Consider the following 142,601-nt stretch of genomic DNA (forward strand, 5'->3'; position numbering starts at 1 on the left):
ACCATCAAAGGTTTTGAGCTTGTCGAGCTGCAGAACCGATGCTTTCATATCATGCAATTTTTTATTAGAAGAGAATGTAATATTTCCATATTCCTTTAAGAATTCATCGACGGCATGTGCGACTGTCCACACGGTGTCATATGCATAAAAACCGTATCTGTTCAATTCAGAACTTACTGATCCTTCTTGACGAAAATTTCTCCACCGAGAAACAAAAGCCGTGTTCCTGCCAGAATTTGGCATATGTTGGCGAAGCCCAACTACCCCTTGCAGGTTATGGAGTGATGTATGGTTGAGAGGTGGTGATGAATCTAGAGTAGCAGAAAGCCAATCCGTGGCAAGCCACACGTAATCACTCGTCATCATTTGAAGGTGTTGGGCTATGCAGAATATTGCAAGACCGGAGTCGGGACTAACATGAACGACATAAACACGAGACCCAATTATTTTAGATTTATTCAACAAGTCTGCAATGTGGCTAAGATCAGCCTTGACAGGCAAAGGTATTTTATAAGAAATCTTTGCCATTTTCTTTGCAAGTTCATCATCCAAGGAGGCTATTCCATTCCTTCCATAATTATCATCAACAAATACTACAATGACCTCGTGCCACCCATAATAGTTGATCAAATCAGCCATGGCAGTCATCTGGTATGAATCGCTTAGTGTTGTCCGGAAAAAGTAAGGAAACTGAAGGGCAGAGAGAGTCGGGTCTGTGGCGGCAAATGAGATAAGTGGCACTTGAAGTCCATTAGCAATGAAAGAGATCATATGAGCAATCGAAGAAGATTGTGGACCGATTATTGCCACTACATCTTTCTCAAGTACCTCAAAGGCTGCAGATAGAATTCAAATGAAATCAAGATCATGCATTTATTTGAAGAGTCTAAGGTCTGAAATTTTATACCATAAGTACAGAAATTCAAAGAGAACCAGAGTATACACATACAAAGTATTGAAAATGAGGGACGTACATTGGATACAACATTAATATGACAGATAATTAAAGAATGGATAATAAGGAACGTCTATTTTAGATCATGCTCACATGAACAGTAATTAATTTAAAATGTTAAAGATCAGTTTGGAATAAGCCATTAACTAGAGGAATTGGAAAGCTAACTTGTCAAAAGTACGTAGAAAGGATGCTTGCCTTGAGAAGAAATGACATATTCCCCCCAATATATACAAATTCCAAACCAAAAAAAAAAACTGCTGCTGAAATATATTACGCTATTAAGAAATGAAGACAAAATTGCAAGTACCCTCACAAACAAATACAAACTTGTACACCTGCAAAGGGATATCTTTGCAGCTGTACAAGTTCTGTCATATAAATCACGAAGGGATAGATTTTGAACTATAGCACTTACAACAAGCTGCTTTGGGCAAGAAAAAGGGGAGGGAGGAATGATACTTTTATCAGATTTTACCAAAATTAAATGGAAAAAAATTCTCAAAAGGCTTATTGCACACAAGAAAAGTGTTTTAGACAATTTAAATAGGAGTTCTTTCACTACAGTAAAGTGGTGAATGGGCGGACACATTCCAAATTCAAAATGAATAACGTTTAAGCCACAAGATCATATCAATTGGTTGAAAGACCTGAAAGAAAAACATTGCTCTGCAGGGGATGATAACTGTTTGATGTTGAAAACGCAGCCTAGTGTAATGTGGTTTAGTTATGGGGAAAAATGTCAGCATATTTTAATCAGTTGACACACCATGCTCATGTCTAATGTGGTTTACTTATATTCTCCGTGCGTTCTAAATTTTATAAATAATTTGATAATCAATATTTTTCTTGTGGCTCAACATAAGCTTCAACACCAATATTCTTTCCGTGAAGAGCAACACCAATGAAGAAACCAGGACATTTTAGTTGCACGTGCTATACTAAAGGATGCACATTGGTGCTTAATCGATTACAACTCAGGCATTAAATCGAAATACTAAATTTGCCGGAAAAAGCTTGTTAAGATAGTTGGTAAACAACTGGGAGCCCATAGTGGAAGTCAGATGAGCCGACATGTGAAAGGTTCATCCGGGGGGTGGGTTGACAATAGCAAGAAACCTTCTATAAAAAAGAAATAAAGGATATTTTTCTCCCAAGGTTCAATCTGGGTTTCTCTTTATTCACCCTTGTTGTGCAGAAGCGTAACAAGAGTAAAGATAAACAACAAAACGAACACACAAGATTTCCATGGAGAAGAGGGAGAAAAATCCTGCATTTCAAAGATAAAGATTACAGACTCTCTGTCCACAGGCCACAGGGAACCTCATAGAGCAAAAAAACATAAAGAAACCCTGCTCAAAAATACAATACATACCCAAAAAAAAGTCTCCACGGGGCGCTGCCCCCAAATCCAGGCGTGGGCCCTCTCCACAGCGGGAAAGGTCCGTTTTGATACTGCCTTACCTCTTGAAGTCCAAGCCCACTAAGAATACTAGACATCTCAGAACAACCCTCAAAACATACATAATCTAGTTGCTTTGCTCATCTCCTTAAGCAACCAAAAGCATCTACTTCTCATTGGAAAAAAAAAAAAAAGGTAAATTCAAACATGGAGTGGCCTGTTTCCATTCATGCCATGACATAAATTCAGGATTCTTTGACTCACGCCTTTTACTATGGAGGATATATGTTTATAAATTCTTCCTCTCACTAAAGGAATATAAAGCTTGAATAAAATTTTCAGTTTTAAATTTTGGAGTTTATGTTAAAACCCCCCATCTAATTGATAGTTAATAATGATTTTCCAACCAACCTTAGTCCTTAAATCACTAAAATACATAAATAACTATGTTTTCTCTATAACAGAAGAAAGAAACTGGCAAACCAGAAGAAGGAGATGAAGTACCTCCAATGGAGCCCATGAAAACACTGCAATTGGAGTCCTTGATGGTGAAGTTCAATTTGATTCCACTAAGAATATTTGGATTAGCATTAATGTCATCACCTGCAACCTCAATAGCCTTCTTTGCTACTCTACCAATGACCGAATTAAGGGTGAAGACTGCACCAATGTTCACAACCTTAGGCCTTTGGCAATCTACAAAACCATGATGAAGTTGGACTTGGACCAAAATCAAAATGAAGAGTGGTGCCATCAGACCATAACCCATGGTTCAAACTTCCAAAATTAAAAATAAAAATTATTTCAACCCAATAACCATTAACCAACTCCTTGACTGGATTACATATCAAGATGGGCTAAGAGAATCATAGAACTTGATCACCAAATGGTTTCTTGAAATTGAAGGATTGATTAGTTGGAAAGAACTAAAAACACTGAACTTGAAGAAGATTTCATGGATACCCAGATGGAAAAAGATGAAGATGAGAACTATAAAAATGGATTGCCGACTAGTTTCTTAAAAAATGAAATATGCTTTTCAAAGTTGGTTATCTTTACTCTTAGCAAAGAGACCTGTTGTTTTTTGTGTAGAAATTACGATGCTGAAGCACATATTTTCCAAAAAATGGAAAAAAGACTTAAATTTGTTTGAATTTTTTGCAGCTCATTTCCTAGTAAGAAGTAGAATCTCATTGAATCTTTCCAGAGAGAGATAAAGACTCTTGAAGCTGTGCCCATCAATCTTCACTCAATTACTGCAAAGTGAAAAAGAGTCGAATTTCTGTTTCTTGTCAAATTTTCTATTTAATATTTATCTATCTTAGTTAAGAGAAAATTTATGATACATCATTGTATATATCACAACTGATGCATTGTACCCTAAATTTGTTGACCCTTTAAATCTATAACAACCATTGAATCAGTGGAATTTTTTTTTTTTGATTTGACAGATTTTAAGGGATACATGGCTAAGCAGTAAATTATTTATTTATTTATGAAGGAGAACACTTTTCTTACATGGATTACGAAATTGACAATCAAACACCAAAACCCTCTAGATTTCATGGAAGAATTCAGATTTAAAAAAGATTAAAATTAAAATTAATGATGATAAATAATCTTTTACAATTAGATGAATTATCAATTTGATCCAAGGTATTAAAAATGATAACTTTTGATCTCTCAAATTTAAAATTAAAATTTAATGATGATAAATAATATTATTACATTTTTATTTCAACATCAAATCATATTTTTAGATGTCACAAGGTCGGCTCGATGACTCTTTAGTAAGATTTGAAATCTTACTAAGTTAATAAGACTAGTCTTACCCTTTTATTAATTGATTTGATATTTGAAATGAAATGCAGGAAATGGATCACAAATGACAATTCTCATCAATAATGGGTCCATACAAGGAAGTAGTGTACATTGTGTAGAAAGGCGCAACTTCCAGGAAAGTGAGGTCAATTTATATTGTATTAATAAAGGAGACTTTTTGATGCATCTCAAAACTAACTGTGCCCCCGTATTATTCACCCTGAATATTGACACGTTGAGCATTCTTTCTGTCCACTCATTTTAGAACTCTTTACTAATCAACTTTAAAGGTGGGCTGTAAGGTTAGCATTTAAAAACGTTTTTGGCATCGAGAAGTATTTTTAAAATGGAGAATGCTGAAGTGACTTCATTCTGCATTAAGCTAATGCGGCAGTGCACGTAGAATCATAGATTTCTTTTTCCTATATATCAATGAAAGGAATCTATGATTTTATGTACATTGCCATATCCGTCTTGTTAGCAATTCAGAATACGATAAAATTTTAATTTATGAAAATTTTAAATTGTATTCAATTTTAAATTGTAAAAATCTGGTAAATAAAAAATATGTGGTATATATTTCATACGTGAATCATCCGTCCCATTTTAAAAATTTCAAAATAAAAAATTTAATAATATGATAATGATGTTAATAGTGATGGTGATGGTAACAATGAGGATGATGGGGCATTGAGGTTATTTTGCTCATTAACTTATAAAAGCAAACCAAAATTAAAAGATAAATCATTAATTTGAAAAATTAATATATAATCTCAAATAAATGTAAAGGATCATGTCATTATTTTTTAAAAGATAAAAGAGACATTTATCATTTAAACGTGTAGATTTCTCCAAATTTTGAAAGCATGATCGTTTCAAAGTTGTTTGTGTTACACATCACAACTTACAAGTTTATACTTTGCAACATACAACAAGTTATAATAGCATTTTTTTCTACTAAATTTTATAAAAATTTATAAAATTCATAAATAAATAAATAAAAACTTGTTTTATTATTTCTTAACTTAAAATGCGTAAATTATTCAGAATGGTTCAATAATTCGAAGAATACTACTTTCATTGAAAAAGAAAAAAATTTGTAAATTTTTCAAGAATTAATCAAGAGATTGCTAACAAGGTGTCAGTGCAATGTTAAATAAAGTTAGTGAAATACGACTCTTTTCGAATTCAAATTATTTGAGAAATACTTCTATTTTGTGGGGAATTAGAAAAATATCTGATAATATCTTTATATTATGATGATGAGAGAAGGATGATTAGGTGTTTGTTTACACCAAAATTTAAAAGATAAAAAATGCTCTTATTTTTACATTTAACAGTACCAATGAATTGAAATTTCGGTCCTAACTATTTGAATCATTGATGTTTGGAAATGAAAGGATGTGAGGGCATTAAGAAATAAAAAGTTTATTATACTAAGTACCAAATAATTGTCAAAAAGTTAGAGGTCCCACCATCTGGATTCGTTAAGTAATTTTTCTAACAATTTATGGGTTAGTGGGTACAACCTGAAAAAGAATGTCCTCGTGTTTACATTTGCCGCACGTGATGCGCAAAACCCACGCCAATCTTAAGTCAAGCTGTCTAGGTACAACAACTCAACTTGCTTTCTTTAAAGGGTAATTTTGTCATTTAAATTAGAGGACGAAATTTGCTGAAATGACAGTCGTAGCCTTCCTACTGTAATAGTCGAATTATCTAAGATTATTTTAGAATAATTGCTTTGCAGGCATTTCAAATTTTTTTTTTTTTTGGGACAATTACACCCAAAGATTTATTTTTTGAAAATATGTATCAAAAAATTTATTTTAAAATTTTTTAGATTTTTTAATATTTATTTTATCAAATATTAGTTTAAAAAGAATTTTTAAAGTAAAAATATTGTAATTATCCTTTCAACAAATTTTGAAATTAAAAAAAATATATTTATTTTTAATCCTATGTTTTAAAATTAATGACATGGCCATTGATTATGGTCATCTCTTATATAATTATAAATAAATAAAAAGTATATTTTTATTTTAAAAAAAATAGTGATTTTTAACTCACATGAATAATAATGATGATGGAGATGAGTATGATTATCATCATCAACGTTAAACTAATTTGATTTATGTATAATAGATTTATTTAAAAAATATAAATAAATATACATTATTTTAAAACTCAACTTGAATGTTCATCGAATTGATTCAATTAAAAAACATGATCATGTTCTTTTGAAATGAGGTCATGGAACGTAATGGGTACTAATCAACAAGTAAGCCTATAAAAATAATATTCACACATAAAAAAAAAAAAAAAAAAAAACCCCAAAACTTCATGATCTCAAGATGTTGTGATCCATGATAAAACTACTCAAAACACCCAATTTGACCCTCTTTTGTGAATCCCTCTCTCCGTGTCTCTTTGTCATATTGAACTCATTACCAAACCCATTTTGAAGTCTTCTTGATTCTCTCTCTCTCTCTCTCTCTCTTTTTTTCTTTTCTCATCTTTTTATTTTATAGATAGTGAGAGAACAAGCCAATTCCAACCTACTGCTGTCCCACAAGTTGACCTAAACGTTAGCCCTTTAGAAAATTTGTGGTTGGGCTTGGGCGTACAAATTGTCCTTACTTACTATTTGAAATTAAAAAAAAAAATCATTTATAATATATTAAATGATAAAATATGATAAAAATTTAAGTTATCCATTTAAAAATATAAATTAGTTTTTTTTTAAATAATAATAAAATATTTAAATCATGGATAAATCTTAATTTTTGAAATACACGTTTTGCACATGCCACCCACTAGTAATAATTAATATGCTAGAGAATTTTTCTTTTCTTTTTTTTCTTTTTTTCAAAAAGCATATATCACCAAGTGATAAATTTACAATCACACTGCCACTATGTTTGTTTGAGTCGTGATAATCTAACACCCCCTACTCTCTCATCACAGAGCCGTAAATCATGTACCTCGAGATACATAAGAAAAGATTTATGATTTGATACATCTCAAGGCAAATGATCTAGGGTTCTACGATGGGGATGTATGTCAGATGGGGGGTGTCAAAAAATCATTATTCTAGTTGGAAATTGTTTCCACCGCTTGTACTTTTGCTACTTTTAAAAGTGAAAGTTTACGACAAAGCCAAACAATGCATTAACCCTTTGAATTTGGTACTTCTCATAATACATACTAGTGGTAGAAAATGTTAGTGGCTGAAATTCATCAATCATATTGTTATTGTAATTTTTTATATTTTTTTTGTGAAGAAGATCTTTTTAGTGGTTGGGCAATAAATTTATAAAAAATTACTTAATAGACAATACAGTACAGACATCTTTTTAAATGCATCCTGAATTTTGGGGTGGTATATTTTGACCCAATTAGTAAAATCCTTATTTCTTAATTAATAACCTCATCTCTATATAACATTGAATTGAGATAGCGAGATTGACGATTCATTGAGATCAATTGTTCATATCACCAATCACGACAATTTGAATAGTTGATCTTAATGATTCATGTTCAAACATCAATCTTAACAATTGTATAAAGGTCAATCTTGACTATTGGATTGAAGGTTAATCTCCATGATTTGATTTGTTGATCTTCACAAGTTAAGAATTCCTTCCATCAGGGTTCACTAAGTAATTTTTCCTCCCAAAAAGTCATGGGTTAGTGAGTCCCAAAAGTATACGCTACTTGTTAGTATTTGGCGTGGCCAAATAAGGGAGAAAGGTATTTTCGAGCAATACTTTAGTTAGTTTTATCAGATTGATTCGTGAACTTTGAAAAAGATTGCAGCAGAATTTACATTTGCTGCACGTGACACATAACAAAGCCCACGTCCATCTTAGTCAAGCTGTCTACGTACGACAATTCAACTTGCTTTCTTTAAAAGGGTAGTTTCGTCGTATAAAATTGTATCAGAAATTCAGAATTAAGGGACGAAATTTCCTGGAGTGGCAGTCGTAACCTTCTTACTGTAGTAGTCGAATTTTCTAGACTGTGCTTAGGTGGCATTCCAATTTTTCCTACTAAGTTTGTTACTTGAGAGCATCACTCTTGAGTTAGCAATTTGGACATAGAAGTTCCGATTGACAATAAAATATTCCATTAAAAATTTAGCTAATAAATGCAACTCGATAAACATTCAAAAACTAATTTGAATTCGTTCATAAAATTAATTAAAAATTTTGGGAACCGTGTTTTTATATATATATATATATAATTTATAATTTGGTATCCTTGTAGACAAAAACTAGGACTGTATCAGGGCTTTGCCAAGTCCATAGACCATGGTTTTGTCTAAGAATTAGTCTCGTGGCACGTGCAACGCCCACACATCACAAGCACCAGGTAAGTGAGGGTGATCCCTTGCAGATGGCTCCTGAGGAGTTAATATTCATGTTGGGTATCGAACTCACAAACTACGGGCATTAACCAATTATTAGTTCGAAATTGTCATTGAACCAATACCTCGAGTTATTTGGGATGCTTTTTCATACGTACTAATACCTTAGGGGGAGCAACATCAAGTGTTTTATATTTGGTAGACACAACAAATTAATTAAAGACTAATGATAATTTGACACCCTTTTCTTCATAAGCCTCCTTACACTCCTTAACATGGTAGTTATAGAATCATAAATCTTTTTCTTTTGTATTTCAAAGCAAAGGATCTACGGTTCTGTGGTGAGGGCATACGAGGCGTCTAGAAAGAAAGAGCGTCAAATTATCTCAACTCTTAATTAAATGAGTCACGTAGCAATTGTTTAAATCTTATTCCTTTCCAATCAAGATGGCCCACAAAATAAATGGTGGTTCATTTCAATCAATTACAGTATCGCTTTTTGTTCCTTTGATCACGTTCCATTCCAATCAAGATGTCCCACATATTAATAGTAATTGATTTCAATCTCTTTAGTGGGAAAAAAAGAAGAAGGGACATTTGGGGGAGGTTTGGAGAAAGGGAACAAAGAGCAACGTCAACAATTGTATTAAAGGATAAACAATGAATTCTCTCTAAACTAAAACCAGAACGGGAGAGGAGATAGTTTGGCCTAACAGGCCCTAGAAAATAGGTTTTGAGCACATAGAGATAGTGTCTGGATAAGAAATGTTCAGCCCATTAATGTGGGTGGACTAAGGTAACAATGCCCACTTTCAGCTTCTTACACACTTAGATGGATGATTTCATAATAAAAAATGACTGAATAATAATAATAATAATTATTATTATAGGGTTGGGATCCCTCGTGGGAAAAACACATGATGCATAAACAAAAAATCTAAAGGCCAGGATTTATACGTATCCTCATAACACAAATCAATGAGATATTTACATCAATGATAAATTTCAACTGTGGGATTTTGTATTTAAATAGTTGAGATCATGTGTTTTTCCATGAGTTACCTGATCCTTAGTCATAATAATAATAATGAAAATTTTCACTTTGCTCCCTTACAGTTTGGCATAATTATTTTAACATCTAATAATTTCACTTACCTCCCTTTCATTTATGGTTTTTTTTAAATTAAAAAGGGGTTAGGCAGCTCTTACTAGAATGCCCAACAACATCCTTACTAATAATATCCTTAAGATCATTGAGAAATACATTTGGTTCCATTACGACACAACCATAAGAAGGAAGCAAGGAAGCCAAGTAGTCAGCAACTTTATCGGTCTCTATATAACAAAAAGCCATGTCTACCCTTAGAAAATCGGACATGAGGAGTTTTATCTTCTTTGTAAGAGTTCTTAGTCTTCATGGAATCTGACACCTCCCATTTAATCCATCTGCAGCAATTTTTGAATCGACTCTGACCTTCAAGATAGAGATGCCATGCTAAATAGCAAGGACCAGCCTACCGAATGGCTTCTAACTCGTGAACAAGAAAAGATTGCCCTAGCGAGCAGATTGCCATGCCAATAACAGGCCTACCTTGGCTGTTCCTACAGAGTTAAAATTTTAAATTTTTGATGCCTCTTATTTTATGTCATTAAAATGCACCTGCCTATGCATTAATTGGACTCATTTTGTCATAGGCATATTTTTGTTTATAAAAGAAAAAAATAACATTTTAAAAAGGGCAAAATGATCTTTATATAAGAAATTTAATTGTTAAGTTGACGGCAATTTGATTGAAGGGGGACAAGTGAACCGCTTAGATAATTCTAAGGGAAGTGTAATTATCATAATGTTAGGGGGTCAAAATGGAATTATACCAAATTATAGGAGGTCAAAGTGTAATTTACTCTAATAATAATAAGTTTTCTCTCATCAAAGAGAATTTTTCAAGTAGGATAGAGATTGAATCTGCCCATATTTTGAAGAAAAGCAACCTCAAACATCTCCAAATAATTTCAAAAGATATGAATTTAATATTTTATAAAATCGACTACCATCCCGAACTTGGGCTTAATTAACTTAGGCCAAAGGGGAGTTTGCAATCAATCTAAGGTAAGGCTAGGAGCTCATCCTAACTAGATTAAGGCATAAATGAGAGAGAGATCATCTAAAAAAACACTCTAACAAATCATTTATATATTTGATCGACAACCAGCATCAAATGGGGTGAATTAAATACACAAGTCACCCCAATCAATCCGTTGGGCTTTCACAATCGACGAAACGATTGGACTCCGAAACCTTTTCAATGAAGTGGTGAAAAATATCTAGACATAATTGCTGAGATAGCATGCCCTAAAGTAGTTACACATTTGTCGCCTAATCATCACAACAATAGAATACCAATACTCCAGTGAAGAGAAATAGAGAGGCACTCCAGAATCAGCTCTCATCTAATTCGGGAAAGTTTGTAATCCCACCTTTATTTCATGTGGAAAGCCTTTTTTTTTTGTCTAACCAATGAGAAGAAAAAGCATGCATGTAATACTGATACATTAAGCATCTTCGAGCACCATCCATCCACAATGATTCCGAATGCATAATTGGTGGAGCATCTCTTAAATATGACCAACACTAATTGCCTAACAATCCAATCGAATGTAAACACTTTGACCACCAACCAATCATAAAAAAGTGATATCTACCATCCAATAAGGACTCTTAAATTGACGAATCAACAACATGATGCCATAGGTCTTGAGTTCAAGCTTTCTTGATGGTCACCCACAAAGATTTATCCCGACTTATACCCAGGGGATATAGGTGAGATATGGTATTCTAAGAGGCCAGTTGTCTCGATGTGGGACTAAACCAATTGGTAATAAGTGAAGAGGCCCATCAACTTATAAGGAGAGAGACAAGGTAATGAGTATCCGATGTGGGGGCTAAAGTCAACACTTAATTATATTGTTCTTATGTTGTTTTCTATCTACCTAATCAATCTTTTTTTTTTTTTCCAACACGTGACAACATGCTGTTATTTCATCTCCTTAGCGCAATTTCTTGTTAACAACAAATCTCCATTCTCCATTAATTGATTAATGGACTAGGTGCTTCATATGTAATACTTGCAAAAACTAACTCCAAGCAAAGAAGTGAAACATAACCGTCCCTTGAAACAAATATACAAAACAAGAAGAAAGGATGATTAATATAAAATCAGATTTAAGTGTTTTAAATCTAAAACCACTTGATCCGAAAGCAACTGCACATTTGATTTTTATACTGGGCTGGAGTTAGCCATTCAAGGGACCAAAATCCGTCTTTCTCTCATCTCTCTCTTTCCTCCCTATTTTTCCTTTTTTCTTTTCTTGTATTTCCCATCTTTCTATTGTTCAAAGAATGAAAGGACAACCCAACCTAGCCAGGCCCACAAATTGACGTGAACCTTAGTGGTTTAGGAAAGATGCGGGCTGAGCTTGGACTTACTACTAAGTTTTTAAGGATCTTAATTTGTTCTCGATCTATTAAATTGGGTCGATTGAAGCCCAGTCCATTAACATATCCCTAGTTATATTGTCGACAATAAATTTAACGGATCTACCTCGAGATTCGTGAAATAAAGATCGCAAATGATTTTATTGATTTTTGATGAAATGTGGATACAGATCTCAGTGTTTCCTCTGATTAACAGTCAAATACAAAAATAGTGATGACATATGTAGCTTTTCTTCTCTCCGTGCTTCGCGCTTTATCGGCTGAGAAGGTTTCTTGAACGGTGGCTTTGCTTTGTGCTTGATCTTCTGTAGAGGCTTCTGTAGATCTTCTTCTCTCCGGGCTTCGCGCTTTATCGGCTGAGAAGGTTGCTTGGATTCCGGAGAAGGGCTTTATGCTTGATCTTCTCTTTAGTCGGAGTCCGGATCTCTGAAGAACCTTGCTTTTGTCTCTGGAGGAGGGCTTGAGAGCTTCTTCTTCTCTAGAGGGAGAGCTTCTGTCTTCTGAGAGAAAGTGATCCAGATCCCCTCTCAATGAGAGAGGCTCTTGTATTTATAGACTTAAAGGTAATTTAGCTTTCCAATTATACCCTCAACTTAAGAAGGTTTAACTGATTTATTTAAAAGTCTACATTTGTCCAGATCCAATTTTATGGATTTTATGGATTATTATTGGGCCGAACTCATTTGTTTGGGTGTAAGGCCCAATGCTTAATGTGTGGATCACTTGAATTTGCTTAGGTCACGGACTTTATCTGCGAAAGCCCAAAACCCATGCTTGTAAGAGGCACGTTCCCATTTAATGGACTCAATTTGGATTTGAGGCCCATTATAAAATTAGGGATTTTTATTCATAAAATTTGTAAAGGCCTCCTCAAAATTTTGGTGCCTACATATATATTTTGGGTTTCTTCTTACATGGAGTTCATTTATTGTGTTTTCAGGGATTCCTTAGAAAAAAGAATTCCTAGAAAATCTATACAAATCCCTAGGTTTGTTAACTTATATCAAGATGGTTGCAGGCATTAAAATCAAGTTAATCAAAGTCATCGAATGTATTGTAGACAATAAAGTTGTACCCACCGTACATCACGAAAGAGCTCTAGAATTCATAAATGAGCTCTACATATCCAATTGGGTCTGCTGAATGAATATAGGTCTTTCATACTTGGATACGGCTAATACCATTTTAAATTTTGGGGGCCCAAGTCAAAACCAATTGGCAATGAGTGGAGAGGTCCAAGAACTTATAAGGAGAGAGACAAGGCAATGACTGTCCAATATAGGACTAACTATCGCCAATTTCTAGGAATAATAAATGGGATTCTGGATTTTGAACATCAATTTGGTAATCTGATTCGGACAATCCAAAATCAGAATTAAACTAACCACCTGAACCAACTGCTCCCATGGCTTAACGTTAATGTTTCGTTCAACCTATTGTAAGATGAGTTGATGCCATAATTTCGAATCCTCTCTTGATTGTGGTCTTCTATGTAAGACTACCAGAAAATGATCAAAATACCTACATCTTCTGGGTACTTTTGCGGAAAATCCTTGATTTTTTCAAGGAAAAAAAAATCTGCCATATTTAATCTATAAGGGTAGAACTTTGATTTATTTGACAACACTTGATTTGTTTTTTCTTAAAAAATAAAAATAAAATAAAATTCAATAGTTCACATTATCTCAAATATTATAAGGAGTGATTGAAATAGTAGTACAGAGTACCAGAAAGGAGTCCATAAGTTGAACTCTGGATAGTGAACTTTCCAAAATTCGCCATGGGAATACGAAATGAATCTAATCTATTAAGGTATAATTATGATGGATCATATTAAGTTGTACGTTGATACTTTAGGGTTTAGACCAATATTAATATCAGATTGTTGAATAGTTATATTCGATTTTATTACTTAACTGGAACTGAAATCGAAATCGAAAATCCCATTTCCGGTTCTCTTTTTATTAGAATAGATTAGAGACGGGTCTAAACTGGAATCGAACCAATAGGAATCGGATCCGCTAGGTTGATGGGTACTCACGCTTGGAACCGATTTATTTTATCATTTTTTAATATTATGAATGATTTAAGATTTTCTTTCATTTTAAAATTTATATATGTTATAAAACTCTTCAATTTTTCATATAAATTATGCAATGGAGTCTAATATGGACCATTTCTTCAAAAAAATTATTACTTGTGGAGAGGATAACTTTTAATTTTTGAAAAAGAAATTAATTTATGTCTTTAGTGGAACATATTATAATTAAGTTGATAATTCAAAAGATAATACGTTAATTTTTTAAAGAAAAAAAAATGTTTTATAGTGATTTGAAATAATTTTTCTCATTCTATTCTTTGGAACCAAAATCTATGGGTACCCGTGTTTTTTGGCAGTTCCAATTTCATCTATCTTAGAATCGGAACTGAAAAAAATAAAGCAATTATGATTTTTAGTATCTTAGGAACCGAACCGTTACCTACCCATTGACACCCCTACTTCATTTCTTTATCCAATAAAATTAGACAGACAACAAAATTATCCCAATTGCCCCAAAACATTCGAAACTTTTATCTAAGTCGAACTCAACATCAAGATAGGTTAAGATCTAAAAAGAGACGACAAAAATTCTCTCAAATCCTAGGTTGAAGTAGCATTTTATTAATATAGGGTCAATGAGCTACTACATCATAACCCATTTGTTAGTAATTCAATTATGTATAACACATGGAAGGATGAAATGTCCATTTTTATAACCTAAAAATGAGTCATTTATGCCAAATATAATTGATTGATAAAGAAATCAATGATGCAGCAGCAAACAAAAGAGGATAGGATGTTGAATTTATAGTCTTTTTTTTTTTTTTTTTTGACTTTGTTGCATTCATCCTCCAGTCCTCTTAATTGTTTAGTTGACTTTGTAGCATCCTCTGTACGATGGTATGTAATCAAGGTTATCTTAAAGTCCAAATATTCTCAGCTGGATTCACACAATCCAAGTGAACTCTAGATAGATATGAAGGAGATAGTAAACTATCTATGGTGAGCCTACACAGAAATAATCAGCCTGGTTGGTGATTTCTAACCGTCTTATTCGATCTATTTTTTTATTATTATGATCATGACTTCGTAAGTAAAGAAACAATTAGACTTATTTGTGGTGCAAAGGAGACCTTGAGTTGGGTATCCACCTAATTCCTTAAGAGTACATGATCCCCACTGTTATTTGATATCCCTCTTCTGCCCCTACCAAAGAAATCAGTCTTATATCACATGATCCCTAGTGCCCACTCTTAATTTGAGCATTATCTGTCATGGCATGAAACCACGCGAATAAAGGATGGTTGTGTCACGTTCCTAACATGAATTCTGATTAGATATTCCATTCCATTCATGCTAAGACATTCCTCGAAAGCGAAGTAACACCAAAATTTGATTGGAGTGGATCTGAAATCACTTTCAATAAAAAAAGACTTGGTTCTGGACGGAGTGGAATGGAAAAAACATAATTCGTTGAATCGAGGTTAAATCTTTGGGAAAATACTTCTTTTTTTTATTGTTGTTGTATTTATAATGGGCTTGAAGCCCATTTTCTACTCAAAGGCTAGACTCATGATGAGATATTCTCAAATCAAAATAGCTAATATTCATAATTCAGGATTTAAAAAAAAAAAAAAAAAAAATTTATAAAATTCACTTGTAGTCGGTGAACCATGTGGAATTTTGTGAGGTGGGATCAGTGAAGTCATGCCAGAATTATAAAACCAAAAGAATTTCATGATTTCTTTCACTACTTTCACGGGCTTGCATCAATTCTAACCACAAAGATGTGTATAAAGGTGATGTCAATTATGGTTCTTATGGACCCACTTTTAAACAGTATTATAAAATATAAGAACACTAAATAAAAACTAAACATATAGAAATTGCAAAAGCAAAACACCATCCATGACCCTCCATACCTAAAAAGCAATCAACTTCACCAAACAAAACACCACCCACCACCCTTTACATGCCCACTGAACAGGTTAAAAAGATAAAAATGAAAATGAGGAGTAAAGTTTAATGGGTATAAGCCTTTAGTCAGTGTCCGATCTTTGATTGGACGATGATGAGCTATGAGATCTAATAGTACTTATTTGACCATCTGATCTTGATCCAACCGTAATCATAAATGTTGACCTTACAACCAAAGCAATTTTAAAAAGAAGGGTAAATGTAAGTAGGTTTACATGCTTTGATTGCAAACACAAGAAACTGATGACCATATCACAATCTAATCTTCACTATGCAACATCCCATGTTGTCCACTTGGGATAAAGCACATGAGGTGGTGTATTTATGGGTAAATTATGTGCAAGGCCAAGCCAAATTCCCCAAACTCAAAGCAATCTCCCCAATTAGAATAGACCCAAATCCATCACTACTCTTCACCTACAAGCCTCTGCAACATTCTTAACGAAACCCAACTTTGATGTATAAAACCCGCACCACAGCAACCAATTTCCATGAAAAAAATGTCTGCAACCACTCCAGTTGAGATAGGCACCCGAGGCACGGTGGGGTCCCTCGTCCTTCAAGAAATCCGATACTTCAGCAGACTTGAATTGGACAGCCACAACACTTCACAAAAATCTCGGAAACAGATTGAAGATATCACTTCCACCAGTGATGGTTCCAAACAGAAGCTTGGATATGTGACGATGCCCCCGAAGAGGAAGAAGAAGAAGAAAGGCGTTAGCGGATTCCTACCAAGCATATGTTCTTTAGTCGAAGTTGCAGATAACAATAGGCCAATTGGGATTCCTCGGTTCGGTTACAGGAATCTGAAAAATGACGTAAAGCAATCACAGGGCTAGCCAACGATTTCCGAAAGCTTCGAGAAACTGAGCTTCTTTAGCCAATTGGCTATAGGGCTGGCTCATTTATCGGTGTTCCCACATATTAATTCCACAACTTCAACAATGTTAGATCCTTCAACCTGATGGAATTTCCATTACCTTTGATAACCTCAAGTTTGTGAGCCATGATCATCTCAACTAAGCTCTGACAAGATCTATCAAAAAGATAAGAAGTTCTGCCTCCAGAAGCTTAATTAACTGCACATATATCACAAAGCATTTTAGCTAGGCAGGATCATTACTCAATGTATATATGGATATTAACTGTAAGGTTCAGTTCTAGTGTAAATTTTATTTATTTTTATTTTAGAGTGAAAAACTGAATAAATTCACAAACAGATTGATAAGAACCCACTTCTTCCCCCCCCCCCCCCCCCACCCAAAAAAAAAAAAAATTATGGAAGTAGGAAACAAGGAATATCTTGTTCTAACTCCAATAGTAGCAATTGATCCGGATTGCTAGTGTCAAATCTCTTTAAATTGATCCGGATTCGTTGAGATATAAATCTAGATAACTAAACTCGAATGGCAAAAAAAAAAGGGTTCACGTCTTTAAGATTAAATCAGCTAGAATGCATGTCCCCGTATAAAATTAGAGAGGCACCCATTAATAGTACAAAGTTTGCTCTAGTCGTATGAGTTACCACACCCCTTGATCATTTATACTCCCCTATACTTCGGACTGAATTTTCCAACCTAAATGGACTATTACTAACGAAATTGCATCCTACATCCAGATTAGACCTAAGAAGACATGATCCCAGGCAGATACTTGACACGTGGGGGACGTGTCTTCTAGGTCCATCACAAGGGAAACGTAAACCAAGATTTGATTTGTCTGGTATATTTTGGATAGTGGGTAGATTATAATAAGGTAACAATTTCACCATGAGATGCCAAATTGTGCGACCAAATTAACCTAGAAATGGTGCCTTGGCTTAACTAAAAACATCTCAAGTTGCCTTTCTCAGGCCAAAAATGTGAATTTCCAGCACAAAAAGAAGCAAGAAATTTCAAATGATAGAGAACCTAATTAGTTAGATACTAATTAATCTTACAAGATAAAATCACTAACATCTTTTGAAATGGGAACTGATTTTTCAACTCGTCAATCTGGTCCGGGCAATAACTTAAAATGCGAGTCATGACCTAACCCAGCCTGTTACCATATCGTCGTGTGTGTGTGTGTGTGTATAAATTGAGGGTTCAAATTGGTGAGGAGATCATCCTGACAAAACAAAAACAAAAAAATAAAAAATCAGCCCAATTCGAAACCCCCCCCCCCCCCCTATATATATATGTGGTGAGGAGATCATCCTCACTAAAAATCAGCCGAATCTAAAAATTTTAAGCCCATCAAAAGTGGTTTACAAATTTTTGGTACACAATCGATGGTTCACAATTCTAAAATAACTTTTGATGGACTAAGAAGTTTCAGATTCAGCTGATTTTTAGTAAGGATGATCTCCTCACCATAGAAATCATTCTCACAAAAAATCAGTCCAATCCAAAATTTTTAAGCCGCATAAGACAAAACTTTTGTAAGCGTTTTGTCAATCTAATGGGGACATTAGTATTTTCTAACATTTTTTGTTCTCAATAATACTCATATTCATTTTGTCTTTTAGTGAAAACAAATAAGGGTATGATGGTCTTTTACACAATAAATATTTATTTGTTTTAATTTCCAAATCGTTTATTGCAACAAGATATTTACTTCTAAAGATTAAATGCTCTTAGTATTTATTATGTAAAAAAATTAATATATCATTATCTTTTTCACTAAATGATAAAATAGGGAAAGGAATTATTGAAAAAAAAAGTATTGGAGAATGCTTACGTTTCCATGAGATCTTTGATGTGTGTGTGTGTGTGTGCCCGCGCGTGCGCAATATATACAATTAGAACACGTAATAAAATAAGAGTCGTGATAATATGACTCCCCCACGTGGCATACTCAATCGACTCCCTGACGTGGGATGTGCCAAAACCAGACTTTATACCTTAGAATACACAATCACACATCCCCATACACACAGGCATAAACATGATTTCAAAACTTGTCTGAGACCAAGATGTATCATCCGAGTTGTCTCGATATTAGGCATGAATGAGACAGATGCACAAGTCAATTTTTAAAACGAGATTTAATCTTTCACGTTCATTTTTAAAAATTTTGAACGTGATGTCTCTAACGTATCGAAAAACTTGTCTAAGACGACTTGATATCTAGCATGGACGAGACAAGGTACAAAATCGAGTTTTAAAACCGTGGGCATAAAGTCTTTGATTCTCATACACCCCCACATCATGGGTTAATTGATTGAGCATGACACGTGGGGGAGTCATGTTATCACCGCTCATAAAATAACTAATTACTATCATCTTTGACACCTTTCTTTAATTAATTGGGATGTAGATTGGATTCCAATTTTCACAAAAAGTGACAGCAAAGGCGAAAGGGTTTTGAAAGGGGAGCAATATTTTGTTCTTTTTTAAACTCGAAAATCAAGCCTGATAGAACCAGACTTGGGCTTAACCGAAGTAGGCCCGATGGAAAGCTGGTACCAGTTCTATTTCAGTTTCGTGTGTCAGACTCATATCCGCGAGTCAACCAAAACATAACTGCCATCTGACCACAATCATAAATACTCTGACTTTTCCCAAACTTTCATAAAATTCTCTAGAACAAGACTGATTAAATCCTCGAATTGATAAATTAATTAATAATTTATCATGGATTATGGAATGTAGTAATATTATTAATGCTTGACCCTCAAATTTTATTTTCTTCAAATACAAAGAATAAGATACGATTTTTAGAGAGGATGAAGATGTTAAAGAAATAGATATGAATCAATGTCATGAGGTGTATTCTGATACAACCAATCTTGTTTTAGGAATAGATCAAATATGTAATGAATAAGATTATATCTAGTAGTGAATATTGGATTTCTTATCTTTTTTTCAATATATAAACTCTCTTAAAATTATTGTAATCAATCAAGTTATCAAGAGAATCAATCTATTTTCAGTTTGTTTTTAGAAGATGATAGGTTTTGTTTAGAAATCGTAAAACATCTTTTATATATTTCTTGAAATTTTTCTAATTTTTTAACGCTCCCAAATGTATTCTATTTAATTGAGTTGAAGTCACACCATACATTTGATCCAATAGCTTTTAAGTAACAAACAAAAAAGATAGAATTGGAAATGGTTTTGTCAGCCTAAGCTTTTAATGAACTTTACCGAGTCAATATTGTTTGGTTGGTTGTCCTGATAAAAGGTTGAGTGTCAATGGCAAGACTAGAATTAGTTGGCTTGGGGTGGACTTAAAGATGATGATGACGGTGATAACAACAATGCCTTATCTCAAAGATTTGAAATGCATCTTGATCCTATACTTCATTCTTTCTATAGCCAATTGAGGAGTCAGGCTTCATTCATTATTTGCCAAAGAAGTGGAGTTATCGATAACATATGTCCAAGACCAAGCCTAATCCATTAGAGTACTGATAATATAACGCCTTTTTTGGCACATGCCCCCTGACGTGTTTCCTCACAGTTCAATAGACATTTGACATGTGACATGTTCTCTACCTAGAGATTTATTTTTTAAGATTTCATATCTTAAAAAGGGTCATTTGGCCCACATTGACAATCCAACAACACAGTTTTCTAGATTTCATAAAAATATTCACATTTAAAATTAAAAAAATTAAACTTATTTTTCGAGATTGATCCAAGGTGTTGAAAATGGACGGTTACTGAGCACCCAAATTTAAAAATAAAATTCAACAATGAAAAATAATTATTTTAAAAAATATATTTAAGTTCATATAATTTTGTCCTCTACAACCCCATTTCATCATATCATGTTTTTGAATTATCACAAGGTGATCAGATAAAAAAGTTTATTTTTATATATTTTCACTATGGGCAGGAGAGAGAAAGAGGTGTCAAGGACGTGCGTAAAAAGGGGTATTATTTTATCAAAATTCAATCCATTATGTACTAGGTCACCCACAAACATCATTCCTTGATAAGTCCTAATAATATGACTCGCCAGGTGGCATACTCAATTGACTCCATGTCGTGACAAGTTTGAGAATCATAGATCTTTACACCTCCGGATACATGACTACACTTCCTCATAAAAAATGTATCCCGAGGAAACCATGTATCACAAGGCGTAAAGATCTACACTCCCAAACTTGTCATGTCATGGTGTCGTTGTGGTATGCCACTTGGCGAGCCATATTATCATGATTCTTCCATGAGTTTGTGATAAACTTTATCTTCATAAGTACCTTCAGACATGATTGTATCGTGTGGGTTCAAAAGTCATTTTGGCTCATTCTTGTCCCAATCATTTATATTCAATAGGAGGTTATTTGTAAAATGTCTTAGTATTTGTAAGTCTAAATTAATAAGTGGGATCCATTATAACGATTTATTACATATCAATTTTCAGTAATAAAGATGTAGTTGTTGATTTTTAAAACAATATAAAAATATGGTTCCCATCAAAAAAAGGCAAATTAACTAAATATGATGATGTGAGTATAAAAAAAAAGCATCAAGTAAAATACTGACATAAACACAAAAAAGGTACATTCGAGCTTCCTTAGAATTTTGGCACAAAAAGGTACATTCAAGGTTCCTTAGAATTTTGGATTGATCTAAATACATGCAACCTTTTGGGTTTGGTCAATCCCCAAGTACATGAAATACCAGATTAATTTTTTGGGCGAAAAAAAAATTATAGGTCTTTCGAAAAATTATTAACCATTATTATTTTTATTGTTTATTTCGAGAAATTATATATTTTTAAGTAATTTCAAAAAAAATTAAAGCGTTGGAAGGTCTCCAATCCTTTTAGCTTCCAACCCATTTTCTTATAGGCAGAGTGTCTGCGATGACACATTTTAGTTAGAGACTTCATGCAAAGTGCCGACATCCAATGGTAAACAGACACTTTACCTTATCTGATTTATTCAAAAGTGATTTTTTTTTTCACCGCGCTGTGACCCAACAATGGGTTGACATATGGTACAATTAAGTAAGCATTAAGATAGAAAATTTCTCTCTCCTGTCCACAATGAAAAATGGAAATTTTCAAATCGGATATCATGTAGAATTCCAACGGGGTTGTAGAAGTTGAAATTATATGAATATGAAAAAACATTCACAGTTGAAATTTAATTTTGAATTTGAAAAACACACATAATTTTGTTAATAAGAACCTCAAGGGGTTTGCCTAGTGGCAAGCCGAGCCTTGATAAGTTTCTCAGGAAGAGTAGGTCAAGTGTTCAAAATCCCACAAAACTATGAATTTCTTAGAATCACCTTTTAGTGTCTTGTTGACCTTGACTCAACCTATTGCATATAGGGCTTTTTGAGGGGGCGGTGCATGTAACCATAGGATTAGTCCCACCCGAAGAATGGAATACCCACGATATCCAAAAAGAATATATATATATATATTAATAAGAAACCTTTTCTTTATATGCCAAATTTTGGACAAGACTAATAATATATATATATATATATATATATATATATATATATATATATATATATATATATATATATATATATATATATATAAATAAGAAACCTTTTTCTTTATATGCCAAATTTTGGACAAGACTAATAATTCTTCTCTGTCATATTATCTTAATGGTGGCCAAATGATTTTAATGGGCTGAGTGCCATTAAGAAATAATTTTTTTAAGTTTGTTAAGATACAAGCGGCAAATCATGGTGCATTTAGAAGGAAGTAGGTCTATAAAGTAATTAGGATTTCATTCCAAGTCTACAAGAAATTTTCATTAACCAGTGAATATATCCAACTTTAATCGAATAATCGGCGAATTTGTTACTATGGTTAAGATAACACCTCTATAAATTACCTTTTATTGATTATAGAATTATCAACCGTTTCACATAAAGAAAATATTTATCAGATATATTCATTCAAATAATAAGTTTTTTTTATGGTTAAGTTGGATTAGAACTCACGACTTCAAAGTTGTTTTCCAATAAGTAAAGCCAAATGGGTCTAAGGGTATGTTTGGTAATACTTCTGAAGTCTGAAGTCTGAAGTCTGAAATTGAAATCTGGAATCTTATTCTGGAAAAGTTGTTTGTTTATAACTTTTAAGAGCTTCTGGTTACAAATAGAATTTTAAAACATGATGGTCATTTTGACAACATTACCCTTTTATAATTCTAATAAATTGTTAACCAAAAATCATAATATGTTACGCATAATGAAACCATTAACATATTTCAAATTAAATAATCCAAAAGTATTGTTTTTAAATTGAATTCATACTTGAGAAATTACATTCTAACAAAGTAATACTCAAACAATAAACAATCATTCATTTTCTAGTTGAATTGCAATTTGATCACGTAAAGTGATCATATCAGCTTGTGCTTGCGATGAGAATATGTCATTATAACATGGTGGATCATGTGATGGTTCGGATTCTACTAAAGAATTACTCTCTTCGTCGACATCAACTTCATATTGTCGAAACAACTCATCATGGAGAGAAACACGACGTAAGAAATTGTGTATTGCCATGCATGCAATAACAATGTCCCGTTGAGTGTGATAATCATATGAAGGCATTATGTTCAAAATTGAGAATCTTTTTTTCCATACACCAAAGGTCCTCTCAATGACATTCCTTAATTGAGCGTGTACATGATTAAATTTCTCCTTTCTACCCATTGCACGCGTTCCTCGATATGTTCTTAGCCAGTAGCGTGTGTTACGATATGGAGTCATAAAACCTCTAGTGTGTGTGTATGCAGCGTCGCATAAATAATACATATCTGCAACAAATATAAAACATATGTAAAATTTATATTATTGATTATAAGATTAATTTCAAAAAAATAATTTGAAAATACATACCTGGAGGAGGCATTGGAAAATTGTTAATTGGGTTACGCAGTGTCTCATTTAATACCCTAGAGTCATGTGCAATTCTTTCCCATCCAACCATCACATATATGAACTTCATATCAAAATCACACACCGTCATTACATTTTGAAAACATTTTCCCTGTCCCCTTCCTCTAAATAGGACTTGTTGATCAAGTGGAATGTGCGCATCAATTAGTGTGCCATCTAATGCACCGACAGCACCCTTAAATGGCCCTTCTCTCAAATATACATGAGATCGAATTTCTCCCATTGGCTTGTCAAATGCTGGGGGGACTATTATCTCTCGTGCAAACTGTATCATTGCATCCAACACTTCATAAAAATATCTACTTACGGTTTCCCCAGAATGTTGGAATCGATATTTTACTAATCGATTCTGACAATTATGACATATTGTCATAAAAAACATTGTCATTTTCTCTTCTACGTCTATATATCTACTATCATTTAACCAATTTTTATCTCGAAAATATTGACATAATTGTACAAAAGCATTCTTTTCCATCCTAAATATCTCGTACATTTGTGCTGAAGATCCTTCCAAAAGTTCTCGCACATATGCCTTGCTAGAAAGTGATGATGTGCACAACCTTTGTCGAACATTCATACGATTTTTAAGTTTAAGCATAAAAAGTAATGTTACCAATCTCATCAACAACAATTGTTTTGGCGTCATTATCACTAAACACAATGAAAAATTAAAAAAAGTTAGTATTAATTAAAGCTGTAAAAAAAGATTTTTCAAACATGCAATCTATCTAGTAAGTTAAAACATGCATATTCGATTAGATAACAAGATAATAATTCCAATTAAATAATCAAAAATTTCATAATATCATCAATGATAATAACTCCAAAAAAATCATCCATATTAACTATAAAAAAATATCAAAATTTAAAAATAACCATCCATAGTAACTATCCAAAAATATCAAAATATCAAAATAACCAATACATCATTGGTTTTTATTAAAAAAATGTTTGACTTCAACTAATTATTTACAATAAACTCTAAAAATTGAACCCTCTCTGCTTCATTATCCAAGTTCATAAATGCGCATTCTAATTTCGGTAGTTGTGCAAATTTCAATATAGCAACATGATAAGTATGAATACTTATCACTCCTAAGTTCTTCAAATCCTTCATAACTTCATTCACATCTTTAAAACAAGGTCCCTTGTTAGCCTCTTCTTTATTAATCTGTTCTTCGATGACATTAATAAGCCTTTCCAAGTTTTTTTCAATAGTGTCACCACTATTCGAATTCCTACGTTTCTTCGGACCTTGTGATGTATTCTCTTCAAGTGGGGTATTAGGGGTGCCTTCCACACTTACACCTTGGAAGTATGTATCTCCTTCCCCTAAAAATGAGTCACCATAAGTGTCTTCAGCGTCCAAATTTGTGTACTCCATAGGTTCAGGACCATTCACATCGCTATCAACAGTAGAGCGCGGGATTGATGAAAAGGAGTTCCATGCTTTATCGCCATTTGAAAGAGTACTTTCAAATACACCCATCATCAATTCAGCATCTACGAGAGGTTTGTTCCTAAACTTCTTAGCTTCGGGAATTCTCTATTTCAAACAATAATATAAAAATAATTAGACTAAGTCTAGTTAATCAAGTTAAAAATATGTACGTAAGATTAGAGAATTGCCTCTAAGACATCATCTCACTTCTACGGAGGCCAATTTATAGTATTGATATCCGTACAAAGCCCATGCCCGGACAATCCAATAAGTTTTCGCCATATGTTGTAATCAGCCCTCAAGTAATCATATTGATTCTTGAACACCTTATGACTAAAATTCACTCCCCATGCCTTATTGAATTTAGATTCTAATATTTTTCATGAAGCACTGGTAAGAGATACTCCTCTGTACCCTTCCTTGTTCACCTCACTTAAGCACAACTCAAGAAAGTGTTTCCTTTTCGATTAATCTGTAGAAAAGTCTGCTCTATCAACACTCTTTTCTTTATCTTTATTTTTGTGAGCCATATCTATGAATAACAATGAAATGGAAGTATTAATCAAATGGAGCCAATACCACAACAATATATCTAATGACCAAGCTTTATGCAAGAAGAAAAATAAAAATGAATGAATGAAAGATGTTGAAAAGGGTTTGATTTCTCCATAATAGGTTTGGTTGGTTGTTTGAAATTTTGGGACTTTGTTGAAATTTTGATTTATGTTATTGTTTCATTATTTCACAATTACAAATCTTAGAAGATTTTTATTTTAATGGATCTTTGTTTTAATTTTTCATCGTAAATTTATATATGTGGGGAGTTCAAACTTTAACATGATGATCTCAACAAATAATAGATATTGGAATATAGGAAGAATCCCAATAATATTCAAATTTCAGGATTAATTTATATATGTGAGGAGTTTAAACTTTAACATGGTGGTCTCAACAAATAATGATATTGGAATATAGGAAGAATCCCATAATAGACATGCACATTATCATAGATGATTTTCACCCATATATTAAGAAAACACATATGTTTTCTATGTATGGCACGCAGCCCATACATATGTCAAGCCGTTTTATATGTATGGCACGCAGTCCAATATGTTTGTTTTCCAATTAACACTGGTTATGGTTAAAAAAATCTGAAACTATGGTTATGGTTAAAATATTTGAAATTATGGTTAAAAAATCTGAACCAATTCTTTTTGGATTGTTTTCCAATAAACACTGGTTAAAAAATTTGAAACTATATGGTTAAAAAATCTGAAACTATGGTTATGGTTAAAAAATCTGAAGTTATGGTTAAAAAATCTAAATCAATTCTTTTTGGATTGTTTTCCAATAAACACTGGTTAAAAAATCTAAAACTATGGTTACAAAATCTGAAACTATGGTTATGGTTAAAAAATCTGAAACTATGATTAAAAAATCTGAAACTATGATTAAAAAATCTGAAACTATGGTTATGGTTAAAAAATCTGAAACTATGGTTAAAAAATCTGAACCAATTCTTTTTGGATTGTTTTCCAATAAATACTGGTTAAAAAATCTAAAACTATGGTTAAAAAATCTGAAACTATGATTAAAAAATCTAAAACTATGGTTATGATTAAAAATTCTGAAACTATGGTTATGGTTAAAAAAATCTAAAACTATGGTTATGGTTAAAAAATCTGAAACTATGGTTAAAAAATCTGAACCAATTCTTTTTGGATTGTTTTCCAATAAATACTGGTTAAAAAATCTAAAACTATAGTTAAAAAATCTGAAACTATGATTAAAAAATCTAAAACTATGGTTATGATTAAAAAATCTGGTTATGGTTAAAAAAAATCTAAAACTATGGTTATGGTTAAAAAAATCTGAAACTATGGTTAAAAATTTTGAAACAATACTTTTTAGATTGTTTTCCAATAAACAATGGTTAAAAAATTTGAAATTATATGATTGAAAAATCTGAAACTATGGTTATGGTTAAAAAATCTGAAATTATGGTTAAAAAATTTGAATCACTTCTTTTTGGATTGTTTTCCAATAAACACTGCTTAAAAAATCTGGAAATATGGTTAAAAAAATCTAAAACTATATGGTAAAAAACCTGAACCAATTCTTTTTTGATTTGGTTTTCTCAATATTAGATTCACATGGTGTGATTAATCAAGAAAGAACAATAGAGTGGTGGTAGATGCACATACCTGCGTAGGTCTTGACGGCCGAGTTGGAGAGGAAGGAGATGAAGAAGAGAGAGGAGGTAAGGGTTTAACGTTTTTTTATAAGAAAGGGATAATAAATAGAAATATATTTTTTTACAAGGGTATTTTAGGTAAAAATAATTTTTTAAGAATTCAGAAGTATCCTCCAGTGACTTTCTATCGCTGAATTTCCGCTGAAATCAACCTCTTATTTTGAAATCTGAAATTTAACAAGCATCTTTAACAAAGCTGAAGTCTGAATTTGAATGGTGGACCACCTCCATTCAGACTTCAGAACTGTTACCAAACACACACTAAGCCTAACAAGCTAAATTTCAAATTAAGTAAAAAAATTATTAAAAAAAAATTCTCTATATTTCATAAAGTAGACGAAGTTAAATAAATACCCCTCTATTAATTCAAAATTTTGCTTGTTTAATACGTGAATTCATGTGTCTTGTGCGTGTTTACGAGTGCATGCGTAATTCATGAAATATCCATTACTTTCGTTGTCATGTGAGTCGGTACTTAGAACATGAGTAGGTACTTATCATTAGGGTCTTGTCTTAGTGAACCGGATCTGATCCGATAGTGTTCAATCAATGCTTAACCCGGAGGGGTGGGCTCAATGAAAATTTCAGACCCATGAACCACTAATGATCGTAAGTTTGATATTTAATATGAGCATTAATTCCTCGGGAGACACCTGCGAGGGTGCACCCTCACTTACCTGTTGCGTGTGATGTGCCAGTGTTACATAAAGACAATAAAACCAAATAGGAGATTGAGAGTGATGGGAGACCTCCACAATCATTTGCTGAAGATGGGTCCCAAACACATTGTGAGAGACTCCACGTTCTCTTGTAGCTATGTGTTCGTGGTAGAGTGGGACACATTCTGCTATGTGTGATTGGGACTCCACTTCTTTGGTTACAATGCCCTCGGACTTGTCCTTGAACAAGACCATCATCTATGGATTGGGCAAAGCCCAAATACGAACCCGGTTATCAAAAAAATAAAAATTACTTATTGGGTTTAGCTTGCTTCATAATAAATACGGACCAAGATCATCATCTTGGAAACCTTATCTCAAAAAATTGAAATCGACTAAACTAATTGCATTTTTTTCATTCACGTTTATCCGATTCATGTCGTTTGATATTGGAGGTGTGCTCATGTCCATTTCAATTATCTCAATCCACCTTCTTGCTCTACATTATGTCCACTAATACTCATTTAAAGTATGATTTTAACTTTGAGTCCACAATAGATTTTTTTGTTTTAATCTAGAGAATCCCAATGATGTGTGTGGTAATAATATTTTTACCCTTGTAGTAAATAATTAGAAGACTTTAATCGTCCCAAGCTTTTTATTTTTAATTTTTCATACTTCAAACGTGCCCACTAGTCCCAATGAAACCCAACCCAGATCTCATCGTCAACAAAGCAAGTGACTCCATTCATTTATTCAAAGCCACATTTTCAATTATTTAAAAAAAAATATTGTCAGTGTTCCAAAAAAAAAAAAAAAAAAAAAATTTGATAATCAGGTATTCCAGTAGATAGGGGACGGGGAGCGCATCTAGGTTTTGTCCAGTCCATGGACCATAGTCTTGCCCAAAGACTAGTCTTGGGGCATGTACAACACCCGCACATCATATGCACTAGATAAGTGAGGGTGCGCCTTCGCAGGTGGCCCTAAGGAATTAATGCTCATACTACTAGCTTAGTTCACATTATTTTGAGTATTCCTCTGATTCTGATTTTATTTTATTTCGATCAAGATTTATTTGAATTATGGTTCAAGATGGAATAACGGATTTACATGAAATCCATGATATTTTTCGATTGCTACAAAATCAACAATTCCATGATATTGGACCTTTGTTGTTGACAAAAATGTATCTCTTTCTATGTCTCCGGATACGACCCATAAAGGTTTGCCCATTCTTATTAAGAGGAGATGAATTTGGATCTTATTAGAGCAACCCTTAATTTCATTGATTTAACTCAGATCGTGCCCGAAGTATTATTAATAATTGAGGTTGCTTAAATTTTTTTCAATCAAATATTATTAATAATTAATTCTAGCTCTACCTTATCCCTCCCAAGGTGGTGCTACCCTATCATCATTTTTTATTGAATACAATGCTTCCTTATCACCAACCAATCTGACTTTTTATCATGCTGATCTAAAAAACAAAGTGGGCCCAAAGAGTACACCACATTATTACCACATGATTCACTGCCCTTTTTTCATGAGAAATTCAATTAAAATAACACTTCATGTGAACTATAAGCAAAGTAACCATAAAAAAAATAATCAATAACCAAACTCTTACCTTATTTCATTATTCGATGGTAACGACCCATCTCCCTATCTCACACATTAAATATAGCGAATTTATTGTGAGAGTTATTATTGGCACACCACCTCTGTGTGATATTTGTTAATAATTTACACAGGAATTCGAATTGATGTGGCATTAGTAAAAGTGGGGTGGGGTTGAGGTACCTTGTCAATAAGCTATAAGAGTTTGATCAGATGGCAGCATGTCTTTTCAAAACAATTACAAGATCTTCCATCTCAAACATTTATACAATAAAATTTGATGCTTTGATATTGGATTATAGAATTAAGTATCACACTAAATTGAAAACGATGCCCAACCTGAACCATTGGTAGGCTAAACAAGAACTTAATTCTTCTATTCAAGTTCATCTTGAGTCATGTCTTTTATTATTGATAGAATTAATAATATGAATCATGATCATTTTATTTATATTATTTATAAGGGTGTGTAAGTTTGGCACGCATTTAAGTGAGGTTTCCACAAGCCGTGAGTAGGTGACATGGCATTGGCAGAGATGGAGCAAACAATTACAAATAGGAGCCTTTTTAGCGGGGAGATTCAACTCCATCAATATGGGGTCCAATAACCAAATGACTAGATTTGACTCTGAGTCATTTTAAGTAACAACTCCAACTCCACCACCTTTGGTGCTAGCTGAATTTGTTGTGGAATGATGATGAATGCAAGCTGTTTTGGTACACGGCTGATATTGGAATGGCACAAAATCACATATCTTTTTTTTTTATATCTCGATGAAAAAAATCTATGATTCTATGACCTTGTCACATCCGTCGCATACCATAATCAAGAGCATTCTTCACGACTCATTGGTATGGGGCTGATGTTAATAATCACTTCTTCAGACGTTAATAACTAAATTAAAAGTTTTATTCTTTTATTAATAAATTAATATTTAAATGCAATGTGGAGGGTATTTTAATCATTAAGTAAATATATAAGACTTTTTTTTTACGAATAGATTCTCACAAACGTTGAAAGCAAGTCTTATTGATTTTTTTACTTTCGATCATTTTCCACTTCAGAAAAATGATTCTCCCCTATTGACAAGATGACCATTTGAAATTAAATGTCTCAATTTCATTTTATGGATTCTACTTTCATCCATAAAAAAAAATGGCCAATAAATCTAGAAGTAACCAGTTGGTGCTCTCTCTTTCTCAGAAGTAAGATCAGTTTCTCTTAAATCTTAATAAGAAAGATAAAATCATAAAATATAAAAATAAAAACCCAAGTTTTAATCACCTCAATTTCACTCAGATCTCAGTTTCAGTTTCATTAAGGTCTCTTTTCCTCTAAAACAGTTGGGAACCTTCAAATTCAATTGCCTTAGCAGCAAAATATCTCTTGATCTCTCTCTCCATTCTACAACAAAAACAATGATTTCCCAAGCTCCTAAACCATCAAAACCTTCAAACCCATCAACAACATCAAGACCCCCCTCTTCTATCTCTTCCCATCTCGCCATGGTTGAACTCAAACAGAGAATCCTCACCTCCATTTCCAAACTCTCAGACCGAGACACCCACCATATAGCAGTCCAAGATCTTGAAAATATCATCCAAACCCTCCCCTCTGATGCCATTTCAATGCTCCTCAATTGCCTCTACGACGCCTCTACTGACCCGAAACCCACAGTCAAGAAAGAAGCATTACGCCTCATTGGCCTCCTCTGCACCTCTCACACCGATTCCACATCAACCCATCTCACCAAAATCATTGCCCACATTGTCAAAAGGCTCAAAGATTCCGATTCGGGTGTTCGAGACTCGTGTCGTGATACCATTGGAGTGTTATCGTCTCAGTACCTAAGGGGCGATGGCGATAATGGGAACGTTGGGTCGGTTGTGTCGTTGTTCGTAAAGCCTTTGTTTGAGGCCATGGGTGAGCAGAACAAGGCGGTTCAGGCTGGGTCGGCAATGTGTATGACAAAGATGGTGGAGTGTGCCGCGAACACACCGGTTGCCGCATTCCAGAAGCTGTGCCCCAGGATCTGCAAGTACTTGAACAATCAGAACTTTGTCGCAAAGGCTGCGCTTTTGTTGGTTGTTGCTAGTTTATCTCAGGTTTGGACAATGTGGGTTGTTTTTATTATCTAAATTTCATGGTTGCCTTTTTGTAATGTACATTTTGTTTAATTGATTTGGTATTTTGATATCAATATATAATTTGATTAAATATATCTGCATGATTCAAATAGAAATGGTGCCCAGAAAATTATTCTGTTTTGAGTGTGATGATGGAACATACCATAGTAAAAATTTGGGTGATTTGAGTAAAATGGCACCAACCCCAACCCCCCCCCCCCAAAGTCAAAATTTGTATATTTCGTCGTAGAGGACTTCAATTTTAGATAGTTTGAGAGATTGCATCAGACGTACTTCAAATGGTGATATTTGTGAAGGACTGTTATTGACATCCAATAAAAGGATCTGTTTGTTCCAAGTTTTTCAACCTGGATACTTGCAACAAACAAAATGCAGAATTCACAGTTGTTGAACAACAAAGATCACAAAATAAATCCCAAAAAAGAAAAACAGATCACAAACATCCAATAAAAAGAACAACAAATTTTATGGGAAATCAGAGATTTATATATTATAGGTAAAAAAAAAAAAAAACCTTCCAATAGCCAGGATAGTTTGATTCTTCAACTGGGGGAATGTCTAATCTTCAAGTGCAAGTGTGTTGTTTATATTAAAATGTAGTGTCTCATGTCATAACCTGCTGTAGGAATTTGTTGCAGGTAAGAGCAATTGCTCCACAAAGTTTGCCAACATTGCTACAAATCATCCATGATTGCCTTGAGAATAGTGATTGGGCAACACGTAAGGCAGCAGCTGATTCATTGAGTTCCTTAGCATCTCATTCAAGCCATTTGATTACCGATGGGACCTCCTCAACCATAACCATACTCGAGGCCTGCCGCTTTGATAAGGTATCTTAATGGGTCTGCCTTCTTGATGAGTTTGGGTTATTGTATCATTTGGTAACACAGTGGACTCTCTAGTAAATGCTCTTTCAATTATATTGTTATTGTCGCTAAATTGTACAATCCTAACACTTAAAAGAAGAAAGACAAGATACCAACTGAAATTAATAGTTTTCATAGTTTAGTTGACTCAACTTTCTTATATCTTATGCCTACAAATAAAACATTACTATTACCATTATTACTTTTATAATTCTACATCCGAAGCGAACCTCTCCTCTGTTTTTAATACAATCTCATCACGTATATATATTTATATACATAGGGTCAGGATCCGTTGACTCCTAAGAATGACTCATGAAAAAAACACTTAATCCCAATCCTTTAAATGCCAAATCCAATGGTTGAGATTTATCTCCAAGATTTGTTTTATGAAGATACTCAAAAATCTCAACCGTTGGATTTTGTGTTTAAAGGGTTTGGATCATGTGTTCTTTTCATGAGTCATTCTGAGGAGTCAACGGATCCCAACCCATATATTCATAAATTGAAAGTGCTCCCTTACATTGATTGCCTGTTCAAACAATTTTTAGTGGACATGTTATGCCTATATCTTCATAATCATCGTCATCAAAGCCTCATCCCAAAGTTTGCGGTCAGTCGAACTATTGAACGAATCTTATTCCTAAATTCAATTTTGTCTGAAGTCCTTTCTCTGTAAATAAATAATTATGAAAATAGTTTCTAAAAAGTGCAATGAATAATGTTCATGACCATAAAGTTGGAGGGCTGTCATGGAAGTTGGTGAGTTAAACTTAACTTCTTAGGTGTTCTATTTTCAATCCTGGTGGGATTGGGGAGAATCTGAGGAAATATTTTGCTGTATTTAAAGTGGGGGATTGGATCTTTATTTTTTAGCTCAACTCGTTGTATTTAAAGTGTTTAATTGTCTCTCTAGATCCAAACCATTGATGTTGCTGGACCTGTGGTACATACTCCCAGGATACGATGACTATACCCTTCTAAGACAACATTTCAATAATTGGAATGACAAAAAAGGCAACCCCAAATATTTGAGATAAATTTTTTATGATGGTGATGGTGAAATAATATCAGTTCCCACATATCATAGAAGAGAAACTGGAAATAACAAGTATAACACATGTTACAAGAGAAATAATAACATCAAGTTCAGAAGAATTTTTATACTCCTTTTGCTCTTCTTTCTTGCAAAAAACATCCTCCTTATATTAGATTAGAAAGATCAATTTTTTTTGCACTAATAAAACACATTATAAAGGCGAAACAGTTCAAGATAAAAATAGCAATCAATCCAAAGGAAAAATAATAGCATTCATGTTAATTGATATTTAAGCTATGTTGCAGTTGTACAAGTATGGATGTTGGTGTTGTATGAGTATGGGTGTTAAGAGGCTGACATGAATATGAAGAGTTGGATTCAGCAGACCCTGAAACTTGATTCATAGGATTCATTTGGTTTGGGGTCCAAAAGTCCTTTCCAAAATAGATTCTTCATTTGATCTACTATTTTGGAGAAATTTTTTACGATGGATTATATAATTGCTCGGGGTCCATCAGGATGAAGTATTCATGCCGAACATATGTTGGGACTCTGACAAGCCATGGGCTCTAGTACATCGATTGGTTTACTCTCCAATGTTACAAGCCGAATCCCATCTAGACAAAAATCCTCAAAGAAAATTCCCTTGAACTCCTTAGAAACTTTACTTCAAAAGAACGTGAAGCCTCGAATGCTCTTTTTTTTTTGGTAAATTAGAATGCTGATAATGATATCCCGAAGAGAATGTCCCTACTCCTAAAAAACCCAACTATTCCCCTCCTTGAATTACCCATGGCTAGGGGTTAAACACCATAAAATCCATTTAATATCAATAAAAGCTGATATCTGGACTAAAAGACAAGAAAATAAGCAATGGGGAAACTTAAAATTTTCCCTCCTAAGTTTCATTCAAATTTGTTGTAATATTGAACTTATGAATTAACCTTAAAATACTTCAAATGTGTAGAAGCACAAATAAATTATTGAACTTTATAATACTAACAATGCCTATTGAAATTTTCATTTTTGGGCTGTGTTTAGGTAAAACCTGTTAGAGATAGCTTGACAGAGGCATTGCAACTATGGAAGAAGATTGCAGAAAAGGGAGGTGATGAAATCCCAGATGATTTAAATAAAGTTCCCCGTGGTTAGTATATCAGCAAAATATATTATTCCAATCACACTCAGATGTACACACACGTTCTCCTTTTATACCGAGTGGTTAACTAGGCCTCTTCTTGATACTTCAGATGGAAAAAGTTCACAATCAGCTGAATCAGCAGAGAAGTCAGATCCTAAAAAGACAAATCATGGTGACCAAAAATCGGTGTCAGTGAAGGATGGCTTAAACTCCTCTTCCCCTTTATCTGATTCTGTTTCCAAAGCGAAAGGTAGTGCCATGTCAGACAACACTGGTGGGATATTGAAGAAGGCACCAACCTTGACCAACAAAGAATTTAACCCAGAATTCTTCCAGAAACTTCAAACGAGGGGTTCAGGTGATTTGCCCGTAGAAGTGGTGGTCCCACGTAAATATCTCAATTCTTCCAGCTCACAAGGTGAGGAAGAATCAGAGACAAATGATACGAAATATAGAGGCAGATCAAATCACAATGGGAATGGTGAGTTGGATGAAAATCAAGCATTGGCTAATGTGGTGTCCAATGAACAACAACATTTAGATGAATTTGCACGAGATAACTGGACAGGACAGAGAGCATTTAGGGCAAAAGACACAAAAATGAGAGCTTTTGACATTGGTGATAAAGTTGACATTAATCAAAGGGACCTATTAAGTGCTCGGGTTGGTTTCCCGAGAACCGACAGTCAAGTTGAAGGATCCTCCATGAATAACAAAGGAAATTGGCTTGCTATCCAGAGACAGTTATCACAATTGGAGAGACAGCAAGCTCATCTAATGAACATGTTGCAGGTCCGTTTATTTAGTTAATTATAGAAAACAGTTTTCAATACTTGTTTTGCTAACCAACATATTTTCAAATTGCAGGACTTCATGGGTGGGTCCCATGATAGTATGGTAACTCTAGAGAAAAGAGTATGGGGTCTTGAGAGAGTTGTGGAGGACATGGCACGGGATTTGACAATATCATCGGGTAGGAGAGGTAATAACTTTATGGCGGGATTTGAGGGATCCTCGGGTAGGTCCTTGGGCAAGTATAATGGCTTTCCCGACTATTCAAGTGCCAAGTTGGGAAGGGGTGGTGAGGGGAGGGTTCCTTTTGCGGATAGGTTCCTTTCATCGGATGGTATTGTTCCAGGAGTGAGGGGAAGGGACCCACCTTGGAGATCCGATGTGCATGAAACATGGGATTCTTATCCTTATGGTGCTTCAAGAAATGCGCACATGGGATCTAGAAGAGCTTGGGATAAGGGGCCAGGACCTATTAGACCTGGTGAGGGGCCCTCGGCAAGAAGTTTTTGGCAAGCTTCAAAGGACGAGGCTACTCTGGAAGCTATTAGGGAAGCTGGGGAAGACAATGGGACATCTCACTCGGTGGCACAAGTGGCTATTCCGGAATTAGATGCCAAAGCTTTGGGAGATGACAATGCAGGACAGGATCGAGGACCAGTCTGGGCTTCTTGGAGCAATGCTATGGATGCATTTGATGGGGGTGATATGGATACAGCATTTACTGAAGTCCTATCGACAGGGGATGATCTGTTACTTGTGAAACTAATGGACAGATCGGGTCCTGTAATGGATCAGCTCTCTAACGAAACAGCAACTGAGGTTTTGCATGTTGTAGGACAATTTCTACTGGAACAGAACTTGTTTGATATTGGTTTATCTTGGATTCAGCAGGTACAGATCTGTATTCCCTCACTTCTTGCTCACTTTTCATTTATTAGTGTGTCTATCGTCCACATTTGTCAACTCCATAAATTCATTATATTGGTGACCATGGTTTAAAATATCAGAATGTATCAGTATCGGCCAAGACCGATACGAAACATTGAATGTTTCGGGAATGTATCAGTTTCTATCGAATGTATCGGCCAATACCATATCAGTTTTTTCATTTACCGAAACATTCAATCAATACGATATTTTAAACATGTTGGTGACAATCCCAACATTTGGGATAACACATATGTGAGCCTTGGATTTCGATGTTCTTGGGTTTAGGTTTAAGGGTTTAAACGCGAGGGTTTTAGAAGTTGTGGGGGTTTCGATTTTGGGCATTTTGGTTTAGGGTTTCAAAAGATTGAAGGTTTGAAGGGGTGGTTGGTGGTGGTGGTGATAAAAGGCCTAAACCCTTTGAACCTTATCAATATACATACTACTATCAAAAAGGATAATTAGAATGAAAGAAAACTCTCGATGGGATTTATCTTTTTATTTTATTATTATTTTTTTTTATTTTATAAAATTTGTGTTTCGTTGGATGCTTTTGAAATTTAAACCATGCAGAGGGATAATAGAGAGAAAAGCAGTTTTAGAAGAAAAAAAAAAATTCAGTTAAATTAAATTAATAAAATGTGTTCATTGGGTTGCCAGCCGCCCTCCCTCCACATTGCAAGATAATAGCAGGGTGAGGCAACCCAAGCTCTAGATTTAAAGACGACCGACTGATCTGAGCTTACTGAGTGTTTTCTTTTTTCGCTCTGGTTATTGCAGTTAGTAGATCTTGTGATGGAAAATGGTCCTGATGTCTTGGGCATTCCTATGGAAATCAAGAGAGAACTTCTGTTGCATTTACATGAATCTTACTCAGCTATTGACCCACCCGGGGACTGGGAAGGGGTGACTCCAGACCAACTAATGTTGCAATTAGCATCTGCATGGGAAATAAATCTGCAGCAGTGAGAGATAAGTAATGTAGATGGAACTGTCCTTCACTTGGCGAATCTTATGTATTCTTATTTTCCTTTTTTATAAAAAAATTTCTGGTGTTGGTTTAGGTCCACTTCAATCTAGATATCATGTATTCTCATATATGTAATTTGAATAGGGCATCATACATTATTTTGGTTTGAAAGAAACTGGATATAGATCTTTTTTTGTTTTTTGTTATACACAGGCATTTATTGCAAAGTGAAAGTTAATCTACTGATCATATATCTCGTTCAGAGACTTTACACATTGTAGAAAGGGAATAGTGACCATTAGAACAGAACAAAGCTGTCATTTTAGTTGAAAACAGAACAAAATAATCAAAAACAATCTAGGTACCAAAGAAACTAGACAACCCTGCTTGGTATATTAAGAAAGATTGGAAAACGCAAAACTTTGTATTTGTATTTCTTGTCTTCTACATTTCCTATCTTTCACAGTCGTGTGCAATTCGACTTCAACAAAAGATGATTTTTTTTGTTCTTTTTTTTTTTGGATTTCTGTTTTATTACCATCTTTCGCTTTGATAACAAGCAGGGCCACAATAAGAAACTTCTATGTACATTGTATCGCTCCATCTCCCCAACCAAAGCAGTACACCACATTACAACCATAGCCCCGTGTAACCAGAAGAGTAGAAAATTCAATCTTAGCATAATATATAGGAGACCCAACATCCAAAACAACTTAGCAATGTTGAATAAATTACAGCAGTAACACAATCGATTCCAAATTTTTGGATGAGACTGATTATGTTGATGTTGTGAAGCACTATTGATCTTCGGCAACGTCACTGCCACTCCCCTCTGCGTGGCAAAAAGGAACTACCAAAGACCAACGTGGGGAGTTAAATCAAAATATGGGTATATGGGCGGGCAAGAAGCCTCGCCACTTATTACTTGGCCGCAAACCAATTTAGAGTAATACAGGTGACCATCAGAACAGGAAAAAAAAAAAAGACGCAATTATAGTAAAATGGGTGCCACAGAAACTAGGCAAATCCTGCTATTAAATAAGAAAATTATATGTACATCGTATTGACACACCAAAGGAGTAAAAGCCCATTACAACCGTAGCCCCACACAACCCGCTATCACAGACAGCAAAGATATTAGCATGGTAAGCAAGGGCCAACATCCAAAACTTGGCACAGTGAATAACATTACAGCAGTAGCACATTTAATGAGCCAACCCCCGAATTTTTGGATAAGGCTTTGATGATATGTTGAAACTTGAGTAGCATGATTAATCTTCAACGGTGCCACTGCCACTCCACTCTGTGGCATGAAGAACAGCAAAAGGCCAACGAGGGGAATTTCAATCAAAACATGGGTATATATGCGGATCAATAGCCTCACCACTTATTACTTGGCCGCATACCAATTTTGCGCACACTTGGCATCAACAGATAGACCTACTTTGAGAAAGTTGGTGCCGTAGAAAGGTTTGGACATGCAATCAACAACTATGGCCTTGGCCACCTCTGCTGACTCAGTTGGACCTTCTAGTATTACTTCATCATGAACCTGCTTCCAACAAAAAGTCATCTCCAGTTATTTTTGTTCTATAGTCGATCTAATTGGGTAACATCTTTGCTCACTAGTGGACTCAATTGGGTTGGCACTTTGCTCTCTTGCAAAAGATAGCGAAGTTTCTCCAATTTTATAGATTGTGAGCTTGGTATATTTGAGTAACACAAGATACCAACATTGTCAGCACACACACAAAGAAAGGTACAATAACTCAACCTGCAAAAGCAGCTTCCATCCAAGCTCCTTCAAACGAGTATTCCTCGAGATCTCAAGCATGGCACACATCGCAACATCGGCAGCACTACCCTGTTCACCAAAGTAAGAAATTCAAAGAACAAATACTCAAAAACAATTATATATTTTTTTTGATAAGTAAAAACAATTATATATACATGCATACACACATATATAATATATTGCTTTGCTTCTTTTTTAACTTACGGACCTGCACAGGGGTATTGATGGCTGCTCTCTCAATGTGTGCTCTCTGCGAGTATGTAGCATGACCCATTGAAGGGAAACAACGGGCCCGACCTAACAATGTGTGTACACGCTGCTTGCTCAGAGCTTCTTGCTTGCGCTTTTCTTGCCATTCCAAAACTTCTTGTCTCTCTTTATACCAGAGTTTAACTGTTTCCTTTGCTTCCTTAACAGAAACCTGAGGATAAAAATGGCAACAACAGTATCTGTTTTAATTTAATTTAAAATAATAAATTCCACAATTAATTTTAAGGTTCTTCACAGAAAATGTACCTTCCAGTCACGGGAAAGACCAACAGCAGTTTTGCCATATGCAATGGAAAAGTTGAGCATTTTGGCCTTTCTTCTCTCAGAGGCAAAAGCATCCTGAAATACTCATGGAAACATATAGAAGTTGTAAATTTGTAATTATCCTTAATGAACATATACTAGTGCCTATAGGGAAAACAATTGGTTAAAATAATGTCCAATTATTATCATATCATTTCAACAACAATTAAAGATAGAAGACAGCTTACGTAAGACAACATGCAACGTAAAAAAAGGATCAAATTAAATTGACTGGCGACCACCCGAAATACTCCAATAAATCATACAGGAAATTTAACACTTAAATCGCAAAAATAATATTTACAAATCTTAGTTGGAAAGCTCAGTGAGCCAATTCTTAGGCAACCAAATCAGGGAGTCAATTTTCTCAACTTAAAAATTTTAATTTTCACAAGACTAGAAAACTCTATGGAATTGTGGCAACTTTTCAAAGTAAGGACACATAACTACTATGATTTTTCCAAAGATTCTCAACCTCACATAATTTCAACTTGGGATACAGATGCCAGTAATTTTGAGCAGACACACTAAGGGAAAATCTCCTTTTAGTTTTCCTTTACTGACTTCAGTTACTAGTCACATACTTCATACAAATTTAACATGAAAATGCCAAGAATTATATGCTCTTTATAGCATTGCTGTTTTTATACCCATACTATTTCCCAATGAAGACCCCACCCCACTACCACCAGTAGGAATTAGCATTCTCATTATACGGGTGCAAGAAAATATTTAATTATATTTACCTTTAAAAGAGGAACGGGTGGTTTCTCTTGACCAGGCTGAGGGTGCCACTCAAGCAGCACTTGCTTTTCATCTACAGCTTCACGAATATGTGGGTACATATTCATTGCTGTCCTCGAATGGAAATCTCCACCCGCTTTGAAGGCATCAAGCATACTCTTACAGTTTGCAAGATGTGCCAGGATTCTAAGTTCTAACTGAAATTAGAAAATATATACTGATTATTAATTCAAATAGGGGGAAAAAATAAAAAACTACTGTTCATAAAATCATTGGCGGATGGCTTGATGAGTAAATAACCTGTCCATAATCAGCAACAATAAGAGAATTGCCAGGTGAAGCTATAAATGCCTGGCGAATCTTGTATCTGTCCTTCTCCAAGGCAGGCTGATTCTGATTTACAGAAAAAAGATAACATCAATACTCTTGCAGCATATGGAAAAAATGGGAAAAATATAGTTTGTAAATGGAATATGAGATCAAATGTCGAGCACACCAGGAGCAAATAACAATCTAATCCAATAGATAGGTTTCATAAATTTCATAGCTGAAAAATAGAATGAAAGTGGGATGATTCCAATTAAGTTCTCAATATAGTGGCCATAGTTTCATAGTGCAAACTTCACCCCAAGTAGACGACTGTACATGAAGTGGGAAATGACAACTTTAAAATAACTTGTTCCCATGATATTTAGGGACATTTACTTATTCCACAAAAAGCTCTTGTCAATTGATGGAATTTAGGGATGTCTTGATTTCATATAAAGTAGGGGGAAGGTCTATAGTATGGTTTTGGTACTCCTTCCTGCCTTAGTGCTACACTAGACTGCAGAACACCATGGTTAAACATTGAGGTCATGTGTCTGATCCACAGATCCTACAAATATTTATTGAATCTGCTAACCCTTATTGTCACCAAATTTGTTGGGATAAGCTATCAATGATGGGTTTGATGAACTTGTGACAAATCTTATATCCCCACTATAGTTGTCACATGCCATTATGTTACTGTAGGCCACCATGCCATCGCATATTAAACTGATCCAACACCCAAAAATTAGACCATTGGAGCATCAACTTAATTTTTTATTATTAAAGCCTATCTTCTTTTATAATTTATAAATACACCATTCCCACTCCCATCATTCCTACACCACTCAAAGCTGTTTCTTTCACTCTTCTACTCACATGTACTTTCTTTAACTCATATCACATGTTCACTACTATCCTTCTATATTAGCATCCACAGGAATACAAGTCTAACACTATTCAAGCTCATTTATATATTTGTATGAATGTTCATATATCATAGTTAAATTAACAAAAAATTCTTTTTTTTTCACATTTTTGAGTTTATGCATTCTTACATACTTGTTAAAACATGCAAACGTAATAAATTATAGAAAAATTGGAAACAGAATATTACAAAGAAAAAAAAAAAAAAAACTTTTTTCTAGAGCTATTGTAACAATTACAAATATTTTCTAATTTATTTTATTTGTCTATTTAAAAAACAAAAAATCGCATATGCACACAATGTATGCTAATCATACAGCATCCCCTATGCTATTTGACAACATTACCCACTCAACGGTACGATCATCATTTGAAACTCGTCCGCAACCAAGATGAACCTGATGAGTCATCTTATTCTTGGAGCCAACCGAGCAGGAAAATCACTATGAATAACCCATCAACTCATCTGTTATCCGAGATGACTCACAGATATCTTGAAAATCTTGGCTGAGTTTCCATAAAATCAGCTGAGTCAACCGATTTTTGGGTTTTTTCATATAAAATTACAAATTTGAATAATTTAAATGTTTGTGATCTATATAAAATAAGATTTTGTGATTGAGCATCTAATAATACAGCATATAACAGAAAAATAACAATTACTTAAATATAATTTATATTTATAAACAATATAAACCGATTTGAAGAATGTGACTTCTCCAAGACGAGATGGCATGGACAAATCAAGTTGGTCTCATAGTAGCCAAGAAGAGACAATAAAGTAGGTTTGAAAACCATGGGTACGATCCAGAAGGTTCCTCGGCATTCAAGATTTCAATCATATTTGAACACAAAGATTTCTGAACTAATCAAGCAGTTCATATTAGTCATTCTTTAAGCCCTAATAATATCATCTTAACTACGAAAAGTAATAATTGAAGATAAAAAGCATGAACCTGCAAATTTGGTCTCCTTGCTGATAAACGCCCAGTCTCAGTGTTGATATTTAAAGCACAATGGATACGGCCTTTCTTACCTGAAGTGTGACTGCTCTGCGGCCACGACAAACAAATATCATAATAAATTTCACTGTACATTTGAAGTTAGAAATTTCCAGCCAAAATAAGATGAGGGGAAGTTACTTGATGAGAAGGAAATAATTATATAATTCTATGGAGACAGAGCTACCATTAAGCATGAGAGAAAATTATCATTCAAGCCTAGCCAGTAATTAGATCTTTTGGGGTCTCCACATAGAACAAGACTCACCTATTATGATTCTTTCTTTAAACAAATTTTGTTGTTTTAAGTTGGCATGTGTGTGCATATAGTTTATGTATGTATGTATGTATTAAGTACACATGTTTGTATAGGGATGATTTCTAGTTTTGAGTATTATTATAATAGGACATGAGTACCTCACTTGACAGTGGTGGATTAGATGGCATGGAAGTAAAAGAATCCACCATTTCATAAGTCCAAGACAAAAACCATTTTGATTGGGTAAAACCAACAATTCATGGTATAAATTATTTGGTGGATCACGAGCCCTTCACACATGCCATGTGAAGGCCTGTATTCCACTAATAGAATGTACCTGTGATCCGTATGACTTAATTTTTGTTTCCGTAAACTTAAGTACATATGCATTTCAACATTTATAACTAAAACAATGTGTTGGAAGAGAATAGTCAGGTGCAGTGCATCCATAGGCATGTTGTATGGGAAAGCATATCATAGCTTGACCAGGGAAACAAAACGACCATACTTCGTCAATGCATTAGTACTTAAACCAAATATTTGGACAGATATCCTCAATCGAGTAAGGGGAATCATTGACCCATAACATCATATTCTTGGACTGAGAAATTCAGATATCCGGTAGTTTCAGTTTAGAAATCACGAAATACATCCCAATGCATGGCAAGCATAATACAGTAAAAAGGAATTCACCTGCAAGGGGAGAATAAAGTTGGATATCAAAGAGTCAATTGAGCAGACTTCACATAAAGCAGCAATGGCATGGCAAGCCTCCATCCCTTGCTCGTCCTCTCCAAATGCAGTGTACGCTGTTCCATACAAAGAGGTGTCTACCTCCTTCTTACTCTTTGAGAGTGAAGTTTCGTTGTTGCAGGTTAATTGAAATTCATTAGCGTCATCAGTCCAATTGTATTCTGAGGATATCTTGCCTGCAAGGGTCTTCAGAGCATCTCCACTTACTGAGGGCCAACCAGTGGCGGTATACATCTCAGTTTGCATTTCTTTACAAATGTTGCTTAGTGTAATATTACGAAATTTTGTAGGCACCTTTTTTCCTTCTTCAATCACTTTATCAACATTAGGCACTTTAAAAGTCCTCGATTCAGGGAGGCTTTCAGTTGGATCCTTTCTGCATAAAGCACATAAAAGATATAACTGAATTAACTGCACAAATGCACGCACATCTCATACCAAATAGTTCAAAAATCATGGATTATGGGATCCATATGCCAGAGCCAATCATACCAAGCAATAGGGACCGACTAGTTGCACAACACCCACGTCCAATTGCACTCCATCACTTAAAATTCCCTTTGCACTCCATTTGGATGCTTGCGCTCAAAATAGAAATAAAAATAAAAATAAAAATAATTGCATTTCTTTGTTTTTTGTTATTCTTCTTTAACCATGCTCACGTAAATTAGTGTTGGTTCAATAGGTTAAGAAAGACTTGGTTGTATAACGAGCATATTTACAATTTACACGATTGGAGAAGACGAAGTCACGAGAAGGTGAACAATCCTACATCTTAACGTTACCGATAATGAAGTGCATTTAGTAGGCAAAACTAGAGGTTACAAAAACAAAAAATGGTTATTTTTCAAGTTTGGTGTGCAACTAGTCGGTCTCCAAACAATATAATTAAATAGTGGCCCATTAAAGAGAGGTCCAAATCAACTCAATGCACACCATGGATCTTCATAATCCATTTATTGAAAGTAATTAACTTCTATATGCTTGTCGAAAATATAAGTTATATATACCTGTTTGCCATGCCACCAAAAAACAGCTGACGCAATTGTGCATCACTTCCTACATTCATGTATAAAGCGTCTTCGCAATACTTAGATGCCCACTGGCGGAATCTACGTGCAGCAACTTTTTGCTCCACAGTGGCCACCTTCTCTATCTCTGCAAGATATGCCCGATCAATCAGCATTCCCTCAGTCTCCATTTTCACTAAAAGCTCCCCAAATGGCCTCCAATATTCCTCATAGAAGTCATACATGTTTCCTTTGTGCAACCCATCAAGAACCCAGTCCATGTCCGTTAGTTTGCTTTTCAAGCTCTCGTAAAGCCTTAGTGTGCTTATCGAATCTAAGGCAGAATAACAAATCCATGGTATCCGCTCCTCCCTTTGGAGCTCTTCCACAGAAGCAATAGTGATAAGCTTTCCCTGGGATCCATCTTTCTTTATCTTTCTCTTGCCAAATATGTTCTTCATTGATATCTTACCAAACAATTCATTTTCTGTGAAAGATTGAGCCTCAGACATGACGTCTCGGTTACTTGTAAGTGCTTCTAGAGAATACCCACCTTCAGCTCGTCTTGAAGAATCCCAAAGCCGTGCCAAATGCATTGTGTCAGCATGAAACCCGGAAATTTTAATTCCATAATTCTCTATAACGTGACTATCAAAGCTATAGTTGTGCCAGACCTGCAAAAAGGAACAAGCAAATTTATTCTGTCAACAGTGAGAGACATCACCAAGTTAAACTAATTCATAAAATATGGAAAGCACCGTTATTATCTACAACTGTAAAACCTGAAACACACAAACTGATCTTATTCTATCTGCAAAAAAGGAATAATGTACACGATTGTCAAATTTGTAAATTGATCTGTCTCATCTGCAAAATAAGTAGAGTACATGATGGTGACGCCTGATCTTAAATGATTAGTCTGAGCTCAGGATTATTTAAATATAAGCTCATGCAACCACATGTGAAAAAGAAAATCCCTTGAGTGTTGGAATAAAGGGATGCCCATGGAAGATTGAACTTGCACTAGCTAAGGACTTCATTCCAATTCTCAATTAAGAGTTCATTAAACTCTCAAGGATTTCAAGATGGGTCTAAGTTCAAAAGTATACCCAATATATGGCAATGTAATAAGAAAGTTAAAGTGTGCATACACAAGAATAACCAAAGAAATTCCAGCAACTTTTAAGTTCAAAATTCATCTAAAATTAATGAAACAAAGCTTAATAGGATGAGAATAGGCTAGGGCCAGGTCCAGTATGGTTAATCTATGTTAACTGGACAGCAAGAAAAGTCTTAGTACGGTGTATAGGGCTAAAGATGGGTTTGATTGGGTAGACGGGGATATGAGGTGCATTTTAGTTGGGTGAGGTTGTTGTAAAAAAATGTACAGCAGGTTTTTGGTCTTTTATTTATTTGATTAGGTTCTAGTAGGTTGATGGATATGTTAGGGTATAAACTCTCCTAAACATAAGATTAAAAAGAACATAAAATCTAACTAATGGTCCAATGAAAAAGGCCTGTGATCTCAAATTTCCTCATCAGTACATGATTGTGTTTGTACAATGATAATACAACATGTGAAGTGGATGGAAAGAGATCAAGATCATCAAATCAATAGGACTGACTTAGAGATCAATCCTAAAATATTTATGATACTGTCCTAACCATCTGCCTAGTGGGGTTCTTTTTTTGGGGACATGGATTTTTTTTCCCATCCAAAGAATCTAAATGATCTTATGGTTGGGACCATCCAAATCCTTCCAAGTATCAGCCTTGTTCTGTGTCCAAGACAATGAACAGAACATCATGATACAATGGAAAATACTGATACATCTCAATAAACAAATACAGTACAGTGAGTAAACTATATTTTTTTGTTTAATATTAAGTTATCCATGAAATATACTACTTTGAGTCAGTATCAATGTTGAATTAATGAAATTAATTCGACATTGATACTGACTCAAAGTATTAATTCGACATTCCCATCTATATAGCAAGGAGAATGAATTACTTTGAACTGTGTTTAAATCCACCAATTTTTTGTTCAAAATATTTCCTTCACATTAATTTCTAGTTTCATTTAAAATGAATCTAAAACACCTGCGTGGTAGAGAGCCTCTAGTATACGCATGGCAATTTCGTATTAATAATCATTCCCATCACAACCACAGTACATGTTCGAGGTTCATATTCATCAGTGTCCAAGGTCAAACTTTATTAGCATGTAAAAGAAAAAAGTCAAAAGAATCCAAACGAACTCGTACCTTTTTTATCGATGGGTTCTCAAAAAATGGAGCGAATTCCAGCAAAAGATCCTTACCACCACCATCTAGAACATCAACCCAAATACAAGACTTTCCATTTCCAAAATCCGCTTCTGGTGCGGAATAGATACTGAAACATATTACCTCTCCATGATCAACAGGAGTCTCCTCTCTCACATCAATCTTAGCTACCTGAAGTGATATTGATGTCAGCCAAAGAGGGCTAGAGAGATAGTGTCACCAAAATTTGAGATATATGCATGTCCACACAATGTTTTAAGATAGAGATTAACATTCTTTTTAAACGTTAAGGATAAGAGGCACTGTATGAACAAACAAAAAAGAAGAGAAAACATAATCTAATTTTTTTTTCTTTACCCATCCTAGGTTATACTCTTTATCTCACCCATCTACCAAAAAAAGAGGGATATCTCTAGATACCCAACTAGATAAGTATTATCACGTCTAGACTATTAACGAATATGTATAATCATTTCATTATATGTTATATGAGATATGAGACCAAAAAGGAGAAATGGCACGAGAATTTTGAATTGTATATCAATGGAGGAAGGGAATGACAATGTGGGGAAAAAAATAAAGGATGAATTCCACTTTCACCTTTTTTTTTCCCATAAATTCCACTTTCACTTTAAAGAGACATGCTATAAAAATAGTCCACCTTATAAAAATTCTTATCTTGATGGAAATCAAGAAAATTCGAAGTTGGAAAAAGGAACTTTTTTTTATAAGTAATAAAAGGAACTTTTAAAACCTTATGGTTTGAAAAACCTCTTGTGACTTCCTTTCAGCCATAAAAATGGAATCGTTCTGCAATGATCAATCGCAGCAGCTGTGGCCATTTCTTTGCAATAAAAATCACCATAATCGGTTGGAATCATTCTTGTTCCTAGGAAAATTCCGAATAAATCATACGGAGGTTGTTGCATTCCACTACTTGGTTTTGCAAATGAGTCGTCAACAACCGTCCAATTAATTTAGAAATTCAAATTCGAAGGAAGGGTTTTCCTTCACCTTCACAAAATAGCACAGTTCTTTATTGAAAAATAACAGTGGTTTATTAAAGAGGGGGGGAATTTTGACTTTGGGACGCAAGACATAAGCCTCAAAAAAATATTTTGGGGGGGAGGGAGTTAGTGAAAGAACAAACTATGGAGTAAAAAATAAAATAATAAACAAAACTAGGGAAAATTGTTCTATGGTTTCCGTAAAATCACATAGATCGAGTGGGCTTTTTAAAACAGTTGTTAATTAGTTTTTCATAGGTAAACCACTCATTAATTATTAAGTAATGTCAATGAGCAAAAAATTCTCCTTTATCATTTGAAACCCTTTATTGCTTCTTCCCGCGTTATATTTTTTTCTATCAACTCCAATCATTAATGCACTTCTTTCTCAGTTAGTCTACCCATCAAAGGAAGCAAGGATAAGGCTTCATTGCTGTTGTTGTGATTATTGCCCACCACTATATAAATGTAGTCACTAGAAACACTTCCAGTTAAAGCTACTCAAACCATGTATGTCGAATATACTAGAATAAATAAGATAAAAGATTATATAAATCATTTTCGTTAGAGCTTTTATATGCAAAAGAGATAAAGGGGATTTTTGGTAAAAGAATAATTTTTTTTAACCCCCCAAAAAAATATATGTTTGGGACCCGTGTATGCGATGTTGAGTCAAGGTTTAAGCCTCACTTGCGTCTCACACCTCAAAATGGTGGAGGCTCAAGCATCTATGCCTTGGTGTGAAGGAAAGGACTCTATGCCTTGGCCTCGAGACACGATTTTTAAAACAGTGTATATAACTATATATACATGTAACCAGAAAATAATGTATACCTCTGTATCACATGCATACACAAGACGCCTGTATTTTGTTGTAAGCAGTCCAACGATTTCCTTCGCTGACGAGATACTGTCTACCACGAGAACATTTTCATAAATGCGGCTAAGCCTCTCCCGGTGATCTGTTAGACAAATACTGCCTTTTTCTTCAGTATCTATCGGCACAATGTGAGTTTCCTTCAAATCATCAACAGAAGTGCCAGATTTTCCATTGAATGGACCCCTTTTAGTTGCATTGTCAATTGTTTCCAAAAGGTGCTCCTTACTTCCCTCAAAGAGCTTTGGTGACAATGACCCATTAGACTGGCGTGTACCTTGTGTCAAGGATAAACATGTTCTACCAAAGTTATCCAGTTTGGATTTATATATATTTTTCACATGATCACTATTACTATCATGTCTTCTCCAACCTTGATCAGTAGAAGTTGTCACATGTGCATGGCCCTCGTTAATCAAATAGGAGCGAAAGGTTCCCTTCCCTCCACCCCTTACGGGGACTCCTTCAATGCCACTGGATTTATCCAAACCAATCCTATATTCTTGGCTAAATGAGTTTTGTAAAGCCACATTCCTTGCAACATTCGCTAATCCCAAACTACAAAATGAACTAGGGAAGTTTACTTTCTCATGGGCAGTCCCATCTTCCAATCCCACAATAGTTTTCCCTTCAGGGATCTCAGGCCTCACCCCGAAGTTCATTGGACCATGTTCTTCCCTTTTTGCTTTCACTTTTTTGCTTTCTTCAAGCCAGTGGCTTTTGCTTTTTTCAAGACAATTATTCTTAGGGAGAGTAATTTCAGGAGCCGTGTAGCTGCTGGGCCAACCACATGGTTCGACTTCCACCTCCGCTGCTAGAGGTTCATGAAGGCATCTAGGAGTCCATTTCTTTCCTTCATCCACCCTTTGCAAGTTAACCAATCTCCCTGACAAAAGCTTTCCTTTAGAACCAATCTGATATGGATGGTAAGGGACCATTTGAGGCAATGAAGTAGAAGGTCCACGCACTACGAGCCTCCAATGAATTGGAGGGTGTTTTGCTTTATCAACCATATGCATAGAATCCTCCATAAATGGCCTGGTAGAATAACTTGAACCACATTTGAATTGAGTGGAGATACTAAAGACAGTAATATTGGTACCAGGAACATTTGCACTACGGAGAAAGTGAAGCTCACGCCTGCCATCCAAAATATTGAAGAGATATAAAACCCGATAAAGTGAGACTGATATTTATTTTTTTTTATAAGTAAATTTCATTAATAAAGGAAGAGGGCTGATATTTAATGTAAAATTGACTTTTCCACACAAACCACACTAAAATGGACACCAAAGAAAAAGGTGTTTGTTGGAAAGGGAGATGCTGAACCAGGCATGCTTTTACGCTTAACTGTCTAACCACCTTTAGCAGTTCACAATAGGAATTCCTTTGGAAATCAATTAGATGGTTCAAAGGCAATTCTTTCCTAGCACATAACTGCCACTGTAAACCGAGTCTCCCATGCAATAACACAAAACATCATCTTTAAAAGAGTTTGCTTCTACTCGAATCTAACAATTATAATAACAACACTATGGAAAAGAAAATCAACCAAAGTTACAGATATTAAAAAAAATGCATAATGAAGTGGACCAAAGTCCCAGACTTTTGAAAACATGTATTAACGAAAAATCACACATAGTACCAACTTCCATATTGTGGATGGATTTTCCGATTCTTCACTGTACAGATAAAATAAGATCCATCTTACCGTGACCAACAGACCATGTGCTCCTGAGTCCCGATCTTATGATATTTGACCACCAACAACAGTTCCTCATTGGTAATTATCTTAGCCTTCTAAGACCTCTCCTTTTTTCATGGAATGCAAGCAGGTTAGTTCTGTGGTATCAACACCCAAAGAACTTATCCATGGCAAGTAATTCTGTCTGTGGATCCTCAAAAGCATGAAAGCTTTCAAGCCTTAACAAACTTTTTATGGGCATCAAATCATGAAATTCCACAGAAAATTATAATGTCAAACCCATATGCCCCACACAATAAATTTCACACTTTCAATAACTGACATTAAAAATGTAAATCCCCACGAAGCATTTCAATACACAACCACAGGAAATGGTATCCGTGAACTTGAGTTCCAATTATTTATTCACTAGTTCCAACTTCCTTCTAGAGCTTGACTTATGAACAAAAAACTCCACAAAATGGTCTCTTTTTTGTAAAACCGGAATATAAATTCACCACAATTTAGACCAAAATTTGCAAACCCAAGATCAAAAAATCAAATGGGTGTCTCATAAACTTAACAAATACCAACCATATAATCAAGGAATAACCAAAACCCACAAAGAAAAATCAAAGAAGGTTCATAAATAAACCCATTTTAGCCTTCTCCTAACACCCAAAATCTCTGTCTTGGGCTAAAAATTCAATCTTTTTAAAGAAATTGCATCAAAACGTCAACTCCCCACCACCCATTTCAATCTTTCACCGCCCACGTGAGATAATACGAAAACCCCATATCCCAACTTCTTACTAAAGCATGAAAACAAGAAAAAAAATTCACAACCCCTTACAAGAATATTGTTTTTTTAAAGCCTAAATGGCCCTTCTTTAGACAACTGAAACAGTTCACAACATTTTCATCAATAACCGCAAACCCAACATCAAGACTCCAATAACATAAAATAGAAATAATCCAAGAAACTCTAGATGGGTTGGAGATTGAACCTGTGGAAGTCTTTAGGGGAAGCTGAAAAGGCATGAGAAGACAAAGAAGTAACAGAATTCGTCGAGGCTGAACCGCGACAAGGTAGAGAGAACCAGAAAGAAGAAGAACAACGGGACTTGAATGGTCCACTTTGAGTGGAAACCCCCATTGCCATCACCTCTACTACTCTCCCCAGCTTTCTACTACTACTAATACAAGGCGCCGTCTTTAGTGAACTGTGGCTGCTCCGTAAATACAGTTTTCTTCAAGGGGGTATTTTCTTGCTCTGAGACTGCTGTTTCTCTTATTCTGAAGCAGAGCAGAGACAGCCCATACGAGAGAGAGATGAAGTTCAAAAGTCTAAACCCTTGCCGAAAACCTCGAAGGGGACAATTTTTCCGCTGGCAAAGATACTGTCTTTGGGGTTTTTGATATATATATATATATATAAATTTTGTTTATTTTATAATTTGTTTTGCTTAGGCTTGGAAAGTTGGAAAATAACGGAAATGCCATTGCTATGACAAAGTGGAATAAACTGTTCCACGTGTCAATCAAATAACATCATTTCATATCCGAAATCCTAACCATTAAATCATGAAATCCACTTATTGAAATAATCATTTTGTTTCAATTGTCAAATTATATGAATATCTTAGTGAAATGGACAATCTTATACTTACCTTGACATGGGTTCAATTCAAGGGAAAATTACATTAAGGACTCTTGTAGAAGGAATTCTTTTTAAATAGTCCATAAGTTTTCGACGATAACTTGGCAAGACATTTAGTTAACTTTTTCTTTCTAAATGATCTTTGGACCTCATCCCCCACATTTCTCATGATAGAATGTCCTAATTATTCGAATTCATCGTTTTCATCCAAAAATTAGATTTTTGATATCTCAATTGAGTTTCAAAGACTCCATTCTATTTTAAAGAATTTAAGAAAGAAGAATAAGTAATTTTCAAGAGTTTTTTCAAACATTTTAAAGATGTATATAAAAAATTATGATTTTTCATTTGTTTCATAATATTTTTTATTGAAAATCAACCAATAATGATTTTTTTGGATTGAAATCATCCAAACAAGTCGTTATCTCGAATTTTCAATAGATAATTTCCATGTATTTTAATTGAAAAAACTCAAGAATTGAAAATGGGTGGATTTTATCAATGTCAAGTTCACCACTTTTTATTTAAAAAATGATGAACTCCACGATAAATAATGGTCAGTTCGATGGTAAAAATTGTGAACTTGACACTAAATAATAAAAAAAAAAGGTCAAGTTCGACAATAATAAAAATGGTGAATTTGATAGTAAATAAAAAAACGGTGAATTCGCTTGTAATGAGGAACCATTAAAAAAGAATTTTTTTTACTAAATATCCTATCAAATTATCACATAGAACTTAGGGATTATTTAGAAAGAAACCCTTTCAAGAGGGTCCTTTAAATAAGTTTCTCTTGATTCAACTTTAACACAATTGTAGACCTGTTTTTTATCTTAAACTTGTCGCTTGACTATTGTCCCTCATTAATCATATACACTTTAGAATTGGACAATATGAATTTTGAATCAAAGACATAAAACACCTATTAGATTATTAAAAGAAATCAATGTCTGTCTATCAAAAATACTAACTATATTACCAAAGTTTTCTCTCTTAAAATATTTTTATTTTCGTTTTGATTTTTTAAAATAGTAAAAAGGAGAAAAGTTTTTATAAAAATATATTTGTATAATATCCTTAGAAGCTTTTCTTTAATGGTATAATCATATTCACAGATGTATTAATTTATTTTATCCAGTCATTTTTTTATTTTTTTATTTTTTCAAAAAGAAATACCATACGTAGGATAAGGTTTTAAACCTAAAGCAAAGCAATCCATGGTTGTACGGATTATTTACCAGTTACCCCGAAGGGCAGTTTCGATATTTTCCAAAACAGTGAGGTCAATTGGATTCTATGTCGATTGGCGGGAACCTAAAGCGGATTATGTGCTACGGTCCCCCATTTTCCAGAACAAACCCTAAGAAGCTAAATTAACAAATTGAAATATTTGACACGAGTTTTCGAGACTATTATTCCTAAACACGTGCGAAGGCAGACTATCTTTGGCTGCCTCTTGGGGATGATTTTGAAAGAGCAAATTAAAAAAATTTATTACATAATGTGGGATCTATGTTACCGGGTATGCTTATGTAGAAGCAAACCATGAATTGGTACATATCGAACCAGTTTGAGGTTAGGTTCGTAGTGGGTTCGTTAAAAAACAAAAAAGGCAAACCTAATGGTGAATTTTAGATATGTCCCGATGGTTTGGTCAATATTAGAGGTAACCCTTATTTTATAAATCTGAAGATTCGATAAATATTAAAGATACCACTTTGTTTTTAAATGGATGATATGCCCCCTTAAGTACCTGAGTCTTCTTCTATGAGATTAACATAAACGACTTAAATATCCGTCACAAAACTACCTTTACCAACTGGGTTCGTTCGAGAGTGGCGAACCATGGATGTGAATTCGAACTGATCGATCCACACATTATTTGAGGGATCTTGAGTTGACTTTCACAGGCTACAACATTATCAAATTTTGGTAATGTAAAATTCATAGCTAAACATGCTCAGAATGCAATATAATCAGTCATGCAAGGTGCAATGTGTCACCTTTTAATTTAAAAAGAGCTTAATCTACAAATCATGTTGATTGGATGATCATCACCACCAGATCAATTGCCTACCTTAGAACACTAACACACACGAAAATTCCAATAATGGACTGGTTATGATCATTGAAGCTACATTTTTGTGGCTTTGAGAGATTACAATTACATTGCCTCACAACACATTATTTAATGAAATTATATGTAATTATCGGTGTGTATAAAGATAAATGCAAACTATATTTGTAAATAAAAGCAAATTATAGATACATGTCAAGTCTCTTTCTCCCCACAATTTGAGTGTATGAGAGAGAGAGAAGGAAAGGGAGGTAGAAGAGAAATATTTTACAACACTTGAGGTTATGGGCTCTGATTTACAAAGCAGCAAAGCTGCAATATCTCTCACCTTTTTTTTCTTTTTTTCTCTCCAAAGTCTACAGTACATGAACTCCAACGTTTTATTGTTCCACATCTCCATATGATCTAACATCACTTTCTATATCTTCGCTACATCTATTAGAAGGTGAGTTTAGAGTATCTTTAACAATCCCTTCCTCGTTTGTCGGTACTGCTAGATACTCAAGAGCAGTTACAACATCGCTGATCAAGGGTCGAGTACTGGCTTCTTCTTGGAGACACATTGCTGCCACAGCAAGAGCTTGGTATAGACCCTTTATCGGGTAATTCCCGTCAAGCAATGGGTCTGCCATTAGAGTAAACTTTCTTTTGTCTCTGAACAATGGTTGTGCCTGCCATCAAGTAATTAAAATAATTATCATCAGTTTAGACACAAAGAAGGGAAATCATAATGCCTGATGCAAGCGTTAGATGTTAGTGACCGCCAATTTTTGTTTTCTAGAGGTAAAAAAGCAAGGGGGCCTCATTGTCCTTTTATAACAAAATATCATATTATAACAATAAAACCCTTGTTTTTATCACTAAAAAATAAATAAATTGCTTAGAAAAAATGTATTGGATGCTGTTAATGTTCAATCTTGCATTCGACATTAGCATTTCCCTGCAGAGAACTAAGTTATCAAAAGATGTCAACAAAGTAGATAGTTTTTGTATAGTAGATTGAATGCCTTGAACATACCCAAATAACAAGATTCTGCTCACATGTTGGTCTGGAATTGTCGATGACTCTCCTTCCTGTGATTATCTCCAAAAACACAACCCCAAAACTGTACACATCAGACATTGTTGTCAACTGACCAGTCATTGCATACTCGGGAGCACAATAGCCATATGTCCCCATCACTCTTGTAGAAACATGGCTCTTATCACCAGTTGGGCCTAGCTTCGCAAGGCCAAAATCAGAGAGCTTTGGATTGAAATTCTCATCCAATAATATATTGGATGCTTTGAAATCACGATAGATCACCGGAGGACTGGCCTTTTCATGCAAATATTCAAGCCCTTTCGCTGCTCCTTCAGCTATTTTCATCCTTGTACTCCAATCCAAAGGTTTCTTATTTGGAGATAAATCTACAACAACCAGAGTATCAAAAAATATATTAGAAAGGATGGTTTGGATTTCCTCTCAGAGAAAATAGAGCATATATATTCAGGAATACCAAGAAGATGATCCTCTAAAGATCCCGATGGCATGTACTCGTACACTAAAATCCTTTCAACCCCATCAACACAAAACCCAATCAGATTGACAAGGTTTTGGTGGTGAAGAAGACTCAACATCAGAACTTCAACTAGAAACTCTCTATTTCCTTGCAACCCATTTCTGTCAAGTTGCTTAACGGCTACAACCTAAGCGAGATGGATTAAACATAGTATTAGACAATCTGTTTTAGGAAACTGGCTTTGAGTTCTTGTGTAAAGTAAGGGAAAAATAAAAGAGTGGGGAAACCGAAATAATACTTGATTCAGGCTCTCAATGTGTCCTTTGTACACCCTTCCGAAGCCACCTTCGCCAAGTAGACAATCTGACTTGAAGTTCTTAGTTGCATCTGATAATTCGCGGAATGTGAAGATTTGTGCAGCTATATTCCCATTTCCAATTTTCAGTATCTCTTCAGCTAAGTTGTTCTGTTTGCCACTGGCTGGTGCATCGAAACATGTGAAAAGATGAATCAAACAAGAACAACTAACACTTACAAAAAAAATTTGATAGATGAATTAAACGAGGAGTTTCAGGGCATGCGATTAGTATTGAGTAATTATGATAACAATGCTAATCAATCAGAAGATGTATAGAATGCAAATCATAAAATATATAGATGAAAAGGAAGCAATCCTTCTAAATATCATTTTGGGCATTGTGAACAAGGGTGGAGACCATTAATTCGAGGGGAATACAAGTGAGAGATCTAGAAAATTTGGGTTTAGGATAATTTTTCTCACAGACTCAAATATCAACTAAATCACTAGCAATCAAATTCCTATAAGAATCAAGATAAACTATTAATTGTTTGGAGAACCAATATAAAATGTATCAATAGATCTTAAAAATTTAAATGAAAAAGGAAAGAAGAAAGAAGAAAGAAAGGGATTCGTTCAAGTTCAATTCGTGGAAGAAATTGATCATTGTTTCAGAATTAAACTAGAAAAATCCTCGTCAGACCTAGATACAAAAACAAATAAATAATCAGAATTTAGGCAAAAAAGAGAAACCCAATTTGAATTCAATCACAACCATATGAAACCATAAAGAAAATTGATATTGAAGCTGGAAAATTTTCTTATGATACGATATTTTAATGAGACAAATTGATCATTGGTACAGAATTAAACTAGAAAATAAATAATCAGAATTTGGATACCAATAAAAAAAAAATTCAGAATTTGAATAAAATAGAGAAACCCAATTTGAACTCAATCACAACCATATGAAACTAATAAATAGTGATATTGAAGATGGAATTTTTTCTTAACATACGAGATTTTAAGGAGAGATTCTGAACCAACGAAGCAAATGTGATCCTTTGATTATCGTCCTTTTTTTTCTTCTGTGACGTCCTGTTGATCCTATTGCTATCCAACCTACAACATTGGAAGCAACCCATCTCCCTCTAAGAATTGATTAACTTACAACAGGGCAAATTCTCAAAGCACATCAAAATTCAATCTTAGACCAAAACAACAAAAACCAAAATTTCACTAAATAATGAAAAATTATAGAAATTAATGGGAGATTGGGAATTTGCTTTGTAATTGCCAAGAAACCAGAAAACCTTGGCCCTCTAAGAACACAGTTTTCTGGTTTCTGAGGAATAAAAGCACAAAATTACTTTATTTCTTTTGATTTTTTTTTTTTTTTCTTTCTAAGATCTCTTAAAAACCCATTGAATTCGGACAGGGTTTTGACACAGCAACTGAGCTAAATTAAGCTGTAATTTTTGCTTCTATTTTGAGAGAGAGTCTAGAAATTCGGGTTCGGAGTAACCGTCTATTACCTGTCTTTACGCAAACTAACCGTTTTTCAAAAACGTTTTCCCCTTAAGAGTGCGTATACTGTACTACCAGTAGTTGGATTGTAACATTATTTATGGAATCATTTCTACTAAACGTGGCACTCCCTTTGGAGCTTATTATTACATGATTGTTTATCCCATACTATATTAGAAGCAGATATCAACAAATCTATATCGTCTACCCAATTAATGATTTCTATCCGTCAGATTTGAGTACTTTAATAATGGCCTTTGATTACAAATGGGCAATTCCAACATTATAAATCACCAATCAGTGACTTGGTATGCAGATTTACGAAGGTTTTTGCCAAATGTTCATAGGCTTGTGGATCCAAAAAAAAGAGTGCCAGGTGGCGCACAAAGGAGACCTGCAGTAGGACTGCAACTCAATTCCTTGAAGTATAAGGCATGCACTCTGAAAAATCCGTTTCAATTGGATGGATAAAAGTCAACACTGTTACATTAGGGAAATAAACCCAATTAGGAGGTTTAGTTAATGAGATTGATCCGAAGGAATTATGAAGTTACAATGAAATTAATGGCCGATCCGAGTTTTATTAATTTGCACTATAACCTAAGTTGTCATGTTTATAAAAAAAAAAAAATGATTTATTGCACAAAATCAAAGTTTTCTATTATAATCCAAAGTTTAAAAAAAAAAAAAAAAAATTTGTTTGATTTTGGACCCACCAAGTGGGCCTTTTATCTTTTTAAGCTGCAATGCAGGCTAAGAGGAGACCATTAAAAGATATGGGTGATTGAATCTGGAACAAGTATTAATGAGAAATGGAGCAATTGTGAAGGGAGAAGAAGTAGAAGCCATTGTTGATTGTTAAGAGGGTTTTGAGTGAGATTGGTGGTTGTGGTATTCCGTCAGGAATGTTAAAAGAGGGTGTGTGGGTAGTAAGTATTTTTTGCAAAAATGGGAAAAACACTTGAACCTGACGTGAATCGAACACGCAACCTTCTGATCTGGAGTCAGACGCGCTACCATTGCGCCACAGATCCAAGGTACAAGAAAGGACAATGTTTTTTAATTTATATTTTATTTTTAAGGCTAAGACTCTGAAATAACGTTTTTATTTATTTTTAAAATTGAAGAAATTTTGTGAAATTGATATATTACGTTTAATACTTTCACGAAAATAGCATCTAGTATTGAAGGTAAAATGGTCTTACTGAATTGGAGGTTTTTTATACAATTATCTAAATGGATATCCTAATATTTCAATTATAATGCTTGATGGACCCGAGTGTGTTTTAAATATATATAATAATAATAATAAAGAATGAATATGTATTCAACCACCCAAGATAAGGTCGCTTGGATATAAGGGTACAACTTGGTCCGTTCAAACTGAGAACTGAACTAAACCAAGGTTTTGAAGACAGAAGGCTATCGAACTTCCTCCTAACTCCAAAATTTAAAATTAAAATTCAATCGTAAAATTTTTTTTTTTTTTTAACTTGAATTTTTTTTCAAAGTTCATAATTTTTTTATTATTATTAACACCCTGAATGTTTTTTGATGTCAAGAGGTGAGGCCAAGGACCCTTAGCATGGCAACTTGGACTCTAATGTTATTGGGTGGTCCAATAAATTTTTTAAAAGATTTTTTGATTAATGTAGAGCTTTTATGCAGTACTCTTACACAATTTTGGTGTCTTCATGAATCAAAATTAACAATCAAAACACATTTTTAATGTTGATTACTACTAATCACATTAAAAACAAACTTACACATTGACAAAACTGAATTTTTTTAGAAAACAGTCTCACTTGCTAAGTTGGTAAACGTATGAACATTCATAGCATAAACCTGCGTTCAAATACCTTATACAGGTGAGATGAGGTCCAAGGACAATTTAGAAAGAAATTTTTTACTAAATGTCCTGATAAGCTACAATTGAAAAAAAATCCTTACGTGAGGGTCATTTAAGTAAATTTTCTTTTTTTTATATAGACATAGTGTCTAGGGGTGGCAAACTTAACACGGCCCACGAACATGACTCGAAAAAGTCATGAAATTAATGGGTTTGGATCAAGCCTAATTGGATTTGGGTCATAATAGTATCAACCCATCTAACACGATTATTAAATGGGTCAAGTCCGGATTTGGGGTGTCAACCTACGTAACCCGTTTTAACATGTTTAGTTATTTTGTCATTAGCGTGTAGTTTTAAATATGAATAATGTTGAAGTGGCCTCAACCTTGGACCTCACATCACACATCTTGATGTGAAAGTGGATAAGAATCATATATCGTTTTTTGTTTGGTAAATTTTCATAATACCCTTACCTTAAGACAACACGACCCCACCCATTGTCACCCGTAATAGTGTCTAGGTGTCACATTTTGGTGGGAGACTAAATGCATTAATATGTGTACATGTAAAGTGGAAAAAAAAGCTTAGCTAAGAAGGTAAGAGTAGGAGTGTCAATGGGCCGGGTATTGACCCCATCGGCCCATCCCTCCATGGACTGGGCTATTTTTAGTAATTTAGCACATTTAATTATCGGGCCGGACCAAGCCTCCTTCAGTATAGGGCCAGATTTGGGTATTGAATGTAGGCGCGTTGGATGGCCCGGCTCGCTATACTATATCAAAATGTATTATATAACAAAAAAATTTTATGAATTAATAATGGTGCCCATAAAATTTTATTGTATAGAATGCAATTAATTTTGTCAAATATGCTAATAAATTAATATTTTAATTAACTTATTATTAATTGATATGCTTTTGATACAATAAAAAAATTAAAAATGGATTTGTCATGATCTGACCCGCCAATGACCCGAATATAGGTGAGCGGTTTATAGGTGGACCGGACTTGGACTAAGTTTCATAATTATTCCTTAAGCCCGGTCCTCCATTTAAATGGATAGGATTCGGGTCAACTTTTTTAGTCTTAAAAAGCCCGGCCCAACCCGATCCATCGACAGCCCTAGCTAAGAGCCAATATCTAATGAAAATGGTAACGAGACACGTTACCTTACCTGATCTATTCAATTGAGAAAACCATTTTTTAGTGTGAAAACGAATAGTGGATTTCTGGTTTCCCAGTTTTGCCTCGACATACTTTCCAAGTGATAAGCGCAACCCATAATTTTGTGGTGTTTAACTATCCTATAATTGTGTAATCGTCACACTATTATCCAACTAGCGAAATAATAAACGAAAACATAAATACTCATCTATAAGCTAAGTGGCTTAATAAGTTTATTCAATTAGTGGTTACTAATGATTAGTAGTCACTAATTGAGGCCTAAATTGATTTCTTATTATGGATCGAAAATTACATCATATGATTTGGTTTATATCGGAAAAAAAGTTTAATTTATGTGAAAGAAAAAAAAAATATGTTAGACTAAACCCTATGATCCGAAGTATAAATCAAGCAAGAACACAAGAATCTCACAAGACACAAAATATACGTGGTTCGGTCAAAGAATCGACTTACGTCCACGGGCAAAAACGACGATTTCACTATATTAACCAAAGAAGAACACGGTTACAATTTTTCTATCTCTCTCGTATCTCTCTCTACCCCTTTAAGGTTTCATCTCTTACCCTTTATATATTTAGGATTATAAAGAGGTTAAACGGGTCGGATCCAAAACCAAACAAAATGGAAAAGCCCACACATTGTCAATTAAACGGGTCATGCGGATCATTAACGGATCTCAAAAGATCCAGGTTGAATCCACAACAACCCTCCACATACAAGAATAAAAGACATAACCAACAAAATACAAATTTGATAATCCTAATAAAAGAACATTAACACCATAAAATACATTAAGAAGAGAAAGTTGCAAAATAAACTTATCTAGAATCACTATTTTCTTTTATGAAACTCTTTTTCTTGATAATGGATCTCCTTGAATTTAGGTAGAACATGGAAATATGCCAAAGTGGATGAAATGAAAGAAAATTGTGTCTTGATGGGTGAGGGGTTTTACGATTTTTTCTTCTTCAATGTGTTTTTTTTCCTATCTTTTTTATTTTCAAAGGTTTTTCTGCTTTAACACATAAAATTGAAAATTGTGGAATTGATTTGAATGAAATGAAATTCAAACACCTTTTCATGTCAAGAGAGAAAATAGAGAATCTGACACGCTCAAAGCAAACAGGAAGTGAGGCTACAGAGAATAAAGAAACAGATTTGAGATTCAAACACCTTTTCATGTCAAGAGAGAAAATAGAGAATCTGACACGCTCAAAGCAAACAGGAAGTGAGGCTACAGAGAATAAAGAAACAGATTTGAGAAGAGAATGTCCGTTGAGATTTTGACGGTATAAAACAGATTTGTGGGAGCGAATAGTCACAAGCACGATCTCACTGCAATTCTATGTGGTAGAGAGCCACTTCATAGATACATAGAATCCCATTCTTTGAAAAATCGGAGTCCAGGGAACGTCCATTCAATGTGTCGTCAAACTTAAAAAAGAAAAGAGAAAAAAGACAGAAGATATCCAATTTTTTCACGATTGCTTGGTTTTGAAAGTTGGATTCATTTCATTTATGGGTATTGTTGAATACATTCCATTTATTATTTTTCAATTTGAGTTCAGTCGACAAAAAAAAGTGTCAAGTCAGAGAATGAAATAAGTTTAATATCTCTTTGTTGAATCAGAATTATCTTCCATGTATTATAAAGTTATTAGTCACTTGGTCAAGAAACACACATCATTTTGACAAAGACTTACTTGAGATTCAAAAACGCCAATGCGATTTACTTCAATTGGTAATATAGTTTTCGTCCTTAAATCATTGTAACACATGCTTGCTTGTTTTCGCTGTAAAACACTGTAAAGAAGAGGAAATTTAATGTTGTAAAGCACTGTAAAGAAGAGGAAATTTAATGTTTTCCGACCTTTTATGTTATCTGAGTGCTTAGTAGTTTGTTTATGAAGTGTACCCACCTTGAAATTGACTGTGCAAAACGCTGCAAAACACTGTAAAGAAGAGGAAATTTAATGTTTTCCGACCTTTTACGTTATATGAGTGCTTGATAGGTTGTTTATGAAGTGTACCCACCTGTAACTGACACTGTGAAAAGTGTTAAAAATTTCAGTAAAGTTGTGGAAAAATTTGCTCCGCAAAACATTGTAAAACAATGGATCTTTTTTAACTCTCCACATACGAGGATATCTGCTCTCTCAAGTTCTAAAAGAGAAAACTTAGTCTCTCCCCTACATTGACTCCTCTATGTCTGTTAATTTTAACTCCCTATTTTTCCCATTTTCTCAGAGGTTTCTCTAAAACTTCAATCTTTTGTTGTAAATATTATTATATCATCATAATGTAGACTCGTGATGGATGCTTTGTGCATAATTGATCTATATATATATATATATATATATATATATATATATTTTTGGCAATTTGATCTATTTGAGGACTGTCATATATATATTTTTTCCAATACATCAATTAAAGACACAGAACTTCACAATGATTTTTTTTTTTTGAAATTCCATGAATTGGGTTTTTTATTTTTTTTATCTCTGAATTTGGGTTTTCTTGATTAATTTTCATTTTTGGGTTGGTAGAATATTTTATGATTTTGTGATGGACTTGCAAGATAAGAAGTCAAATAGATTGGATAACGGAGATGTCAATTTCTAATTAAGCAGAACAGTGTGAGAGAAAAAAAGTGAATTATTTAGGATTATGTGATGAACTTCCCCAATGAAGTCTTATTTCAATTTTCATAAATTCAAAGAGTTTCGAACCTTTGAATTTCTTGTGGAATCCATCAATATTTCTATTTATGCCTTTCAAAAAATAGAATTTGAGTTAATTTCAAAAAATAATTTATTAAAAAAGTACATAAATTGTAAAATGTATTTTTCAAGATAAAAAATAAAATAAAATTTATGGACTTTCGCATTTACCTTCTCAATCAAAGTTTTGTATAAATTTTCTAGAGATGATACCAAGCACACCACCCGCAAAATATAGTAATAGTCCATAATTGCAAAACACCGAAAACAAACTTCTATGTTTTATGGTCGTTTACGACGAACCAAGCAAGGGCCATAATGTTTAAATTCTGCAGTATGTTGCAAGGCTCTAGTGTATTGCAATGTTTAAATTCTCGAGTTTCTAGTATTTTGCAAAGTTCTTTGTATATTGAAAGTAATTTTTTTTTTTTTAAATTTGTCAGTAGCGACGAATAACATAATATTTTGTGTCGCTTGTGAAAATTATTATTTTTAAAATACTTAAAATGGCGAGATAATAAAATCCACCTCTATAGACAGCATCTTTTGCAACGGAAACTAGATTCGTTGCTATGTCTAGCAACGGAGAAAGAGCATCGGATTCAATTTCCATTGTAATAGGCTATAGGGATGGAAAGTCTTACCTATAGTGGCGTATTAGTCTACTGCTATAGGTCAAAAATGTTGTAGTGACAATTATTATGTAACTTACTCTGTAATTATAACATGAGCTTTGGCTAAAGTGATTTGAAATAACATTGTCTATGTAAAGAACCATTGATATTTCTCGAGTGTGTAACTCATATATCTCAAGAAAAGGCAACTAGCAATTATGATTTTCTGCATACTCAAGCACACGTGAAGTGCTATTTCGAGTGTTATTTCTGATCATCATTTTTCATCAATTTGGAATAAATCGAGGACACTCTCCACTTATGTTTTTTGAGTAAGAGAGTAATTCCTGCTGCTATGTTCTTGAGATTGTTTAAATTTTGAATTCCTTCTCTAACCACTTACGTACGGACCATCAATTAAACTTCGAAAAATTAGAGTGTTGTGTTAATAGAAGTTCTTAAGTTTAATTAACCTATGTGTTATAACTAATTAACATAGCCAATAGATCTATTAAGAAAAAAACATATTAATACAGTAAAAACAATTAGTTATATGCACAAATGGAAATGATTACCAGAAATTATAGTCTTGATTAAATTTCAATTCCTTCCAATACCTCAATTTTTTTTCCTGATAATAAACAAATTTTTATGATGATGTCATGTCATTATGAATCAATAGAAGAAAAAAAAATTTAATTTTCAAATATGTTTATTTTTCCCTTTGAATATTTATAAGAGAAATCACACCAAAAATGCAGGGCGATACTCATAGTAAATTGATTTTTTTTACAAATGTTGTAAGCATTGAAATCATGTAAAAAAAGAATGATAAAAGTTGCAACTACCATTTCTCCTAGTTTCATTGTTTCACATGTGTAGTATGTGTAACTGTATTGAATTTTGGTCTTTTATTGGAGATTAATTGAAAGTATTAGAATGCCCTTATCTTCAATTTATTGATTTTTTCTTTAAAGATCCTATAATTCTTCAATCTATTCAACTTTTAGGTTAAAAACTGGGATGATGTTATATAGGCTTCCTTTACATGATTGAAATTTCAGGATAACTATTATACTTAACAACATATCCATGGGTCCCTTTCAACAACAAACATTTTGGCAAAACATTTTTCAAAACATGGGTTAGAGGTTTTGGAATGGGCTGATTTTTGGTGAGGATGATCTCTACGGTGAGGAGATCATCATCACTAAAAATCAGCTCATTCCAAAACTTCTAGCCCTAGTTTACAAGTTGAAAAATCGTAAATCGTTCATTTTTTGTAAACCATTTTTGTTGGGGTTAGAAGTTTTGGAATGGGCTGATTTTTAGTGATGATGATCTCCTCACCGTAGAGATCATCCTCATAAAAAATCAGCCCATTCCAAAACCTCTAACCCATATTTTGAAAAATGTTTTGCCAAAATGTTTGCTAAAATGTTTGTTGCTGAACATTTCCCCATATCCATATGTAGGGTGTCATAACATCTATAAAAGCTATTATTATTAAAATATCTAACATTGATTAAAGTTATTTGTGGAGGATTTTTAGGATTTTCCACTCCTCAAGATGAACTTTGATGTTGATGATGCGATAATCTTGATCAGAAGGCTTCCCTGCAGTACCACACATATAAAGTAAGTCGGGATAAATTCTTATAGGTGGTAAAAAAAGTACATATTTTTATTTACTAATCATTATACATAAATGTAAATTTTATTCATTAAACATGTAAATATATATATTTCATTATGTTGGCCCGTTGAGGGGTGGATACTAAAATTTCATATTCTAAGACCCCTTTAAAAAAAATCATGTGTCTGCGACATCAATTACTATCTACAATTCATAGAATCTTAACAAAAATAGAGCTCCTCTCAGGAGTCATGATCGAAGTGTTCTTCTTCGGTCCAATCAGAGTTTGGTTCGGTCCAGGATCGCGGTCGGACCCCGAATTTAAAGAAAAAAACCATTTCCAAAGCCTCAAAAACCCGTTTCTCATCCAAAAAGCTGTTCCAAGCTCCACTGACTATACAATAGTTGTTATTATAAGGTGATCGATGATGGGCGGCATGCTGCGCACGTGACACAAGCACACCAGCATCTTGTAATGCCACGACAAGAGGAGGGAGGCGGCTCTTGGTTCCATGGGCCCACGCATGGAACAGCTGGCTAAACATGATGCATCCGGAGCACACTCCAACAAAAGCGTGAATCACCGGATCATTACTCGCAAGGTCTATAGGAACAACTACGAATGTAATGGCACGTGCGAGTGCATGAAGATTGTTAGCCAATTGACGCCTAGTGATGGTCCATGGCAACTTGTGGTGACCCTGAAATGCTTCAATTTGGGAACCAAATAGAGGAGTTGAAGCATCACCGTAGTTATCGATGGCCCAGTGGTAGAACCCAGAGCCAAGATCAGCAAGTATGTAACCGAGCAAGCCAGCAAATATGGGTTCGAGTAAAATATTTCCTTCACTCGCAAATAAAACCGATTTCACCAAAGAAACAAGAACAGTGGTGGACCCACTTGCAACCCATGCTCGATGAGACCATGTTGATTGTAGATCAAGTTTATCAACAATGGGTCGTTGAGAAATAGCAACCATAAGTGGTGGTTCAACAGGGTTGGGCTTTAGTGTAGTGGTGGTGGTGGTCGTAGTGGTAGAGCAGTAGACACGTGTGATGGTGGAAGGTTGGCACGTGCGGAGATGGTAGTGGTGTCTAAAGAGAGACTTTTGTTGTGGTAGGATAGACATTGAGGGAAGTTGGAAATGGGGAAGAGTGGAAATGTAAATATTTGTAGTAGAGAAGTAGTTGTGGAGATAAGGAGTATGAGAATGGTGTGGTTTTAATAGTGTGTGCGTGGGTTAACGAAGATCGCTTACATCTTCTATCTTCAACCTGAGTTACACGTACGCAAGTTTCTTTGCGCAATGCTGGAAACATTGTGAAGTGGGGTTTATAACTTGCAAGTGTCAAACGAACGATTGAGACAATTCACTTATAAATAATGATAATAATAAAAGAAGAAGTAGACTAGCCTGAATAACTTAGAAAGATTTGAAATGTTACTAAGGGTAGTTGGGCCCACATGGATTATCGCATTGGCAATCCAAAACCACAGCCTTTTAAATTTCATTCAAAAATTCAGATTCAAAATAGCAAAAATTAAAATTAAAATAAATTTTGAACTTAGTCCAAGATGTTGAAAGAGAACGGCTTCCGAACTCCAAAGTTTAAAATTAAAATTCAACATGAAAATTAAATTTTGTTTTCTCAAAGTTCTTAGAAATTTGTTCTCTAAAACTCGGTGGCATCAGATCATGTTTTCGGATTCCTGATGAGATCAAGAAATTTTTCCTAAGTAAGTTAATAAAGAAAGTGTTTATAGTTTTAGAAGAACGGATGAGATTTGAAGTTATTCCCTAGGGATTCTTTATTGACGGATCCAGTGGTAATGCATCGGACAATGTGACACGAAAAGTGTTTGAAGAGGAGATTCTCTTTATCACTTTTTCTATGGTACTCCAAGGAGCAGACGTTTTAATGGGTCCACTTAGGAGTCTAGACGATTTTTTTAAAGACGTAACGTGCCAGGCTGCCACACTTTCAGGTCCACTTATTTGTGTGCCTCCAAAGCAAAGAAAAACAATTGGTCAGATTGATGATTCCCAACCATTGGATTTGAGCGTATTTTAACGTGTGCGCTAAGAGCACACTTTTAAGTGCAATAAATACACTTTGTGAATTGGGAATAAGCGTCTGAGGTATTTTGGAAAAAGAATATTCTTTTGAGGGCATTTTTCGGTGAAAAATTCAATTTTCCAGGTGTAATTAATGCACTTAACTGCGCTCTTAAGGCCACTTATTAACAAAATCCTATTTCATAAGAGACCCATGGGTAGGTTCTAGCACTTACATGGGAATCGATAAACAAGTTTCCTTTTGGATGGGATAAAGGTTGATGTGAAATATATCCCATATGAGCCAGATTGGGCCTGTATATGATCCAATAAACGTTGGATCGGTACAATAAGAATGGATTTAAAATTGTACTTGCATGAAATTGTTTATAATTATGAATTTGACATGGTATCGATCATTGTCCTCTTAAATATTGGCTAAAAATGTAAACCCTACTGTTGTTCACCATCATTTGGTTCCGGTTCCAGTTAAATGGGTGCCCATTAACACCCCTATGAACGGATCTGCATACGTATGATCCATGCATGGCAACCCGGATCATATATGGCACCCCTTGATAATATTTTCAAAGGTATTGGAGAGTTATGCCTTAACGTTTGCCTAAGAGTGAAGTTCTTATAAAATATTTTTGGCTTTAAACAAATGTTCCTTTTTTTTTACCCCTAAAGTTTATAACCCAAAATGCAGTTTTTTGTTGGAAGTATTGCAACTTTCAAAGTTGAGAAGTTTTTAAAATTTGGATATTTAAGTTTGAAGTTTGAAAGTGAGCATTTTAAATGAAAAAAAAAATTTTGTTCTTATTATTATTATTATTTTAACTTTCCTAATTTTTCTCCTGTTAAATTTGTATGAGTCGTGCTGGGGTGACACAAACGGAGACACGGGTGACAAAATGATGTAGTGTCTAGCACATTACCATAGATGCTTTTCCATGAGATACGAGTAAAAAACATCTACGGTTATTTGCGCGCCACCACATCATTTTTGTCACCTTTGCGTCATTCCAGCATTTTCCAATTTGTATTGTTTATTTATCTGTACACTAATTATTTATAAATATATTTTATACCGCAAGCGTAGAATTTGACAATAGTAACCAATTCATTTATCAGATTCCTTCAAAACTCAGGAGGAACACAACCAACGGTCTAAATGATCTCTAAGATGGAACATATAAATTTTATATGAATCTAATTGTTTCTTACTCAACACAGATGTTGAGAAATAGCCATTTTCGGATAGACCTACCAAGACGGCTGAGCTCACCTTCATATGTCCTTTAAGTCTAGAACACTTAGAATGTAAGCGAATGTCGAGTGTTTAATACCTTGTAGCTTTACAATTTCAACATCAATCACCAGCTACAATTGAACAATAAAACACTTCACATATATATGCTAATATTTAGCGGCTTACATATAATATAATCACTATATTACACTTATAAAAAAAAAACATATAATATAATCACAGTGTCTTTGGCTCAATTTGGATTGGCAGCCCCTCAGAAGGCATTGGCACTGGATTCCAACCTAAAAAATCATCACTGCAGCCCAATTTCCATGAGAACTGAGTGATCAAGTAATGAATTGTGATTAGTGTCTCTATCCTTGCAAACTCGGACCCCGGGCAAATCCGCATACCTCCTCCGAACGGTACATAGCTGTAACGAGGGATCGATGCTTGGTTATTGAAACGCTCTGGATCAAACTTCCATGGCTCTGGGAAGATTTGTTCATCCATATGGGTCGAAGTCGAAGTACAGAAAATCTAAGTAACAAATGAGTTAGTACTAGAGTAAGCAAAAAAAAAAAAATAGTGAGAGTGCAATCAGGTTACTTCTTCCTTACCTGCCACCCTTTGGGTATTAAGTATCCTTCATACTCAAAATCTTTGACAACTCTCCTGAAGACACCAAACACGGGAGGGATCACCCTCATTGTCTCCATCGCCGCTCTCCATGTCAACTTCATCTTAGCAAGGTCTTCCCATGTGAGAGGCTCTCCTGTGGCTTTGCTCTTCACTATCTCTTCATGTTCTGCAGTCCAACTTACGAATTGAAATCAAGTATGTATTGATGTATTGATTTTGTGATCTCACGAAGATTAGTATTTGAAGCATCTTTTACTAGATCAAATTTTATTTCTAGTTCATATTTCTTTTTATTATTTTCTATATAATACCTATTACTGTTCTTGTAATCTCAATCAACAATCAGTAGAGTTTTCATCGTCTTCATGAGTGCATCATATTTATAACTCTTTTACTTACCACGAAGAACAAAGTTGTAAACAACAGGGTCCTTGGCTAGAAACCGAATTAAGAACGTGATGACGCTGGACGAGGTCTCATATCCAGCTAACATGACAACAATGGCATTGTCCACAACCTCCTCGATAATTTTATCTGTGATGTCTTCACCATGGATGCTAAGCAAGCAAGCAATGAGATCGTATTGTAGGGAGGCTTCACCATGCTTCAAGGCCACCCTCTTCTTGAGCACTAGATCACGAACTAGTCTGCGAATTCTTCTGCTTGCTTGAAGGCTATGGTTGAAGCGTGTGAAAGGAAAGTTTATTGGGATTGACCATAGCCCAGTTGTCATATCATGGAAATCTTCAAGTAATTTCTCTCTTTGCGCCCCTTGCTCAAGACCGAAAAAAAGTGAGCAAATGATGTCAAATGTGAGGGTCTTCATCAGTGGATTAACCTGCATAATTACCAAAATCCTTCACAGGTCTTATATATCAACATGATATCTACAACATTAAATATCACGCATCCCTTATTTTTACTAAGTTCTACATCCTTTTTTGTGCATGCACCCATGAATATGTATAATTGAAGCCTTATACGAAAGATTTAGGGTTGGCTAACAAGTCCCATTTGGAATAATTTGGTGGTACATACCTTGACTATTTGCCTACCCCTCCAATGCATCTCAAGATGTTGCCTGACCACCTCATCTATCTCTCCTACATATTTTTTCAACATTTCTGGCTTCAAGAACAGTCCGATGGCCTCCCGCACACGTTTGTGATCCTCACCTCTCAACTCAGTTAAATTCCTTTCACCCAATAACCTCCTAGTGGGTTGTGACTGCTGATTGTTAAGCACGGTCCCATCATTAGTGAATACAAATCTGTTTGCAGCCGGGCCTACAAGGAATACTGTTGGTGTTCCGAAGAGGGAGAGCTTTGAAATTGGACCATATTTTTCTACTCTTTTTTTGAGCCATTCGATGCCTGTGTTTGTCTGCGAGGCTCGTAGAAAGCTAAGGCTTTGGCCTATAAGCGGTATCCCTAGAGAGCCAGGTGGGAGCCTTTTGGATGATTTTTTCCTACTTAAGAAAAGGAAGATTGGTAGAAGAGAGAGGAGGAGAGTGAACAAAACTGCTGCATTCATGGTGGGTAGCACAATACAGAAAGAAAGTGTGGAGGGGGATATTGGAATCTACAAACCAGGTGATATCTTTTATAACCATCTTCTTGTTGATGTTATTAGTATTATAATTTTCATTTTTATATTTGGTGTTTGGCTTTTATTTTCTGTTCGACTCTAATCCAATTTCCTGTTTTTCTGTGTTTGTTTGGTTTTGTTTTATGCATCTGTTAGATTGGGTTGTTACACTAGGAAGGCTAATATGAATAAAACAAAACACAAGAGGGAGAAAGATTTGAGGTGTTGCAATAGAATTAAAAATATCTTATAAGTAAATATGATTCCATCAGTGAAAGTCAATTTTGCATGATACAGGCGATAAGTTTTATGTTCTTGTCAATAGTTTAATCAGTAAGCATTCGCTGTCATTTCCTTCTATTTGTGTTGTCTTTCTTATGTCTCTTTGAATTTCCATTATTTTATCTGTTTATCTTGTTTTATGTTCTTCCGTTTAGTTCTGTTGTGAGTATCAGAACTGCTAACTGATAATAACATTTATTTCTTTACAAAAAGATGACCCTCAATACTATGCGTAGTCATCTTCTGCGGTATAATTTATCTGATATTACAAGGTTTTCTTTAGTCACAATTTGGATTGATAGTGCCCGAACTGGTGCTGGCATTGGATCCCCTCTAGAGAGCATTATTGGTGCAATATTGCTTCTGTGTAAGTGGGTGACCAAGTAATGAGTCAAACTTGGGGTTTCAATCCTGGTAAATGGGTGGGATCAGTGCTTTGACATTTGAAAGAAATTGTGTCAAATTTCAAGGGATCTGATAAGATACTCAAATCCATGTTTCATGTTCACTGTCCCAAATATCTAAACATAGAAACGTGTTAAGTACAAGATTTTAGATATAAAAGAACACAATTGGGTTCCCATTTTCCGTACAAAGTCTCCAAGCAATGTTTCGTATGACCCAAATGATCAGCCCCACTGAGTCCTAATAAACTCATTATAGTCAAGAATACAACATGAATCATCCAAAACAGCACATTTGATTAGAATCATCCCACACTACACTGTAAATCTCCTCATTGCAAGAAAATATCACTCCGCCTTGGGGGGGATATGGTTGCCACCAGTTGCGATCTTGTACAGATAAAAACCAGTCATGAGAGCACTGCAAAAAAGTAAGCTCATAAGCATGCAGAAAAACTTTGTATGATTCACATACTTCACAAATTCAAAATAAGAAGAAAAAAGACTCCCCCCCCCCCCCCCCCAGTGAAAAAAGGAGGGAGGGGCATTAACTAGTTCAGATTCTTGGATCTTTTATAAAGACAAACAATGAATTCACAGAAACAATTGTGGCAAATTTTTTCTTTTCTTTTTGATACATTGGTATCCAGACTTGGTCTGACTAATCCGATGGACACGCCCATCACCACTTCCAGCATGTGCCTTGTGTATCAGGCCTTTTAAAGCACCAGCACCAGGGCGGTGGCCAACAAGGGGTGAAGTCATTCAAACTAAAATTGTGGCAATTTTAGCTCAAGAAGAGTTGTGTTGAAATAATAATGAGGTCAACAATATTAGGTGTCTACCTAAGGTGGAGACATGATGGCTTAGACCCATAGCTCAGTTGGTTTGACACATTGAAAAGCAACTCTGAGGTCGTGGGTTCAAGTCCACCCATGAAAAAAGATGGTGACACATGCAGAATATGACAGAAATTTGAACTGACAAGCATCTTGAGGAATTATCATCCAAATTTTAATTAAGTTCCATAACACCTAGATGAGGAAGTGATGTCTATTCTAAAATTTACCTACAAAAAAGAATAAACTTCAACTAATTAAGTATATCCATAATTTTATAATTTTTTGCATTTCTGCAAGGATATATATATATATATATATATATATATATATATATATATATATATATATATATATAAGGTGGCATTCTTTTGACAAAATCCTAGACAACATTCTTGACAAAGCATTTTGTCTAATATGGGCTGATTTTGTGTGAGGACGATCTCTATGATGAGAAAATCATCCTCACAAAAAATCAGCAAATTATTTCTAACCTTAATTTATAAGATGAAGAGTCGTGAATCGTCAATTTTTACCGTTAGTTTGTGACAACTTTTCATGGGGTTAGAAGTTTCAAAATTAGCTGATTTTTTGTGAGGATGATCTACTGACTATAGAGATCATCCTCACAAAAAATCATTCCATTCGGAAATATTTTAACCTTATAAGACAAAACTTTGCCTAGAATGTTGGCTAGGATTTTGTCAAAAGAACGCTACCCATATATATATAAGTATTTATGGAATTAAGGTTGCAAGATTTTAGATTGGTTGTGGCCAGAAAGTAGACAACATTCTATTTTATAGCATATTCCCATAAAAGAAAAGCAAATTATTTGAGCAATTTTTAGTGAAGCAGAAACAGTTCACCATATAACAAGAAACCCATGGATATACTTGTTTGTTTTGGAAACCAAGAAACCCATGAATATTGGACCATGAACCTAGTGTCACAAGTTCAGCCCTTAATCCTTATTTATAAGTTGTATCCCTCCATAGTAGGTAGAGGAATTAATGTAAGGGTTTTCTGGACAGATGATACAAAATATTGTATCTTCTACATGTTCCTTTTTTATAAGATTCTACATCAAAACAGGAAACAATTCAAAGCAAGAGGTCGAGAAGACCTTTCAATATACATAATCATAATCAAGTGAAAACAAAATTAATCTTCAAAACAAAACCTCAAAGAGAATCCCCTGCCACAAACGCCTTGTACTGCTGGTTAATCAGAAAATACATGCATGCACCAAACAAGATTAAACATTCCAACCGTTATGCGGACATGTATCATACCAGCTCAATATGCATGTTTGATATGATGCAATGAATTAACAGTATTGATCTTTGGGCAGGTCAACAGATGCTAAGAATTAAGATTGATGCCTTCTCATCTATAATGCATACTGGGAATGTGACAACACATAGATGCAAGGAGCTGGATCACTAATATAAGATGATCAGTTGCATGACAAATAGTGTACTAATGAAGTGCATAGCATATTGGGAATAATAAAAGGACCCACTCACCATGTGATAGGCATGACACAGGATGGAAAGAGCACTAATCATGTTAATGATCATGGTACGCATAACATTATTAATGATCTTCCAATGGAAGAATTATTGAAAGAGTACATGTCTATGAAAATATTCTTGTGAACGACCTAGTCATGGCAAGATTTAAAGTGAACCAGGGAACCACCGCAATGGATCTCCAGGATTGCAATTCAAACATTATAATTATGGAGGTGGAACCATCATATAATGATAAATAATGTTCAAAATAGTGTTCTAAAAAGAATGAAATTTGAATCGAAGTTTATAAACAGTTGAAATGCCATTTTAACAACTCCTATAATTAGACACTAAGACCATTATTTGAATTTGAAAACTAAAGAGCCCTGAATTAATTTTTTTTTTGTCGATACTAATTTATTAATTTGTTAAACACAATTATGGTTTATCATAAGAAGTCTACTTTTATTATGGTGTATACAAATCATATTTCTTGCTTTTAAATCATAATACAATTTCCTTTCCTGGATTTCATAAAATAACACTTCCAAGTTAAATACAGCCAAAATATTATAATACATGTGTTCAGGCATTTCGACAATTTGGGCTTATCAAAGACACTGTGTCATAGAACTCTTACCTGTCTCAGACACCAACATAGGTGTTGATGGAATAGTTGTATTGTAGTTCCCCAACAGTGTGGTAAGAAGAGAGATGATGTAATAAAAAAAAAAATGGACAGATCTCAAATAGACGGAACATAAAGAGAAGAACCCACTTTAGCTTTAAATTACCTGATTGCAGCAACGATACCAGCTGGCATTATCTTTGAAGTTTGCATGTACCTTTGTCCCATGACCCATGTCAGTAGGATTGCACAAACTGTTTCATGGGGACATTAATCAATTCAAAACCAATGTTTATTAAAATTAGGACTAAACTCTGTGACGATTAGATAAGAATTCAGCTTTCCTTCAAACATTTAGGATCCAGGCCAAGAAAAATCATTTTAAACATTCGAAGAAGAGAAATTTTACAAAATACGCATACCAAAGTTACGAAGAGCTACTAAATTGTCAAGAATTCGAAAACTCAAAGCTTAGTCAGATGGAAATGTTCTACATCCCTTTTCATTCAATTGCAGAAAGAAAAGAAAAGAAAAAAGTCCAATTTTGTCTATGGTGTGGCAAGCACTCCTCTTTTTAATTAAATAGTAAATTATCACAAATGGGATCTCAAGTTTAGTAAATTTATACATCAGAGATCCAAAATCAGTAAAAATAAACGCTACCCAGATCTTAAAAATTACTGATCTTTTGATTCCCTAAACAAATTGCTTGGTAGTTGATACAGATCAAGAATCTTGGGTACAAAAACGACAAAGAAGAATAAATAAATAAATAAACTATCAAACTAATTCATGAAAGAAAATTACCTGTTTCAAGAATCATTGCGAGATAAGAATTCTTTCGTTTCTCGAAAGCTTTGAGACTCACAAAACCAGCTAAAAGGAGCACAAACCCTGTACCAAGACCACCACCCAAGGACGCAATGCTTCCTTTCTTAGCGTACCCAACAACCCCTCCAGCAACCATAATGAACCCATAAGGGATCGTAAAGCAGAAATCGTGCATCTTGATCAACTCTGTATCTCGATTTTTTTTTCTTTTTTGGCTTTTAGAGAATTGAACTAAGGTGTCTTTAGTAATCTAAGACGTGATCTAGGGTTTTTTTTATGCCTGGAAGTTTCGAGCACATGTAAGCAACTCTGTGGGTGGAATTATTCAATTTGGTCAAAATCCAGAGCTCTACAACTCTCGAGTCCCAACTGCTAGTGTGCCACGCACACGCTCGCTCTCTGCTTGTAACTTTAGACAAAGTCGTCGACGAGATTGCCCTCTCCATATTTCGAAAGGGCGAATGTGTCCTGGAGCCTAGGAAAATTATGATTTAAAGATGGGCCTAATAAAAATGGGGGCTGAACTATTTGCACCCACTTTTTTATTAGTTCACCCACTTATACATTATTTTTTTTATAAAAAGTTAAATTACTCTCCACACTCTCTTTAAATATATATATATATATATATATATATATTTTGTTCTGTAGGAAGATATTGTTCGATAAGAAGTTATTGAAAACTTACATTGAGACTCGGTAGGAAGATATATTTCAGTAGGAAGTTATTGAAAGCTTACATTGAGACTTGGTAGGATCTAATCGAACTCACCTAAAAGGACTCAAAAGGAATCTACCAATTACACACCGTAGGAACCTATTGAATCCTTTTAAATAGATTCGATGGGTCCTATTTAAATCTATGTTGGTGAATTCATTACTGACCCATCGAACGAAACCTTATTCAAACAAAAAAAAAATTACTATCTAAATTTTTTAGCTACTAGTAGGTTAAGAATTGAGGTTTTCACGATCATTGTTAATCTATTTTTCAAGCTCTAAGGGTATTGATTCTTGTACCCACGAAATCCTTGTTGAAACCCTAGTTGAAACTTACATAGATTTAGAGATGAAGAAAGAAAAAATGATGAAGAATTGGATGAGGCCAATCAAATTCGGTAGCGGACGGTGGTGAAATGGTAAAATTAAAGTTACACATTTCATCCACTCTATTGATGAGTGAGAAGAGCAAATAGGTGGGTGCAAAAAGTGTGCCCTTAAATGGGAGATTCCATAAATTAGAAACATAAAATAAAATAAAATAAAAATAAAAATAAAATACTTAAAAGCCCTTGGTAGAGGGGTTTCTTTCTAAATAGTCCTTAAGTTTTGAACAATATCTTAATAGTCTATTTAGTCACTTTTTTCTTTCCTAATAGTCCTTGAATATCAACGATCATTATAATAATTTTGAATTACTCATACTATCATTTCTCTAATCTTCCCCACATAGTTAGGTTTTTCAAGGCGGTGAATGAGATATACTCATGTATTTTTGTTTTAATTTATTTGATATTTTATAATATAAAAAAAAAAAAAAGTAAAAACAAAGTTTAGATTCTAAAATCTGTTATGATTATATAGTAAATTTTGATTTGAGTGTCTATTTTGCAATTAATTTATGCATTATAGGTATTTTGAAGAGATTTACCCAATATCTAAGTTGAAAAAATGAAATAAAAAAAATAAAAAATTTGAATCGATTTTACAATGTAGAGATCCCACTTTTTATTGTCTAATTCGAGATTTTTTTATTATTATTTATTTATTATGAAAATATTGTTGAACTTGATAGTAGTTAAACACAACTTAAAAAGCACCAAGTTTATTAATAATATAACAAATATCATCAAGTTTGATAATATTAATATTTTGAGTTCGACTATAATTATTGATGAATTCGACGCTTTTAAGTCGTGTTTAATTATTATCGAACTCAACAATAAAAAGTGATGAGTTCAGCAATAAAAATATTGAAATAGACCGTATAAAGTTGTGAGCTTAACAATAATGGACTATTAAGAAGTAATTTTTTTACTAAATGAGCTTTTAAGATACTGCCCAAAAATTTTGGATTATTTAGAAAGAAACCTCTCCACCCCCATTCAATTCTTGAGATCATGGATGTTCAGATTGATCTTGTTGTTTCTGAATACTGATTTCTTATGGTAGAGAGATGAGAAGTTATAACAAATCTTGATTTTGAAATTGAATGTAATAGAAAAATATTATCTAAAAAAAAATGGTTGAGGCGTGCACAAAGCACTGTTCTAAAACGAAATGCGCACATAATACGGTACCACAGTCTGTAGGCGTTCGTTTTGCAGGATTCAACAACCCACATATCCAAAATGGTACTCTAAATTGGAACGTAATTTCGAACTCGACGATGTTGTGTGCTCTCACAATGAATAATAAATTATTGATATTCGAAAATATAAAGTAGCAGAGAAAATTAAGTGGTTAAAATCGACTAAACAATTTGAAATAAATAAAAGAGAAAGTGACTATTTAGCACAGTCACAAACTTATTCTGAACAGACACATTGTACTGGTTCAGAATAAACACATTAGTTCAAAACAGAATTTAAATTTAAACACGTCTAGAATTTTTAAATAAAAGTGGGCCTTGAAAATTAAAGTAAAAATGGGCATTTGCGCGCACTCACATGAGGTGTAAATCTCGAATTTTGCACTCCCCCTGCGTCCACATCGTACGTGCGCACACCCATTAAGATTTTCAGACCGGTGGATCTAAATTCCAATTGAAACTTTGGATTTTTCTCTTGGGCCCCCGTGAGTCCACCTACTACTTCTATCTGCTTTAAAGCTATTAGAAGCACAACTATTTAAGAATTGCAAATCAATTCTTTTCTTAGTCGATGTGGGACTAAAATTACTCAAGGCAAAAACAAAACTATCAACTAAACTTAAAGTAATAAAGTAAAAAGCATAAAGCATAATGCATAAAGCAAACATGGGATTGAAATACCCTATGGTTAATAACTGATTTACCATATGGTGAAAACTAATTGAATATTAAAGGATTTTCCAATTCAACCCTCTAAATTCCAACAGATCTATGATCCAACATTGAGATCGACTCTTACAACCATCGAGGTCAATAATTATAAATCATTGACGACCAAGTTAGCCACAATTGGACATGGTATTGAGTTTCAAAGAATAAGATCACATGTCTTTGCTTTTGTTCAATAACTTTTTTGAGTGTTATGCTCTTACGTAACATACATATTGATGTACCCTTGATCGTGTAATTGATTGAGATGCATGGTGCCATAGAGACCGCATTTATCACTAGATCACGATCTATCTTTTATGATCATGTCACTTACTTGTCTAAAACTTTCCTTGCAAGATTTCGAAAAATGTGAATAATTTGTTACCTTAGACAGTTGTTCATTGGATAAATGTGTTTTTCATATTAATATGATACATTTTTAATAATTAAATATAAATATGGGAACGTTCAAGGAACAAAAAAAATTGACAACACGTTTCACAAATATGTGTTAGAAGTTTCTTAATGGGCTGATTTTTTTACGAGGAGATCATTCTCACAATCACGAAAAAATCAGCCCATTACGAGAGTCCAATCCCATCAAAAGTGACTTACAAATAAGTGATGGATGATTCTTCAACTTGTAAAATTGGGGTCAGAAGTTTAAAATAGACAGATTTTTTATGTCAATTCATCATAAAACTTTTAATTCATATTTCCAGAACACACTCTCAGTCCATCCTAAAATCTAAAAAAAAAAAAAAAAAAGATTTTGTGAAAATTGCAAGAAGAGAGTTAATTTTTTATATATTAATTATAAAAGAATTATATATATTTTTTAAATTGTAAAAAAGGGTTAAAAATGTTGGACTCTCTAACGTTTTAATAACTAATTGGATGACTCTAATTAGAGTTTTGTATAAGATAATGGGCAATTCAACTCATTGGATTGTCTAACATTTTAGTAACTCTACAAACCTACATTTTAACCTATAAATTTTAAAACATTGGACAATCTAGCAAGTTACTAAAATGCTCAATAATCCAACAATTTAAGTCTTTTATTTATTTATTTTTAAAGTAAGTTAAACAAATGTATTTATTTTAATAATTTACTTAAGCATTAGTTAATTTTTGGTTCATTTGATCAATTCTGTTTGAAAAGTTCTCTCGTAACGGATAAATGGGCCCAAAGTGCGTGGTTCGTGCCCATATATTACACGCCCGATCCTTAATCTTTAGGGAGATTAAAAAATGCCCTTCAGGGTTTTGATAAATATGTAAGGTTTATATGCCCAAAATTCCATCTATTTTCAACTTATTAAATCACCCAATTTTGTCCCGAAGCAAGATATCTAAAGGTTATGCTCATTAAATCACCCATTTTTGTCCCTAAGCAAGATATTAATGACATGGGTATTTAGATAATTTTTATTAGTGTCTCAAGAAGGACCTGCAGTCAAAGGGTAAGTCATCTATTCGAATACAAAGGGGCATCTCAAATATTCACCAAAACTTGGAGGTTGTATGTCTAAAGTACCCTACTTTTAATGCTATAATTACTTATTGCCACTTTTAACATTCCCGCCTCTCTCATCTTCAAATTCGAAACCCTTTCTTATTTCCGTTCGGACATCAACATTCATCCTGTAAGATTTGAAAAAAAAAAAAATACAGAGAATGGAGGGACAACAACCATCTCCTTCGCCATCACCAAACCCTTCTTTATTCAGAGACATCTCGAACTTCAAAACCCCAAAACATTCCTCCCAAAACCCTAATTTTGAATCCCCATTTCCTCATTTTTTCACTGCCTCCAAACAAACTCCATCGTATGCTTCATCGTCCTTCCGTCGCAGACCTTCAATCGTTCCCTCCTCTCGATCCAAAGCGGCTCGCAAACTCAAAGCATTTGAGCTTGAACAATCCCAATCATCTCGAAAAGTCCAAATTCGCAAAGAAAAATCCCTCAAAACTCTATCGAAATCGCTTTCCGCTTGGCTCAATTTCCTATTTGAGAGTCCTAAATCTTGTGGATGTGATCTTTCTGCCTTGAATGGAGCAGACCGGGCGGAAGAATTGGGGACAAAGTTGCCGAATGGGAAGCGTGATAGTTTGCCTGGTAGTGGGATTGGGACTGAGGGGCACTGGAGGAATCCAAAGCGTCAGAGGGATTGTTCATGGCGGGCTGGGGGAGTTGCTGATGTGGAGCCATTGGTGTTGTCATCATCTTCATTTTCATCATTAAAAGTTTCGTTGCAGGAAGTCTGCAGTTTCGATGATTTGACACAGAGGATGATGGGGTATTTGAATTCGGAGAGCTGCAAAGAGGTTCTCTCCGTGATGAGTCAAGTGGCAAAGGTTAGACCTTTTTTCCAATCTGCTTTATTTCTATAAGTTTTACATCACTGAACTCGTTTGGTAGTTAATTCTTAAAGAAAACTACTTATTAAAGAACTGCCGTGATGGATGGATGACCCATGTTCACAATATGGTCTATGAACTATTAACTTTTTTGGCTTAATTTATATTGTTATTATGTTTTTTATATATTTGATGAGAAATTTCCCAAAAAGGGATCAACTTTTGACAAAATTCCCATTCCGGTTCACTGTTCATTTTAATTCCCAAAGCATGAAGAGCAAGGTTGCAGGTTTGTCAAAGTGACGATCTTGCTGATATAAAATAGCAAGATCGCTGATATTTATTTGAAAAGTGACGATGTCACTGGTTATAAAAGGGAGAATCTCACAGGTTTGCTACTTTATATACGTGAGATTGGCACCTTGAAAAACCTGCGATCTTGCTTTTCATGTTTTGGGAATTAAAATGAACAGTGAACCAGAATCAGAATTTTGTCATACACAGCTCACGAAATGGTAATTTACCCATATTTAATTGGTAGTTTATGATCTTCAGAGCTGGGTGTTTTGGTTATTTTATGAATTTATCAGTTGGTTCTTGATTAAAAGTTTCAGTGTATGTTATTGGTACTACGTTTATATTTTTCTCAGATTATAGATGAAGGGAGACTGAAGATGAAAACACACTGCCCCATAGTAACAGATGTAGGAACGAAAGAGAAGGCTACGCGAGTTCTCATGTGTTATAATCCAATATGGCTTCGAATTGGATTGTATGTTATTTTCGGTGGAGATTCCTTGATACCATCTGGAGATGTCGATTCCGATCAAGAACTTGTGTTCTTGAAGATGGTAGTGGAGAAACAGTTATTTTCGCATGCCGGTCTCGCAAAAACTTATGCTTATAACAAAATGGTTGAGGGTTTGTATAGACCGGGTTACTTTGAGGCTTTGGGGAATGTTATACTGAAGAGGTTTTTACTGCTCGTTCTTGTACTTGATAGAGCTAAATCTCAGAGCAGTCTTCCTATAAAGTATGGTATTGATGGAATTGATGGGGGTTCTCCGCTATTGTTTGGTCCGCAATTTAATATAAAATCCAGTCGACAAGTTATTCAAGGTAACCATTCACTCTCTTACCCCACATTTCAATTATTTTGACTTGCTTATAGCTGTATTTATTCAAGGTGGGATTGATTTTGTTTATTTCAATTCAACAATATAGACTTTTTATCATCGGAGGTAATGCATGGAGAAGGTGACCTTATTGCACATCTAGTGATTATAGGGTACAAAGTATCATATCAACAGGTATGTGGCACTATCTTTTGTTGTCTGTTCTGTTTTCTCTGTGTCTTTGTGTATGTATTTGTTTTTAAAAAAAATTTCCCTCTATTTTGGTGGTGGTGGTGCTTAGTTTTAAAATGGATCATTCTCAGGCATTTTGCCTCAATGTTGGAATCCGTATGCTTGCCTTCGTACATTTTGTTACTGTAGATGTTCAAGCATAAATGGTTTTGTGGAAACATATCTCGATTTTTTGCAGTATCCACTCCTTGAATATGACTTCAGAGTGACAGATTTATTTGAAGATTTTCATGATGGTATCCGGCTTTGTAGAGCCATTCAGCTCTTGCTATGTGACAACTCCATTCTCACGGTTGGTATCTTTCAAGTGAATTTCCTTTTGTCAATATGTTTTCAGTAGAAATATGCTTATCGTTGAGAGATTTTGATGCCTATCTCATGGGCAGAAAATGGTGGTTCCTTCAAATAACCATAAGAAGAATTTGGTGAATTGTGGTGTTGGCATTCAATATCTCAAGCGGGCTGGAGTGCCATTATCTGATGAGGATGGAATGATGATACTAGCAGAAGATGTTGCTAGTGGAGAAAAGGAACTTACACTTTCCATCCTTTGGAACATATTCATTCACTTACAGGTTTGTTTCTTTTTATAGATTCTCAAAATCTTTACATGTGACCATTTGCACTTTATCTTCGTTTACATTGCATTTGGTATATTGACGAAGTTGGGATTTGTGTATAATTCGTCAAATAAAAAAAACAGCAAAAGTAGGCAAAGTTGAGAAAATTAAAATTTTAAACTAAAAAATGTATTATTAATTATAGAAAATAAAAATGTATATTTTATATACTAAACAAAATACAAAATTTCATAGTGTAAAAATGTATTTTCCATATTAGACATAATATAAAACTTATTTTTTAAAATTTCAAATATAACTCAGATTGAATCGCTGATTGAAAGACTTTTGTGAATTAATTATGATTTTTTCAAAAGCTGGTGATTTTTGTCATTATGCATATTGGTGCTGTTATGTCATTGATGACATTTTGTTAATCAAAGTGTGTCCAATGCTGCATACGTTATGCCTCTATAAGATCCATTGAATACGCTGAATCCCGAAACTAGTTCGTACATTGGAGTGTTTTCTGGTGTGTGCTTGGTAATTGGTTGGATTTATCACAAATTTCAATAATTTTTCTCAAGATAGTACTGATGCATCATAAACTGAGAATCAGCTTATAACTCTGCAGATACCACTTCTAATCAACAAAATGACGTTATTTGAGGAAATATGTAAAGTCAATGAAGCTGACAAGGTACGTCCTTGGATTTAGTGTATGATATTTTCCTTTTCTTTTAAGTTTCCTGAAGTTTGCTTGAAAAAAGACTTAACAGATGCACACACTCTCTCTCTACACACAAACATATACTCTAATTACGTTTTCGTTTGTTTTATAGGACTACTCGAATTATAATACTTCCACCCCCTTGGAAATGCTTTTGGAGTGGATCCAGGTAATAATAATATGATGCAAGTTTGAGAAAATATCATATTTTTTTTTCTTCTTGAATACTCTTTCCAATTCAACAAAGGAGGTAGGCTATTAAAAGATGTGATATTTCTGTCATGCCCATTAATGTAACCTTGTGCACTTTAATCACTACAGTTGTAATAATGGTTCTTATTTACTCATTGAGTAGTGTTATTTGCTTGAATGGCACTGAATTTCCTCCACTATTGATATTGCAGGCAATCTGTCAGAAGTATGATCTCAAGATTGACAATTTTGCGTCTTTGGTTGATGGCAAAGCCATGTGGTGCTTAATTGATTATTACTTCTACGATGAACTTCGTTGTTCTTGTTGTCATAAGGTAGATTTGTAATATATGTCTTATCTATTTATTTCTTACAACTTGGAACTTTCTATTCTTTATTGCTAAATCCCTGTTATACGCATTAGCAGAAGGCTCACGATACCAGTGGTCAAGAGTCGAATTTCTGGGCCACGGATTGTTCAGATGCATTGCATAACTTTATTTTATCTCAGAAGCTGGCAAAAATATTGGGAAATTTTCCCGAGGTAAGTGCTTAATTGTCTGAAACTTAACAGTAGGGTTGAAAGTGTCACACTAATGTTTCATGTCTTTTTTTTAGGTGTTGCAAATTAGTGACATACTTGAACACAATGGTGCTTGTAATGAACGGAGTGTGATAGTTCTGTTGGTATTTCTTTCATCTCAACTGATTGGCAGAAAAAATATGGTAATGATAGACACTCTCTCCAAGTGATTATTGGAGTTTATTAATGCCATTCTTGAAAATTGTTTTTAATATATTTAGTCTCTTGTCTAGGATCAATTGAATCTTCATAAACTCTTGGGATGCACTTGTCAAAGTCCAGAGATGAGGCGTTCGAGTCTACAGAAGCGTTTCCTGAATTCAATAGCACCACTTAAAGCCAATGAATTGGATGAATACAACAGTGGTAAACTGTTTATGATTTTATTTGCAATTTGTGAGCTCAAAGAGATAATGGACTTGGAACCCAGATCACGATTAATTATATTATTTTGTTAATATATCCGTATTGGGGTTTTATTTGGTACCTTATGAAGAAGTAGACTCTTGACTGGGATATACTTAGCAAAAAAAGGCTCTTGACTGGGATGTAGGATATCGATCGAGTGATATGATCTTTTGATATCTAGAGAGGTCACCACTCTCTACAGTCTGGCATCAATTCACTTGTCCATAGATGTGGTTGCCGAACATGGCAATACTATTTGCCGTAGGTAGCTTTAAAGCAGTCTCAGTTGGAAAGATCCTTGATTTATTTAAATAAACTCCGTTCTTTCTTTTCTTACCTATTTGTAGATTGTCATCACTGGATATCACTTTATTGGACTGTTTGTTTGAGGATGATATTATTGTCACTAGTGGTAATATCATTTGACTGACATACTTTGAGAAAGCTGATGATTAAACTAATCTGTTATATTAGAAAATGCTTGTTCCTACTAGGTTTTGCACTTAACTCATTAAAAACCTTAACAATACATCTTTTCTTTTACTCTAACGAATTATAACTAATGAACATTACTAGTGCCTCTAAAATATGGTGTGAAACATCATTTCATTGTTTCTGTATTCATGCAGACGCTGTGAGAAAGTTTGAAGTTGTTCAGGCTTGGTGGAGGGATATGGTTAAACGTAACCACAACTGTGAAATTAAACAGACTACTGCTGTGCAATGTTCTTTAGCTAGCAAACATGGCACTTACACTCAAAGGGGTAATCTTTATGTAACTTCCACGTTTCTTTGTTTTCCTTATATGATAGTCTTTATACTTCACTCTTTCTGGCTACATTAGCATCATAATGTAAACTTCTTGCCTGGACATTAGTGTTTTATGGGTGCAAACCCAAATATTATCTTATTAAGAACCCCATTTCAATTTACTTTTCCATTCTTGTGGATAAAGTTTTTAAAGGTATGAATAAAGATTGAAGAAATATTCTCCAAGTTGTGAAATATTCCAATCTCGTTCGCATCAATAGCTCAAATGCTCATCAATGTTATTCACTATTGGTTGGTGAAATCGGTCAATTCCATCTGAATTGACTTGATCAGAGAAATCCACAATTTTCAAACCTCCCTACGTCATTTCCTCTTCTCCCAACCCGTATTCAATGAAGTGTGTTCTTTTGCTGTCTATATTCTGCTTTCTTTCTACCAATAATTGTTCCATTGATCTTTCCTATGTAATGGTCCAGTAAGGTCCGCAACAATTATCCAGTCTCGTTTCAGAGGAATGATTGTACGCTGTAATTTCCTCAAGATAAAGAATGCAGCTTCCTTCCTGCAAACAGTTATTCGGGCTTGGCTAACGATGAAGATGACAAGGGTCACCAAGAAATCGTGGACCACAAGTTTCAAACAGTTATCTTCTGGTAAATGACTGGTTGTGATTCTTTCCATGCTCATTTGTTTGTTGATAGTTAAATTTCACACATCGTGGTCTATTGGGTGATTGGACAGAATGTCGGAAACATCCAGACATTTTTGGGAGATATCTTCTATTCATGGTTGAGAGGCACAGATTTATCAGGTTAAAAAAGTCTGTTCTGGTTATTCAGCACACTGCAAGGGCTTGGATCACTCGGAGACGTCAAAGCGAAAGCACATTGATTTTAGAAAATTTGGCCCATAATAATCGAATCACTGCTGCTATTACTATTCAGTCATATTTTCGTAGATGGAGGGCAACCTGTAAATATATTCACATGGTTTCTCAATTACAGAAAACTGAGCTCATTAATAGAGAAAAGAAAATTAAAGACCTCCAGATACGGGCAGCGGTTGAAATTCAGCTTGCTTGGAGAAAAATTGCTGAGCGCACCTCTAACTCCAGGAAATGCTTGGCTGCAACTAGAATCCAGAGTCATTGGCATGGTTGGTTGATGAGGAGAAATTTTCTGCATCAGAAGAAAGCAGTAACAAAGGTTCAGAGTTGGTTTCGATGTCTAAAATGTTGGAGGGATTTTAAGCAATATAGGATCGCTACTAGGTCTGCAATTATCATTCAGTCTCACATTCGTGGAATGATTTCTCGTAGAGAAGCTAGTAGAGAGAGGCATCTCATTATCGTAATCCAAGTAAGTGATCTCTGTAAAATATCTACTACACCCTATTAAGGTGTATCTTATGCACTTTCAGGAAGTATTAATTATATTTCTGATCTTCAGTTTATTTCAGAGTACTTTTTTCTGAGAACTTGTATGGCGGGATTAAGGTCCAATGCACTTATGGCTTGGATGCTTTCATGTATGGGCATATCGCAGTAATTATGCTGATCTGGCTTCTGATCTGGAGCTAAAATTTATATAGCTTAAAGGAATATGATTAACCTCTAGGAAAAAGCTTTGCATATAGGGTTCTTATTGGCATTGAAAAGTGATTCCAGAAAATGGCATCCCTCAATGCATGCTTCTGCGTGTGTTTGTTTGATGTTTGGTTGATTCTCATCACCGTGCTTGTCCAACTTGTAGCAAAACAATTTAATGACTGCGATTGAGGAATTTTTGGGTTTTATGTTCTGTACCTACAGTTGGATTCATTTTCAATCTTCACCGCATTTTTATGTTGTTTTATGATTGCTTACTAATGGTTTTTTATATTACAATGGTTTGCTCTAATAAATCCAGAGTCATTTGCGTGGTTGGTTGACAAGGAGAGACTTTCTATTTCAAAGGGAAGCAGCAATAAAGATCCAGACTTGTCTTCGATGCCTAAAATACTGGAGGGCATTTCAGCATTACAGGCTTGCAGCGATTGAAATTCAACGATTAGTTAGGGGACAAGTCGCTCGAAATAGACAATTGGGTATGTATTTTCGAGTTGGGAGGTTTTCAGAAAAGTCAAAGCCCTTACGTAGGGGGGTGATTAATTCTTGGTGTAATTGGTTGGTCCTTCATTCAGTTAGTTCTTCAACATTTTTGAAAATATCGCTGAATTTTTTGATAGTGGCTATGAATCACCATTGCAAGGAAAATAATAAATAAATGGGGACACTAATTCTTTCTGGAAATGGCGTCAACCTCTAAGTTTAATCATATCACAAGCTCTTCAATATCCAATTTGTACTAGCCTTTTCAATATCCGATTTGCAAACCAATCTAATCTTCAAGCCCCTAATGCGGTAATACTGGAGTTCATCAATTAGTTGCATTGCAGTCATATTTTTTTTAATTTTTTTGTTCCTTTAACAAAATGCCCTTAATTTGGATGAGACAATAATTAACAGCGAATTATTGCAGGTGCTTCTTTCCTTAACTCAACCATCCATAGTGATTGCATTGGTCAAATTTCAGGGGGCTGTTTCCAGAACCTTGAATCGGAAACTTTATTATGTGCAACTTTTAAACTGCAAAGGTGGTGGAAGAGAATTTTATGGCTTAAATCCAGAACTAGGTCAGCAATCAAGATCCAGTCTCGTATTCGTGGCTGGATTGCTAGGCAAAAGGCCATGAGGGAGAAACATCGTATTGCTGTGATCCAAGTAAGATACATCTCTATATTTTTATGTTTCCTATGTAATATTGAACCAAATCTACTTTTTTCTTTGGTTCAAATACTATCATATTTAGGTTGGTTTATACTGTAGAAGCTTTATTGAATGCATGTGCTAAATGCGTAAGGGTTGATGCCTTACTAAATACATGTAACTACTTAAATCATTTTTGCTTTGACTTTCCAAGTTTTCATTTATGGATTAGTTAAGGCAAACTATGAACTTGGCACAATTTCACATTCCGAAGTTGATATATAAATGCTACTTACAAACTCTTCCAAATTGAATGACATCCAGAGTTTCATATTTCTAACTTTCCAAGTTTTACTCCGTTAGCAAAATGCATCATTTTGTGTAATAACCTCTCTAACTAAAATTGTATAAACAACTCTCAGGCTTAGTATAAATGCTACTTACAAACTCTTCCAAATTGAATGACATCCAGAGTTTCATATTTCTAACTTTCCAAATTTTACTCCGTTAGCAAAATGCATCATTTTGTGTAATAACCTATCTAACTAAAATTGTATAAACAACTCTCAGGCTAGAAGAAAATGTGGAGGAGTTGGTTCGGTGTAGAGAGAAACATAAATATGGAATAAACAAAAGCTGTGAAAGAAAAAGATGTAGAAAATGCAATTTTAAGCATAGAAAAAAAATATTTTTTAAATAGTTAAAAACCTTTTAAATGCAAAAATATTATTGCATATGTGGAAGTGTGCTTTTGGAGTGCCGTGTGACCAACATATACAAATCAAATTGAAATAAAATTTTTGTAAGACAACAAAAAGACTAACTATGCTTTAATAGATGGATTATAGCACATATGAGGTAAGTTGAGATCGATTAGAGGAAAGACTAGGAAATATAAAATTAGAAATAAACACATTGAAGAAAATGTTGGAGCTCAAATTGGCAATAAACTAAGAGAGTTTATTTAAATGTTTTGACCACGTTAAACGTAAGGCCAATTGCAACCCTAGTTTGAAGGATTATTGAAGGTCTAAAAGAGTGAGAGGGAAGACCCAAAAGACAATGGAGGAACATGATTTGTTTAGCCAAACTCAAATCTTCGGGATACGGCTTTTACAAGGATGATGATGAGGTAAGTGCTTGCTAACCATCTGTATAAAAAGAATTTTTCTCATTTAGGTTATTGCTAATATTTTATAAATGTCTACGGTATTTTAAAAAAACCGTTTCCCCAACAAAGTACGAATAAAACAGGAAAAAAGAATGTAAACTGAGGTTCAACAGTATTGAGCCACTTATCGTTTTCATTTTATATAGGAATAGAAAAAATGTAAAAGAATAAGATGTAGCACCAATAAGAGGTAGCATTCCCATTCTCATTTTATTATTAATTCTCTAATACTGGAAATTTAGTTTCATTTGTGAACAACTGTAATTCTTAAATCTTTTGTTTGATTTGTTGGGAGGAGTTGTCAGGCATATTGGAAAGGTTATATTGCAAGAAAAGAATCAAGAGGGCGGCTATTGGATTTGCGTCTCCGAGTGCAGAAATCTGCTGCCAACGTAGATGATGGTATGCGTCTTATCAACCGACTTGTCTCCGCACTTTCAGAATTACTAAGCATTAGAAGTATCAGAAGCATTCTTCATACTTGTGCAACTTTGGGTAAGATCATTTTTTCTTGTTACATTGGTAGTTTAGAGATTGGAAACACTTCAATTACACTTTTGTTTCCATTCAACCTTGAATACTTTTCAATGGTTTCCTAGTATTTTGTGTTCTATTGATATATGTATTTATGCATAGCATTAGGTGATAGGTTCACAATATTACTGTTGGTATTGAAGCCATGGAGCTTGCTATATTTTTTTTTGTACAGATATGGCTACTGAGCATTCTGAGAAATGTTGTGAGACACTTGTTGCCGCGGGGGCGATTGACACTTTACTGAAGCTGATCCGCTCCGTAAGTCAAAGCATCCCTGATCTAGAGGTCCTAAAACATTCCATGTCCACTCTCAGGAATCTCGCCCGCTACCCACATTTGGCCGAAGTGCTGATCAATACTAATGGATGTGTCGAAATAATTCTGTGGGAGTTTGTAAGGTTAGTTCACTGGTTTGCTCAAACACTTAGACCATATAACTAGGCTTTATTTATGTAGTTTTCTCTTCTTTGTTTGACTTCTTCAGGAACAAGGAGGGTAGTTATTTCATTGCTTCTGAACTTATGAAGAAACTTTGCTCAACAAAGAAAGGTGTTGAAGCAGTACGCAAGTTACCCGCTCTTGTGAAGAGGTTACAGAGCCTTGTTGAGGATCTAACAAGGAAAGTAACAATGGAGAAGAGGTCAGATTATGATAACTTTTCTTTTCTTTCCCCTTTCCAGTACACATAGCTGTACTTAACTGAAACCGTATAATTATGAAAGCTAAACATATATGCTTATTCTAACGATGTTTTCTCAAACAGGAAAACTCGTCCTCAGCATGTAAAGGATTCCACCGAAAAACGGTTGAAAGAGGCCGTTGAGCTCTTTAAATTGATTGCAAATGGTTAAGTCAACATGATGGTTGTCTACACCGTTCAGACAAATTTGGATGTTTGTACTTTAAGTCTGAAACTGTTTTTATTGGTTGTAACAACATATTGTAATTGTATAGTGTGGATGATATTTTGTTTGCAAATGTCTAAGCTAAACGAGACAAAAACCTGCATACTTAGATATTTGTAGAAAAAAAATTAATCACACTATCCAATGTTTCGATCTCTTCCCTTTGGTTTGAAGAAATGGGTGGTTATGTTGTTTATCCATATGTTCTTTTAGGGCTGGGAAATCCACAGGAAAATAATTTCCATCAAAACGAAAATCTCAGCATTTGCACATTTTGGAGAAAAATCATTTTTGTTCTGGAAAAGTTTTTTACTACATACAATAAGTAGGGGTGCAACTTAATTCGGTTCAAACCGAGAACTGAATCAAATTGATGAATTCAGTTCGGTTCTTGGTTCAGATTATATAAAAAATCGAACCAATATTAATATAAAATAAAATATTAAATTTATATTTTAATTTTTAATTTAATTTTTTTATATTTTTTACAAAACCTAAGTACCTAACCCTTCTCTCTCTCTCTCTCTTGTCTTTGTGGCCTGTGGTTGTAACTAGCTCATCTCTCTTTCTCTGTGTTTCTGACGATGCGACCTGTGGCTGCGTCTGCGACGGTTCAACCTGCAACGGTGTCCTGCAATGGTGCGTCCCTCCCCCCTCTCTCTCTCTCTCTCTCTCTCTCTCTCAAGTTGTAAAACAACCTAACAATAAAAGAGAAGAGGGAATTTTGGCTCTTCTTTGGCAATCTATGGAATCGAATCGAATCAAATTGAAATAAGGTTGATTTGGATTGGTTCGATTTTAGAACAATTCGATTTGATTATGGTTCTTATATAATAAAACTGATCTTGATCGGTTTGATTATGATTTTACTCTAAATCAAATCAACTCAAACCAAGTTGCACCCCTAATAATAAGTAGACAATAAGTCACCGATCAAAGAAAAATAGATAATAAGTCAATAACCAATCAAAAATAACAAGTTAACACGAATAATGATTATCTACTTAGAATTCTTTATATTTTTTGATCTCGTGCTCTTCACTCTTCGATATTTCTCCATCAAAGGTGAGAAAATATCCAGATCCCCTACAAATATTTTTGACCTTTTAATTTAGTTGGGATATAATAAGTAAAAGTTGGGGGGTGTCCATAGAAGTTCTCGAGCTTCCTAGAGATTTGCCTTGTAATTCCGAAAAGGCCCTTTTAAAATTCACTTTCTTCCTCAACTCTCCCTCGATTACTAAAGCAGCTGAAGTCTGAAGATGCTTAAGCTCCAGTAATGGCGTCGGGGCGTCGTCGATTTCTTCAAACCCTAACCCTAAGTCTAACCAAGAACCTCTCATCTCATCTATTGCCTTCGTATATTCTCTGCAACTTTCGTTCTATGAAGCAATCTACATCTCTACCTGAAGATATCTACGACCCTCCTTTTACTCCTACCATGAAAACCATAAAATCCAAGAAAAAGAGTCCTCCCCAAACCCTAGATTCCTCTAAGAATCATGATCTTCCATTGCAATCCGATCTCCCCTTCGATTTTAGATATTCCTACTCTGAAACGAATACCTCCGTCGAGCCGATAGGGTTTCGTGAACCTCCTAGGTTTTCTCCATTCGGTCCTGGACGTCTTGATCGGAAATGGACAGGTACTTCGGCGCCGGTGGAGCAATCAGTGGACCCCGAGAGGGTTTTGGTTGAGCGGAATTCGGTTATTGGAGAACCCCTCACTGAAGAAGAAATGGAAGAACTTGTGGAGAGGTATCGACACAGTGATTGCGCCCGACAAATCAATTTAGGTAATTCTCTCATCTTGTTGTTTGACCAGATTCCCTGGCTAGAATGCAGCTTCATACATTAAGTTTGAATTAGGGATTTAGATGATGCGAAGTTGAAATATTGATATTTAATTCATTAAATCAACAAAATGTAAGCTTGTTTTGATCTCCATTTTTTTGGGTTCAAAATAAGATATTTTTGTCTAGAAAAGCTCTAAAAAAAGTCTTTTTTTTGGGAGAAAAAAAATGGCGAAATAGGGTTTGTATATTTTTTTATATAGCCTACATTATGATGACAACCCCACGGAGTAAACGAGAGGAAATACAAAATGATCGTGAGCTGCAAATTGCCGGAATTTATTTAAATTGTTCAATGTGACGAAAATACTATGCTTTAGGGATGGTTGACTAATACGACGTCTGTTTTGCTGTGCAAACCAGTTAAGTCGCCATTAGAATGTGCTTCTCGACTTTGTTTGAATACGACTAGTGAGTGATTGAGCTATAATCTGGTGTTAGGGAAGGGTGGAGTGACACACAACCTGTTGGATGACATCCATAACCATTGGAAGAGAGCTGAAGCTGTGAGGATCAAATGCTTGGGAGTGCCAACCCTTGACATGGACAATGTTTGCTTCCACCTTGAGGTTATATACCATTACCTACATATTATGTTTAGATGGTTTTGTAAATTAGTTTTTTTTTTCTGTCTTCTTCAAATACTTTTCCTGATAATTATAAGTAGTTTCTATGTAGGACAAAACTGGTGGGAGAATTATCTATCGTAACATAAATATTCTTCTTTTGTACCGTGGTCGAAACTATGACACCAAGAACAGACCTGTTATCCCACTGATGCTGTGGAAGCCCTTAGCACCTATCTACCCTAAGCTTGTGAAAAATGTTGCCGACGGCCTAACATTTGAGGAAACGAAGGAAATGAGGAATAGAGGATTAAACTGTCCTCCCTTGATGAAACTCAGTAAGTGCATTTGGGTTTCCAGTGTGTTTGTTGAACAACAGTGTTTATAGATAACTGATTTTTTTCTTATTGTTTAGCTAGGAATGGGGTGTATGTTAATGTGGTGGAGAGGGTAAGGGAGGCCTTCCAGACTGAAGAGGTTGTGAGATTAGACTGTACCCATGTGGAAACTAGCGATTGCAAGAAGATTGGCATAAAATTAAGGGTATGACATTATTATTATTTTTAAAATGCCCTTGCTTTAATGTAATTTTGTTGGTGGTAGTCTATCAAGGTTATCGATTCCACATTGTACTTGTTTCTTTCTCTTTTCTTTTGATAAACGCAGGAGTTGGTGCCTTGTGTTCCTATATTGTTCAAAGACTGCCAAATTATAATTTGGAGGGGGAAGAAGACTGAGGATCCAGATACTCGTATAGAATAACATGGCTTTACTGGGATCTTCAATCGAAGAAACATGATTTGGGTGCATTACTGAACTCAATTCAATTAAACCCTTGCGGCCAATGAATGGTTGGCTATGTTATCTGGGCACGAAAAGGGCATGGTGTTGATGCTGCAAAATGCATTGGGCTATGTGTACATCATTTGGACTGATCACGAGTAATGTGGCGAAGCACATGGTACAAAGAGAATGATCATTTGAAGGGCAAGACATGATAACAATCCAAGTTGCAACACATTTTAATTTAAGAATGTCTTAGATCTCACTGGTTGTCGGATTAAGGGGTCACTTTAATGATTTCATTCTTATGTTATCTTATGTGGAGCATTTCAATCTTATTATACTTAAATTGCTCATTAAAATGGTAATAAAGGTGGAAATGAAAATAGATTTTATCCATATGGATTCTACATGTAAGAACACAAATGGGAATCTGGAATAAGATTGAGTAGAAATAAAATAATTATATTTTTTTACCTATGTTTTTATAAGAATATTTTGGGGGCAATAGACTTGCCCAACTTATATCATCCCATTTACAAGCCTAAGCGCGTACAATTACAGGTTCTCATTGTGAATGGGTTTACATTAAATCACAACTTATTATTGAGCAACATTAACGAATGAGTGCTAATTTACGAACTCAAATCTGACATAATAACTCAACAACTCACTGACATGGCATGTGTAAGAATCGTATATTTTTTTCCCTTGGGATACACAACTGCACATACGGAAAAAAAATCTATTGTTCTTACACATGCCACTTTGAGTTTTTGGGCTACCCTGTCAAGGTTGAATCTGAAAATCATTACACTTTATAGAAGTGTATAAAATTGAGTCTCAATAAACAAGCACGCTCAAACTGACATGGTGAGGATGTGGCATGTGCACGGGACTATAGACTTTTTTCTTAGGGATAAAAGAGATTTGTGGTTCCAGGCACATGTCACATCAACCACATCATCATCACCTCATTTTCAGCACATTAGTTTATCAGTGGTCTATAAAATTGGGGATTTTGCTAACTTGTTCCATAAGGACACATTAAGGTGAATTAAATACAGCTTGAACATAAGCATTTGGTGGTACTTTTTATAATAAAAATTATTTTTAAAGGTATTTCTGATAGAAAAAAACATTTTCAAGGTGTACTTAATGCACCTCATTTTATGCCACGTGGAATTTTTTGCGATCCACTAATCGTAAGGATAGGTGGTCCATCCATGCATCCATGGTTTTAAAACTTGTTTTGACGTCTCATCTCATCTATGAACGAGATCGAGTCGTCTCGAACGAGTTTTTTGATTTGTTTGAGATGGCTCAGTCAACAATAGGAAAAATGAACACCGTCTTGTTGTTGGGTGATATCAAGACAACTCAGATGACACGTCTTGATCTCAGACGAGTTTTGAAACCATGGGTCTACGCCTGGGTGAACCTACGTACTAAAAATTTCCCAATTTTTTTTTCTTCCAAGCCGGTTTCATTGGCTAAGGTGCATTTAAGGAAATAAAAAAATAGAGATTTGGTGGAGCACATGGATCATGTGTGTTTGCAAGTTGCCATGAACTGGTGGGCCCCATGACCCTCCACAAATATCGTCTAACCCTAACAAGATTCTCATCCCCTTACCTAAAAGTGGTCCCCCCCCCCAACCCCCCCCCCAAGATTCCTTTGCCCAAAAATATCTCCCGATAAGTGATCAAACCCCACCCTTTCTTCCGGTTGACTCATCTATCTGGGCCGTTCAATTCATGTACCACGGTGTAAGATTGGACTGATTGAAATAAATCTAACCGACCAACAAACAGACTTTTTTTGGTAAATTATTAGTGGATTATTATTATTATTTCAGCCAATTCTGATTTAGATTCAAGAGGTGGGTCATTAATTGGAGGGCCAAGAGCTAATGTCTAGTAACCAATCATGACATGTAGAATTAGTAATGGATTCTATCGGCCTTTTGATTTGAATATTCCCAATCCAAAATCCATAATTACTTTTTATAGATCTCTGTACATAAGTCCAAGAATCAATATCCTCACACCCAGGACTCACAAGTCACAACCCTATGATTCCTACTAATTTGAACTAAGTAAAGAAAGTAAAATTTGTGACAGAAACCTTAGAAAGCTAAATCATATCTAAATTTAAGCTGCTGGTGCAAGAACCTCCTGTCGCTCCGGCAAGTCGGTAGGATCGATGCAAAACCGTCGTCTCGGTACAGTTACTGTGAGGATCCCATCTTCATACCCAGCAGAGATTCTACCAATATCAATCAAACCCGGAAGCCGGAATTTCCTCTTGAAGCTCCTTGCAGGTTTTGTGGCCTCGTCGATGGCCTCCGTTCTAATTACAAGATATTTCGAGTCTTCGATTTCTACTCTAATTTCTTCCTTCCTCACACCTGTTATAGCAATTAAATTATAAGTATAATTCTAAGGCCAAAGGAGTCTCTAATGAGTTAAAGATTACCGGTTAGGACCGCGGTGTAGACGTGAGAGTCGAGCGTTTCGGTCCAGTGGATGTAGTTTTCTGGGGTGATAATGGAGGGGAAGAGAATAGGTGAAGTTAAGAAGGGCCATGAAGATGGGTAGAAGGAGAAGTCCATTTCTATGTTTGAAGGTATGGACATGGTGTGAATATTAAGTGGGGGGAGGAAAAGAGTTGTTTGAATATTTATAGACAAAATTGGGTTTAAATTTCAAAGGTGATTGATCTCTCAAATTAAGAATACTGTTTGGCCATCTATCTTTGGGAAAATAGAAATGTAAGGTGTGGGAGGACTATTAACGTGAATTGACTAGAACACCCTTGCAAACAAGAGGAATCTACTACTGGAACACCACTTAGGGATTTTTTGCCCACTGTTTCTGTTGTTATAACAGTCCCTTTCAAACCATTATAAATTGTAGAAAAAAGGGGGAAAGAAACAGAGTATTAAACTATAACAAATCTGCAATCCACTATTAACTGTCAAAACCAAACATATAGCTTCTGATCCAGCCAGAGTAATCCAATCTATGTTATCTGATTTGTCGAATTCAAATTTGGGTTCACCAGTCTAGAATAAACCCATTCATAGGGATAAGTTGAGATAATTCATTTCTTAGTTCACTAGTTTGTTACCTTATTTGTCGAGTTCAAATTTGGGTTCACCAGCCTAGAATAAACCTGTTCATAGGGATAAGTTGAGATAATTCATTTCTTAGTTCACTAGTTTGGTTTTGCTTGCACATATCGAACCCAATGACAATAAAGCGAACAAGAATAGTTTGGTTTTTAAATTGGTTAGTACGTGGTTCATTGTATTTCACAAACCCAATACGGACTAAGCAAAACCGATATGCACACTAAAAGTTGTCATAAACAGCTCTCCTTGACAGGGAGCAACATAGCTCTTGAACGACAGGAACAAATACATGAGACTCCCTTTTGATGTGTGGTAAGCCCTCTGGAATTAGAGCAATTGTAGGACTTTTGAAGGAAAGGAAGAGGATTTTCATGATATTCTTTTAGAGAGATGCTATTGGCACTCCAACTTTTACTTGCAACACCCCAATTTTTTAGAATATTTATCCTATCCCAATTATAGATTAAAACATATCATTCAAACATGACAAAGGTTTGGCTCAAATTATAATCATAACATTACAAAACATTATAACACTCATTCAAACAATTGTAGTAGTTGTTTACAATTATGTTTAGCCTCATATAAAATCTTAAACCCACAAAATAGCAATCTAATGACAACAAAAAATGAGAGAGTTTCTATTGGCACTCCAACTTTTACTTATTCTCAATAATTTACTTATTTTCCTTATTTTTAATTGGGGTGTAATAAGTAAAAAATTAGGGATAAAATCTCTCTTATTTCATTAGTTATTAGCTTTCAAGTACTGATGATGGATTTTCTTTGATGATCTTGCTTCTAAATATGGATGCAAGCGTGGAGTCCTAGTTTGTAAGTTTTCTTCTCTGCTTTTTGGTCAGTCTTCTTGACCTTTACAACATCTTTGCATTCTTCTTTAATGGAATCATTCTACCTATCAAAAAATAAAATAAAATAAAAAAACTTTAAGTTCCCCATTAGACTAAGCATCATACGTTTGGGCACACCAAATAGTTCATTAATTGAAGGATAATAGATAATACCAGTGTTTTGATAGGAGAACCATAGCTTGCCAGAATTGCATTTCCCACAAAATGAGCACAACTGGGAGAAATGGGCGTCTTCAACAGCCCTATAGTTGGAAAATAAATCCTAAACTTCAACGGAAACAACAACAACAAAACGATGCGTGGAACAACTGTTATGAACTTGGAAAACACGTAGCAACATGCTTCCTTGAACAATTTGTGTTGCCATGGGTTTGCTTTGTCGTTTCCTCAACCTACCCACCCCCTTTTGGTCTCCTATCAGGTGAATATTTTATCAGCCCTTTTTCATTTCCATTCATCACATCATTTCCTGCATTTGTTTCCCTCTTTTCACAATGACGAGAACCACAATATCCAAACACCATAATTGATCTTTAGTATCCACCATAGCAGAAGCTGGTTTCTAAAGGGAAAATTTTAGGCAATAGTGGCCAACAAACTATCATAAATAAAGAAAATAAAAGGGAGATTTGGATAAAAATATCATTGTAAAGGAAATGGAAGATAATGGCCTGTATGACTAAGAAAAATCTGCAATGAAAAAATATAGAAGACAACAACAAATTATGTTTACACTACGAAGTGTAATATAGTTTGACGAAAAGAATACAACATGCTTCAATAAATATGATATTCAATATTTATCCTTGAATTAATTGAAATCGAAAACCAATTCATCAACACAAGATACAAACAATAAGATTCAGTTATTCATGCTCCCATCTCAAGTGTTCACCCCAAGCACAAAACCATTGTTATATGATGGGAGATTACTAGAAGGTCCTTGATTCCTCACTGGAGAACGAAATGGGTTGGGTGTCACAGGGTGGGTAATATGCAGCCCTGCACCTCGAAGAACCTGTTTAGCATTTGCACAGAAAAGCTCAGACTGATCAGTGAAGAAGGTAGGAACATTCATGGATTTAATCAAGTCCAGGGCTCCACCCCAGCTCGAGTAGCTCTCTAGTCCACAGTTCAGTGCAACAACAACATGGGGTGAAGGCAAGTACGTGGCTTCTTCCTGATAAAGACCCTTCACGAAATTCACCCTCACCCTACTACTTATCCCAGACACTGTCCCCGACAAATTAGACGGAACTTCAGGACCTACCATTACTATCTGTAAATTACCCAACCCATTGAGTAGGTGCCCAATCTCGGTGAAAGCTGGCATCCAGTCCAACTCTCCTTCGGGGCCAAGGTAGTGCAGTATCACCTCTCTTCCCTTGAGCAAAAGATTCTTCGAACCGATGCTGAGGGCCATTAATATGTAACACACCGTCAATGGGTAGGATAGTATGGCAGAAACAGGGCTTGAAGGCGGCAAAGACCGAAGGTTGTAGTACTCATGCCAACTAGAGAGAAGCATTGGACTCGAAATCCCATCACGAATATGGCCAGGAAAAGGTGAATCGTGAGGGTAGTATTCATCGTCTAGACCACCCCATGAGTCTGATAATCCACCTTTAATGGGAAGGAGGCCAAATGGGCAGTGTGAATAACAATCACAATTTCTCCTCCACATGCCCTTGTGATGGAGACCCAACGATTCAAGCCATTTACACGAGTGTTCAACAAAACATGGGAACGTGAAGATATTCATGGCTAGCTCTTCTTCTCTTTCCATCATGGCCTTGTAAAGACCACATCTGCTCTTGTGAGTTTCCTTCCAATGCTGCTTCTGACAATTAGGTCCACAATAGACGACTGCACGACATCTCCCACAACATAGAGATTGTTCTCCATGGACTTCCTTCTCACACATGGCACATTGCCTTGTTCCGGCAAAAGAATAAACCTTTACATCATCGAAGGCCTCCTCGTCCTCCTTTGGTGGTTCAGCGTACTTAGTGGGGGTCGAGCTAGCAGAGCTAGCTTTTTCATCATAAGCCTGACCGGGAGGGTATGAGACCGTAACAGCAACAATGTCCCAACCCTTGGCCATTTCCAGAGACCATTGCACGTCAACTGTTTCAATAAATGGTTCAAAACCCATCAATCTCGACCACTTTGGAGTAGTTTCTTTGTCTTCCTGAAGCAATGGGTGCACCATAGTAATCGCCTTCATGAACGCGTAGACAAATCTAAGCTCTTCGAGTGTTGGATTTCTAAACTGAAGCCTGCCCGTGGAAGTGCAACGGGCGACATCAATGGTGGGGAACCGATCAGTACCCGAAGCTTCCAATGATAAAGACCTGATCATCCTCCTATTAGAGAGGAACATCAAGGACTCCGGTTCGAAAGTAACCCTCAAAACCTCGACATTCGGAACCCGAATTGTCTCTCTAGAACCTGTCATCCTCTGAGCGTCATTCTCAGATCGAAACATATTGAAACCTAAATCTCCACCATCACCACCAATGAATTGGACACAAGGGAAAGGTTGTCTCTTTCCGATCCAGTCCGAGTCTTTACCAACTCGGATACCAAAAAGATGACCCGGTCGCAATCTTTTCCATGGATCAGTTCTGTAAAGAGATGCAGAAGCTCTAAAAAGCGATTTGATGAAACCAGGAACGATTCCATCGACCTTAAGAAGACAAGTTCCGGATCCAGGGCCAAGGCCTGGACCGGATCCAAACTGAACCTGGAATCTGGAGAACAGATCCTTCAAATGCACATCCATGGTTCACAGTAAACCTAAAAAGCTACTCCCTTTGTTTGAAGATCGCTTAAACCCTAACAAAGCCCTAAAACTCAAAATTTTTGTAATAAACCCTAGAATTTCGTAGTTTTCAAGAGTGATTACCTCCGTTTTGTTCCAGATCTGAAGCCCTAAGCAGAAAGATCCAGATAAAGGTTAAGCTGCTTAGAAGGATAACCAAATGATCTACAGTCCACCATTGAAGAAGCTTGAGGTATCCATCTAAAGCTCTTCGAATGTAGATTTGTACGTATATCAAGATCTAGTAGAAATACTGCATCTGAAGATCAAAATTTTCGAAATCAACTGTGGATAATGGACTCGAAGTAGTTAAAGAGTATAGAAGTTCAATTATAGATTTGTTTCAAAGACACACTGTATCTTATTTGCTTACGTGGAAAATGAGTCGGAAATTATTTTATTTTTAGGAAAATACGAGATCCTGTGATATGTGGAATCAACCGAAATTGTGTTCAGGTATTTCATATTTGGGTAATTATAAAAGAAAGATACTATTGTCATACCAACTTTTACTAACGCCACACCAACTTTTACAAATCTTTGACTATTTGCATGAGTATTAGTATGGTGTTAGTAAAAGTACCTATGACAATAGTATCTCCTTATAAAAATATCCCATGTAATAATAATAAGAGAAACTCATAACATGTAGAATTGTTTTACCTTATATGAGTTAAAAATTTCAGAATAAGATAATTTTTGGTGAAGATGATCTCTATGATAAGAAGATCATCCTCACAAAAAATTTGTCTATTTTAAAAATTTTAATCCCCTCAAAATAAGTTTAAGAATCATAACTCGTCTATTTTTTTTTTAAAAAAAAAATCAATTTTGATGAGGTTAGAAGTTTTGCAATAGACTTATTTTTAGTGAGGATGATCTCCTCTTCACAAGAAATACAAGTCACCAAGTAATAAGTATAAAAGAGGACAATTTTCCAAAATTTATATATTGTTCTAGTTTTTGTATTTGTATTTGTATTTCCAATTTTGTTAAATGTAAGAAATGTACAAACACTTAAAAATACAAGATAAGAGAAAGTGTGATTTGATTTTGAAAATTATAAACATTCTAACAAGTTGAAGGTCATTTTTTTTTCCTTCTTGATATTATCTCTAACAATATATCATTCTATTTCTTGTATAAGTCTTCAAATCAAAAGCTCCTTTTCTTACTAAACTCATGCTAATATAGTAGAGTTAAAACTCTATGGAAAATAATTGGTCTGGTTTTTTTGCTTCCAAAGAGTCGTTTTAGATAACAACCATTAAATAAAAACTAAATGGGTACATAAAATATCTGATCACTTTTATACAAACCATTATCATTATGAAATGTTAAAATTCAAGTTTTCAAAGGTATTTAAAGAACTTTTCATGGTGATTGTTAGGTTTAACGTGGGTACTGTTCAGTGTTATTTTATCATTTTAGGAAGAATTTCAAAAGAAAGATTAGTGAACCAATATGTCTTGAACCACCTAGATTGTTATACTAATTGCTTCCATAAAAATCAACTTCAAATCCACGTATAGTTTGATAATTCATGTAGGCTCCTGCTCAAGAATGTCACTCAATTTTTCATTCACATCAGTAAGGCTACATGAGATCAACTAATGTGTCAATATTATATCTTGCTTTTATCATTAACTCAGCAAAGTTGAGGCATATTGATTTTTGAATTTTATAAACAAAACAAAATTACTAATAAAGATTAGAAATTTGAGTAGATGTGATTGATTTTATTAAAGTAACTTAGTGACATTGTAAATTTAAATAACCCTAGGACTTGTTATAAATGCGTCAATAAGTAAAAATTAATCATAAATAATATGTATTACAAGTTAAAAAATAAAATAAAATATGAACATTCATTTTATTTCATAAACTAGAGTTCGCATGTACTTATGATGCAGACATCCTCTTAAGTGGTTAAAGGGGTAAATGAGAAAATTTTGAAGGATATTATTAAAAAATCTTTAGGGATAAAATAGTAAAAGAAGAAAAACAATACTTAGAAGGGGAATTATTGAAAAAAAAAATGATAAATGGGACCAGCGGGGGGGGCGGCAGAAAAGAAAGACAATAAATGGGTGAATAAAGAAAGTAATACAATAGGACCCACACAAAGGGATGGATGAGATTTTTATCCTCCCATAATTGTAACTTGTAGCTTGATGGGAGGTATATCACCATCAAAACTGTAGCTCTATGGAATATTTATCGTCAAAAAAATGTGATATATCCAACGGTTAAGATTCGCTCATCAGACCTAATTTCTTTTGTATGATTTTATGGAAAATATATGAAATATATTAAAATAAATAAATATTACATACTACCACAAATCCATTGTCGTCTAGTCCGGTTAGGATACCTGGCTTTCACCCAGGCGACCCGGGTTCAAATCCCGGCAATGGAAATCAATTAATTTTTATTATAAAGTTGCTTTAAATATTTATATTACTTCAGGTATTCAGAAGCTCCCATATAATTGTTTTTTCAACAATCTTTTAATCGCAATAAATATTTAATTAATTTCCTTCAACCATGAAGCCTGCCCCTTCAAGTATGGGGATTTGACTATTATCCGTGCGATTGTGTTTGATCAAAATATCCCCAAAATCCGAAGGGAAACCTGAAAATTATCTCAATGTGTATTAATGATCTAAAATCACCTCTTGCATTGTTGACCTAAACATTAAAAAAAAAAAAAAAAAAAAAAAAAAACTAAGATGGAAACTTTCGTCCTACTATCTACAAACAAAAAAATTGTCCAAGACCAATGCACAGCTATCAATGGATGAAAAAGGTCAAGTCTAAAAGCCATAGATCAATATCTATAACAAGCCTAGTTCTTCGTTTTTAGGGTCCACCAATGGGTGTAGGTGGGTGCGTATCTGAACGAATTTTTTACTCATTCTTGGAACCTTCAATTGACGGACAATTCCTTGACTCTCAGGGGTTTAGGATAGAATATATAGACCACTGTACTTTTTAGATTGACAAGGTTCTTTGAAGTTGATGAACCACTGAACCATCAACACATGATACTCGTTAATTAAGGCCTCATTTCGGAATGCAGTTCATGGGAGTGCTTCCATTGCATGTACTTCTGGAGGAAGCGCTTTTGTGGCTCTGGGCAACCTTTTTTTTTGCTTGTATCCATTTTCGACTTTGATCATGACATACTTTAGCCAGCAAGCATGGACCACTCATACAAATTATCATGTCATTTGGATTTAGCTCAATAAGAGTAGACGCGCTAAAGTGCTTTTGCAGAGTCAAATGTGCAGGAAACAACTCCTAAAATTGTTTGCAACCAACTTGAGGACAACGATGTAATGCAGAATTCTCTGAAATTTACCACAAGACATGGTTGAAATTCAAAGTACTTTGGTGACAATGTTGAATCACAGGTCTTGGCAAAAGATGCAGTCTCCTTGTAGATGGTGATAGAAAGAAACACGTTACTTCATGCTTTTACCAGTATGTGCAAAAAAAGAGGAAAAAGATTTCAAGCAACATCACCATTTCATCACCAAACATCAGTTTAATCATACTCATGCAAGATATACCGTGGGCAGCTATATCTTGTAAATAATAAAGGCTCAGATTTTCGTTAAATTAATTTCCCTCAAAATACAGAATACCAAAATTGATTAAAAATGGAGATTGAAAACCTCCTGAAAAACAAAAAAAGTTTGCAAGCTAGAAATTACCTTTCTAACTTGACGAATGATAACTCAACCCTGACCTCCTTGTACAACATCTCAAATCTCAATAACTTATGAATGCATAGAATTCAACAACTTAAGAGCCAGCGCTTCTTGCTCTGCAAGAGAGATTGTGTCAGCACCAAAATCCAATTTATCCTTCTTTTCCTTCTTGCCATCATCATCGTCATTGTCAAAATACATCTTCGTTTTCTTGGACACTGGGTTACCAATTTCTTCTCTTTGTAACCCAAAACCATCCTCCTCACTCTCCTCATCCTCTTCTTCATCCTCCCTCCCTCTCTTCAACTTCATCTTCTCCTTAATCCTCTTCTCTCGGAGACGCTGGCGGTGCACAAGCTTGTCTTCCTTGTCCCGCTGTTTCATCTCGTCATTAAGTTTCTCATATCGTTCTTTTACTGCAATAAATACAAATACAAATTTCAACCAAATATAATAACATGACAAACTAGTATCAGTAAAGACAAAAAAGCAAAATTGAATAGGGATGTGGACATAGTAGAGAATTCATGCATAGGCTACTAGTGATTGGGTTTTGTTTAGCAATCTTGACAAGCCTACCCAACCAAAGCTCCAAGGTTGTTTGACATGGAGAAACTTTTAAAGAATTAGTATTTACAAACAAATTTGGTCCAGTGGTGCTTTCCTTGCAGACCCAAGTGTGTGAAAGGGTGCTTTGTATTTCCACTTCTTTTTTTTCAGGGGACAAAAAAAACACCACCTCCAATGCATAGATATTGATACCCTCAACGAGCAGCAAGACCAACTTTTTTTTTTTCCGTCTCTTAAAATATTTAAGGTTTTTTTTCTTCTTTTTCACTTGTTCTGAGTTAACAAGTCAACTTGTTTTCTAATGTCAACTGTGTATACCTTTGTCAAGCCGAAGCAAGCCATCCCCACTCTTCATGTCAGATAACGCTGCAAGTGGGGGAAGTGTATTGCCTTCCTCATCAAAGACCATTCTTGTCCCTACTGGTCTGTGTATATTAATCTTCAGCTTCTTCTTATTGAGAACCCTGGTCGCCAGGCTATAGAAACAATTATCAATAAGAAATTGATTACCACCCAAAATCTAGAACAAAGAGATTAACACAAATTTATAAGAGATGGATGGGGAAAAACTCAGGTAAGATGGTCTACCACAGCATTGATACACAAAAGTACAATGATCCAAGCCTTCTAATCTATTAAATTCTCCTATTCGGTAGTAATAATTATGTAGGACATATAAGAGATGACCATTCAATTGGACTAATTCTTTGGCTAGTTTGGAATTTGGATCCATCATACCCAGCTTACTTCCCACTGTGGGCCAGATGCATGGAATAATGTACAATTAATTTCCTTAGATAGAAAGTTCAACAGAACGTACCTAACCACTTCACTTTCATTTTCAATTCTTATCACATCTATCTGATTCTCCTTAGCCAACAGAAAACCATTTTCAGCTTCTTCGCCTAGGTCTTCTTCCCTGGATTTATCAGTAACCGCCTTTTTTCTTTGGGTCTTTCCCACATCAATTTTTAAGGCATTCTCTTGTTGAGGAGGGGCTTCCTCAGGCATTATTTTAGCCTTGGTTTTCTGATTCAAGAAACGAATTTTTGGGGTCATGGGTAGACCTAATGATGCAGAAAACTCTTCTATGGGTAGTTTCATAACATCAAAGACCTCTTTATCCCGCTGTTTGTATATAGACTTCAAATATGTGATGAAGGCTCTTTGAGCTGTAGATTGCATATCCGGATGTTTAACTAGTAAAGCTGCCATCAGTCTGGAAACTGACTGTAGTCTTTTTGTGTTCGCCTGAAAAATACAAGCGCAAGGTTAGCATACAAACAGCTAGTATATCCAAAAGGAGCTCAATCATTGGAGATACATCAAGAGTTCCCATGCATCAATCAGAAAATTCAGTTGGTGTGTCACTCTAGCCTAAAAGCACATAAATCAGTAATATTAAAATTCCATTTAAGAGCTAAAACAAGCAAAGACTTGGGCAGCTAAGGAGAACCAATTTAATGGTTTAGAGAAAAAACTAATAAAATTATGAAGTTAGAAATTTTAGATTCTCTAATCTGGAGTGTTATTGAAGAGGTGGCCCAACAATAAAGTGTATAGATAAATTCATGGGCCCACATTGTGTTCTTTTTCATGAGAAGATAGTTTCTAGACTTATGTCGCAAATTCTCAAGTTCGGAAACAGAAATCCCAGAGATAAAAAAGCAATCAGACCCCACTGTATTTGTTCTTTCTTCTCTCTTTCTCCTTTATTAGGATAACTAGCTGGAATACAATCTAATAATCTAGCAGAAAAGGGGAGAAGAAGATTATACTACCTTTATTAACTGTATCGGTATTTTTGCCGAATGTAATTTCTTGAGCATTTCTTCCTCTGAAGGCAGCAGGAATAAAACTGACCTCCCTCCAGAATGGTAACGAGCAGTGCGGCCGACACGATGAATATAAGTCGCGACATCGTCTGGACAGTCCACCTAAAGAAAGATGGAAATTAGCTCAGAGAACAGTTCCAACAAAAACTTGGTTCTTCCCTAACGATACTCACCTGGACAACCCAATCAACTGCCTTATTGAAATCTAGGCCCCTAGATCCCACATCAGTTGCGAAGAGGACAGAGCGCTCCTCACAGAACTGCGAATATATCCCCATTCTCCGTTCCTGCTTCATCCGTCCATGTAGACATTTCAAAGGAATTCCAGGACGCAGCTTCTTGAAAGCTTCGAAAACAAATTTCACCTGTTTGATAAAGCATTTTAATTGAACCAAGAGTAATATTTTTAATTAAAAAAAAGCATACGTTTTTGTTAAGATGCATTCCTAAATGATAAAAGTAAAAGAGGAATACTCATTACATGATGACAGGACATAAAGAAGTTCTCACGCCACACACTCAAAGCATTAAGTAACATAGAGAATTAAACCTTTGGACTGATCCTGCCTAAGAGGTCTCCAAAGGCAATGAATTGGTTTGGATTGATAAGAAACAAAGCTTAGTTTATGTGTCTCTGTTTTGGGCTTCTGTTTTGGATAGATAAATAATACAAAATTGAGAAGGCAATTAGGCACCCTTCAAAAAAGTAGATAATGGCAGGGGGCATTTATTCCCTGCTCGAAAATCCATTGCTCTTTCGCTCCCAAACTCTGCAAATGAACAATGAATAAAGAAAATGTGTCCCAAAAAAGACTCCATGTTTGTATAAAATAGGAATCAGGCCTCTGCACATCTAAATGCTAATAAGGATGTAAAAGACTAAGAACAGAAATAGTTGAGAACAAAGTTCTAACAAAGATTCAACAAGTATCAAAATAATAAACAAATACCGACAGATGTCCGGAAAAATTATAGATAATTCGATCCCATCCAGAGGAAAATGTGCTAGATGTAACAAACCAAAGGGTATCTTATACTACTAACACATTGCAAAAAAATATTAATCTACTCTATCAGCTTTTAGACTTCCATGTCCAACAGGGTGGAGCTAACTGTACTGAAACAGAACCAATGGATCTGTTACTCCTACAACTGCTTGACCAAACCAACTTCTCTGCAGAACAACGAGTCAAGTTAATTTCTGAAACTAACCCTTTCCCTCACCAACCATATAATCAAACAATAAGCCCTGCCTACTAACTCAACACATTGATCTAATCAGGGATGATAACCAATCCAGACCATCCAAATAAATTGGTCTGACAGAGAGAGAGGAGCATGAGAGCTCTGTGTTCTGGTCATGGTGTGTGTAAGAGAGTAACTTGGTTTTCAGAGAGAGAGAGAGAGATGGGTTTTTGGAGGATTGTGTGTACGAGCTCTATTATTCCTGAGGATTAGGAATCTCTTCTCACACATAGGAAACCCTTTTCCTACTTTTCTAGAATAGCAGAACCTTATGGGTGACCTGCGTTTCCCACTTAGTTAATTATTTTGGTGAGACAAACACAAAAACGGTGGATTACTTTGTCCAAACCTAGAGTCAAAACAATTTTAATTGCAGAAACAAATGCAAGTGACTTTAAGGTATTTCTTTACTATATTGTATCATCATCCACAACAACAACAACAACAAATGTGTAATGCTCTCCTCAATTTCACTGTACCGAATTTAATTATCACTTTCTTAGTTTATATCCTAATGTACAAGAAAATAATTGTGTTAATTTACCTGCTTGCAGGTTGAAAGGAACACAAGAGTCTTTGAATTAAGATGTGCCTTTATGAAGCTCCACAGCATGTCTAACTTTTGGTCAAGAGGAATGATCATTGCAGCTTGTTGTAAACGACTAGGGGTGGCTGTCACAGACTCCTCATGAACACTGAGATACTCCGGGTCCTTCAAACTTAACCTAGCAAGGTCCTGAACAGACTTTGTTTGGGTTGCTGAGAAAAGCAATGTTTGCCGCTGTTTCGGGAGCTGTGAGATAATTGCATTTAATTGCTCCTTAAATCCTACATCAAGGATCCGGTCTGCCTCATCAAGCACCAAAACCTGTACCCAAATCAGTAGCTAAATTAGAGGAATATTTGAATATGAGCAGGAAAGTGAAGGAAACCAAGCTTCATGCCTCCATCATTCATGTAGCACCATCCAGGTAGCTTGAGAAAGACCTTTTTAGATCCAAGTTTGATGAATGTAACACTAAACTATATTTGTTTGTTCGTGTTTGAGTATCTGGTTGTGTGGGTGTCTATTATTATTGATATATATATATATTTTTTTTTTTTGGGGGGGTGGTGGGGGGGGGGGGGGGGGGGGGGAGTACCATCCAGGTAGTTTGAGAAAAGACATCTTTAGATCTAAGTTTGATGAATGTAACTAAACTATATTTGTTTTTTCTTTGTTTGCTTGGTTGTGTGTGTGTTGTGGTCGTGGTGGTGTGGTCTTGAAATCTTTGTTACCTCAAGTGGCCTAGTTGAAAGGAAAGATGGGCATAATTTACTAAGGAAATCAATGTATACGACAATTAGGATCACCCAGTAATGATGATATTTTAGACTTGGGATTTCTCCCATGTGGAACCAGTGAATTGTGCATTCTAGTCTCTCTATATTCATGTCAAATGTATGGCAAACATAAGAAGAACAAGCTCATCTTCAAAAGTACTGCTTTATTTTCACCTGGAGGTTTGAGCAATCGAAATTTGGAGTCTCATTCATGTGTTGAAGAAGCCGACCAGGGGTGCACACCAAGATATTCAAACCATTGACACACTCCTTCTCTATCTCAACATTTTTCCCACCAATTAGAAGGCCCGCACTGAAACAATGATGCTTCCCTACGGCTCTCAATACATCAAAAAGTTGACCTGCTAATTCCCATGTGGGAGTTATTATAATGCTTCCTACCCCAGCTTCAAGACCCCATCTTGCTCTATATAACTTCTCTAAAACCTGAAAAACCAAAGTATATGATTAATTTAACTAAAATTGAAGATATAGATACTTTTCAATCCCTAAAGCACATAAGTGTGATTATAGACAAAGCCCATATATCACAAAATTAATTAATACGTAATTAAGATTCACAAGTGAACAAATAAATTGAGAAAACATGATTATGTTGAAAAAATTGAAAGATGATCTTGATGTACTATTAAGAGGAGATGACCTTGATAAAAATGATGGTGACAATATTGATGATTTTGACTCGTTGATGAATCCTAACTCGGACTCGTGATTATGATCTTTTCATATTTTGAACAATATAAGCCTTGAATGTATTGCCGACCTATAGTTTTTTATTTTATTTTTTATAACTTAAAAATTTTATTGAAGAAAAAGAAAAGCGGGATCGAGATGGCCCCAAATACAACTTATCAAAAGACAGGGAACAAACCCCTAGACAGCCTCAAAGTTACAAACCAAGTCCCACCGAAGAACAAAGTCCTCAAAGAATAATCCATTGGGGACCTATAGATTATTTCAACTTTCTTTTTTACCTTAATACCATTCTTAAAGAACACTATTCCACTTTAGACAACAATTAAATTAGAAATAAAACTGAAGAAAAGTCTCTAAAACATTCAGGGTAATTTCTATATGCTGATCCAAAACTTAAGACTTTCACTAATTTGTGCATAATAAATATTTAAAAACAATTAATGAGTAAGCAGAAATTGAACTCTAGTAGGGAATAATTTCAGCAATTGAGGAACAACAGACTTAAACCTAAATTTAAATTATCTATAAGGAAACCAAAGTTGTGTTTTTTAATCAATTTCACGCATTCAAAAGTTACTAAAAACAAATTAACAATATAAAAAAAAACCCTAACTCATCACAAAATATAATCATAAACCCTAATTCCTAAGAGAACTCACCGGAATTATAAAAGCCAGAGTCTTGCCAGACCCGGTCTTCGCCGCACCGAGGATATCACGTCCGCACAACGAATGCGGCAACGAAGCCTTTTGAATTTCAGTCATCACTCTAAACATCGATTTAGTCAAACCATCCTTCGTATACTTCGATAATGGCAACTGATTGAACTTCTCGCAACCGACGTAAGGAGAGAATAAATTATCGTTGATGCGACCTATTGGAGTATTAGACGGCAATGGTTTGATCGACAGAGGGTTCGAACCTGAATCTGGCTTTCCGAATTCGATCCATGACTCGAGTAATTCTATTTCCTGTAATTCCTGTTTTAGCTTTCGAGGTAATGGGTTCTTCGATTTGGGTCTCTTCAATTTGGGTTTCTTCATTGGGGATTTTTTGTGGGATTTCATGAATCTGAGAGGATGTTGTTCTAAGAGGGGTTGAATTAGCGTTTAGAGAAATAAAAATTCGGAGTTTTGAGAAGGAGAGAGTGGAGATTTTGGAGGGAGGGTTGAGTGACAGGGTTTAGGGTTTTCGGTTGAGTTTCAAGACACTGAGATTTTCGCCACGTGGACTAAGAATTGAATCCAACGATTCACAGATAGAGCTCACGCAACTCTTCATACGTTCGAAAGCATATGAGGTTAATACAGTCAAACTCGGTCCAGGCCGGCCCAATCTGAAAACTATTGAGTCCACAAACACCACCCAAATTCGGTCCATGCCGAGCGAAATAAGGTTGGGTCCAGCCAAAACCCCTATTTGATACCTTTCAGAGGGAATTTTAAATTTAAAAAAAAAAAAAAAAAATTTACTTAGAATTTTACTTAAAATGTGATAATATTCACATTTTTTTTTTTAAGAATTACTATTGGCACCTAAAATTTTACTTATTACACCCCAATTTCTTAAATTATTTATTACACTTTAATTTAAGATTAAAACACACCATTCAACATTATAAAAGTTTGTGGTGGTGTGTTAAAAATCAACTTGCCCATGATATTAAAAAAATATAAAAAAGTTTGGTTCAAGTAATTATCTCAACATTAACAACTTCAATAATTATTTACAATTAGGACTAGACTCATTTAAAATCTTAAATCTAGAAAATATATATATAGAGAGAGAGAGAGAAAAGTTTCTGTGGCATTCCAACTTCTACTTATTCTCAATCATTGATTGATTTTTTTTATTTTTTAATTGTAGTGTAACTATCAAAAGTTGGGGAGCCAATAGCAGCTCTCTATTTTTTTCACCCCAATGTCAATTTGGTAGATGATATATTATAAGGTTTCAAGGGTGTATAAGGTATTCTAAATAAATAAGATAAGAAGGTTTTAATAAACTAAATTAAATAAGTATCCCACATGTACAACAATCGACTTGATTAACTGCTTTATAGCTTGTGTTTGGATACGGCTTGACTTCCAGCTCTTGTGGTTAGCTATAAGCAATAAATCGTGTGTTTGCTTCAAATAGCAAAGTACAAATTTGAATGTTGATTTACTAACTAAAAATTCTTCACTGGATCAATGCTCGGCTAACATGACACGGACATGAAACCATATATATTTTTGCTCAGGATGCACAACAACACATCTTTAATGGGGATGTGCAGTTTTGTATGTTGAGAAAAAAAGATCTATGATTCCGTGTCTATGCCACGTCAGTTGATACTTTTAACCGAGTGAAGATTTCTAGTTAGAAACTCATTATTATACAAAAAATAAAAATAAAAATAAAAAAATTCCCATGAAGAGTCATATTTGCTCCAACTTGAAAAGTTCAAAATAGTTACTCCACTGAAAAGTGGTAAAAATACTCTTGCGATGAGTCATTTCACTGTTAAGAAAAAAGTAGTGTTTTCTAAAAATGCCCTCGTGTTTTAGGAAATTTATGTCCAAAATATCCCAAAACCTTCAAACCCCAACTTGATTGCTCTCGTCTTTATTTCGGAGCTTCATCACTTCTTAGCTCCATTGATCAGTATCAGACGAGCTTCAAATGAAATATCTCCATTATGCTCAAATCAATTACGATTGACAACCCTTATTCTTATTTTTTCACATTTTATTAATGATTTTATTTTTTCACATTTTATTAATGATTTTGGGCTTCTCCGTTATATAATTACACTTAAACACAAAGCAAATATTGATTATTTATCTAATGAAAATAATCAGACATTAATTTTGATATATAAATAAATAAAATCATACATATTGAAGTTTGAATTATGAGTGTGAAAAAAATCAATATGAGAAATATTTTGAAAATTTGATAATATTAAGTTCGGGTTGGCCAAAAGTAATGCCCATGCCCAACCCAATTTGAGTTGGACATTTTTTATTGTTATTCGAATCTGGGGTGGAACCTAAGCTAAGTATGCCTAGACATGACCCAAGGTTGGGTTGAACTCATCGGGTCAGATTTTACAGGCCCAAGTTGCAACCTTACTTGCACATAGGCTCTTATAATGCCATAACAGATGGGGTAAATTACACATTGACCCCACTAGAGTTTGCTACACTTCCATGTTGACCCCTAACATTTTGAAAATTGCACTTATCTCCTTTATAATTATCTAAGGGGTTTACTTACCCTTTCCATCAAAGTTATGTCAACCAAACAGTTAAATTTCATTTATAAAGACCATTTTACCCTTTTAAAATGTTACCCTATTATTTTATAATAATAAAAAAATAGGCCTTTGAAGAAATGGGTTTAGTTCAATCAATGCTTAGACTGGGATATTTTAATTATTATTTTAAATTTAATTTATAATAAACAAATAAAATAAAATAAGATGGTAAAATAATAAAATAACATCTGAATTTTGGGGGTAAGTAAAATTATCAAAATATTAGGGGTCAAAATGGAACTATATCAAAATACAAAGGTCAAAGTGTAATTTGCCCTAACAGATGTTACTTTATGGCATTAATTCCACGTGCATGACTTGCATTATTTTCACTACTTGTAGTGTACACAGCGTTGGAAAGAAAGGCAGAGGAAGGGAAAAATTTAAAACCAAACACAATGAATCAAATCAGCCTAGTGGAAGACAGGTGGAAGGTGCCAAAAGCCGGCCAGAATAAAAAAAATAAAAAAGATAAGCAACCACTCGTTGACTTAATAGTGGATGGAACTGGGAGTAACCTTGGATTCATCTTTCTTCTCTAGATCGTTAGTGAAAAAGAGGAAGCAATTGGCTGAAAAGTTCAGGTTAGTATCCAAAATCTTTCCTTAATTATTCTCTATTTCATTCGTCTGTAATTTTTATTTAGTTGGATTCGATTTTCAGTGTGCATGATTCACCCATCTAATCGACTGCTTTTGGTGTTCTTTTCATACAATTAATGTGATATTGGATTTTAGGAATTTAGATGTTAGTAGTTCTCTAGATCTATCTGGATTTAATCTGATTTTGGTGTTCTTGAATGGGTATCTTGTTGATGCTTGTGAGCCCAGGTTCTTTTTCTTACCTTTTTTTTTTTAATCGAAGAAAAACAAACCTATATCATATGATAACCTGACAAAGATTATGGGTCTATGGTTATCTGCCGACTGCCATGTCAGCACAATTGAACGTAGTGTCCATGAGAAATCAGTTTAGAACAGTTGTGATAATCTGACTTAGCCACATGGCATACGCAATGACACTCTTGATGAGACAGACTCGAGAATCGTAGATCTGCTCTCCTCGGGATACAAAACTGCACTTTTTTATTGGGGAATCATAGTTTTATATCCCGAGGTGAGCAGATACACTTCAGGGGTGTCGATTGAGCTCACCAATTTTTATTTATTGTCAGTCTCAACAATTGTTATTGTTGATCTCGACAAGTTTTTTAAAAAAATGGCGAACTCGACAATAAAAATGTTGAATCCAAAATAAAAAAGTGGTGAGCTCGACGCTGGTAAACTCCACTTGTTTTCGTTTTAAATTTTTTTTAAAATTAAAATACATGGAAAGATCGACTAACAACTTGACATAACGACTTGTGTTAGTGATTTAAAGACCAAAAATCTTCAATCTAGATTCCCCCCCAAAACTAGTCATCTTCAACCTCAGGGTGAAGTAAGTTTTTCACCCTCTTTTTCAAGCTTAAAGCCATTTCTTCTTGAATCTTCTTACCATAAGACACAAGATAGGATTTTTTGAGAAGTAGATTATCGAAGGAATTATGGATAGAAAAATGAAAGATTTCTACATGACATTGAAGACGAGATTGAATAAGTTAGATATAGTTTAAACTAGAGTTTACTTGAAGAGTGAGGATTTTAACCCCCATCCTCAATCTGAGAATTGTATCTCCTTCAAACTTAAAGTTAAACAAAAAAAAAAAAAAGAGATAGATTTTTGGAGGAGAAAGATAAGTTTAGGGGTAAAAAATCGAGGATTTTCAATAATACATTGAAGAAACTAGACTGAAGATAAGGTTGAATAAGTTAAAAATATTTTACCCTGGAGGTTAACAACTTGAAAATGATAGATTTTTTCCTTGAAATTTTAAGGGGTATTTTGAGTTTAAATAAAAGAGCATTTAGGTCATTTTCATATTAATCCCTCAGACGAAAACACGTGTCTTTAATGAGATCAATAACTTGGTGATGACAGGAATTGAACCTAAATCTATGATATCATCACCCAATAGATTTTAAGCTAGATAGATGACTCCTTCCCAATACATAATTATAGTTAAATATAAATTGGTAAAATGCATTTGCAATACACATGAGTGAAAAACACCAAAAAATTAGAAACTCCGACAAAATTTATAGGTTGATTTATTCTTGACCCAACTAATGATTGATGACACTGTTTGATTAAGTGAAATTATATTAATAGTCATCGTAGATAATGAGAAATGAGTGTTGAATGGGTAAAAATCTCTTTTTATAATAGTAAAGTTTAATATTTAAGTTAATAGAAAAAGATTAAATAATTCTATTTTTTTTTTGCTATTATAAATTTTTTATACAAAAAAAAATATTATTATATTTTATCTCTCTAGCTAAGTTACTTTTGATAATCAATTTTCTATGTGTTTTGATTAAAAAATTATTATTTAAAAAAAAAAAAAAAATCTTACCTTTAAGCCATTTCATGAAATCTAGAAAGTTGTATTGTTGGATTTTCAATGAGATAATCAATGATTCATAAATTAAAAAACAAAGGTGATGAGCAATGTGGGCTCAACCACCTTTTTTAATATTTGAAATCTTAAATAATAAAGAGAGATTTACCGGCAGACGTATCTATTGTAATTTTATTACAAAAACTCCCTTACTTTGTCAAATTCATCACCGATCAAACCATTACTTTATGGATCGGACTAGCATGAATAGCTTAGCAAGACTTCAAATCTTACTAAGGGTCTTTGGGCCCACACAGATTATGAAATTGGCAATCCCCCGCCACATACTTCTTCTAGATTTCATGGAAAAAATCATATTAAAAAGAAAAAGAAAAATCCTTTTGAGCTTGTTCCAGGGTATTAAAAATGGATGGCTACCAAACTTCCAAATTTAAATCTAAAGTTTAACAAAAAACTAATTGTTTTTTTTTCTTTTTCGAAATTATTTTTTCAAAGTTCTTAGACATTTTGTCCATTATAACCTTGTGATATCAGATCATGTTTTTGGACACCACGAATTGATGAGATTAAGAATCATTTCAAGGTATATTGAGTAACAAATTAACCCATCAGTTTGAATTTTATGATGGGGATCCCCACTCCAGGGGTTTTTGGATGGCAAACTTTATTAGTGAGGTTTGGTGGGTAAAGAATTTCATAAAGTAAGGTTCCAACTCCAAGGTAGTTTTTATAACAAAAATGCAACAGTTGGGGTCTATCGGTAAATCTCTCAAAAATAAATTTGTGGGAAGAGGAAGTTAGGGCAAGAGAGAGACTCTTTCTCTCCTTGCACCACGTGTCAAACAACTATTGGGTTGTCAGCAAAAAATACTCCCCTAAATAATGACTTAACACATGTTACTTAGGGTATTATTTCCATGTGACTTGCATTATTTTCACTGTTTATTAATAGTTATGATTGTGGGCCAGTGTTGAAAGTTGAATCCTTTCTTTAGAGACAACTCGGGGAAAATTCAAAAGCAAACACAATCAATCAAATCCAGCCACCACAATCAAATAAAAAAAAAAGAAAAAAACGTCCGTGTAATAGGTTTTTTTTTATAAGAATTGTGATAATCTGATTTAAGCACATATTCAATCGACTTACTTGACGTGACAGGCTTGAAAATCATAGATGTGCTCTTCTCAAAATACAAAATTGCACTTTTTTATGGGGGACCGTAGTTCTGTATCCTAAAGAGAGCACATCTACAGTTTTCAAGTCTGTCACATCAAGAATAAGTCAATTGAGTTGCCACCTGGCTAAGTCAAATATAAGACTGGGAAGAGAAGTGGGGGTTTTGGGGGCTGAAAAGAGAACAACGAAGAAGGAAAAGAAGAGTTTCTTACTGCTTGGATAGCAGCCCAATAACTTTTAAAATCCAATAGTAAAAAGAGGGATCCCACTCTTTAGGAATTGGGATGTTTGTAGTTCTTTAGATCTGTATGAATTTAATTTGATTTCGATGTGGTTATCTTGCTGATGCTTGAAATCGAAGTTATATTTTTTTTTTCTTTTCACAAATTTGCATTTAAAAAAAAATTTTTTTTTACTTGATTGAAGAACATGAAACCTATGAAAAAGACTAAAACCTAAGAATGATTATGGATCCAAACTTGGTGAGATCAATAACTTGGTGATGACAGGAATTGAACCTAAATCTATGATATCATCACCCAATAGATTTTAAGCTATATAAAATAGATACTTTGTTGCCAATTGTATAATTAAAAAGAAAATTAGGAGGGGGGGTTGAGTTTTTTGGATTTTAATCGGTTCGGTCCATTCGGGTTTCAGTTCGAGTTTGGTTCGATTATTGGGTAATGGATTATTTATTTGTACATCCCTACCCTAGAGGTTAACAACTTGAAAATGGTAGATTTTCTCTGCTAAAGGTTAAGGGGTTGAATTTTTTGGATTTTAATCGGTTCAATCCGAGTTTGATTCTGATTTTTTGGTTCAATTCTGGTTCAATTTTTGGGTAATGAGTAATTTATTTGTATATCCCTACCTTAGAGGTTAACAATTTGAAAATGATAGTTTTTCAAGGGGTATTGGCTTGAATTTAAATAAAAGGGCATTTAGGTCATTTTATTAGTTCTCTTGATGAAACCTATATCTTTAACGAGATCAATAACTTGGCAATGACAGGAATTGAACCTAAATCTATGATATCATCACCACCGTAGATTTTAATTTAGATGATACCTTTCCGATAAATAACTATTCTCATATATTAATTGGTAAAATGCATTTGCCATACGCATAAGTGAAAAACACCAAAATATTAGAAACTCCGCTTCATAGTTGGACTCAGTGAAATATATAGGTTCATTTGTCGTTGATTTGCAACCACTACTTGATGACGCGGTCTAATTCAGTGAAATTACAATTACATTAATTCTCATCGTTGAAAATGAGAAATGAGTGTTGTATGGGTAAAAGTCACACTTCTCTTTTTATAATAATAAAGATTATTATTTAAATTAATAGAAAAACATTAAATAACTCTAAAAAAATCTTCTTTTTTTCTTTTCTTTTTTTTTTGCCATTATAAATTTTATATAGAAAAAATAATATTATTATATTTTATCTGTCTAGTTAGTTACTTTCACTGTTTATTAATAAATAATAATTATGATTGTGGGTCAGTGTTGAAACCTCTCTTTTTAGAGGCAAAGGAGTGGGGAAATTCAAAAGTAAACACAATCAATCAAAAGCAAGCCCCACCACAGTAAGCAAAAATAGCTTTTGGTTTGAAAATGGACGTTATAATAGTTTTTTCTAAAAAAGAAAAAGAAGAAATGATTTTTGTAATTTCATATTTTTCTATAAAATAATTCTCTTAAAGCATTGTTTTTTCCATCTTCCCCAACAAAATGGTTATTTCTCCCATCTTTTGAGTTTCATAATAAATGGAATTTATCTAACTTTTATCCCCCTTCATCTTTGGACTTGAATCTTTCAGGTTATAACTTACTCGCAAACCGTCGTCATTCTCCCTAGTGGATGTAAGTAAGCTTGGATTCATCATTTTCTTCTTTAAATCTTGAGAGACAAAGACGAAGCATTGGGCCAAAAAGTTCAGGTATCCAAATCTTTCATTTATTATTTTCTACTTCATTCATCTTTAACTCTTAATTTTATTATACTTTTTTTTTTCCGATCCGTTTTTAAGATTAGTTAGCTTGAATATCCAGCATGCATAATCTCAATGACTCATCCAAGATTCGAGTTTTTGATAATCTTGACAAGTCGCTTAATTTTTGTGTAACACACCCAAGTCCTTAATAGCAAATAATTCTTTCCCAAGCCGAGATAGAGGGTGAGAGAGAGAGCTGTCTCTTGATTACTAGCCACAAAAATATCATCGACGTAGATAGGGAAGAAGATGATAATTCCATCGCGGTGATAGATAAACCAAGTTCAACAATAAAATAGATAAGTCGATGAAACCAAGCACGTGAGGCTTGTGTTTAGGCCATAAAGTGACTTCCTTAATCGGCTCACATGATGAGGATGTTGCTCGTCAACAAAGCCCGAGGGTTGGGCCATATATACTCCTTCCATTAAATTGTCGTGGAGAAAAGCGTTATGGACGTCAAGTTGGCGAATTGGCCAAGAAATTCTTGAAATGTCTGATCACTTCTTCTTCCACATCTTTACCTTCTGAAAGTATCTTGCCATCCCTGTCCAAAATGTTAGTGATCTTGTTCCTAGATCCTTTGGCTTTGATCGAGTGATGGAGAAAGGCATTGTTTTTGTCTCTTAGTTTTAACCAGTTGATTCTAGACTTTTGTTGGACCTTGAAATCTTGGATTGTCAATGCTTTAGCATAGGTTGTGGTCAACTTCTCTACTTAGAAGTATGGCCAGTAAAGTAAGGGATGGCTTGCGCATTGACCTGAATCAAGACAAGCCTACTTCTGGCTTTTTTATGCACAAGGTTCCTGGTTGCACTCTGGTTTATGTTCCAGAACTTGAGTCTATCTTTGACAATCTTGAGCTTCATAGTAAATTAAAATGAACAAGTGGTGGCTGTGAGCCCTGAAGCTCCAAGCCTCTCTAATAACATCAAGGAACTCCCGGTCTTGAACCCAAATATTGAAGAATCTAAATGGTTTTTTACCTCCCAGTGTGTGAGGATTCAAAGACACTAAGCAAGTGCTATGATATGATAACCTACTCGAAAGGATTAAGCCATCGACCTCCTTAAACAAATCTACCCATTCAGAATTAACAAGGATTTTGTCAAGCTTGCACCATATTCTCCCCAAATCTTGTTTATTGTTCTAAGTAAACTTGGCTCCAAAAGATGTGAGATCCATCAGGCAACTGGATTCCAAACACTTAGTGAATTCTCTAACAATAGCAAGACTAGTTTAGCAAGCCTTCAAAGCTTACTAATGATCTTTGGGCCCACATGGATTATAAAATTGGCAATCCCACACCACATACTTCTAGATTTCATGGAAAAAAAATTAGAAAAAAATCCCTTTTGAACTTGATCGAAGGTATTAAAAATGGATGACTACCAAACTTTCAAATTTAAATCTAAAGTTTAATGGAAAATTATTATTATTATTATTATTTTGTTGCGAAATTCTTAGAATTTTGTCTTTTATAATCTTGTGGTATCGGATCATGTTTTTGGATGATGCCACGAATTGATGAGGGTAAGAATCATTCCAAGGTATGTTGAGTAACAAATTAATCCATCAATTTAAATTTAACAAATTAACCCATCAATTTAAATTTTATGATGTGATCTCCACCGCAGGGTAGCAAACTTGAAAAAAGTGAGGTTTGGTGGGTAAAGAACTTCATAAAGTAAGATTCCAACTCTAAGGGATTTTTTTGTAATAAAAATGCAACAGTTAGGATTGGGTAAATCTCTCAAAAATAAATTTGTGGGCAGTGGAGGTTAGGGTAAGAGAGAGAAACTATTTCTCCATTGCACCACATGTCAAAGGGCTGTTGGGCTGTGAATAAATTTGCTCACAGTTTTGTGAGCAAAATATCACTCCCCTCAATAATGCCATAACAGATGTGACTTTAAGGTATTATTTCCATATGACTTGCATTATTTTCACTGTTTATTAATAATTATGATTGTGGGCCAGTGTTGAAAGTTGAATCCTTTCTTTAGAGACAAATCAGGCGGAAAATTCAAAAGCAAAACACAATCAATGAAATCTTGCTACCACAATTAAAGGAAAAAAAGAAAAAGAAAAAATGGTCGGTATAATAGTTTTTTATTTTTGTATTTATTTTTAAAATATTATTTTAAGTCCTGTGTCTTTTCCATTTCTAAAGCAGTGTTTTTCCTTTTTCCCCACAAAATCGTTCTTTTGAGTTTCCTAATTAAATGGAATTCATCTGACTTTTCCAGGTTATAATATCTTTACTTGTTAACTTATTCGCATTCGTAAAAGCTCGTTGTTCTCCCTAGTGGATGCAAGTAAGCTTGGATTCATCTTTCTTCTAGAAATCTTAAGAGATAAAGAGAAAGTAATTGACCAAAAAGTTCAGGTATTCAAAATCTTTTCTTTATTATTTTCTTCTTCATTCATCTTTAATTTAGATTTTATTATACTTTTTTTTTCCGATCCATTTTTAAGATTAGTTAGCTTCGATTTCTAACTTGCATGATTCACCCATCTCAAAGACTTGTCCAAGATCCAAGTTTTTGAAAATCTTTAGGCTATGTTTGAATTGAGAGAAATGGAGAGAAGAGAAGAGAAAATAAATAAGTTTCTCTCAATTTGTCTTGTTTGGATTGTTAAGGGGGGGAGAGAAGAGAAAAGAATTGGAGAGAAAAAAAGGTGAGTTTTCTTTCTCTCCAAAAATGGAGAGAAGAGGAAAGAAATAGATATAAACACTTTTAAAATATTTTATAATTTCAATTCTGCCCCTAAATTTTTTTAAAGATATTTTAAAATTTTAAAATTGTCCTAAGTTCTCTCAGGTCAATCCAAAATGGTGGAGAGAAATTAAATTTCTCTTCTCTTCTATTCTCTTAATGAGTTTCTCTTCTCTCAATTTCTCTCAATCCAAACATAGTCTTACAAGTCAGGTTTTGATGTTTATTTTTATTTTTATTTTTATTTTTTCATTCAATTAAATGTGATTGGCGTTTAGGAATGAGTGGTGATATCTACGTGGTGTTTTACCATTGAGTTTTAAAAGTTATTGGGCTGCTCCAGCCTTAAAAGAGGAGTCTTTTAATTATAAAAATTAAAATGCAAAGAAAAAGAAAAAACATGTATACCCCCATTGAGATAAGCCAAGAAAAAAACATGTATACCCCCATTGAGATAAGCCAAGATGGTTAGCTACGGTTGAGACATAAATAAAGGGTGATCACAACCTCCCTAAAGTGAGCTTAAACTAAATTTTTTTTATGTAATTTCAAATAGAATCCATCATTGTCAAATTACAGCCAACAACACAACTAACTAACTAACTTTCATTTAGGGGATTTGGCAAATTCACATGTATACCCCCACTGACATAAGCCAAGATTACTCTTTGTTGAACCATCCAGGTTGAACTATGCTAACATTTAATTCAAATACATCAATCATAAACTAGTTTAAGCTTCACTTATAATTGTTTGTTGGAACACTTAACTCTTACAAAATTATCAAACCCTAGATTGAGGAAATCTAGATTAAAACTTATAATTAAGCTTAACTTATACTTCTATCTTTATATTTTATACAATTGGCAACAAAAATAATTATTTTATGGTAAAAATATATTTTAAAAAAATATAAAGCAAATTATACAAGTTATTGTAAAGGGGAAATTATATAAAAAAAATACCTAAAAAATAATAATAATATATTTTTATAATTATTACATCGAACCAAAATCGGCACTTTTAGTGTCAATTATTATTATTATTATTTTTAAATTCAAATTTCAATAAATTTTGATTAAAAAAAAATGCTAAATTTTTTGGTGAATGCCCTATTACGTGTTGGCTAACAGCCCAACAAACATTTGATATGTGACGCAATGGCATCAGCAATAGAGAGCTTCTCTCTCTTGCCCGTTGCCCACATATTTATTTTTTTAGATTTCAAATCTTAAAAAAGGGTAGTTGGGCCCACGTTGATTATCACATTAACAATCCAACAATACATCCTTTTAGATTTCATGAAAATATTCATATTAAAAAAATATTTTTTTTCGAGCTAGATCCAAGGTGTTGAAAATGGGCGGCTACCGAGTACTCAAATTTAAAAATAAAATTCAATGGGGGAAAAATAACTATTTTTTAATTTTGTTTTTTTAAAGTTCATATAAGTTTGTCCTCTACAACTCCATTGCATCGGATCATGTTTTTGAATGTCACAAAGTGATCAAATCAGAAAGTTTGCTTCGTTCTATTTTATTTTTTTTAACTATGGGAAAAGGAGAGAAAGTGGCGTTGCCAAAAACTGCGTCCATTTAACATTCAAAAACAACGTCCAAACACTCCTTTCTCTTTCTTGCCCACAGTAAAAAAAAGCATACTTTCTGATTTGATCACCTTGTGACATTCAAAAACGTGATATGATGCAATGGAGTTGTAGATGAAAAAATTATATGAACTTTTTTTGAAAAAAAAAAGAAGTTATTTTTATAGTTGAATTTGTTTTTAAATTTGGGTGTTTGGTGGTTGCCAATTTTCAACACCTGAGATCAAACTCGAAAAATAATATTTTTTTAATTTCTCTTGTTTTTTTTAATATGAAAATTTTCATGAAATCTAAAAAACTTTGTTGTTGGATTGTCAATGTGGGCCCGATGACTCTTTTTAATATTTGAAAATTTTAAAAAATAAATATGTGGGCAGTGGGCAAGAGAGAGAAGCTTTCTCTATTGTTGATGTCATTGCGCCACATGTCAAACACTTGTTGGGCTAGGAGCCAACTTGTAATAGGGCGAGCGCCAAAGAATTTAGCATTTCTTTTTTTTTTTTTTTTAATTCAAAATTTGAATTTTTTTTCCAGCACTTCAAGTGCCAATTCGATAATTTTAAAAAATGTATTACTTTTTTTTATAATAATTTTAAATTTTTATAATTCCCCTATTGTAAATCATGTATATAATATTTTATTTAAATAAATTTCAATTTACCTAAACCAAACCCTGAATTGAAACTGACCCCGAAATTTTCTTTTCGATTTTGGGTCTTGCCTTTGGAACAAAATCCGAACCTAAAATTTTCGATCTAGTTTCAGCCATACCCAGATCAAATCTGAGAATTCGGTAGAACCAATGTACATCCCTAGGGTGAAGTTAGCGTGAATTATGAATTTTTCATAACTTTTTTTTAAGTTACTAAAATTATGAGATTACACTTTCTTCACTAACTTAGCCACTCTAGTTCTTATCTTATTTTAAATAAATTACATGCATTTAATATCTTAAATTATTTTTTATATGCATTTGAAAATCATAATGGATTGATTGGACTGGGCCTAATTTTCATAAACTTGGCAGTGAGCTTTAAAATATTGTTCTACAATGAGTCAATGTGATGGACGATTAAACATTGACTTTCTATCTTGGTTTCCTCATAGACTCATATCACACCCAAGTTGTGATGAATTGTACCGTTTAGGATGAGTTTTAAAACGATGCACAATAGTGAATTAAAATTCTGTATAATTACTTAAAAATGTTATTCAAATATTTTAAATAAATAATCAAATGTTATATCATATTTTACAATTTAACATATTATAAGTGTTTTTTTTAGGGGTCCAATTTGGTTCCTAAGACACTTAGAACCATAACCATTATATTTTGTACGGTTCTAGTTCTTGTTAGTTTCAGTTCCGATACCAAAAATAACTGAAACAGGAATTGAAATCACCAAAAGACACAACCATCGATTCCGATTCTTAAGAACCGGATGAGAAAAAAAGTATTTGAAATCATAATAAACATTTTTCCTTTAAAAAAATTAACATATTTTCAGCAAAATTATTACCTTAGTTAAAATTTGTTACGCGCAGCTAAAGATATAAATTAATCATTATTTTCAAAAATAAATCTTTATCTTCTTTAAAAGTAATAAATTTTGGAAGAGATAGCTAATTTTAAGCTCTAATCCATAATTTATATAAAAATTTGAAGAACATTATATGACGTGCGTTAAATTTAAAATAAAATAATTCCCTAAAATCATTTATGGTGTTAAAAAAGACAAAATAAATTGGTTTCGGGTAATGTCGAATAGAACCTAATAGTTCATGTTCTTATCGGTTCAATTCCATGTTAGACTCGGCTCTAATTGATTCTAATAAAAGGGGATCCGGAACTAGAGTTTTCGGTTCTGGTTCGATTTTGGTTAAATGGGTACTCATTGGCACCCCTAGCATTTTTATAATTTAAAATACTAAACAAGGTATTTTAGTACAATACCCTCTACATAGTTTTGTATAATACCCATTAGGGACCAATTAGTTGCACATCACTAATTGTTGGTTGCACACCAAGCTTAAACAAATCCCTTTTTTTTTATAACATTTATTTTAACCTACTACTTGCACTGCAATAGTTACCTTAAGCCTTTAATTTTAACTTGTAATTTTGTATTCTTTTCTTGTATTTTGTGATTGATTTTACTCGTGTTTTCTTTGGCTCCAACTTATTTAAGGTATTAATTTTCTAATTTTTTAAAAAAATTTAATATGAACCTGTGTATTTTAAGGAAACTTAAATATGTAAAGATGGTTCTGAAACCGAAACGACAAAATATTTCTTGCAAAACTTAGTGAATCAATAATTGATTTTTGTTAGCATAATTGAGGAAGAACAAAAATATTTAAAAAATAAAAAAAATAAAAAGGAGTACAACATTTTTTATATATTATTTTTAGAGTGTAATCATCCAAATGGAGTGCAAACGGGAATTTTTAGGTGGAGTGCGATTGGTAACGGGTGGTGTGCAACTAGTCGTTCCCAACCCATCATATAGGTATTAAATCTTTACAAAAAAAAAATGTGTGGATCCCACTCTAAGGTTTGTTATGAAAGAAAAATACTTTACTTTCTAAGTTAGTAAGGAAGTTTTCTGATTCTATCAATTTGTGGCATCTAAAAACATGATATGTTGTCACAGGGTTGTTGAGGACAAAATTCTAAGAACTTTGATTTTTTTGATTTTTTTTTTCAAAAAACAATCAGACAGTCGTTGAATTTTAATTTTAAATATACTAGTTCAGTAGTTGTCCATTTTCAACATCATGGATCTATTGATTTTTTGTAATGATGATCTCTATGGCAGAGAGATCATCCTCACAAAAAAAAAAATCAGCCCAATCTGAAACTTCTAACCCTATGAAAAGTAGGTTAGAAATGTGGACAATCGATTTTTTACCATTATTTTTTAAACCACTTTTGATGGGGTTAGAAGTTTTAGATTATGCTGATTTTTTATGAGGATAATCCCCTCAGCATAGAGATCACCCTCACAAACAATCAGCCCAAGCTATACTTTTAAGTTGTATATGACAAATTTTGGCTCCCAACGTTAACTCCCTAAAGTAGGCTGTTGAACCTTATTTTATGAAGTTTGTTACCTAGCAAACCCTAGAGTGAGGATCCATGTCATAAAATGCAAATTTATAAGATTAATTTGTCACTTAACATATATTGGAGTGGATTTGACCTCATCAATTTGAGACATTAAAAGCGTGATCTGATGACATAGGGTTATGAAAGAAAAAATTATAAGTACTTTTAAAAAAAAATACAAAGTAAAGAGTTAATTTTTATCGTTGATTTTTAATTTTAAATTTGAGAGTTCGATAACCATCCATTTTCAACATCTATGATCAAGATCAAAATTTTATGTTTTTAAGAATGTTTTGTTTTGAATTTGATATTTTCCATAAAACCTAATAGGCTATATTGTTCGATTTCTAATCTGATAATCCATGTGCACCCACCGACCCTTAGTAAGATTTTAAGACTTAGTAAGTTAGTCACAATAGCATGATTCATAAGATAAGGTTTGTTCTAGTAACAAACTTGATAAGGAACAAACTTGATAAGGAAGGTAGTTTTTGTAATAAAATTGCAACAGATAGATCTACTCGGTAAATCTTATAATAATAAAGAGAGCTGCTATTGGAATCACAACTTTAACTTATTACACTCCAATTAAAAAAATAAAAAATAAGTGAATAATTGAGAAGAAGCCAAATTGGGGGCCAATAGCAGTTCTCATAAAATTGCAGAGTCAACGTAGAAACACTGGTGAGTCACATTTGAAATGCACCGAGTCAGCTAGAAACTCGGCCGATTTTGGAAAACACCCTTTCTCTAACTTCTTACGTGACGGGCAGAAAACCATAGATTTGAAGCAAATTAGAATCCATGAACAATCACACAAGATATACATGATTCGGTCAGAATTGACCAATGTCCACGGGGCGTAAACGACAATTTCACTAAATTAACCAATCGAAGAACCAAGTTACCGTTTTCCACTACCTCTTGTATCTCACTAATGAGGCGGTTAGGGTTTCTTCACTCTCTCACAGCCTTAAGAAAAAAATCCTAAAAAATATACTTAGTTACAAAGATGGTAAAAACAGGTCGGATCAAGAACCAAACCAAATGGGTTCAAAATTAATCAGGTCATACGGATTGTTAACGGATCATCAAGAATCCGGGTTGAATTCTTGAGAACTCTCCAGCATCAGGAATAGAAGACATAACTCAACAGATTCATTATGAGAATCACTAGGAATATCTTCCCATCTCAGCCTCACGTATGAGGCTAAGCTTCAAACATCGTTTTGAGGTTAGTAAATCGTAGTATCATCGGTGAAATTGAATGGTTAAAAAAAGGTAGATATTGTTGCAAGTAGTGATTGGGAAACATTCTTTTCCATTCCTTTTCTTAATGTGTTTGCTACTACTACATTATTTTCCATTTCTTTCCTTAATATGCTTCCTACTACTTTTTTTCGGATCTCATCTAAAGGAACTTCATAATTGATTCTGGACTTCATTTTTGCTTCACAGAAGTGGCCATGGATTGTCTTTCTTTTGTAACTGAAGTGGGAAAGCAACTATGGGGTCCCATCAATGATCTAGTCTCTTACCGGACCAACATTGAAAAACTTGGAAACCGAGTGGCAGATTTAAAAGCAAAGAAGAAAGATGTTGAGAATCGGGTGGAAGAATATCGACGGAATTTAAAAGAACCCACTGAAGAAGTACTACGTTGGCTAGAAACGGTGAATGAGATTGAAGAATCTGCACGAAAAATACAAACAGAAGCTGATGAGGACAAGAGGTGGCTCAAGGGATTGTGTCCTGATTGGATCTCTCGTTATAATGTGAATAAAGAGGCAGCACAACTGGTACTGAGAATTGAGGAACAGCTAAAAAAAGAAAATTTTAGTACGGCGTCGCAGCCTCTTCCAAGTGTCATACCAAAACGTGGCAATTATGTCATGGGTCTTGAACCCATAGAACGGGCAAAGGATCAGCTAATGAAGTTACTGGATGAAGAAAATATTAGAGCCATAGGGGTGTACGGAATGGGGGGAGTGGGTAAAACTACTCTAATGAAAATACTAAACAATGAACTTGAAGAAAAGAAAACCTTTGCGAAGGTGATATTTGTAACTGTATCCAGTAAACCGGACTTGAATAGAATTCAAGATCAGATTGCAAAGAGGCTGGGCTTGGAGCTTGGGGATGAGGATAGTGATAGGGCTTACGATTTGTCACAGAGGTTGAAGCTGGAGAAAACAGTTCTTATTATATTGGACGATCTGTGGGAGGAATTAGACGAGTTCCAAGTGGGTATCCCTAGTAAAACAGAACATAAGGGTTGCAAAATTGTCATGACCTCTCGAAAGAGAAGTGTTTGCAATAAAATGTATACAGACAAGGACATTCAAATGGAATTATTGTCTGATGAGGACTCGTGGGCTCTCTTCAAAAAGAAAACAGGAGAAGTAGTTGATTCGCCCACATTGCAACATGATGCGAAGATGGTCATGGGAGAGTGCAAAGGATTGCCATTGGCAATTGTGACAGTGGGATTGTCATTGAGAATGATTGATAATAAATTTATATGGACAGAAGCACTGAGGAAATTACAAAGTTCAGTACCGACTGAACTGGAAGAGCTTGAGTACGGGCCAGTGATTTCATCTTTACGATTTAGTTATGACTTTCTAAAAGGGGATCCGTTTATCAGGTTATACTTTCTGTTTTGTTGTTTGTTCCCTGAAGATGAAAGCATTGATTTGAAAAAGCTATTTTTGTACGGTTTTGGGGAAGATTTCTTTAAAGTGGTTAAAACATTGGAAGAAGCATCAAATAAAGGAAAATTTTTTGCCCATAGACTAAAAGATTCTGGCTTGTTATTGGATGGTGATTATGGATCGGAGGAAGTGAAAATGCATGATGTTGTAAGAGATGCTGCCATGTATATTGCAATGAAAGATGGGCATGGTTTTTTTGTAATGGCTGGACTACGGTTAAAAGAGTGGCCAGAGTCTGAAGGCTATGAAGAATATAAGAGAATTTCACTGATGTACAATAACATTACGAAGCTCCCTGAAGGGTTAAAACGTCCCAAACTCCGAACTTTGTTATTACAGGGAAATGAATATCTGAAGGATATCCCAGACAATTTCTTCACATGGATGCCCTCTCTTCAAGTTCTGGATCTAAGCTATACTGGGATTAAATCCTTGCCACTATCGTTGTTGTGCCTCACAAACCTAAGGACATTATGTATGGAAGGTTGCCGCAACTTACAAGATGTATCTTTACTTGGAGGACTGGAACAGCTTGAAATACTTAACCTGAATGGTTGTGAGATGATCCGTGAGTTGCCATTGGAATTATGCCGACTTACCAATTTGAAGCTTTTAAATCTGACAAACACGACAATACTTGAAAGGATGCCGTTCGGGGTGATATCAAAATTAACTCGTTTAGAAATACTGAACATGACAGAAAGATTGAGGTGGTGTGATATTGGTGAAGAAAATGTTACCGGGAAAATAGCTAGCTTTGCTGAGATGGCATCATTAAATCGTTTGACAGATCTACAAGTGGAGTCTAAAAGAGAGGAATGTTTATTTCAAGATATGGAAGGCGGCCCTTGGAGAAAATTAAATAGATTTGACATTCAAGTGGGAGAATATTGCATGGATTTCCTTTATGTTTCTGACGTGAGAAAGAAAATGAATCTTGTTATTTCAAGTCCAAATTTGGCGAATTGGATTAAGGTACTGTTGGAAAGAGCAGAGGAGCTAATGTTAGTAGAATGCAAGGATGTTGAAAGTCTTGAACAGTTGGATGTAAATCTTGTAGGTTCAAATTGTTTGGTATTTCTTTCTCTTTCATGTTGTGACCAAACGAAATATATCATTAACTTTGAAAAGAAGAATGTTCCTGCCGCATTTGCTAACCTCCAGGAATTGCACCTCCTTGCGCTACCAAACCTGAAGAAGCTATGGCATGGGGCTGTTCCATCTCGTCATGATGATAAAGGAATGGAGAGACTAATAAAATTACGAAGTACTCCTCTTCCTCCTCCAACAAGTTTCACAAATTTGCAAAACTTGGACATCTGTAAGTGCGACAAGTTGAAGAATCTCTTCACATTGAATTTAGCAGGAGGGCTCCATAAACTTCATTCTTTAGAAGTGTGGCATTGCAAGAGCATGAAAGAACTAATTTCAGAGGATGACGAGAAAGAGGAAGAAGAGATTAAAGAAGAAGAAGAAGAGTTGAAGATGTGCAAGAGTTTGTTTCCTCAGTTACGGCTACTACAGTTATGTTATCTATCAGAACTAACATGCTTCTACTCAGGAGGAGGAGGAGGAGGAGGAAGAGGAGGGTCAGGGAACATGCTTTTTGATTTTCCTTCTTTGGAAATCATTTCCATTAAAGAGTGCCCAAAACTGAAGAGACTCCCCTTTGGCCCTCATACCGCACCTAATTTGGAAGAATTCTGGTGTGGAGAAAAATGGTTAAAAGGGTTAGAGTGGGCGGATGACGACGACTCAGATAGCATCAGATCAAGACTCAGACGACAATCTATTTGCAGGTACGACCTCTAATACTATCTATCAAATATTAACAATCTCAAGATTTGTTTTTTTCTTCACCTCTTGTCTCTTTCTCCACCTTACAAAAGTCTTGAAAACAAATAGATTTGTGGAAGAAGTCGAGTCGGAGGTTGAGGAGGAATCAAATGAAGAAGTCGAGTCGGAGGTCGAGGAGGAGGAATCAAGTGAAGGAGGAGGAAGAGGTTGAAAACAAATGAGATTGGTTTTTCTCTCAGGTAAAATATTTTCTTTTCTTTTCTTTTTCAATATATAAAAGAACAATGCTGGGAGGAAAATGCTCGGTGACAAAAAGTATTTACTGCGATTCTCACAAGTCTGACGTGGTATGTGCAGATAACCATAGATTTGTTTCCTCACGACACGAGTAAAAACCATCTACGTTTTTGTATGCATGCCCACTTCAGAATTGTGAGAATTACAGTAATACCGTGTCACCGCAGCACTGTTCTGTATAAAATAGGATAAATGGTAGCTAGTTTTTATCTATCAGTTATTTTGCTTCAACACATGCAGGGTTCTCTTCTCCTTTGTTTTCATCATAGTTTTAAAACTCATCGATTCAACTCGTCTGAGTCGACTCCTCTCGATTTGGTTTTGAGGTGACTAGGATACAAAACTCAATAATGTTCAAATCAAGTTGAGTTTTCGAATATTAAAACTATGGTTTTGATCTGGGTAAAAGTTAGGAAAAATATCCCCTAAAATTAATTATCCTATTATTTATGTTTTTTTTTTAATTTTGTAAAAAATTGTTTCTATTGATTTTGTGGCAATAACGTTGATATTATCCTACAGAGCTTTTCACCAAAAACTGCTTGTGAAGCACAACTAATCGTAATTTTCTTTACAAGTTTAAGTATGAAGGAGGGGTTAATTTTCTTAATTGCATGTCGGTGACATTACCACACATAAACCTCACCATCTCACCAAAACGGTACCTTAAAACATGTCCTATTGCCCCACGGAGGATCGAACTAAAATCAATCGTAATTCAATCACTTTTCATTTTAAACGAAAATAATTTAGACTTTCCATCAAAAAATTTCCACAAAAAATGACTATAAAATTTTTTAATATAAAATTATTCATTTTCTACCATTTAATAAACCTTCTATTTTAAGGAAAAATTGGATTAGCACTTGCATTGTCGTCACACACTACATGCTAACATTGATTCCTTTTGTTTGCCCAGCTGATACAATGATTTCGGTGGCTGCCCTTTCTTTGGCATCTGTAGAATGCAAGATATTTTAGCAAACCATGCACTTTTGGCTATACAACAAAGCATTTAAATAATTTATCTGTTAATATTTGGTAGGTAAAAACTACTTATTATATTTGTGGCTTGTATTATGTTAGTGGTATTATATTGGCAGAATGTTCCGTGTCTATGGACTATAATTAAATTCATAGTCAACTTGTTTTAGGATTTCTATGAGGGATTTTAGTTTTTTTTTAAATAAATGTGATTGAAATATTGTAACTCTGGATTTCATGGAAATAGTGAAAGGATATCTTCACCCCTTGTGAACGTAGGCAATTTTACCGAACCACGTAAATTTTGTGTCGTGCTCTCTTATTTCTGATTTTGTGTATCTTTTTTTCTCTTTATTATCATTGTTTCTCGCACTCAATTTTATACACTATTCACGTGTTATTAGTCTGATGGACTACTACAACTACCCATATGTACTTTTTGTGCAAGGATATTCACTGATTTTCCATATTATCAACTTGATGATGATTGATTGTGGACATCTACCTCCTCGATGTTTCCTGTATGTAAATAAAATTGACATCCTGTTTATGTACACTATCATTTAGCCTGTTGTGTCACTGATTTCCTGGGTTTTGGGCCAATTTCTTTTTTAGTTGCAGTATACCAATCTTTTTTTATAGAATCTCTGATTCCTAAGACACTTTGTGGAATTGCTCTTCCCAGATTGAATTCGTCATCCTCAACATTTGGAGTTATTGCCTTTTTTTTTTTTTGGCAACTCTCTAGGTTTTGTTGCGATTTTCACAGATTGGTCAACATTGGCATAGAAAATTTTCAAGTTAGAATTTATGGGAAGAGAAGCATCTATAATTTTCCATACAAATGGTGGAAGATATATTTACCTTTCAAATACATTTTTTACTAATCTCCTTTCTGTCCTTTAGTTTTGTGTAATGGTTTTACATGCGAGATCACATTTTTTTAGTTCACCGGCACTTTCTTCTCTAGTGTACATTTCACCGATTCCTACAATTATATCAATTAGAGTTGTGATAATCTGATTACCCCATGTGGCATACTCAATTGATTACCTGACGTGACAAGTTCGGAAATTGTAGATCTGATCTCCTCGGGATACACAGATGAACTTCCCCATAAAAATGTGTATCCTGAGAGAACCATGTTTCCCGAGGAGTGCAGATCTACGATTCCCAAACTTGTCGTGTCTGGGTAGTCGATTGAGTTTGACACGTGGGTAGTCAGATTATCACGATTCTATCAATTATTGAGAAGTAGCATATCTATGCTAAATTGGGGTAGGGGCAAGGCCTGAGTTTGGGTAGGTTAGGGATAACTAATAATAATCGGGGCAAGGTTGGGTTTAGCTGAACCCGCTTTGTTGTTCTCCAGATTTCTCATTCAATCAAGCATGAAGCTTGAAAATAAGAAAAGATATTGAGTTTATAGAGCAATACAAACTGCAAGCACTTCTCCATAGAAGCAAGGCCTCAATTCTCATGAGAGACATAATGTTTGCACTTTTGCCAAGTTCTGTATGTTCTCTCAGAGGTTTTGCATGCAGTTTCGATTTAAGTGTGTAAATGGGAAAAAAAATCTACCGAATACAGAAGGAAGGAAATGAATTTGAGGAGGCATGAATATGTAGCCTCTATTTTATACTTAATGGGTAAAGATAGCTTATTATTTTCCATAGTGGTGGCAGATATTGAATAAGAAATCCTGAACATTTTGGGTTGTGATGGCAGATGTTTAACCATCTTTTCTACAAGGTCTTCCTAATTCTTAGTGAATCATGTACTGGCAGATGTGAGGAGTTACCACTTTCATCATCAAGAATAGATATTCAAGAGCATATCTGTTTTTAACAAGATCCTTTTGAAATGTAAATCTTATATATTTGTAAGGGTTAAAAAACTATCAGAAAGAGAATTAAAGTATCCACCAAACAGATTGCAAGGAATGCCCACCATCATCATCAGCATGACACACACATAGAGATTGGGACACAACACTAGATCGATCTTACCTAGAAGCGCTCCAAGAACAAAAGTTGGCCCAACCAGATGATACCAATTCCTAGTATCCTATCATATTCTTTTGGGAGTCTAAAGAATATTGAAAAATGTTTAGGAAGCATCTTCAAAAGACAATGGCGAAGGCCACTGAATCTGGATAATTTTTCTTAAGATTACCCACATGAGACCCATCAAGTGATCTTTATTAGAAGAGATATTATTAATGCTTTAAAAGGCTTGGATAAAATTATGAATTCCTTATTAGTCATCAATGTTCAAAGTCTCAAGAAGTAGAGACATTTTCCACACCTGCTTTGCAGCCTTAGCCCTCGCAGCACTCATGGCCTTGGGTTGCTCTGCAATGTTAACTGTGCTATCCGAGGGATTAGTAGGTGGCTCCGGATAGTTTGGAGAAAGCCTGACAGGCAGAGCATCTCTTTGCAAAGTCCTAAAAGTTTTGAAGGCAAGTGATGCAATTGTATTCACTTGCTCTTGTAGCTGAGAGATGATGTCCATCTTATAAACTTGGCTTCAAAACTCTCAGATGAATATTAAAACATACGATCAGAATAAATAATTCAATATATAAAGAGTTCTTGTGATATTAAGAATACAACAGAACTGCAAGAATGATTTACAATTTTATTGATGAGCCTCAATACATTAGTATCTGTAAAAGCACAACCGTCCATGTATATTTCAGATAAAAAGAGAGATTGTAGTGTAAATTAATCTGATATTTTATTGATGAGCTTTATCAAGTTAGCAACTTTATGTCATTTTTCACGCAGTTACATAATGAAAATTTTCTTTCTTACCTCCAGATAATGAAAATCCAGAGAAACCGAGCTCAATTTCAACTGGGAATCGAGTACAAGAACAAAAGAAGAAGAATCTGAACCATGAAACTTACAAGTAAATGGGGTGGGGGGGAACCCACAATGATAATGCATCTTTCATGAAAAACCCTAATCCGAGCTTTCCTCAGTCAATGTACCAATAATATCCAGAAACAAAACGCAGAAATGAGAGAAACCCTAATTAAAGAAATACCTTAAACTCTAAAAACCGACCAATGTTCGTTGTTGTTCTTTCATTGGTGTATGGATTGAGTCATTCGATTCAGATTGTTGTAACATCGAATCAATTACAGAGTTCTCAAAGAATGTTCCACTGAGCTTCTTCTTCTTATTCTGATAATATTTTCTTTTTAAAAATAAATAAAACTAATATGAAAAGAGAAATCAGAGTCATATATGATAAAGCTTCTTGACGACTTTTGCTCCTGCGAGGAGTTAGCAAACGTTTGGATAGGTTTTTGCTCTTGTGTGGAGAGATTTTTGCTCTTGTGAGGAGAGGTTTTTTGTTCTTTGTTGAAAAGTTCTAAAAACCTGCTCTTCCGTGAACTTTTGCTCTTGCGCGGAGAGGTATATCCACACAGGGCCTATAACCACACTGAATTTTCTGTTATATTTTTCTAACAACCCTGAATTTTAACTTATGAATCAGAAACGTATGCAAAAAATAGTTCCCTTTGAACCCTCTAAAACCCTAGGTTTCAAAACCAAAATGGATACCCTAATACCCTATCGATGATGTTAAGGAAAAAATTATCAAAAAAATAAACAAATCACATTCCTCTATTTCAAGCTTAAGACCCTTTCTTCTTCAATCTTCTTACCATACGACACAAGATAGGATTTTCTGAAAAGTAGATTATCGATGGAATTATGGGTAGAAAAATCTAAGATTTCTACATGACATCAAAGACCAGATTGAATAAGTTATAAATAGTTTAAACTAGGATTTAACAACTTGAGAGTAAGGATTTTAATCTCCATCCTCAATCTAAAGATTGTATCTCCTTCAAACTTAAAGTAAAAAAAATAGATTTTTGGAGGAGAAAGATAAGTTTAGAGGTAAAAAAATCAAGGATTTTCGATAATACATTGAAGACATTGGACTGAAGATAAGGTTGAAGTTAAAAGTATTTTACCGTGGAAGTTAACAACTTGAAAATGGTAGATTTTTTCTTAGAAAATTTAAGGGGTGTTTTGAGTTTAAATAAAAGGGCATTTAGGTCATTTTCATATCAATCCCTTAGACGAAACCTATATCTTTAATGAGATCAATAACTTGGTGATGACAAGAATTGAACCAAAATCTATGATATTATCACCCAATAAAATTTAAACCAGATGGCACATTCCTAATATATAATTATAGTTAAATATAAATTGGTAAAATGCATTTGGGATGCACATGAGTGAAAATCACCTAAATAATTGAAACTCTGATGAAATGTAGGTTGGTTTATTCTTGACCCAATTACTAATTGATGACACTGTTTGATTCAGTGAAATTAGATTAATACTAATCATAGATAATGTGAAATGAGTGTTGATTGGGTAAAAATCTCTTTTTATAATAGTAAAGTTTGATATTTAAATTAATAGAAAAAAATTAGATAACTCTAAAAAATTATTTTTTTTGCTATTATAATTTTTTATTCAAAAAAATATTATTATTATATTTTATCTCTCTAGTTAAGTTACTTTTTATAATCAATTTTCAATGTGTTTTGATTAAAAAATAGTATTTCAAAAGAAAGAAGAAAATCTTACCTTTAAGCCATTTCATGAAATCTAGAAGGTTGCTTTGTTGGAGTGTCAATGTGATAATCAATGATTGATAAAAAATAAAAATAAAAACAAAGGTGGTGAGCAATGTGAGCCCAACCACCCTTTTTAATATTTGAAATCTTAAATAATAAAAAGAGATTTACCGACTGACCTATCTATTACAATTTTATTATAAAAACTCTCTTACTTTATCAAATTCATTATTGATCCAACCTTTACTTTATGGATTAGACTAGCATGACTAGCTTAGCAAGACTTCAAATCTAACTAAGGGTCTTTGGGCTCACATGGATTATAAAATCGGCAATCGCCCATCACATACTTTCTTCTAGATTTCATGAAAAAAATCATATTAAAAAGAAAAAAATAAAATAAAATCCTTTTTGAACTTGTTCCAAGGTATTAAAAATGGATGGCTACCAAACTTCCAAATTTAAATCTAGAGTTTAACAGAGAACTATTTTTTTTTTAATTTTTCTTTTTCAAAATTATTTTTTCTAAATTCTTTGAATTTTGACCTTTATAACCTTGTGGTATTAGATCATTTTTTTTTACACCACTATTTAATGAGATTACGAACCATTCCAAGGGTTTTTGAGTAGCAAGCTAAATAAAGTGAGGTTTGGTGGGTAAAGAACTTCATAAACTAAGGTTCCAATCCCAAGGCAGTTTTTATAATAAAAATGCAACAGTCACGGGCAAAACTCTCAAAAATAAATTTGTGGGCAGAGGAGGGTAGGGCAAGAGAGAGGAATTTTCTCTCCATTGCACCACATGTCAAACGGTTGTTGGGCTGTGAGAAAAAAATCACTCACCTCAACAATGACTTTACATATGTTACTTTAGGGTATTATGTCCATATGACTTGCATTATTTTCACTGTTTATTAATAATTATGATTGTGGGCCATTGTGGAAAGTTGAATCCTCTCTTTAGAGACAAATCCCCGGGGGGAATTCAAAAGCAAACACAAAGGATGGTTCAGCTTCATGATCTAACTTTGAATCTTTAGGTTCATCTACATCATTTGCAGATAGAGAAGAGAATCTTCACTTACCTTCAACATCTCAGCTGACCTTACAGTTTGTCTATCAAGAATGCTAGCAGAGCTATCAAACAATTCAAAATCCAGGCATCACACTTAAACGGCAAGTTACCAAACACCACACCCAATTCAACAATGATCTCTCAACTTCAACAACTTGCTTCAGCAACAACAACTTTACACACAACTTTTCCAAACAGGACGTTAGTCATGCTAATCTGATTCAATAATTAAGGTTTGTTCAATATGAAATAAGGGAGTTTTTGTAATAAAATTGCAACAGATAGGTTGAAATCTCTCTTATTTTTATCTATATATTAGACTTGTCGCGTGTCCTGTGCACAGGGGCAGACCCAAAAAAGTTCACTTGCAAGGGCAAAACTTAGTGTATGAAAATAAAATTTGAAATTATAAATAATATGTATATTATAATAGAATTCTTATTACATATCCTTACTGTTAAAAAAAAAAACTAAGCTTCATTCAAATGCTAATTTCAAAAAATAAAAATCATGATTTCATACTAAGATCATAATAAACAAAAAAAAATACTCATAAAAAAAATTAAAATTTGACGAACACCTTATTTTCATGAGAAGCCTACCAAACCATAAATTCATTGGGATTTTAACTAAAACAATGTTTGCCGCTGTTTCAGGAGCTGTGAGATAATTGCATTTAATTGCTTCTTAAATCCTAAATCAAGGATCCGGTCTGCCTCATCAAACTCCAAAACCTGTACCCAAATCAGTAACTAAATTTGAGGAATATTTGAATATGAGCAGGAAAGTGAAGGAAACCAAGCTTCATGCCTCCACTTTTTTAGATCCAAGTTTGATGAATGTAACTAAACTATATTTGTTTGTTTGTGTTCGAGTATCTGGTTGTGTGGGTGTCTATTATTATTATTTTTTGAAAATGTATAATATATTGATAAGGGCAAAAGATACAAGGAGGCTGAGAAAGCCTCAAGAGAAACAATAAAGAAAAGAAACTACAATCTCAGTGATTACATAGAGAGTGCCATCTAAATACGAAGTCATCAAAAGACGTTCCCGCAAACTCTATGTTCTGTTTGGACCAAAGGTATAAAACAACCCAAGATCTCCAAGAAAGTTGCATAAAAGCTACTAGTCTTGTATTATATATATATATATATATATATATATATATATATATATATATATATATTTCTTTGTTTGCTTGTTTGTGTATGGGTTGAGGTGGTGGTGGTGGTGTGGTCTTGAAATCCAAAGTTTCTTCATGTTTGTTACGTCGAGTGGCCTGGTTGAAAGGAAAGATGGGCATAATTTACTAAGGTCCTCAATGTATAGGACAATTAGGATCACCCAGTAATGATGATATTTTAGACTTGGGATTTCTCCCATGAGAAACCAGTGAATTGTGCATTCTAGCTTCTTCATGTGTTGAAGAAGCCGACCAGGGTGCACACCAAGATATTCAAACCATTGACACACCCCTTCTCTATCTCAACATTTTTCCCACCAATTAGAAGGCCCGCACTGAAACTATGATGCTTCCCTACGGCTCTCAATACATCAAAAAGTTGACCTGCTAATTCCCATGTGGGAGTTATTATAATGCTTCCTACCCCAGCTTTAAGACCCCATCTTGCTCTATATAACTTCTCTAAAACCTGAAAGACCAAAGTATGATTAATTTAACAAAAATTGAAGATATAGATACTTTTCAATCCCTAAAGAACATAAGTGTGATTATAGATGAAGCCCATGTATCATAAAATTAATTAACACGTAATTAAGATTAATAAGTAAACAAATAAAATGAGAAAACACGACAAGTGTGAGGCATGTAAAATAACCTACCCAATGTATATTACATAAAAACATGGTCACCAAATTATGCGACTTTTTCCTCCACCCATTTAATCATGACTTTTACAAACTTTGTGATTCAATAGCAAACTTCAAATTATATTGAAAAAACTGAAAGATGATCTTGATGAACTATTAAGAGGAGATGACCTTGATAAAAATGATGGTGACAATATTGATGATTTTGACTCGTTGATGAATCCTAACTTGGACTCATGATTATGATCTTTTCATATTTTGAACAATATAAGCCTTGAATGTATGGTGGACCTATAGTTTTAATTTTTAATTTTTTTATAACTTAAAAATTTTATTGAAGAAAAAGAAAAGCGGGAACGAGATGGCCCCATATATAACTTATCAAAAGACAGGGAACAAACCCCTAGACAGCCTCAAAGTTACAAACCAAGTCCCACTGAACAACAAAGTCCTCAAAGAATAAGCCATTGGGAACCTATAGATTATTTCAACTTTTTTTGTTTACCTTAATACCATTCTTAAAGAACACTATTCCAATTTAGACAACAATTAAATTAGAAATAAAACTGAAGAAAAGTCTCCAAAAACATTCAGGGTAATTTCTATATGCTGATGCAAAACTTAAGACTTTCACTAATTTGTGCATAATAAATATTAAAAAAAAAATTAATGAGTTAGCAGATATTGAACACTTGTAGGGAATAATTTCAGCAATTGAGGAACAACAGACTTAAACCTAAATTTAAATTATCTATAAGGAAACCAAAGTGGTGTTTTTTAATCAATTTCACGCATTCTAAAGTTACTAAAAACAAATTAACAATAATAATATATAAAAAAAAACCCTAACTCATCACAAAATATAATCATAAACCCTAATTCCTAAGAGAACTCACCGGAATTATAAAAGCCAGAGTCTTGCCAGACCCGGTCTTCGCCGCACCGAGGATAGCACATCCTCACAACGAATGCGGCAACGAAGCCTTCCGAATTTCAGTCATCACTCTAAACATCGATTTAGTAAAACTATCCTTCATATACTTCGATAATGGCAACTGATTGAATTTCTCGCAACCGACGTAAGGAGAGAATAAATTCTCGTTTATGCGACCTATTGGACTATTAGATGACAATGGTTTGATCGACAGAGGGTTCGAACCTGAATCTGGCTTTCCGAATTCGATCCATGACACGAGTAATTCTATTTCCTGTAATTCCTGTTTTAGCTTTCGAGGTAATTGGTTCTTCGATTTGGGTCTCTTCAATTTGGGTTTCTTCATTGGGGATTTTTTGTGGGATTTCATGCATCTGAGAGGATGTTGTTCTAGGAGGGGTTGAATTAGCGTTTTGAGATAAAAATTCGGAGTTTTGGGAAGGAGAGAATGGAGATTTTGGAGGGAGGGTTGAGTGACAGGGTTTAGGGTTTTCAGTTTAGTTTCAAGACACTGAGATTGTCGCCACGTGGACTAAGAATTGAATCCAACGATTGACAGATAGAGCTCACGCAACTCTTCATACGCTCGAAAGCAAGTGAGATTAATACACTCAAACTCGGTCCAAGCCGGCCCAATCTGAAAACTATTGAGTCCACAAACACCACCCAAATTCGGTCCATGCCGAGCGAAATAAGGTTGGGTCCAACCGAAACCCCTATTTGATACCTTTAAGTAAGGGGGATTTTTAAATAAAAAAAAAAAAAAAAACCTCTGTGATAATATTCACATATTTTTTTAGAATTGTTATTAGCACCTAAAATTTTACTTATTACACCCCAATTTCTTAAATTATTTGTTACACTTTAATTTAAGATTAAAACACACCATTCAACATCATAAAAGTTTGAGGTGGTGTGTTCAAAATCAACTTGCCCATGATATAAAAAAATATATACAAAAGTTTGGTTCAAGTAATTATCTCAACATTACAACTTCTATAGTTGTTTACAATTAGGATTAGACTCATTTAAAATCTTAAAT

At 34.4% G+C, this 142,601-nt stretch overlaps 14 protein-coding genes and 2 non-coding genes across 21 annotated transcripts in view; 6 read left to right on the top strand and 10 right to left on the bottom strand.

The window, feature by feature from the left end:
- The window catches only part of LOC147411545 (glutamate receptor 3.7-like), an 8,967-nt gene extending 5,443 nt beyond the window's left edge, over positions 1-3,524 (bottom strand). Inside the window, exons 1-2 of one of the 2 annotated variants that reach the window (XM_086449702.1) lie at positions 2,862-3,524; positions 1-836 (exon numbers count right to left, since the gene is read on the bottom strand). The exon at positions 1-836 is cut by the window's left edge and continues 489 nt beyond it. In XM_086449702.1, coding sequence (XP_086305828.1) covers positions 1-836; positions 2,862-3,126 — 1,101 coding nt within the window. In that variant the 5' untranslated portion in view covers positions 3,127-3,524. The remainder of the gene's footprint in view (positions 837-2,861) is intronic. The other variant, XM_086449692.1, reaches the window with a different exon arrangement.
- A 13,037-nt stretch (positions 3,525-16,561) lies between these two features.
- Positions 16,562-16,903, top strand: LOC147411546 (uncharacterized). Its single transcript, XM_086432247.1, has one exon. It carries the CDS (start codon positions 16,562-16,564, stop codon positions 16,901-16,903), a length of 342 nt encoding a protein of 113 aa, XP_086288373.1.
- A 14,132-nt stretch (positions 16,904-31,035) lies between these two features.
- Positions 31,036-38,026, top strand: LOC147411547 (microtubule-associated protein TORTIFOLIA1-like). Its single transcript, XM_086449726.1, has 6 exons — positions 31,036-32,021; positions 32,702-32,893; positions 35,010-35,115; positions 35,219-35,901; positions 35,977-36,792; positions 37,609-38,026. Exons 1-6 carry the CDS (start codon positions 31,335-31,337, stop codon positions 37,795-37,797), a joined length of 2,673 nt encoding a protein of 890 aa, XP_086305852.1. The 5' UTR covers positions 31,036-31,334; the 3' UTR covers positions 37,798-38,026.
- A 763-nt stretch (positions 38,027-38,789) lies between these two features.
- LOC147411548 (DNA polymerase I B, chloroplastic/mitochondrial-like) lies at positions 38,790-52,421 on the bottom strand. The gene is made up of 12 exons (XM_086449714.1): positions 52,033-52,421; positions 49,299-50,481; positions 47,437-47,628; positions 45,170-45,843; positions 44,100-44,535; positions 43,103-43,198; positions 41,211-41,303; positions 40,913-41,107; positions 40,110-40,202; positions 39,802-40,014; positions 39,573-39,662; positions 38,790-39,350 (listed from the first exon to the last, which is right to left on the bottom strand). The coding sequence occupies exons 1-12, from the start codon at positions 52,185-52,187 to the stop codon at positions 39,189-39,191; spliced, it is 3,582 nt and encodes a 1,193-aa protein (XP_086305840.1). The 5' UTR covers positions 52,188-52,421; the 3' UTR covers positions 38,790-39,188.
- Positions 52,422-54,905: 2,484 nt separating this feature from the next.
- LOC147411549 (putative serine/threonine-protein kinase PBL23) lies at positions 54,906-57,946 on the bottom strand. The gene is made up of 5 exons (XM_086449736.1): positions 57,581-57,946; positions 56,563-56,744; positions 56,262-56,451; positions 55,781-56,172; positions 54,906-55,433 (listed from the first exon to the last, which is right to left on the bottom strand). Exons 1-5 carry the CDS (start codon positions 57,705-57,707, stop codon positions 55,143-55,145), a joined length of 1,182 nt encoding a protein of 393 aa, XP_086305862.1. The 5' UTR covers positions 57,708-57,946; the 3' UTR covers positions 54,906-55,142.
- Positions 57,947-59,051: 1,105 nt separating this feature from the next.
- On the bottom strand, positions 59,052-59,123 carry TRNAW-CCA (transfer RNA tryptophan (anticodon CCA)). Its single transcript has one exon. It is a non-coding gene; the product is annotated as a tRNA-Trp (tRNA).
- Positions 59,124-66,116: 6,993 nt separating this feature from the next.
- Positions 66,117-67,268, bottom strand: LOC147411551 (fatty acid desaturase 4, chloroplastic-like). The gene has a single exon (XM_086449742.1). The coding sequence runs from the start codon at positions 67,227-67,229 to the stop codon at positions 66,342-66,344; it is 888 nt and encodes a 295-aa protein (XP_086305868.1). The 5' UTR covers positions 67,230-67,268; the 3' UTR covers positions 66,117-66,341.
- Positions 67,269-69,545: 2,277 nt separating this feature from the next.
- On the bottom strand, positions 69,546-72,297 carry LOC147411552 (cytochrome P450 716A1-like). The gene is made up of 4 exons (XM_086449752.1): positions 71,089-72,297; positions 70,450-70,888; positions 70,029-70,216; positions 69,546-69,948 (listed from the first exon to the last, which is right to left on the bottom strand). The coding sequence occupies exons 1-4, from the start codon at positions 71,581-71,583 to the stop codon at positions 69,646-69,648; spliced, it is 1,425 nt and encodes a 474-aa protein (XP_086305878.1). The 5' UTR covers positions 71,584-72,297; the 3' UTR covers positions 69,546-69,645.
- Positions 72,298-72,441: 144 nt separating this feature from the next.
- Positions 72,442-76,524, bottom strand: LOC147411553 (Transmembrane proteins 14C). The gene is made up of 3 exons (XM_086449758.1): positions 76,115-76,524; positions 75,474-75,561; positions 72,442-72,744 (listed from the first exon to the last, which is right to left on the bottom strand). The coding sequence occupies exons 1-3, from the start codon at positions 76,311-76,313 to the stop codon at positions 72,672-72,674; spliced, it is 360 nt and encodes a 119-aa protein (XP_086305884.1). The 5' UTR covers positions 76,314-76,524; the 3' UTR covers positions 72,442-72,671.
- A 4,276-nt stretch (positions 76,525-80,800) lies between these two features.
- LOC147411554 (binding / calmodulin binding protein) lies at positions 80,801-91,638 on the top strand. 3 transcript variants are annotated; one of them, XM_086449780.1, is made up of 20 exons: positions 80,801-81,521; positions 82,175-82,643; positions 82,749-82,834; positions 83,070-83,183; positions 83,278-83,466; positions 84,086-84,151; positions 84,294-84,350; positions 84,586-84,708; positions 84,798-84,917; positions 84,992-85,099; positions 85,190-85,322; positions 85,994-86,128; positions 86,612-86,788; positions 86,877-87,493; positions 88,043-88,220; positions 88,709-88,896; positions 90,358-90,547; positions 90,762-90,987; positions 91,074-91,229; positions 91,353-91,638. In XM_086449780.1, exons 1-20 carry the CDS (start codon positions 80,841-80,843, stop codon positions 91,438-91,440), a joined length of 4,101 nt encoding a protein of 1,366 aa, XP_086305906.1. In that variant the 5' UTR covers positions 80,801-80,840; the 3' UTR covers positions 91,441-91,638. The 3 variants fall into 3 exon arrangements, with proteins under 3 accessions (XP_086305906.1, XP_086305893.1, XP_086305901.1); XM_086449767.1 differs by having other exon boundaries at positions 88,655-88,896; positions 91,353-91,637; XM_086449775.1 differs by having other exon boundaries at positions 84,801-84,917; positions 88,655-88,896; positions 91,353-91,637.
- A 979-nt stretch (positions 91,639-92,617) lies between these two features.
- LOC147411555 (RNA-binding CRS1 / YhbY (CRM) domain-containing protein) lies at positions 92,618-95,045 on the top strand. 2 transcript variants are annotated; one of them, XR_015180361.1, is made up of 5 exons: positions 92,618-93,290; positions 93,789-93,916; positions 94,026-94,251; positions 94,333-94,456; positions 94,580-95,045. XR_015180361.1 is itself a non-coding variant. In XM_086449789.1 (5 exons), exons 1-5 carry the CDS (start codon positions 92,774-92,776, stop codon positions 94,673-94,675), a joined length of 1,095 nt encoding a protein of 364 aa, XP_086305915.1. In that variant the 5' UTR covers positions 92,623-92,773; the 3' UTR covers positions 94,676-95,045. The 2 variants fall into 2 exon arrangements, 1 of the variants encoding a protein (XP_086305915.1); XM_086449789.1 differs by having other exon boundaries at positions 92,623-93,290; positions 94,329-94,456.
- Positions 95,046-96,653: 1,608 nt separating this feature from the next.
- On the bottom strand, positions 96,654-97,431 carry LOC147411556 (HSP20-like chaperones superfamily protein). The gene is made up of 2 exons (XM_086449815.1): positions 97,175-97,431; positions 96,654-97,106 (listed from the first exon to the last, which is right to left on the bottom strand). The coding sequence occupies exons 1-2, from the start codon at positions 97,332-97,334 to the stop codon at positions 96,850-96,852; spliced, it is 417 nt and encodes a 138-aa protein (XP_086305941.1). The 5' UTR covers positions 97,335-97,431; the 3' UTR covers positions 96,654-96,849.
- Positions 97,432-99,395: 1,964 nt separating this feature from the next.
- LOC147411557 (zinc finger MYND domain protein) lies at positions 99,396-101,901 on the bottom strand. Its single transcript, XM_086449804.1, has one exon. It carries the CDS (start codon positions 101,487-101,489, stop codon positions 99,588-99,590), a length of 1,902 nt encoding a protein of 633 aa, XP_086305930.1. The 5' UTR covers positions 101,490-101,901; the 3' UTR covers positions 99,396-99,587.
- Positions 101,902-103,873: 1,972 nt separating this feature from the next.
- TRNAE-UUC (transfer RNA glutamic acid (anticodon UUC)) lies at positions 103,874-103,947 on the top strand. The gene has a single exon. It is a non-coding gene; the product is annotated as a tRNA-Glu (tRNA).
- A 1,134-nt stretch (positions 103,948-105,081) lies between these two features.
- LOC147411559 (DEA(D/H)-box RNA helicase family protein) lies at positions 105,082-112,285 on the bottom strand. Of its 2 annotated transcripts, XM_086449837.1 has the most exons (9): positions 111,857-112,285; positions 111,594-111,752; positions 110,392-110,664; positions 109,439-109,762; positions 107,823-108,014; positions 107,596-107,751; positions 106,635-107,065; positions 106,133-106,290; positions 105,082-105,660 (listed from the first exon to the last, which is right to left on the bottom strand). In XM_086449837.1, exons 2-9 carry the CDS (start codon positions 111,708-111,710, stop codon positions 105,314-105,316), a joined length of 1,998 nt encoding a protein of 665 aa, XP_086305963.1. In that variant the 5' UTR covers positions 111,711-111,752; positions 111,857-112,285; the 3' UTR covers positions 105,082-105,313. The 2 variants fall into 2 exon arrangements, with proteins under 2 accessions (XP_086305963.1, XP_086305954.1); XM_086449828.1 differs by having other exon boundaries at positions 105,083-105,660; positions 111,594-112,282.
- Positions 112,286-114,621: 2,336 nt separating this feature from the next.
- Positions 114,622-133,296, top strand: LOC147411560 (disease resistance protein At4g27190-like). The gene is made up of 6 exons (XM_086449913.1): positions 114,622-114,819; positions 119,705-119,824; positions 122,128-122,267; positions 128,772-131,826; positions 131,933-132,063; positions 133,041-133,296. The coding sequence occupies exons 4-5, from the start codon at positions 128,780-128,782 to the stop codon at positions 132,033-132,035; spliced, it is 3,150 nt and encodes a 1,049-aa protein (XP_086306039.1). The 5' UTR covers positions 114,622-114,819; positions 119,705-119,824; positions 122,128-122,267; positions 128,772-128,779; the 3' UTR covers positions 132,036-132,063; positions 133,041-133,296.
- Positions 133,297-142,601: the final 9,305 nt, after the last annotated feature.

The sequence above is a fragment of the Akebia trifoliata genome, chromosome 1, assembly GCF_017979445.1.
Source record: "Akebia trifoliata isolate Shusen 1 chromosome 1, ASM1797944v1, whole genome shotgun sequence".
In the NCBI taxonomy this organism is placed as follows: domain Eukaryota; kingdom Viridiplantae; phylum Streptophyta; class Magnoliopsida; order Ranunculales; family Lardizabalaceae; genus Akebia; species Akebia trifoliata.

What these genes read in the sequence shown, in the direction of transcription:
- LOC147411546 (XM_086432247.1), top strand. Translation starts at nt 16,562, where the DNA reads ATGTCTGCAACCACTCCAGTTGAGATAGGCACCCGAGGCACGGTGGGG.
- LOC147411547 (XM_086449726.1), top strand. Translation starts at nt 31,335, where the DNA reads ATGATTTCCCAAGCTCCTAAACCATCAAAACCTTCAAACCCATCAACA. An exon ending in TTGTTGCTAGTTTATCTCAG is followed by an intron (nt 32,022 to 32,701) that starts GTTTGGACAATG and finishes AATTTGTTGCAG; the next exon opens with GTAAGAGCAATTGCTCCACA. An exon ending in TTTAAATAAAGTTCCCCGTG is followed by an intron (nt 35,116 to 35,218) that starts GTTAGTATATCA and finishes TTGATACTTCAG; the next exon opens with ATGGAAAAAGTTCACAATCA.
- LOC147411548 (XM_086449714.1), bottom strand. Translation starts at nt 52,187, where the DNA reads ATGGCAATGGGGGTTTCCACTCAAAGTGGACCATTCAAGTCCCGTTGT. An exon ending in TTGTTGCTGATTATGGACAG is followed by an intron (nt 41,108 to 41,210) that starts GTTATTTACTCA and finishes TTCTAATTTCAG; the next exon opens with TTAGAACTTAGAATCCTGGC. An exon ending in GTCTTTCCCGTGACTGGAAG is followed by an intron (nt 40,015 to 40,109) that starts GTACATTTTCTG and finishes TTTTATCCTCAG; the next exon opens with GTTTCTGTTAAGGAAGCAAA.
- LOC147411549 (XM_086449736.1), bottom strand. Translation starts at nt 57,707, where the DNA reads ATGGGTTGCTTCCAATGTTGTAGGTTGGATAGCAATAGGATCAACAGG. An exon ending in GAATCTCTCCTTAAAATCTC is followed by an intron (nt 56,745 to 57,580) that starts GTATGTTAAGAA and finishes TCGATGCACCAG; the next exon opens with CCAGTGGCAAACAGAACAAC. An exon ending in TTTAGAGGATCATCTTCTTG is followed by an intron (nt 56,173 to 56,261) that starts GTATTCCTGAAT and finishes TGGTTGTTGTAG; the next exon opens with ATTTATCTCCAAATAAGAAA.
- LOC147411551 (XM_086449742.1), bottom strand. Translation starts at nt 67,229, where the DNA reads ATGTCTATCCTACCACAACAAAAGTCTCTCTTTAGACACCACTACCAT.
- LOC147411552 (XM_086449752.1), bottom strand. Translation starts at nt 71,583, where the DNA reads ATGAATGCAGCAGTTTTGTTCACTCTCCTCCTCTCTCTTCTACCAATC. An exon ending in GGGGTAGGCAAATAGTCAAG is followed by an intron (nt 70,889 to 71,088) that starts GTATGTACCACC and finishes GTAATTATGCAG; the next exon opens with GTTAATCCACTGATGAAGAC. An exon ending in TAATACCCAAAGGGTGGCAG is followed by an intron (nt 69,949 to 70,028) that starts GTAAGGAAGAAG and finishes TTTGTTACTTAG; the next exon opens with ATTTTCTGTACTTCGACTTC.
- LOC147411553 (XM_086449758.1), bottom strand. Translation starts at nt 76,313, where the DNA reads ATGCACGATTTCTGCTTTACGATCCCTTATGGGTTCATTATGGTTGCT. An exon ending in CGCAATGATTCTTGAAACAG is followed by an intron (nt 75,562 to 76,114) that starts GTAATTTTCTTT and finishes CCCATGAAACAG; the next exon opens with TTTGTGCAATCCTACTGACA. An exon ending in GGTATCGTTGCTGCAATCAG is followed by an intron (nt 72,745 to 75,473) that starts GTAATTTAAAGC and finishes ACTTTTTTGCAG; the next exon opens with TGCTCTCATGACTGGTTTTT.
- LOC147411554 (XM_086449767.1), top strand. Translation starts at nt 80,841, where the DNA reads ATGGAGGGACAACAACCATCTCCTTCGCCATCACCAAACCCTTCTTTA. An exon ending in AAGTCAATGAAGCTGACAAG is followed by an intron (nt 84,152 to 84,293) that starts GTACGTCCTTGG and finishes TTTGTTTTATAG; the next exon opens with GACTACTCGAATTATAATAC. An exon ending in ATCGTATTGCTGTGATCCAA is followed by an intron (nt 88,897 to 90,357) that starts GTAAGATACATC and finishes AGGAGTTGTCAG; the next exon opens with GCATATTGGAAAGGTTATAT.
- LOC147411555 (XM_086449789.1), top strand. Translation starts at nt 92,774, where the DNA reads ATGGCGTCGGGGCGTCGTCGATTTCTTCAAACCCTAACCCTAAGTCTA. An exon ending in CGCCCGACAAATCAATTTAG is followed by an intron (nt 93,291 to 93,788) that starts GTAATTCTCTCA and finishes ATCTGGTGTTAG; the next exon opens with GGAAGGGTGGAGTGACACAC. An exon ending in AGATTGGCATAAAATTAAGG is followed by an intron (nt 94,457 to 94,579) that starts GTATGACATTAT and finishes TGATAAACGCAG; the next exon opens with GAGTTGGTGCCTTGTGTTCC.
- LOC147411556 (XM_086449815.1), bottom strand. Translation starts at nt 97,334, where the DNA reads ATGTCCATACCTTCAAACATAGAAATGGACTTCTCCTTCTACCCATCT. An exon ending in CTACACCGCGGTCCTAACCG is followed by an intron (nt 97,107 to 97,174) that starts GTAATCTTTAAC and finishes TTGCTATAACAG; the next exon opens with GTGTGAGGAAGGAAGAAATT.
- LOC147411557 (XM_086449804.1), bottom strand. Translation starts at nt 101,489, where the DNA reads ATGGATGTGCATTTGAAGGATCTGTTCTCCAGATTCCAGGTTCAGTTT.
- LOC147411559 (XM_086449828.1), bottom strand. Translation starts at nt 112,001, where the DNA reads ATGAAATCCCACAAAAAATCCCCAATGAAGAAACCCAAATTGAAGAGA. An exon ending in CAGTTGATTGGGTTGTCCAG is followed by an intron (nt 107,752 to 107,822) that starts GTGAGTATCGTT and finishes ATCTTTCTTTAG; the next exon opens with GTGGACTGTCCAGACGATGT. An exon ending in CTTGCTTCGGCTTGACAAAG is followed by an intron (nt 105,661 to 106,132) that starts GTATACACAGTT and finishes TATTTATTGCAG; the next exon opens with TAAAAGAACGATATGAGAAA.
- LOC147411560 (XM_086449913.1), top strand. Translation starts at nt 128,780, where the DNA reads ATGGATTGTCTTTCTTTTGTAACTGAAGTGGGAAAGCAACTATGGGGT. An exon ending in AGACGACAATCTATTTGCAG is followed by an intron (nt 131,827 to 131,932) that starts GTACGACCTCTA and finishes GAAAACAAATAG; the next exon opens with ATTTGTGGAAGAAGTCGAGT.